General features: G+C 35.4%; 1 pseudogene; it reads right to left on the reverse strand.

The window, feature by feature from the left end:
- Positions 1 to 19,407: 19,407 nt before the first annotated feature.
- Positions 19,408 to 106,589, reverse strand: LOC129034522 (cathepsin B-like; annotated as a pseudogene).
- Positions 106,590 to 144,179: the final 37,590 nt, after the last annotated feature.

A 144,179-nucleotide genomic window follows, 5' to 3' on the forward strand; every position in this document is an offset into this window, starting at 1 on the left:
CTGGTGCTCTGCACCCACCAACTCGTCATCTAGCATTAGGTATATCTCCCAATGCTATCCCTCCCCCCTCCCCCCACCCCACAACAGTCCCTGAAGTCTGATGTTCCCCTTCCTGTGTCCATGTGTTTTCATTGTTCAGTTCCCACCTATGAGTGAGAATATGCGGTGTTTGGTTTTTTGTTCTTGCGATAGTTTACTGAGAATGATGATTTCCAATTTCATCCATGTCCCTACAAAGGACATGAACTCATCATTTTTTATGGCTGCATAGTATTCCATGGTGTATATGTGCCACATTTTCTTAATCCAGTCTATCATTGTTGGACATTTGGGTTGGTTCCAAGTCTTTGCTATTGTGAATAATGCTGCAATAAACATACGTGTGCATGTGTCTTTATAGCAGCATGATTTATCGTCCTTTGGGTATATACCCAGTAATGGGATGGCTGGGTCAAATGGAATTTCTAGTTCTAGATCCCTGAGGAATCGCCACACTGACTTCCACAAGGGTTGAACTAGTTTACAGTCCCACCAACAGTGTAAAAGTGTTCTGGAGAGGATGTGGAGAAATAGGACAGTCATTTCTTTATTGAAATTCTTTTAATGTAAATTTTATTGCACTAGAAATTTTGTTAAAGTAGCTATCATCTTTGATATAAAAATTATGTATCCTAAATTGGTTATCTCTGTTTCCTTAAATCATAGCTTCATCAAATTTTGTATTCTTTCTTTTTGTGTAACATCTACATAGATTTCTGGGGAAATTTTTTATACTGCTTTGCAATTATGATTAAGTGATTTGCTATACATTGTACTTTATTTTTTGTTTGATGATAATTATGCGATTATCTTCAGATAACCTAAATTTAATTATTTTCTTAGTTAGAAGTAAATAACACTACCTAGCCTAAATTACCATTTCAAAATAATTCATTGATTTATATAAAAATATAATATATTAATCTCAAATTTTACGTATCATCTTTATTCACTTGGATTTTTCTATACTTAAATAAATTTAAATTTCTCTTGATGCCTAAAGATTAAGTGGTCAGTAAAACCATTGTAATATTATCTTGTTTTTCCATTTCCCCTAATAGCCACTAGATTAACTTCTCATTTTTTGTAACACGTACATGTACTAATAATAATTTTTCCATTTTTTTCCCTTCATAATTAGAATAGAGCCCAGCTCTTTAATTTCAGAGGTTGTCACAAAGAAGAAAATGGAAGCAGGTAAAGTCACCAGCGTTACTTAAAATTTAGGAAAATATAAGGCAATTGACAAGAAATTTAGTGTTCTGTGGGAGAAATAGGATATTTAAGATGGGTGAGGAATAGAGATGTGAAGGTGAGGGAAAATTTCAGGGAATGGAAAATTGGGAGAATATCTCATAGCAGAGGAAAACTGGACAGTACTTTCTAGCATGGTATTATCTTTAAAATACTTGCTAAGGGTGAAAATTTGATAAATATCAAAAAACTTTCAATTCAAGATAGCCCATTGGATATATGCACTGCCGTCTTCTCCCTTAGTCATGGAAATTATTAAAAAGATATAGGGTAAGCTGTATTACTAACCAAATATTTACAACAGGAATTCTTGATGGAGTAGAAGATGGGTCTAATCGCTAAACAATCCAAAGTGAGAAAATTTAGGCTAAATGTGCTTCAAAATGTGATGAGTGTGGGAACCCCATGCCCACAGGTGGTGGATAATAAAAGCATAAGTGGGTTCTAGATCAAACAAAAAGTTGTTTACTTAGGAAAACAGCACTTAAAGCAACCAGTCAGGTGAAACCTTGTGCCCCTGCTCATGACTTTTGGGATAAGTGACCACAACAGAATTGCCATTCTACAGTGTGGTGAAGTCTCTGGGATTATGGAATCTGTTATTAACCCAGGTGACCAGAACACTTTGGAAGGGTAGAACGACCCTGGGCCCAAGAAAATATCTGTATAGAGACTTCAATTAATGGGACAGTTTGACATTTCCTCATTAGTGAGACTAACGATACTTGTATTCAATGCCATCTGTAGTTTTTTTTCCCTTGAATTACAAATTATAAACATTTTACCATTATCACACGTGATTGTATTTTAATCCTTGATTTATATTCATTCTTACGTATTCTTCCTTCTATTCTTGTGCTTTAGTTTTCCAAGTATTTCTCCCAGTTTTTCCCATATGTTAACATGGATTTTGATGCCCTTCAAATTATAAAAACTTTACATTTTGAAAATATTTCAAACATTTTTTTATCATTTTAAGAGTTTTCTGTCTGAATTGCACAGACATTTCATGTAATAAGTCTAAAATAAATATCAATTTAAAAATCTCATATTGTGTCCAGAATTGGTGGGTTCTTGGTCTCACTGACTTCAAGAACGAAGCCTCGGACCCTCGCGATGAGTGTTACAGTTCTTAAAGGCGGCGTGTCCAGAGTTTGTTCCTTCTGATATTCAGATGTGTCCGGAGTTTCTTCCTTCTGGTGGGTTCGTGGTCTCGCTGGCTCAGCAGTGAAGCTGCGGACCTTTGAGGTGAGTGTTACAGCTCATAAAGGCAGTGTGGACCCAAAGAGTGAGCAGTAGCAAGATTTATTGCAAAGAGCGAAAGAACAAAGCCTCCACAGTGTGGAAGGGGACCCTAGCGGGTTGCCACTGCTGGCTCCAGCAGCCTGGTTTTATTCTCTTATCTGGCCCCACCCACATCCTGCTGACTGGTAGAGCCCAGTGATCTGTTTTGACAGGGCACTGATTGGTGCGTTTACAATCCCTGAGCTAGACACAAAGGTTCTCCACATCCCCACTAGATTAGCTAGATACAGAGTGTGGACACAAAGGTTCTCCGAGGCCCCATCAGAGTAGCTAGATACAGAGTGTCAATTGGTGCATTCACAAACCCTGAGCTAGACACAGGGTGCTGATTGGTGTGTTTACAAACCTTGAGCTAGATACAGAGTGCCAATTGGTGTATTTACAATCCCTGAGCTAGACATAAAGATTCTCCACCTCCCCACCAGACTCAGGAGCCCAGCTGGCTTCACCCAGTGGATCCTGCACCAGGGCTGCTGGTGGAGCTGCCTGCCAGTCCGGCACAGTGCGCCCGCACTCCTCAGCCCTTGGGTGGTCGATGGGACTGGGTGCCGTGGAGCAGGGGATGGCGCTCATCGGGGAGGCTCCGGCTGCACAGGAGCCCACAGAGGGGGTGGGAGGCTCAGGCATGGCGGGTTGCAGGTCCCCAGCCCTGCCCCGCGGGAAGGCAGCTAAGGCCCGGCGAGAAATCGAGCGCAGCGCAGGTGGGCTGGCACTGCTAGAGGACCCAGTACACCCTCTGCAGCCGCTGGCTGGGGTGATAAGCCACTCATTGCCCAGGGCGGCAGGGCCGGCCGGCTGCTCCGAGTGTGGGGCCTGCCAAGCCCACGCCCACCCGGAACTCCAGCTGGCCCGCAAGCGCCTCGCACAGCCCTGGTTCCCGCTCGCGCTTCTCCCTCCACACCTCCCTGCAAGCTGAGGGAGCGGGCTCCGGCCTTGGCCAGCCCAGAAAGTGGCTCCCACAGTGCAGCGGTGGGCTGAAGGGCTCCTCAAGTGCAGCCAAAGTGGGAGCCCAGGAAGAGCAGGCGCCGAGAGCGAGCGAGGGCTGTGAGGACTGCCAGCACGCTGTCACCTCTCAATATTAACTTTCTAAATTATCACTATGAGACAGGAGAATAGAGAGTAATTTGGGAAAAAAGCTACAAATGTTTAATAGAGAAGTAGCTGAATCATAGCATACTTATGTAGTACAATGTAATGCTTTGATATAAAACAAAAATTTAAATACATTAGTTAAATGGATGGAGGAATGGACAAATTATAGATACAGAGAGATGTGTGTGTTTCTGTGTGTTTATGTTTATGACATCATAATTCCAAGAAATATGATTATCTCTACTTCTTTAGAAAGAGAGTGTATTATTTATATAACTAAAACAATTAATGTAAAAAGTTAAGAGAAAAAGGAGTCTGATCATTTGAGGTTGACCCTGCTGTAAAGTGGTGAACGAAATCTCCAAAACCATTTGATTCTTACATTAGGTCTTTCTTTTCCTTTGGCCTAAAGGACACCATTTTCTATGATTTCTGCTTTTCATCTTTCCATTTTGAAAATGTTTTTCATTCTTTTGCAGCACTTTTGTATACACCATTTAAATGTTAGATTTTATTCTTGATTTTCTTTTCATGAAAAGAAGAGGGGCGTCTTAAGGTTACACCTTCACCTTCAAGCACCATTTATAAACTACAGTTTTTTAAAATTGATATTTCTTGCTATAATTGGAGTACTCCATAGCTGCCTCATTTATTGATGTCAAATATTCTGGAACAGGCCCAGCACGGTGGCTCATGCCTATACTCCCAGCACTTTGGAAGGCTGAAGTAGGCAGATCACTTGAGGTCAGGCATTCGACCAGTCTGGCCAACACGGTGAAACCCCTTTTCTACTAAAAATACAAAAAAATTAGCCAGGCTTGGTGGTGGTGCGTACCTGTAGTCCCAACTACTCTGGAGACTGAGGCAGGAGAATCACTCGAACCCTGGAGGTGGAGGTTGCAGTGAGCCAAGACCATGTCACTGCACTCCAGCCTAGGTGACAGAGCGAGACGCTGCCTAAAAATAAAGATAGATGATAGATAGATAGATAGATAGATAGATAGATAGATAGATAGATGATAGATAGATAATTATATATAATTTTATATCTAAATATATATATAGGAATATACTTGAGAGAAATACATGGATGAGATGATATTTACCAACAGCCTAAATATTTTCAATGCCCCAGAACTTGTGTAGTATGAACTTCCTTTGTCTTGGGTTGAGGCAACTGAGAGGATTTTTCAGAGATTATTGAAAAGCTGCTTCAAGGAAAAAGGCTCACTGCCTCCAGGAGATAAAATGAAGCTGTATCATTTATGTAGGAGGAAATTACAGGAAGAGACACAATTCCACTTTACCTTACTTCAGAATCTAATAGACAAATTTCTCTTTATAAACTAGGAAGCAAAGAAATACTAATTCTATACAAAGACAGATTCCTTGCAGGTATTTTGAAAGTGTTACATGGCTCCTTTTTCATTATAAATAGACAACTTACTTTCTTATAAGAAAGCCATACACCTTGGATGAACTCGATTAAAATAAATAGAAAATAGTATACTTTGCAAACCCTATGAAAAGAAAAAGATATTAAATGGAACTTTATGAAGTTCCATATACAGATTTCCCTAAGGATTTCAAATTTTTAAAACAGCATTTCAAAAGTCATGTTTATCTGGAATATCAAAAAAATCCATCATCCCCTAAACACTATATACCTAAAATGTCATATTCTAGACATAATTCTAATGCAAAAATTGTACAAAAGTACCATCTCTTGAATGGTTGAAATTCATTCTCTGCGTATGCAGCTAATATTTTGTTTCATCCCTAAATAATTTTATCATTGTTTAGTTGAGGTTCTCTGTGTCAAGCTAATTCTGGGGCAATGGTTCCCATGGTCAATTAAGAAGAAAAAGTTGGTAGAAGAGTATTTTAGTGACCCCACATCTATTCCTAATGGTGGCTGAGACATTTCTGAACATGAAGTTATCATTACAAAAATGGGGAAACATATTTTAAGATGCTATCCTTTAACCACAAAGTTCTGTGCACTTTGAAGAACAATGTCCAGATAAGGACAGAAACTTTGGTGTAATCAGGATGCAGAGATGCAAAAGCACTATAAATGTTATATACAATTTGTTATAGAGACTCTAGCTTATGTAATTGTGAGAGCTGGCTAAAAACTCTCTGTAAGGCAAATTTCTTCATGCCAGTTACTGGAGCTTTAAGTCCTCAAGGTAGAGAGTTGGGAAGGGAAGATGTATGTAAAGTGAGAAAGATCGAAAACAAAGTGGAGTCCATAATCGTGGGCTCATACACACAAAAATGAACTGGAACCTATGAATATTAATCTTCTATTGCTGCTCTAACACACTACCACAAATGTATTGCCTTAAAAACCCAAATATATTATCATACAGTTCTGGAGTCAGCAATCTGAAATAGGTCTTAATGAAACAATATTGAGTTGTTTACAGGGATTTGCTCCTTTTGGAGGCTCTAGAGGAAAATCTGTTTCCTTGCTTTTTCCAGCATCTAGAGGCTGCCTACATTCCTGGGCTCATGGTTCCTTCCTCCACTTTAAAAGCCAGCAGCATAGTATCTTCATGATGATATTTGGTTTTACCGCTTTCATTGCCACATTACTTTGTTGGATTCTGACTGTCCTGTCTCTCTCTCTTCTAAGTTCTCATGTGATTACATTGAGCCCATCCTGATAACCAAAGATTAATTTTCCATTTTAAGATCTTTAATCATATCTGCAAAGTTTCTTTAATATTTAAGGTAATATTTGCACAGGTTTGAGGATTAGGACATGGGTACCTTAGTGGGGGGCAATATTTTACCCACCCACAACATGCCAGTTCTTACTACCTCCAACCTTGCTGATGTAGTGCCTTTCATGAAAAGCAGCTGCCCATTATAGGGAGCTAATTCCACATTTGGCCTGGAAGTTGAAAAAGCTAAAGGAAGGGAAGGTGGCAAAGTTGTGGACCCAGCTTCTGCCCACATAAACAAGGTGATTCAGCACACAAATAACATATGTGAGCTACAAATCTTCTGTTGACCTGGCCCCAATCTTTAGAGCACAAAAAACAATTATGCCACTGCTTCACAAATCACATGCAAGAATGTCTCTTGTAGCACAGCCTAACAAGGGAATTCTGGAAAGGTAATTTATCCTAGTGAAGTTGACACATAAGAAAGTCATAGTTTCTAATGAGTATGCTGCATTACACTAAGTTGATGATTATTGAAGCAGACCAAGTTTTGCTTCTTGGGGGACTGACTACCTTTATAACATAATATCAATCCTAGTCTCTAGTCAGCTTAGTTAGCAAGTCCTTTTAGTTTGCTATAGCTGAACAAACTGTTATTTGTTTCAGGTATTCAGTATCATATCTAAGTCCTCCTTATATCCCAATATTAAATTCATAACATCTTACTAACAGTTGAGTTTCTTTGGTCATATATTTGTAGAAATTCAAGTTCCTTGAAAAATGCGGCTTATACTGCTTAAATGAATAATTATGATCTAGATACCTATTAACTGTTATGAGCAGGCAACCTGCCTTATACTTTTAAACATACTCAAATTATTAAACAATATCCCACTATCTCAAAATAAAATTTATTATTCAACTAATCTCATTTCATATGATTACATTAGAAATAATCAACTGCCTTGTTATATATGTTCAAAAATGTGGATTATTTTATATGGATATTTCTCTGAAAGAACCTGACATAGTATTTGTTCTAAGGCTTTGATTTGTTCAGATAGATGCTTTAGGCTGGAAGAGAAAGTATGTTCAGCTCTGGGACAGCTGAAGGCAGTATCAATAATCAGATAAACCCATTTATCTTGTTGAGTGGGTAGGATACTTGGGTGAGAAAAGCTGAGAGGTTAGAAATAAACACTGGTAGTAAACAACGAGCCTCAGGTGACTTTTTCAACCTAGATCTAGCTTGACTTGTTCTATTACACCCACAATTATAATGCCTCAGCCAAAATGAATTCATGGCTGAATTGTAGTTCTCAACTAACTTCCCCTCCTTTGTTATCAAAGTTGGAACTTGCATCAGTTCCAACTTTAAAAAATGCCTTTTTGAAACCTTTCTTTTTTTTTTTTTTTTTTTTTTTGAGACGGAGTCTCGCTCTGTCACCCAGGCTGGAGTGCAGTGGCGTGATCTCGGCTCACTGCAAGCTCTGCCTCCTGGGTTCACGCCATTCTCCTGCCTCAGCCTCCCAAGTAGCTGGGATTACAGGCACATGCCACCACGTCCAGCATGTATTTTTTATATTTTTTAGTAGAGACCGTGTTTCACCACGTTAGCCAGGATGGTCTCGGTCTCCTGACCTCGTGATCCACCTGCCTCGGCCTCCCAAAGTGCTGGGATTACAGGCGTGAGCCACCCCGCCCAGCCTGAAACCTTTCTTAAGCCACATTCCCAAAGATTTCATTGGTCCATATTTTTTCCTAGGACTTTATCCATAAAAATATAATGATTTTATGCCATATTGAAATAACATTACAATATCCATGTCAATGCACACTTAAATAATGATAAAATATTTCATAAGGTTTAAGAATATGGACTCTGGAACCAAACCAACCAAGGATGTAATCCTAGCTTTGTTATCTAGCAGCTGAGTTACTTGGACAGTTTAACAAGCCTCTCTTAATTTTCTCATCTACACGACATTGTTGTAAGAATATAATGATAATATGCTTTTCACGGTGCCTAGCATTATGCTTCTTCAATCAACATCAGTTACTAGTAATAACATTATTAATTCATATGTATCTCATAATTTTTTGCAAAATGTTTTTATGTCATACATCAAATTTTCTTGTTAATATAAAAATATGACATATTATGCTAGTATTAGGGTCATAGATTTATATTATCATTGAATTATTACCATGCAGACCAGGCATGGTGGCACATGCCTGTAATCTTGCCACTTTGGGAGGCTGAGGTAGGAGGATCACTTGAGCTTAGGAGTTCAAGACCAGCCTGGCCATCAGGGTGAAACTCCATCTCTACCAAAAATACAAGTTATCCGGTCATGGTGGCATTCACCTGTAGTCCCATTTACTCAGGAGGATGAAGTAGGAGGATCATTTGAGCCTGGGAGGTAGAGGTTTCAGTGAGCCAAGATCGTGCCACGGCACTCCAGCCTGGGCAATGGAGCCAGACCCTGTCTAAAAACAACAACAAAAATTACCAATGTGGCCATATATTACCTATTTAATTAGCTGGTTGACATATGAACCTGAAAATGATATCTTCTGGAACAAATTCCTGATCCTCTGTCATTTATTGATTTGTAATGTGAGAAAGTATGGGGGAGAGAATGAGGAGACTTCACATAGAGATTTTTCTCAATGGTGCAGAGATCTCCTTCTAATCTTATAAAGATTGGTTGGGTGTTCTAATTGCATTTTTTCATTTGTGTTTCTTGGAATAATGAAATAGTTACTGACAGTCACCTGATTTTTCCTGGAATTTTCATTCTAAGTCTTTCATCTTATGTAAATGATTAGCCAGTTTCATAAGCAAGAGGTAGAAACATATCTCACATTTATTGTATTTTATTTTCTCAACATGCATTCACATTACCTTCTTCATTATTTTTATCTTTTTTTCACCACAGTCAGTTCCAGTATTTACACATGCAGTAATGTACACAGCAGTTTAATACACTCATGTTCATGATAATACTCATTTATTGGTTCCCTGAATTTATTTCTTCACCTCTCCTGAAAGACTGAGCTCTTGAAGAACAAGAATTGAGTTGCATTTATTTTTGTAGTCCTACATCAAGAGATTGCACTCCTTGATTTCATAAATAAACTTTATTTATCTAGCATATGTAAAATATATTAGCCCAATACTGATGCTTTAATCTCTATCCGTTGAGTGTCTAGCCAACTTTGTAATCACAGATCTTTAGACTAAGGGTCCAATGTAGGCTGACCCAACTAAAGTCTCCCCTGGAAATGTGAGATTGGCATGCAGAGAGAATTAGGTAACTATTTGAGGTTAGCCATAGAATGCTATATAAATTACAGTGCCTTGTAAAAAAATACTCTGAAACATATTGGCTTACAAAAACAACCATTGTATTTGCTCAAAACTTTGTAGTTTGGCTGAGCAGAGCTCAGCTGGATTGGCACATTTCTGATATATTTGGTATAGACTGAATTTGCTCATTGGGCTAAGATTTAGTTTGAAAATCCAAGATGGCATCACCCATATGCAATTAGTCCCCCTCTCCCTAGTTGCAATGGCTGGGAAATTAGGGCCTTTCTTTTCATGGTCTTTCATTCTCCAGGACCTCTTGTCTTGTAATGTTTATACCTCCAGACCCTTTCTCTCCATCTATCTACAGTAACAGGATATTTAGGATATCTTTACTTGGTGACTCAGGGTTCAAAGAGTAAAAGCAGAAAATGCAAAACCCCTTAGGGTCCAAGCATGGAATGTGCAAAATATCAGTTCCACTACATTGTATCCATTTGAATAAGCCGTAAGTGCTGACTGACTCTGTGATGGAGGACACTGCACACAGATATGGATTCATAGTGATGTGATTAATTGGTAGGGAGTGATTAACTGTTTGGCAGTAATTGGTGGTGGTGATTAGCAATTTACCCTGAGTTCTAGTCATCAGATCCTCCCATGCACATTCTCTCAATCTTACATAAAATGCTCTGCAGACTCAATAGCAGATTTCCCATTCTGATGAGAACACTGCCTCTCTAATATTGAAATTCTGACTCTAGGGCTAAATCTGCTATCTTGGTCTATGTATTGTAAAAGTCTATTGCCAGAGACTGGTAGTAGAAGGGAGAAGGTATCCAGAACAAAGCTGAATAGAAACCGTGTGTGTGTGTCTATGTATCTGTATGTGTGCTGAGGTTAGGAACGGTTTGCTGGTGAGACAGAGAGAGACAGAGAAAGACAATCTGCCTAGGTTTCAGATGGCTTTCTAGTCTCTGGTCTTTGGTGAAGTCCAACAGTGCTTGCTCACTTGGTTTTCTTGTACTGAACCTAAGACATAACGATAGATGCTATGAGCCTAAATATCTGGAATAAATTTTTGTCTCTGGAAGTAAATACCGTATAAGTAAGATATTTGAATTAATAATGGGGTTTTTGTTAAGATGAAATCTACAAAATTTAACACAAATCCATTATCTTGATCATTATTATCAATAATAATTCAATTCCACGCCTGTACATTCTACTCTAAAATGCTTCCTGTGTGAACTTAAGTTTTGTTATTCACTTACTTGTTTTAAATTGCCTCTAAATATTACATTGATTGTTTATAATCTGCCACTGCTTTTCTCTCTTGCCTCATGCCTCACCAGTTCCCACCAAGGACTACATGTTTCTGCCCTGCAGCATCACTGAATTTTCTTGCAAAGTGCTATTTCTCCATTATCTTCCAATGTTGGTTTTTATTCTTAACTATACTGAGAATACCTTTCTCCACCTCTTCTTTCCCGTGACCACTCTGATCACTCACCCTTTCCAAATATAGTTCCTATTCAATTTTCAAGCCAAAATTCTTCTCCTAAGAGAACCTAGCGGATGGCTAGTATTTATCATCGCACTTTTGTAAATGCTTGTTTACTATCTATATCTCCAACTGGACTATAAACTCAAGAACAAAATGAGGTTTTTATTCTAGGTATCTTACACACTGCACCTAACAATAAAACTTAATGGAATTAGCTGATATATATCTTATCTGTCTTCTTTTATTTGATAATCTTATTTTGATTTGCAAGTTAGTTTAAGATTCATCTATGATCTTTAACAATGTATTTCGTTTTGCTTTCAGTCTCACTGATACAGATACTTTATTTGCAAACAGTTGTAGAGAAAAATAATCTTCCATCCTTCTTTCACGTTTAAATTCAAGAGACCAATACTATGACTTTATACAAGAAAATCAGAGATTAAAACACATTAAGTAAAATGTCTCTGGACACAGTTGATTCATTACCCAACTTTCATTCCCCATCTTGCAGTTTTGCGGTCTTTCTTAGCCAACCTATTTAGAAGTATTTGCCCCTAGTTATTTTAAACTGTTTAATTAAATGTTTTCACATTAAAGTACTTCTACAATTTAATTCTTAATTATATTTAAATATTATTTTACTGTTAATTTTATCTCTGCTACATTTTCAACCTGATATTCTTAGTTGGTCATTATCAGTTATCATCATTATTAAAATTAATAATAAATGTATTTTTATGTCCACATGCAAAGCACACTTTTGCTTTGTGGTTTATTTTACTTATACTTCTTAAGTATGCTTCTTATCCTTTTGCGATTTTAGTCTCACAATCAATTCTTCCTTTCTTTATGCCTGAATTTTTACTTAGGGTAGAGCAGTAGGAAAAAGTAACTAAATAATCTAATTTCTAGACTGAAGTAAATCGCTTACTACTTTTCCTCAATACTAGCATTTCGAAAATATTATGTTACATCTGACATCCACATAAACTGTATGATTCATTAGGATTTTTAGGAGATTTAGAATTTGAAGGAGATTTAGAACATAGAAATCCAGTTTATCATCAGTACACTAGAAAATTGATAGATAAATTCCTTTAATGATAAGCTCTTAGTGTGCAAAACCCTTCATGTACAAAAACAAATCTATAACCAATGGAAAACAGATGGCAAAAATAGTGCACAATAGTATCTTCGGATTGAAAAAAAAGGGAAAGATTTATAAACAGCCTTGCAGAAATGAACTAGTTCGTAAGTAGCAGAACTTTGCTCTCTCTCATTATATAGCCTGTAATTTAAACTGCCCATATTACGAGACAAAAAGATTTTCTAGTCTTTCTTTGCAAATGTGAATATAGAGAATAATGGACTATACTTTTGTGCTGGAATTAAACAAATCAGGGTACCAATTGGGTATCTTATTAAACTCACATGGTACCTTAGTTATCTATGGAAGGATAACAAATGACTCTAAACTCAAACACTTTAGACAACAAAGACATAGTATCTCACATGTGTGTTATCACAAGTAAACTTACCTAGATACTCTCTTTAATCCTGTAGATTTTTATTTGTATTTCTATTTATTTATTTACTTATTTTAAGTTATTGGCCCCTGCTTCTCTCTTGGCCTTGAACACTGCATCCCAATTTAATAGCAGCTACCTTGGGGACATCTTAGACAAAGAGTTTAGCTAAGATAGCAAGCTCCTTAATCCTATTTGGAATAGGAGGCTCGCAGCCTTTTTTAAGTGGAACACCAGTAACATCCTGCTAAATCTGCAGCTTCATAACAATACTTTTAATTGCTTCAATTTGGGATATGAAATTAGTGGATATATTAAAGTGCTTCACATGGTGATGCACTGTCAACTCTGATTACAGGACACGGGCAGACAGCTTCTAACTTAGCCAGAGTCCATACTTTTCCATATTTGCTTAAATATAGGCTGGCCTAAGGCCAAGAATATGTTTCTATAGAACTCAGCTAAAGGTCATAAGAAGAAACCAGTACACATTGATTTTTTTAAAGTTTTTCTACCATTTCTCTTTTAATATAATTGGCAAGAAGTCTCCTCCTCCTATTCTCAAACTTCATAGCTCTTGACACACCTGTACCAAGGGCTAAAAAATCTATTCTTATTTTCTGCAAGTAAAGTATTTAGCTAAACACCAGTGATTATATTATTAAGAATATAAATGTTGAAGGAAATCTTATAGTGACTCTTGCAACAGAGAAGATTTTTAGCTGAATGCGACATGCAAATTAAAATATTAATTAAAAATCGTAACAATTTGTGAATGCTTATCCCCACAAAACTATATGTAAATATAGAGGTAAATAGATAATTTTATAGGCATGATAAAGATATATAGATACAGATATGTAAATATAGATAGGCATAAGCAGTAAAGGGAACAAATTTAATTTGGCAATGATACCAAAATTTAAATAAAGGCAAATATTTTCTCTCTCTCTTTTTCATAATTAGACACTTTCTTAATTTAAATGTCAATTCTTGAGGTCACCTTAAAATGCCTTAGAAGGTATTTGAGAAGAGTAAATTGCCTAAAATAATTCTGTATCAGATACTTTTGCTTATATAAATTTTACATTTCCTCTATTTTTCCAATATTTCTTCTATACTGCTAGTGAAACGTCTTGGCTAATATGCCTGCCATTCAAAAAGAAACTCATTTTTGGATTGCTATGATTGTTTATGGATGGATGCCATGGCTGCAGTACCAGGAACAAGGTAACTAATTAGAGAAATGAGATCCTGTGGACTGCCTGAATCTCAACAGAGAATTCTTTGCTGCATATAATTTAATTTAAAGAGACAAGAAAGTAATTTATGCATTTCTGTTTTCTGAGATACAATGGATACGTTCAATCATTCTTAAGCTTCAGTTTTCTTAACCAACTTGTGTCAGAAATCATATGATCTTGTCAAGAACATGTATAAACTGGAAAAAGATCACAACATATCTCAAAATAGAAATGCACATAACAATTGGGAATAAAAATTATTTATTATTATTATTGTGCATTAATGTGTATGTGCTTTCCTTCATTATTAATAATTTATTTAATTTAATTAATGATTTCTCTAATGTTATTAATTTCATTATTATTAATAAAGAAATGCACATACCAGTTGGGAATAAAGATTATTTCTGTACCATTGAATTAAAAGACTATCCTGGAGAGCCAGATGTGAAATTCATGAACAAAACAGCCCATGTATATAAAAATCTAATAAAGCGTTAAAAGACTAAGGTTCATTTTATACTAAATTTTAAGTCAAAATCAGCTATTAGTTTAAGATATTCTCATCGTTTCCTTAAGGAAACAACAATCTAAACATTTTCTACATTGTGGTTGCAAAGATTTTGCAATAAAACTTGAGTTTTAACTTAAATTTTGACTTTTTAATTCATATAGTACATAGATGATATTTATTTATAACCAAATGTAATAATAGTTACAAAGGGGTGCTAAAAGTTAAAATTTCTATAAAATACCCATATATTAAATCTAAATGTAAAACAGAAGATATTTCACAACCCTCTTCTTGTCCTATAGGTTTTTTTTTAAATATAATTGAATTTTAAGAAACTGTACTGATTGGCCAAAGCTGTGATTTATATATTTTTGACTAAAAAAATTGTGCAAACCCAAAGTGCAAAGTAGGATAAATTAAAAGTGGTGATTCACCTCTTCTGATAAAGTTTGTGTTTCCAAATTTGGATCCCTCTATCTTTAGCCATAGGCTTGTGTAACAGCAGTGTAAGTTAGCAGAGAAAGAGGAAGCTCTGATTCATGTAATTATTGATTATGGCTTTGGTTTCACAGGAATAGGTGATGACGTAACTCAATCTTTAGTCAGAGAAGGCAATTTGATAAATATTAAATGGAATAGGTACTGCCGGTGTTAACATTTCAAACTCCCTCCTATCCTCTAGCATCAGCTACTCCTCAACGTAGAAAAATAAAAATTTATATTCCTGTCTCTTTCTTGACATTTCTTGACAAATCATGATCTACCAAAAGAAAAAACTGATTGTAGAAATCCCATGTTTATAGGCATTTCAAACTCAAGCTGCTCAAGACTACCTCATCACCTTTCGTTATACCTAAAATAAACAAACGTGCTGATTTACTCATGTAGTATTTAATTCTCTATCACTATCCCAACTCAGCACCTTTTTTTTTCATAATATACCAAGCTCTTCTAAAAAGGAGTTTGAGAATCAGTAATGTTTAATAAGAGAATTCCCTTTAAAAAAACCACAGAGTTAAAATACAGTTTGTATATTTGTTTTGATGCCTATTTGACATTCTACCAATGGAATGCACAAGGGCAGAGCCTGTGTACGCGTGTATCTGTGTGTGTTTTTGGTTTCTCTAAAGTCTGGTAAGTTGGTGATATAGTTAATCTATCATGAGTTCTGTATCTCAGGCTAGTCAGTTTTCATTTCTTCTATCCTCAAGACAAAACTCTCTCAGTATCAAAACAGATGATAATTTACATAGATTTCTACCTTCATCCTATGTCTTGAAAAATTTTTGTCCCAGTTTTCGAGTCCCCATATCTGTGTCCCAAACTGATAGAGACTCTTTCTGTCCTGGACTGTCTCCAAGATCTCTTAAATTAGTTTTCTCCCATTTAATTTTAGCTCTTCTAATTTTTCCCACATAGTGGAGTCATGAGTGACTCTACTATAATTTGAACTCCTGGGTTCAAATATTTTATTGGTTACCCATTAAATATAAAAGCAAATATTTATCAATATGCCAAAAAATATAATCTTTTTTCTTTTCCCATCAACTTTAAAATCTACTAGTAATAGAAGTTCTAAGCAGTGCTACTACTATAACTATTACCACTATCTACTATTCTGACTAGGACTACTGCAAACACACACACACACACACACACACACACACACACACACACACACACACTTCAACCAAAACAGGTTACTCAAGGTTCCCTGCTGTTTTTTTCATAGGTTCTATATTTTAAATTCCTACTCATCCACCTCCAGACAAATATCTATGTGGCATCAATATCATATCAAATTATCATTTCAACAAAAGTGTTATGATTATTTCCCCAAGTTTTCTTTAACTTACCCCAACTCTACTATTGATTACTACTATAAATTCACAGTAGCTTTATATTGCCTGATATCATTGTTTAAATTTTTATATGCTTGCTTATTGGATTGAGTCCTTCTTGAGAGTCATCTTTTTTAAAAAAAAAGAATATGCTACCTAAGAAATACTGTGCATAGCCAAGTTTGGATTGGTTTAACTGATTTAAGCTATTCATGCATATGATTTTTGAAAGATAGTTATTTAATTGACACATAGCATTTTACTTATTCATGGGATACGTTATATTTTGTTACATGCATAGATTATGTAATCATCAAGTTGGGGTATTTTGGATATTCATTAACGAGTATTTCTCATTTGTATGTGTTGGAAACAGTTCAAATCATTTCTTCTTGCTGCTTTGAAATATACAGTATATTACAGCTAATTTTAGTCACCCTACTATGCCAGCAAATATTAGAACTTATACCTTCTATCCAACTGTATGTTTGTACCCATTAACTCACCTCTCTTCATCTACCTCTCCCTCTCCCATGCCGTGACTAGCCTCTGGTATCTATAATTCCACTCTCTACTTCCGTGAAATCAATGTTTTTAGCTCTCACATAAGAGTGAGTACATGTGATATTTGTATTTGTGTGACTAACTTATTTTACTTAGCATAATGACCTCTAGTTCCATCCATGTTGCTGCAAGTAACATGATTTCACTCATTTTTATGGCTGAATCTTGTTTATTAGGTACATATAACACATTTTTATTCATTCATCTATTAATGGACACTTACATTGATTCCATATCTTGGCTATTGGGAACAGAGCTGCAATAAGCATGGAAGTGCAAGGTGTCTCTTTGATATATTGATTTCTTTTTCTGTTGATAATTACCCAGCCTTGGGGTTGCTGGATCACATGGTAGTTACATTTTTAGGTTTTTCTTTTTCTTTGTGAAAAATTTCTATACTGCTTTCCATAGTGGTAGTACAAGTTTACATTTTCTCCAACAGTGTATAAGAGTCCCCTTTCTCTGCATCCTTGCCAGCATCTGTTATTTTTTATCTTTTTAATAATGTCTATTCTAACTGACATAAGATGATATCTAATTGTAGTTCTGACTTGCATTTCCCTGATAATTAGTGAAGTTGAGTTTTTTAATTGACACAGCATTTTTTCATACACCTATTAAACGTTTGTATGTCTTCTTTTGAGAAATGTCTATTCATGTCCTTTGTCCACTTTGTAATGGAATTATTTGGTATTTTACTATTGAGTTATCTGAGTTTCTTATATATTCTGCATATTAGTCCCTTGTTGAATGTCTAGTTTGCAAATATTTTCTCCCATTGAACAGTTTATCTCTTCACTCTGCTGATTGTTCTTTTTTTTTTTTTTTTTTGCTGTGCAGAAAGCTTTAAATTTAATATAATCTCATTTATCTATTTTTGTTTTTGTTATCTGTACTTTTGAGGTCTTAGTCATAAAATATTTGCCTAGACCAATCCCCTGAAGCATTTTTCCTAGGTTTCCTTCTAATAGTTTTATAGCTTCAGGTCTTACATTTAAATCTTTAATCAAACTTGCATTGAATGTTGTATATGGTGAGATATAGGGATCTAGTTTCATTCTTCTGCACATGGGTTTTCAATTTTCCCAGCACCATTTATTGAAAAGACCATTTTTCCCCAGTGCATGTCTTTCGTACATTTGTCAAAAATTAGCTGGGTGTAAATACGTGGCTTTACTTTTGGGTTCTCAATTCTGTTCCACTAGTGTATATGTCTTCTTTTATACTAATATCATGCTGTTTTGGTTACTATAGCTTTGTAATTCATTTTGAAGTCAGGTAGTGTAAAGCCTCCAACATTCTTCTTTTTTTCTCAGAATTGCTTTGCCTATTCTGGCTCCTTTATGGTTTCAAGCAAATTTTGGGATTTTTTTTTTATATTTCTGTGAAAAATAGCATTGGTAGTTTGATAGGGATTGCACTGAATCTGCAGATTGCATTGAGCAGTATAGTCACCTTAATAATATTAATTATTCTGATCCATGAACATGGGATGTATTTCCCTTTGTTTGTGTCATCTTCAACATCTTTCAGTAGGGTTGTGTGGTTTTTCTTATAGATATCTTCACCTCCTTGGTAAAATGTATTCTTGGGTATTTTTTTTTTAGCTACTGAAAATGAGATTGCATTCTTTATTTTTTTCTGAAGGAGAAAGATTTTATTGCCACAGACATGTATTATTAACTTGACAGAGTTAAGCAGTAATTAAAAAAAAAAAGTAAAAGCTGATTTCTCTGAAACTAGTTAGTTTCATTGTGGTCAGCCGGTCAGCAGGTCAGAAGCAAATTATAACCACTCAGTTTTGCTTTAAGCCACAACATTAGGAGGCAATCTGCAAAACTAGTATAGTTTCTTCAACTATTAAACTTGTTCATTCACATGATTGGCTGAGGTGCACAAAAATAAAACTCCTATTAAAAAAGAATCATGCCAGGGACAAGACCAGAGATAGTTTCTGACATTGCAAAGCTTGATAGTTGCAGAGGCCCTAGGAGAATGTGACTTTCTCCAAAGGGCTACCATACCATCATGTCTCCTCTGAACTTGTCACAAATGTGGAAAGCTACTTGCTTAGAGGTACTACTCACAGAGGGGAATTTGTCATCTCGTTACAAACTCCACTTTCCATTACTGGGTCTCTGTCTTGCTCTCTAAAGATGAATAGGTAGGGGAGGCGGAGGCGGAGTTGGGGAATGCAGCCAGAGCCAGGGCAGCAGGCACTACATACAGTACTAGTCTTTGGGAAAAAACACATGGTGCTTGCAGCAGTGGCTTATGTGGTCTAACTGTCTGCACTATGGCTGTCAGTCCACTGAATGGGCTGGGAGGTATCTAGGATTTGGTGTGTGTTATTGGAAGATAGCTCTGATGGGTCATGAATAGGTTAGGCCCAATCCAGTTCAGGCCATGTCTAAAACTTGTATCTTATGTGAACTCAAAAAATAAAACACACTTCTACCTCCATGTCATCCCCATCCCTGACTATATTCAAGGAAAAACTCCCCCAGGAATGGCCAGCCAGGCCTACAGCAGATTAGATCTTTTCCCAGTACTGCTCAGTGTGTGGAATTTCAGCCACCACTTCAGATTCAATTCCATAGTGATCTTGTCCTCTGAGAATTTTAAAGAAGTTATTGTCACAGATAATGGCCTTCAGCTCCATCCATGTCCCTGCAAAGAATGTTATCTTGTTCACTTTTATGGCTGTATGGTATTCCATACATGTGTATATGTACCACATTTTCTTTATCCAGTCTATCATTGATAGACATGTAAGTGGAAGTTAAATGATGAGAACACATGGACACATACTGGGGCCTGTTGCAGGGAGGAGAGTGGGAGGAGGGAGGAAATCAGGAAAAATAACTAATGGGTACTAGGCTTAATATCTGAGTGATGCAATAATCGGCACAACAAACCCCCATGACACAAGTGTACCTATGTAACAAACCTGCACATATACCCTTGAACTTAAAATAAAAGTTTAAAACTAAGGAAGCCATTATCACCCCAGTCCCTATTCCAGGATTTACAACCAGCCAGTAGGACGTGCTGTTCTCCACTTTGCAGCCCAGGATGCAGATGGCATGGCCTCCATCATCTCTCCAGTGACGCCTTGATATTCTTTGAACTTGTACATCAGGAAGTCCAAATACACAGAGAAGGCTTCCTCCACTTAGTCATTTTTGTAGATGTTGGTCATGATGTCCTTTGTGCTATCGGAGATACTGTAAGAACTGCATCCATAGTGCTTGTCCTATTTGTAGGTCTGGCCAGGCTCACAGGTCATGCTACACTTGGGGGAGTCTCCCGTTCACACGTATGGAGCCATGGATGTGGTACTTACAGGGAAGGAGGGATGGGAAAAGTCTGCAACCTACATGAGAGTCATAGAGGCCACCAGAAACCAGGCCTTTTCTTGTCCAGAAGTTCCAACCTTCATTGGGCTAACCACCATTGCAGCCATCCCCACACAAACAGGTGAGCTTGTCCTCCACAGACACCTCCACATGATTCCCTCCCTGAGCTCCCCCTACATTGGAGTGGATGCAGATCCAGTCAGAGATGGCTTCCAAAGCCCCCAAAGCCCAGCAAAAACCATAGGAGCCCTGGTCCCTGATCTCTCTGAGGTCAGTCTGGCCACTGTTCCTATGGATCAAAGCTTTCAGGCAGATTTATGTCCTAGCAAACTTAACTCTCTGGGGTAGCTTGGATCTGCCCGGGAAGGTACCACATGGCCTCCTCAGGTAGCTCACTCCATTTTGTGGAAGTTGTGCCCGGCCTGCTGCGTGGTGTTTGGTTTGTTGATATAGTTGACTAGTTCTTTGGACAGGGGATGCAAATAAGTTCTGCTTCCTGCACTGGCCAGCACCAGCAGGCAGCAGAAAGAGGCCAAGGGTCGCCTCAAGTCTGAAGATGGATCTTGGATCCACCTTTCTGAGTTTATGGATTCATCAAGATGAACGCACCTCAGCTACATTCTCCTCTGACAGGAGGTACTGCGGGATCAGTTTTTCCAGGATACCAAATGGTGCTAGGTCTTCCTTTGAACCCAACAGTGTTTGTTTTCTGGTGCATGTGGGGGTCTCTGTTAGGTCAGGTAGAGGAATGTGAGGGTTGGGCTATAGTCGTTCTCCCAGCACAAGCCTGTTAGCTTCCTCAGTCAGTGTAGAAGCCCAGGTGCAGGGCATGTCCTCCTTCTCCACATGCCCTATCTAATCGCCCATTCTCTACTCTTGCGTTTTTTATTTATTTCTCAGCCAGTTTATTATGGGTTCATAGAAATGCTGCTAATTTTTGTATGTTGATTTTGTATCCTGTAATTTCAATAAATTTATTAATCAGATCTAATAGTTTTTTGGTGGAGTCTTTAGGTTTTTCTAGATGGAAAATCATATCATCAGCAAAGAGGGACAATTTGACTTCGTCTTTTCCAATTTGGATGCCATATATATATATATATATATGTATGTGTATATATATATGTGTGTCTGTATGTGTGTGTCTGTGTGTGTGTGTGTATATATATATATAAAAATATGTATATATGTATATATGTCTATTTTTTCCTCCTGCCTGGTTGCTCTGCTCTGGCTAGGACCTCCAGTACTATGTTGAATAGGAGTGATGAAAGCAGGCATTCTTGTCTTATTTCATCTCTTAGAAAAAAGGCTTTCAGCTTTTCCCCATCAGTTTGAGGTCAGCTGTGGTTTTGTCATACATGGTCTTTATTGGATTGAGGTATGTATCTTTAATACCTAGGTTGTTGAGGGTTTTTATCATAAAAGTATGTTGAATTTTATCAAGTGCTTTCTCTGCATCTATTGAGATTATTATATGTCTTTTGTTCTTCATTCTGTTGATGTGACATATCACATTTATTGATTGACGTAAGTTAAATCATCTTTGCCTCCCTGGGATAAATCCCACATGATGATGGTATAGTATTTTTTTCATGTGCTGTTGTATTCTGTTTGCTAGTATTTCACTCTGTGAAGCAAACATTGCCCCAATACTAAAACCAGACAAGGACACAATAAAAATAATAAAAAAAAACCCTGCAGACAAGAAAATATCCTGACAAACTTAGGTGCAAAAATGTTCAACAAAATACTAGCAAACAGAATACAATAGCACATGAAAAAAATACTATACCATCATTTTGTTTTTGCTGTATTTTATAGGTTTTGTATGTTGTGTTTTGATTTTCATTTGTTTCCAGGCTTCTTTTTCATATTCTTCTTAATTTCTTCCTTGACCAAATTGCCATTCAGGAGCATCTTGTCTAATTTTCATGCATTTGCACAACTTCCCAGTTCTTTTTATAGATTTATAGTTTTATTCCATTGTAGTTCGAGAAGACACTTGATATGATTTCAATTTTTAAAAATATTTTAAGAACTATTTTGTGTCCTAACATATTATCTATCTTGGAGAGTGTTCCATGTGATGATTATGAGAATGTGTATTCTGTAGCTATTGAATAAAATGTTCTGTAAAAGTCTGTTAGGTCCATTTGGTTTAGTGTGTAGTTTAATTCTAACATTTCTTTGTTAATTTTCTCTCTAGATGGTCTGTCTCATGCTGAAAATGGAGTGCTGAAGTCCCCAACTATTATTGTATTGGAGCCTATGTCTCTCTTTAGATCTAATAATATTTCCTTTATTTATCTGGGTGTTCCTTTGCTGCGTGCATAGATTCTCAGAATGGTCATATTCTCTTGCTGAACTGATCCTTTTATCATCACGTAATATCATCTTCTTTGTCTCATTTTACTGTTTTTGATGTCAAGTCTGTTTTATTTGATATAACTACTCCGGCTCACTTTGAGTTTCCATTAACACGGAATTTTTAAAATATCCCTTTATTTTCAGTCTGTGTGTATCTTTAAAAGTGATATGAGTTTCTTATAAGCAGCATATAATCCTGTCGTTGATATGGTATGGCTCTGTGTCCCCACCCAAATTTCATCTTGAATTTTAATCCCCACATGTCAAGGGAGGAGCCTGGTGGGAGGAGATTGAATGATGGAGGCAGTTTTCTGCATACTGTTCTCATGATAGTGAGTGAGTTCTCACAAGATCTGATGGTTTGATAAGTGTTGGGCATTTCCTCCTTCACATGCTCTCTCTCTCCTGCTGCCTTATGAAGAAGGTGCCTGCTTCCCCTTCCACTATGATTGTAAGTTTCCTGAGGCTTTTCCAGCCATGCAGAATTCTTTCCTTTGTAAATTACCCAGTCTCTGGGAAGTTCTATACAGCAGGGTGAAAACGGAAAAATACAGTCACTTTTTATCCATTCAGCCAGTCTGTATCTGTTAATCAGAAGTTTCATTCATTTATATTCAAGATTGTTGTTAATATGTGATTGGCATTGGGTGCCAGGATAGCGTATTTCTATCATTGTGTTAATTAATTTCTGGTTGTTTTGTATATATTTTTTCTTCTCTTTCTCTCTTATTGTTTATAATTGTGATTTAGTGGTTTTCTGTAGTGGCAATATTTGAGTCTTTTATTTGTCTGTTTTCTCTACCAGTTGATTTTACATTTGTGTGTGTTTTCATGATGATAGGTGTTAATCTTTTGCTTCCAGGTATAGGACACCCTTAAGCACTTATTGTAGTGCTGGTGTAATGGTGATGAATTCTCGGCACTTTTGCTTTTCCAGGAAAGACTTTATTTCTCCTTCATTTATGAAGGATAACTTTGCTAGGTATAATATCCTTGGCTGACAGTTTTGTTTTGCTTCTTACATCTCTTATATCATCTCATTCTCTCCCAGCCTGTAAAATTTCTGCTGAGAAATCTGCTGTTAGTCTGATGGAGGGTTTCTTCATAAGTGACTAGATGCTTTCTCCTGCTGTTTGTAGAATGTTCTCTTTGTCTTTCATATTTGGCAGTTTGACTATAATGTGCAATGGAGAAGACTTTTATGAATTTTATCTATTTGGCTATCATTTAGCCTCCTATATCTGAATATCTAATTATCTTGCTAGACTTGGGAAGTTTTGATCTCTTATTTCATTAGATTGGTTTTCTAACCCTTTTGTTTACTCTTCACCTTCTGGGACTCTGAATATTTGAATATTTTGCTGCTTTATGGTGTCCTACACGTAAATACTCTTTGCTCATTCTCTTTTATTCTTTTGTCTTTACTTTCACCTGACTGGGTTGTTTCAAAGGAACTGTTTTCACATTCTCTATGATTCTTTTTTTATGCTTAGTCTATTGTTGATGCTTTTGAATGCATTTTGTGTTTTGTTTAATGAATTCTCCAATTCCATATTTTTAAAAGATATCTATCTCTTTGGTAAATCTCTTATTCATATCCTGATTCCTTTTTAGTTTATTTGTATTGTTTTTCAGCTTTCTTTTTTATCTCACTCTGCTTCTTTAACACCAATATTTCTGATTCTTTTTCCAGAATTTTATAAATTTCTTTTTGATTGAGATCTGTTGGTGGAGAATTATTGTGTTCCTCTAGAAATGACATACCTCCTTGTTTTTTCGTGTTTCCTGTATACTCACATTGATATCTCTGCATCTGGTTTATGAGTCTTTTGTTCCAATATTTTTTTCTGAATTTGCTTTTGTATGGGAGGACTTTTTCCTGAAGATGAGTCTATCGTGTTTGTTGGGTACAGCATGTTGGCTTTGATTCTGGGTGTACTTTGTAGTGCAGTCTCTGTATGATTTCTTTGGCTGTAAACAGCATCATATGATGTCTGTGAGTTACTTGATGGCTTAGGGTTGGTTGTTTGTTAGTAGAGGCTGTGGTGAAGTTGCTGGGAACTAGGATGCCAGGTGGGCCAGTTTTGGGACCCCAGTGGTGGCAGCCATGTGCATGCCTGTCTTTGGGTGTCAGGGTGGTGTATGCCAGCACTTGTGTTAGCAGGTCCAGATAGGCCAATTCTAGGGCAACAAAGTGGCTTGCTCAATTGCCAGGAATACCAGTGGTGGGCCAAGCACCCGAAAGAGTTCTTGGATCCCTGGGAAGCAGGTGTGGTATGGGCAATGACAGTAGCAGTGTTAGGACAACCCTCTGGGACCCAAATTGTCCATGCTGGTGTTGGTGATGGTTGTGACAGGCTAGGAAGGCCAGTCCTTAGACCTACTGGTAGTCCATGCAGGTAAGTACCAAATATGGTGGTAGCAACTATTTGGGTAAACCCAACTCCAGTCACTGGAAGGAGTATTCAGGTGCCAAGAGTGGACTAGGCTGGTGGTCTCTAGGCCCCCAGATGTCTTGCTCATGTATTGTGATGGAGGGAGCTAGACAGCTAGATTGAGTGGATCTCTCCTAACTCCTCCCTCCCCACTTCCTAGTGGTGTATGCAGGAGCTGGCTGTAGTAGGCAGGGGCAGAGAAATATCCAGGCCCTTTGGCAGAATGAGCAGTAGCAACACTGAAGCTCTGCCACTGAGGAATGCAGGGTTGCTTTAAGCTATAGGCAGTGGTTTGGTGTGGAGGGAGGGCACATTCTTTGCTTATACTTGAGCTCTCAGTAGCCCACAGTAGTGGCAGCAGCTGTAGGCAGTAGAATTTCCTCTAAGGCATGTCAAAATCTTTGGCTGCCTCTCTGTTAGGAGAGGCAGGGTCGCTACCAGTAGTTCCCACCTCACCCCTTGCTGTTGCAGCTGTGGGCAGGGAATGTCAGTGAGGCTCCAGTAATGTGGAAGTACAGGGACAGTTTGGCCCCAAGGTAGGATGTAGTCTGATGATGGCTGAGCTCTCAAGATGGCAGCATGCTGTAGCTTCTATTTTTTTTTTTTTTTTTTTTTTTTTGAGACAGAGTCTTGCTCTATCACCCAGGCTGGAGTACAGTGGCAAGATCTTGACTCATTACAACCTCTGCCTCCCAGGTTCAAGCAATTTTCCTGCCTCAGCCTCCCAAGTAGCTGGGATTACAGGCACACAACACCATGCCCAGCTAACTTTTTGTATTTTTTTTAGTAGAGACGGGGTTTCACCATGCTGGCCAGGTCTCGAACTCCTGACCTTGTGATCTGCCTGCCTCGGCCTCCGAAAGTTCTGGGATTACAGGCGTGAGCCACCATGCCCAGCACATGCTGTAGCTTCTTAAAGCTCAGGGGTTTGTTGGACCTGTTGTGAACTCTCTCGGGGGCAATGTCATTTATGGTCTCCAGGCAACTCCCTATGTTAATCTCAGGTCTCTTGAGGGTCCAGGGCCTCTCTCATTGCTAGAATCGCATGAGTCCACAGTGAGAATTTGGACCACTGGGGCCTTTCCCTTACCATTTTTCTGCATTCTCTAATGCAGAGAACCTCCGAACCTGGAGAACCTAAACTCTCCAGGTTTTCAGCCAATCCCAGCCTTGCAGGATGCCTTGCTTTCCTCTCCTTCTCTGCTTTTGGTGTTTCCTGTCACTTCTATGTTACATTCTAATGTTCTATGATAAATGATCTATTCAAAGTACAATTATCTACTCATTATTTTGGTTCTTTGTAGAAGAAGCAAGTATCAGATACAGCTAGTCAGTCATCTTGAGGCTTTCCCACCTATAAAACATAGTTAATAAAGGTAAATCAAACAAAAAGAGGAAAAATCTAAACAACACAAAAGCGGACACTAAAGTAAAGGGGAAAAAACCAAATCATCATCATCATCATCATGAAATGAAGCAAAACAATCACAAAACTACTTAGAACAGAAATAAGATGGTCAAAATTTATCAGTTATCAAAATAAATGATAATATACATATACGTTAAAGGTAAAAAGGATCATCAGAGTTAATGAATAAACCATATATATACTATTTCAAGGCAGATATAAAAACCTAGAAGCACTGAAAGGTTGAACATTTTTTTAAAAAAAGGAAAAAAAATGCCATTTTTCTCAGTCTTTGCAGACGTGTCCCATGCTAGGGAACTTCTTTACTAAGTAATAGGACATGTTCTGAAACTTTGGAGCAGCTCATGAGAAAAGCTTAAGGTTTTCTCAGTTCTTTTCTGAACATTTTTCCTGTCTAGACGTACATGTGGCTTTTCTAATACCTTGTATATATGGTTGCTTTTAATTATCTTGGAACTCCCAAAGAGCTTCATGTGTGCCACTCCTTGTGGCTTCACATGGTCTAATGTATATCTCCACCAATGATACCTTTTCCTACGTGTCTGTGGATCTTCTTTTCCCTATAGCTTTTATGAACAAATCCCATTGCATTCAACCACTTTGTGTTACCTGACCTCTGAGAGAGGCAAAACATAGACCAGTCCTTTAAGCATCCAAGACAGATGAGAACTTTGCCAATAATGTCCCCTGTGCTGCCTCCAGTTCAAGGATGGGAACTGGGAACTGGGCTTCTGTGTCTTCCAGACAAAGACCATGCTGTATAGAGGAAGGGGTAGGGCAAAAGTAAGTGAAAATACCATAAATTTCCCTTCTATTTTGAGTGTGGCTGTCTCTTGATTGGCCATTCCCTTGGTTGCTGTGTATCTCTGACTGTTTTCCAGAGCTCCCACTAGGTGGCTTTGCTATGGATCATTTCTTTTTATAATTACTATTATACTTTAAGTTCTAGGGTACATGTGCACAATGTGCAGGTTTGTTACATATGTATACATGTGCCATGTTGGTGTGCTGCACCCGTTAACTGTTCATTTACATTAGGTATATCTCCTAATGCTATCCCTTCCCTTCCCCCAACCCCACAACAGGCCCCGGTGTGTGATGTTTCCCACCCTGTGTCCAGGTGTTCTCATTGTTCAGTTCCCACCTATGAGTAAGAACATGCAGTGTTTGGTTTTCTGTCCTTGCGATTGTTTGCTCAGAATGATGGTTTCCAGCTTCATCGGTGTCCCTACAAAGGACATGAACTCATCCTTTTTTATGGCTGCATAGTATTCCATGGTGTATATGTGCCACATTTTCTTAATCCAGTCTATCATGCTGTGGATCTTGTACTGTCTTCCAGAGTTCCCATAAGGGAGCTCCTTCAAGCCAGCTGGCTCATATATTAGGCAGCTTTTGCTTGCTGTCTGATTTCTCTGTTGAGGGGAAAGGGCTTGGAGCTTTCTAGTTTGCCATTTTTAATCTGGTCCTTCTAACATATAAGTTTTATAAGTTAAGGGAATTGGATTGTTTTATCACCACTGTACACTCAGTCCCTAGAGTAGTGTCTGTAAATAGTGGACATGATATAACTATTAATTGAGCACATTCTCAACTTTCTGCCTTATATCTAATCATAACATCAACTTATTTTATTTAATTTTAATAATTTAAAAAATAACTATCTAATCTATTCTGTCAGTAGTTAGTCCTATGAATCAGAAGTTATATATATTTTGATATTGATGGTGTTAAAAGAAATATTTGTAAGAAGAGAGTACCACAGAGATAAGCATGGATTGTGCCTTAAAGAATTATGTATAGCATAAAAATTGGTTATATTTTGTTCTGTAAGAGGTGGAAAGCTATCAAATGTTTTTAACCAAAATAATGACATGCTCACACTGCTGGTAGTTGTTGATTGGCATTGTCAGGAAAGTATTAAAATATCAATTTACTCAGAATTTCTGCAGGTATTATATATATGTTACCCATATATCCAGGGTATCTAATAATAAATTTACTTTAGAAAAAAATGTTTCTGCAAGAAGAATTTTAGTTGTACAAAACAAGAGGATTTGAACTTAATTACAATATACTTCCAAAGATTCAGAAAAAAGAAATAAACTTAATACTCATCTGCTAACTCCAGCTTTCTTATTATTAATTTTTGCATGGAATATTTTGCCTAATCTTTTAACTTATCTGTGTCTTGTATTTAAATTATTTGCATTCCTTCAAATATTTCTGAGCTTTGTTCTGGAATGTAGTTGAGTTAATTAAAAGCAATTTGAACCTTTCAAGGCATATTTTTAAAATAATTTCAACTTTTATTATAGTTTCAGTGGGTACATGTGCAGGTTTGTTACATGGGTATATTGTGTGATGCTGAGGTTTGGGGCATGGATCTAGTCACGTAGATAGTGAGCACAGTGCCCAATAAACAGTTTTTCAGCCCATGTCCTCCTTTCCTCCCCGCTCTAGTAGTCCATAGTATCTACTGTTCCTATATTTATGTTCATGTGTACTCAATATTTAGTTCTCACTTATAAGTGAGAACATGGAGTATTTGGTTTTCTGTTGCTGCATTAATCCATTTAAAATTATGGCCTCCAGCTGCATCCATGTTGCTATGGAGGACATGAATTTGCAAAGGACATGAACAGACACTTCTCAAAAGAAGACATACAAGCAGCCAACAAATATATGAAAACAATGCTCATTATCACTAATCATCAGAGAAATGCAAATCAAAGCCACAGTAAGATACCATCTTGTACCAGTCAAGACACATTTTTAACCTTTTTTAGGGGAGTTCAGGATAGCTTTTTATCTAGAGCTCACATGGCCCCATTAAAGAAGCATTAATATTTTGTAGACTCGAGTTGAAACCTTGTGTATTAAGAGCTCTTTTCATTTTGGGCTGGTGGGAATGTGAATGATCTTTGATCCTGTATAATTTACAGGGATTATTCTACTTGATATTATATAAATTCCAGGGATTGTTCTATGTCCGGTACTGAGTTCCATGAACTTATTACTCAGCTGTAGAATTTGGGGGAAACACTGCATGTCTCCACAGTTCTCTCTTTGCCTCCCACTGTTTGGTCTCTGGCCTGTGAATTCTAGCCCTCTTGATTTCCCTGAGCTCTGAAGTTCCTCAACTAAGAAATACAGCCAGCATCTATTTAAGTTTCCTTGTGTTTTTTTCCTAGAAATTGCCTTTGGTCGGTAAGATGGAGCAATCATATGGTTCCACTTGCGTGTTATTTTTCTCTCAGTTCTCAATGCCATGCCTTGTGTGTGATCCAAAATACAAGAATATTTACTTCATGTATTTTATGTATTTTATGTATTTTTTTTTAATTCTTTAAGGTGGAAGAGTAAACTTGGTCCCTGACACTTTATCATGATAAGAGGTGGTAAGTTCAGGAAAACTTAGAATTGGCAAATGGTATATGGGAAAGGTAGAGACTGATTTCAAAATGTTTAGGAAGAAAAATCAATAAAAATCGATTGTTTAATCTGACGTAGGTTGTGAGTGTGGGAAAACAACCTAGAACAACCAACTTGTTACAGTTTTCATGGTCAATATTCTTGTCCCTTTCTTTAACTGTCTCTGTTTCCTATTGCCCAGTAGTCTATTTATTCTCTAGTTTTTATTTGACATGGATGTATAAATGCATTCCACTAATTATTTATTTTACATGTAAGTCTGCCCTCCAACATGCACCTCTAGGCCACAATTATATCTAATCACCCTTTGAATATATTTTGATATATTAATATTATAGGCTATTTTCACTGTATTTTGTAATAGGAAAAATATCCAGTGAGACAACATATTGACCATATTAATGAACCAGGACATTTTATGTGATAGAAAAATCTCCTACTGTTCTCTATCATCTTCAATATATACATTTCAGAATAAATTTATATTGTTGCGGTGAATTCTGAATAAACAAAATAGTCACTTATTGATTTAGGTATGAAACTGTTATTTGGAATCAAATGTTGAGACCTACTGATATTGAAATAAGGAGGACCTTATCTTGTTCTACAAATATAAGTTAAAATTTAAAAGATGACTTCTATCTATTTAAATAATTGCATTTTGGGATGCCACTATAGGGATACAAAGGAAGCAGAAACAAACACATAGAGGAAAAATAATTTTTAATAGATTTATAAAACATTTTTCTCAGTATAAAAATCTTCCTGAAACTGGAATAACACTTTCCCAAATTCTATTCTCCAGGGATGAAATAAATTCCAAGTGGGACTAAGATATGAAAATACAATGATGAATGGTTATTTATTGTGAATCAACAAATGTTGATTTGTATTTGTAACAAAAGTTGTTTGTTTTCAAATTTAATTAATCTTAGAAAATTAGTGTCTGATTTTATATTGTACTCTAAATTCATATTGAAATCTTATTCTTCATAAAGAATGATTAGGTAGGGAACAAATATGAGCTTTGCCTCCCAACTTGAAATTCTTGATCTTTTCATGCATATATTAAAAAACTGTTAAGTTTTTGTTTCAGGTTAACAAATAGATGGAATGGCATCTTATTCAGTGATAATATGTGAGTGTTTTATTGCTAAGGAAATGGAATGCCACCCTGGTTGCCTTCCAAAACCCCAAATTTGGGAGCACTTACTATGTCCAGTACTGACAAGGTCGAAAATAAGAACACTTGGACTTAGAAACAAGGAAAAAGTAAAAACAAAATAAAAACAAAACTCTCATACTGGTATAGTACTCTAATGAGCTGCAGAACTCCGTGCTGACTTCAGGTGCCACCAGAATTAGAAACTAGATATCGCTTACCTCTGTTTAAAAAAAAAAAATAGCTGAAGACTGACTGCAACTAAATATGCTTAACTTTCAACCTTCTCTGTAATAAATAGAAGAAGTATCAATTATGCATAACTAGGTAATACAATAATGATTTTGAGATAGGGCTTGCTCATGTTGGCATTTTCTGAATTGATTATATTATTTACATTTTTGGATAAATTTTCATTGCCATATAAATTATCAAAGTAAACAACATACGAAAGGTTTCTAAACTTAAAGATAATAAACTGTTAGAAGAACTAGCACACTGCTCATTCACTATACTTTTTATATGAAAAACATGTATGTGAAAACATAAATTGAATATAGATTACTTACATGTGAATAGAGAGAATTGTTACAGATTGCATGTATGTGTTCTTCCACATTTAATATGTTGAAATCCTAACCCTCAGTGGGATGGAATTAGGACGGAGATCTTTTGGGAGGTAACTAGGTCATGAGGGTGGATCCTTTACAATGAGATTAGTGCCCTTATAAAGAAAACTATTAGAGCAAGTAAGGGAGTACTTGCTTCTGATTTCTTCTCTCCATCCTGTGAAGATACAATGAGTATCTGCAGAGAAAGAACAGAGCCCTCACCTGACACTGAATCTGCCAACACTTTGATCTTGAACTTCCCAGCTCCCAATGCTGTGAGAAATAAATCTTTGTGAAGTCACACATAGCAGCCCGAACAGCTGAGTACAATAATTATTGATACTGGGATAAACGTGTATGTCTATATATGTCTGTCTGTATGTATATAAATGTGTTTATGTATTTATATCACACATTTATTCACACTATGACTTGGATACCCAGCAACAATGTAGCTTTTTTATTTTGTCTATAACTATTATAGATGTCCTTACCTTCCATATACAGAAAGAATAATCTCACAATCTCATCAACTAACATTAGGCTGGCAATAATAACATAAATAGTGACTTTAAGTAATGTTCGGCCTCTCTAACTAAAAATGCTTGATCTTTAATAGTTCTCCTCATGTCCTGCACTTATCTAAGATAGTTCCTTTGCATCTGGTGTTTGGGTGAGGCTCTGTAACTTGGTGGTGTTTGAAAAGAGTGCTTAGATCCTCTGTGGCGTTTTCTTGTTCCGCTAATCTTTAAGGTAACGTTCCTTATTCAGCAGCTCACTGTGTGTTTTTCTAGCATTTGGTGATTTAGTTAGGAGGTGATATGATCATGTGTTGTTTAGATTTGTCAGAGCCCATGGTTTCTAATTCACCCACTCTCATTTACGAGGTAGTTGGCGTCAGGGAATCTATTATATCTGCTAGTGACTCACGTTGGTGCAGAAGGTAACTCAGGAAAACTAAATATCTCTGTGACCAAGCTGAACTTTCCAGCTTATTTGGAATGACCTCATACTGGTCCATCCAGAGAAACGTTCATCCCAGTTATAACACATTCCACAGCTGCACATTTTTATCAAGATAAATTTTATTGAGCGAGGGCGGTGGCTCACGCCTGTAATCCCAGCACTTTGGAAGGCCGAGGCAGGCGGATCACGAGGTCAGGAGATTAAGACTATCCTGACTAACACGGTGAAACCCCGTCTCTACTAAAAATACAAAAAAATTAGCCAGGCGTGGTGGCGGGCGCCTGTAGTCCCAGCTACTCCGGAGGCTGAAGCAGGAGAATGGCGTGAACCCGAGAGGCGGAGCTTGCCATGAGCCGAGATCGCTCCACTGCACTCCAGCCTGGGCGACAGAGTGACACTCTGTCTCAAAATAATAATAATAATAATAAATAATTAAAATATTATATTTTTGCATAAATTTTTACTGCCATAAATTATCATTTTACTCTGATTTAATAATTTAATAATTTTAATGATTAAATTTAGAATTTCACAGTTGTACTATCTTAAAGTTTCATAATACCCCCTCTAATTATTAAATATATAATAGAATGTACATTAAACTTTCCAGATAATGTAATGTGCGGAACTTTTAGCACTGTCCCTATAATGTAATGCCTCATAACATAAAGCGACAGTAGTCATAGTCTACACTAGGGAGAAAATTCTATTATTACAGTTGTACTCATTTTCTAATGTTCTGTAACAAATTACTGCAACTTAGAACCATAACATAATACCCATCTATTATCTCACAGTACTGTAGGTCCAGGCGTGGCATGGTTCATTTCTTTCATCAGAGTTTCTAAAGGCTAGAATCAAAGTGGCAGAGGGCCTATGTTCTCATCTGCAGCTCAGGGTCTACTTCCAAGTTCACATAGTTTGGTAGGTTCCAGTTCTTTGCAATAGTAAGAAGTTTCTGCAGTTGTAAGACAGTTTTCAACTGTCAGTCAGAGGATGTTCTGATCTTCTTGAAGTTGCCTATGTTCCTTATGATATGACCTTCTTCATCTTCAGAACCAGCCTAGGAAAATACCCTTCATGTTGATCTTCTTCATGCTTCAAATCTCTTTGCTAAGCAGAGCTCAGTCAATTTTAAGGACATACCTGATTAGCTCAGGTCCACTCAAGAGAATCTTCTTTCCTTAAGTCAACTGTGTTAAAATAACCTAATCAAAGGGCTGACTATGCCATTATATATAGTTCATAACCACACTCAAGATACAATGATAACTGAGGGTCATTACAGAATTATACTCTGATAGTGAATCATCATGACCTTTAATATGTTTAAACAAAAGTTAAAAGAATTTAGGAAGTAGATTTTCCTCTCTTAAGAATGGCTGTTTTTCCAATGTATAATCTTGTTGCCTGATCTTATTTTTAATATCAGAAGCTGAATATTAGTAACTTTATTTTTTTTTTCTGATGTAGTGTTTGTACTTGTTTTTTTCTTTAACTTCTCCTCTCCCAAAATATCTACATGGGTTACTCCCTCACTTTATTCTGGTATCTGATCAATTTCCATCTTATCAGAAATACTCTTTTTCATCTCCTAATATTAACAGCATCATGAACTCAATTCTGTATTTCTAATTTTCAAAAAATATATACCATTTACATGTTATGTAATTTATATGTATTTGTTTATGTCTTGTATTTCCTATTGAGAGAAAATGGATTGTTTGTTTGTTTAATTGCTTGATATCTCAAGTGCGGAAAAGTTTCTGGCACATCATAAGATATAATAAACATCTATTCTTCCTGTTGCTTTATGATGTTATGTATTAGAATTAAAACACTTTCTATTTTTTTTCTTCACATGGTTTAAGATTGTGCTTACTTTTTCAAAAAGCAATGTTGAGATTTTTACAACACTAAAACCAATGTTTAAGAAACAGAAAAATGTATGTCTTTTTTTAGCAACCAACAAGAAATTTTAGACAATTGATACAATGAGAAATAAGACTATTTACCAAAAAGATGACAGTTATTTTCTTAAAACAGCTTTGCTAATTAGTTTGTAGAATATAACTCAATCATTTCATTGATTTCTCCACCTTCATAATTATATTAACTATTTTGCATTTATGAAATGGAACAAATTATGTGTGTGTTTTTTAATGAAACATAATTACTTAAATAATTAAACAATTCATTATTTAATAATGTTGAATCTTTGAAATCTATTGACAATACACAAAAGAAATTAAAGCCAGGTATGGCATTTTCATTTAGAAAATATAGTGCAACTTTGAATAAAACTCCTTTCTTAGGAAAATTGAGAACACCATAATTATGTTGCAAAATGATTAAATGAAGCAAAGAGATTTAGGTACTAGTTAATTCCTTTAGAAACTAGGTTTGTTTGTAAAACAATCTATTACACATTTATAACCCAATCCCCACCCAAAAGTGCTCTATGTATATTTCCAGATAATAGTTTTCTTCCTGAACATTTTATCATGCCTTTTATAACCATTTATATATTAATGTAATAAAGCATTTAAAAATATAAAGAAGATTTAAACAATAAGTAATGGATTACCAATCTTCTTTAGAAATTTAGCACACATTTAGTCTTGGTAATTTATCATGGTTTTCCTAAAAGTGAAATAGATGGGAAGCCCATTATCAGTACCAAAATATGTATTAGTGTATTAATTAGGATTAAGAGAGGTAGAAAGAGAGGGGAAGAGTAAAAGAGACAGGTGAAGAGAGAAAGAGATTTTTAGGAATTGGCGTACATGATTATGGTGACTTGGTAAGTTCAAAATCTGCAGATCAGGTAAGGAAGCTGGAGACTCAGAGAAAAGTTCCAGTTTTCAGCCAAAGGAAGTCTACTGGGAGAATTCCTTCTTGTTTAGGAAAGGTCATTCTTTGTACTGTTAGGAACTTCAACTGATTAGATGAGGCTCACTCACAGAAGAGAGTACCAAAACAGCATTACTAAAAGTCCATCAATATAAATATCAACCTCATCCCCAAAATACCTTCACAGAATTATCCAGAATAATGTTGGGCCAAATATCTATGTATTGTGGCCCAACGAAGTTGACATGTAAAATTAACTGCCACAAGGATCATCAAATATTAATAAAGGAATTGTAGTCAAAGTAGTTAAGCACATACAGGCAGTTAGTGGAGAAGCTGTGTTTAGAACCCAAGCCAGCTGGTCTTTCTTCCCCCAGGAGAGTGGAATTTCACTACACCTTCCTCTTCCTAAACATGGCATAGATATTACATTTAAAAAATAATGGGGAAATCTATGATTTCTTATTTAGTGAGTTCTAAACTATGTATCTAAAATGACATAAAATGTGAATATACATAATCAAAGAAAAGTGGCACAAGAACACCTATAATACTGAGCAGGTGGCAGAAGAGCTCATGGAAGTTAGATTTTACATGTAGCTGAACTCGCTACATGTAAAATGGAATTTCCACGGTAAATGCATCTTCTAGCTTAATTTAGTATGAGGGGTTGATGCGGAGGTCAAGCAGAGCTCTTGGATATTATCCTGCCAATTACTTCATCCTATTATTTTAATTCCTAAAATCAGGAACTATAATTCTCAGATAATCCCACAGAATGAATACATGATTGATTCACACCAAATGTTGTAACATGTTCAGTTAGATATGTACACAAGACAGAAGAATGTAAAAATAATAGCACTGGAGGCTAGGCGTGGTGGCTCACACCTGTAATCCCAGTACTTTGGGGGCCTGAGGTGGGTAGATTGACGGAGGTCAGGAGTTCGAGACCAGCCTGGCTAAAATGGTGAAACCCTGTCTCCACTAAAAATACAAAAATTAGCCAGATGTGGTGGCACATGCCTGTAGTCCCAGCTACTCAGGATGCTGAGGCAGGAGAATCGCTGGAACCCGGGAGGTGGAGGTTGCAGTGAGATGAGATCACACCACTGCACTCCAGCCTGGGCAACAGACCAAGACTCCATCTCCGAAAAATAACAATAATAATAATAATAATAATAGCACTGGAGCCATTAGTATGTTGATGTTACTTAAAATGCTGAGTGCACAATATTATCTAAAATAGATTATACAATGACAAGAAAATTAAGATGAGAAGTAATGTATGTGAAAAACCAATATTTAAGGAACTGATGGAAACCACTGATCAGGAAAGGAATCTGTAGAAAAAGGATGTACTCTTCATTGTAGAATATTTTAAAAGGTAATCAGAAAGACAAAAATAAGAAGTGGGAGAAAGCTTGGGGTAATTTTGGTCAGAAAGAAAATTAGTTAAAAGAAGAAGTAAAAGTTAGGTAAGTATTAAATCTTCTCTATTTTTGCTAGAATTAATTAAATGTATTAAGACAGTTAATTCTGGAGAGGAACAAACATAGTATCAGAAAGATATAGCAGAGTTTTTATATTTGTTTCATAACAAGAATGAAGTAAATCAGTAATGTATTTTTAGTAGAATTAAGAATGAACTGACAACCACAACTCCCAGCTGCCTCATTTGGAAGATCTCCACTTTACTTTGTAGATGTTGTAATGAGAACATGCTACATGAGAATGAATAAAGCATTAATTTCTGAGAAAGCGGCACCTTATGGAATCTTCTGGTGCTCAGTCTGCAGTAATCATTAAATGAGATCATGAGGATTTGGACTGAGGTGGTAATGGAAAGAGCCTGCAAGCTTGCAAATCCTCAGGTTCTACTGATTCATTATATATTATCTCTGGCTTGTTCATAGTCAGTGTTAAGAAAGTAAATATTTATAAATCTGAATTTCCTCCCCTACATCTTCCAATTCCATTGTTCCATGGAAGAAAACCTACAAACTGGGGATGAAAAAGTTACCTACTGAAAGCTTTTATGCATTAGCTTTGGTTGTAACCATTTAGCATTTTACAGCCTGGATATGTTTCCTTAGATTATGCTGCCAACAAGCAGCTCACATCTATAAGTAAAAGGGGAGCCAAAAGAGGGAGGAAAAAGAGAAAATATCTACAAAAAGCAACTAAAGAAATCACCTGAGGAGAAATAGGACAGTAGAATCATGGGGATATTTGAGAGAGGTTTAAAAAGAGAGTGAACAACAGAGCCAAATGCAACAGAGAAAAACATCAAAATGTGCTTTGGATGTAGGGATATGGCCATTACCATTGAATACTTTCAGTTCCAAGAAGAGAATCGAGGGACAGAATTGAGAATTCATTTCCAAGAAGAGAATTCCAAAAGAGAATTATTTTGGAGTTGAGAATTCCAAAAGAGATTTATATTTCTCAAACTAGTTGTAGTTATTTTTACCTTCGCTATTATAAAAGTAAGTTCATTTTTGATAGATTTATGTTTCTCAAACTAGTTGTAGTTATTTTTACCTTCGCTATCAGGCCATCAAAACCACATTATGACCCAAAAGTAGGATTAAGAAGTACATGTGCATGTGCATAAACAAACCAACAAAAAAGCACAGTAAATTGGAACCACTCTCAGCCAGGCGCAGTGATTTACTCCTATAATTCCAGCACTTACGGACGCTGAGGCAGATGGATCACTTGAGGTTAGGAGTTCGGGGCCAGCCTTGCTTGCCAACATGGTGAAACCCTGTCTCTACTAAAAATGCAAATTAGCCGGGCATGGTGACGCGCCCCTGTAATCCTGGCTACTGGGGAGCCTGAAGTGGGAGAATTGCTTGAACCCTGGAGGCAGGGGCGGCAGTGAGTCAAGATCACACCACTGCACTTCAGCCTGGGTAACAGAGTGAGATCACGTCTAAGAAACACAAGTGACGACAAAAACAAAAGAGCAATAGAAATTCACAAGAGGTACTGGTTTGGAATTAGGTCCTTGTTTAACACTGTTATTTGGTATCTTGAAATTAGTTTGGAAAGCACGTACCTGGAGAGTCATAGGCTCACACCTAATCAATGCTACAATTCAAAATGACTCAAATGAGTAATTAAAAAGGATAATTCCATATAGAATAGTTTCTATTTTCCAACATCATACGTTTATTTGTTAATTTTTGCTACTTATGGAAGTAACATGAGTTAATTTAGAAAAATAGGAAACATAGAAAACCATAAAGGAGAAACCACTGTCAGAAGTCCAAATGAGAATAACATTTATTACCATTATATATCCCTTACTTTTTATTATAATTATAATTATTTTGGCTATAGGTGTAAAATTATATGAATGTTGGCATATACTTTGCTAAAAATTTAGACTATATTCTACACATAGTGATGCATAATGCTATTTTACTTACAATCATATTGTGAGCTCTTTAGCTGCAATAGTAAATTTTTAATGGCTACACAATTATAGTCTATTGCATTGCTCTCCTAAAATAGTACTTTAAAATTTTCTTGGTTTTGGTCATTTGGGTTTTTAAGATTTTATTTTTACCTAACTTTGTAATAAACATCAATGTTTACACATACATCATAGTTCCAATTTCTGGTTATCATTTTATATTAAAATCCTAGAACTAAATTATGAAGTCAAGATTAGTAAAAATTTAAGGTTTTGACAGATTTCTATTTCTCAAACTAGTTGTAGTTATTTTTACCTTCACTGTTATATAAGTAAGTACGTTTTTTCTATATCCTAAAAACAATACATATTATTGTGATTTAACTGTAAATCTTGGGGATACCAGGTTCAAGATAGTAATTTTTTCTATTTACAGGTCTTAATTACGATTTGAATGTTTATATTTATTTATTTGTGATTACATATAATAATTTTATTGCATAACTTTTGGAGCTGTGAAAGGAAAAACCTTCCTCATTTTTTCACCATTGGATCACTACTCAATTAAATTTTTATATTTGACTATATTACTATATTAACTCATTGTCTTTAAACTATGCATTAACTGATCCCTTCTCTGTCAGCAGTCAATTTTATTATGGCTTCTTATGTGTAAACGTTTACATTTTTGTAGTTTGTCTCTCTTTATTCGTGTTTTTCTTAGAAAGGCTTTCAGATAGCTATTGTTTTCTGTTTTATTACTTTTCTTTAGATTTTAAATTCAACTTCATCAAAATCATATTTTGTTACATGGTCTGAAGAAAGGTTTTTGCTTTACTTTTTCTCAACTATTTTACCATAAATTTATCCTCTTTAGTGATTTTCTGTAAAAACATTATTTTTGCAAGAAAATGTTCATGTTACTATTATTACAGTGAGTTAAATGAGTACTCTTCAGTGGTTTCTATATTTTTTAATTTTATTACTGAGCCATTAAATTATTCCTTTATGAGCTCAGCCGTGAGAATAATGCTTGTTGTAGTGATGGGAGCATAGAATGTGTCTGAGTCATTGCTAGTGAGAGCTTTGGTCTGCTTGCAGTAACTTTTCATGTAGATATGAAGCAAAGATGCGGTTGAAAATTATCTTTTGGTTATGAAAATGCGTAAACGTTTTAAAAGTTATACTATTGAGTGTTTCAGAAATACACTCGAAAACTGCATCTTCTTTTCTTTTATAATAGATTATGGGTATAAAATAAGGACATGTCAGAAAATGACTAAGGACTTGTTTCTTATTGCTTCAGAAGAAATAGAGGAAACACTGCCATGATAAACAGAACAAAAAAATTTGAAACTGTTTACTGTCAATAAAACTTAAAAATTCCCAAATCAGAAAGTGTCTGAAAAAGAGTTTGAACTCCATGATATTAGCAGTTAAAACTAATGATAACAATAAATTACTAGTCATCCATTATTTATCAGGCACTTAACTCTCACCGAAATCGTATGATATTATTATTCTTTTATGCCATAGGAAAATAAACCTCAGAGAGTTGAAGTAACGGATAATGGCAGAAACAGTCCTTTTCAAATCCAAGCGTTTTCAGAATCTCAACTGATGACCTTAATCATCTCTTATGCTGAGTCACTCATGTTAAAACTCATTAGCAATAAAGAACATTTAATCGAGAGACAGGTGTCAATTAATTTTAGCTAACACCTTTATAAATAGTATCAGATGTTATCCAGAAATTGATTTCTTGCAAGTTTTCTCATTTTAAAACATTCCAAAGGTTTTTAGAGCTCCATATTTCTATAACGAAATGGTATTTGGTTAAGTTAGAGTCTCTACATACTCACAAACAAGCACACATACACCGAAAGGCAGCAATTAATCCCCATTATTTGTGTAATTGTATGCTTTAGAACACAAAGCAAATAATTTAGTAGAGTCAAGGGAGCGATAGTAATAATTATTCTGGGACAGCAATCCTGAACCAAGACTTGTCTAGCGCAAAATGGGATATGTGATCACTCTATCATACTCACAACTATCTCTTGAAAAGAAGACAGATAATTCTACAATTTTCAGTTTGTATGTACCTAAGAAATAAATACGCTAGGCCAGAAACTAGAAATCAGGCTTTCTGAGCCTACAATAAAGCAGAAGGTGGAGGCCATGCTGAAGGCAGGTTTATTGGAGGCAGATTTTTAATCATATGATGATAAAACCATGAATAAAAGTTCAATGTATGTGGGATAAAGAGGAAAATTGTTATCTAAATAAATATTTATATCCATAAAAATAAAAGATGAAGGAAAGTGAATTAAATATCTAGCTGAAAAGGTTGGAAAAATAAAGCAAGTACAAAAGAAAAAGCAATAAATAATTAGAATAAATGTATGCATTATAAAACAGAACTATGTAAAAACAGATAAAAAAATAAGCAATGCTTGAAGAAAAAAATTGGCAAACCACTTCCAGCAAGCATCTTCTAAAATATGCGCCCACGGTCTTCAGCTCCTGATGCTCATACCCTTCTCTAAATTTCTGTCTCTTCAGTGTGGGCTAGATTTAGTGACTCACTTCTAACGAATGTAGCAGAGGAGACAAGATATCACTTTGGGAGTTAAGTTTGAGCATTATGGTGGCTTGCATTTTGGGAACACTCTCATGCTCTCTTGGATCTCTCGCTCTGAAGGAAGCCAGCTGTCATGTTATAAGCTGTCCTAAGGAGAAGTCCACATGACAACAAACAGGGAAATCTCCAGCCACCATCCAGGGAAAAACTGGATCCTGTCAACAACCATATGATGAGCTTAGAATTCTATCTTCTGTAGTCAACACTTTTGATAAGAGCATAAACCCTTGCAGTACCCTCATTGCAACCTCATGGGACACCTTTCTGTCAGAAGCTCCCATGCTTAAGTGATTTCCGATCAGAAAAATTTTAAAGTGATAAATGTTTGCTGTTTTAAGCCACCAAGTTTTGTCTTACAGTTAACATAAAATATATAATTAATACACTATTAAGGTAATAGAAACTTTTTAAAGAGTGAAAATAAATTTTAAAAATATATATAGTATGAAATGTCAAGGGGATTATAATTAAAGGAGATAAATTTTTAAAAAGATCATTATAATAAGACTGGTGGGGGAGAATGAAATACAATTCTGGAACGAATATTTGATTCCCAATTTTAAAGGAAAACTTACTATTAAAGACAGATACTAGGCTTCATCACCAGAACTCAATGATCAAGCCTGGTGTTACCGATGGTGGGACAAGCTCACACGTACTTCTTAATATGTTGCAACCAAAAGTAAAGCACCAATGAAAAAGTAGTTTGCCACATGTGCTTTACCTGTGTCTCAGAAAACCTTTAGAGCAAATTCCATATGATATAGAGAGAAGAATGGCACAAACTTCTCTTCTGCCCGCCCCAGCCACCGATAAAACCATTTTTTATCCACAGAGTAAAAGTAAAATTGTAATGTCCTTTGGTATATTTCTGCTAGTCGAGTTGAAATTCACAAACTGGAGACTTAAAATTTTTGCATTAATTTTTTTCATGACACCTTAAAGAAGATAAAATTAACAATTTTTCTACCTATGTACCTTCTCAGTTTCCATTTACCTTCTTTGGCAACACTGCAATCTACGTGCTGGTACAACATTTTGCCTTAGGTCACTTCTTTGCAGGGTGATATTTGACTTTGTTTCAAAATTTGGTGAATTTAGGGCCAGATTTGGGGCAATGTTATTTTTTCTATTAGTTTTTAGTTCTTCAAATCCTGGCAATGAACGAATACATCTTCTGAAATCATGAAGAAAGTCACAGTTTCCAGTGAGATACAACTCAGCTGGTAATCCCTGAAAGATTTTTCATTTAATCCAGAACTTCACAATCTCTTCCGCACTGATATAATTTATAAAGTTGAGAAGTTTTTTTTTTTAACCTTTTAGACTATAAATTAATTAAAAGTTTTGGTATTTCTACTTGTAAAGTAATTTAATTTGTGTATTATATTTTTAAAGTTTCTCTGACCACCTTTTAGGGGCTTGTGGGGAGCACAAATGTATACTGCTTAACAGTATGTTTAGAAGAATCAACACAGGGAAATAGGGACAACTTTTGGTAACAGGTGTGCTTCCTCATGGAAGGAAGAACTGGCCTAAAAGAAAACTTAGCTCCTTCCCTAAAAGCAGCATCCACATCTTTTGTTAAGATGAGGCCTGGTACTTGAGTCCAGTTGATTAAGAGAACATAATCCAGTGTAATATTATGGGAGAGGAACTTCCTTTCCTTTGCCTCAGGATTCCATACGGAAGGAATTTCATCATTAATTATACAATTAGACTGTTTTCGCCTGCCTGATGACTTCGGGGAAAAGTGGGTGACCTAAAAGTGAAGTCTTAGAGTAATTTCTAGATGTACCTGGCTTAAGCCTTTCCTTTTTCCATCACCTTTGATATTATAATAGCTTTCCTGCATAGAGTAAGCATCTATTCTTCTGTCTTACAGATATTCTCAGTTTTTTTTTTAACATAACCTGAGAAGATAACCTCTATTGTCCAGCTCAGCCTGTGACAGGCTGGATACGCCTCTTTCTGGGATGCAATATTAGCAAACCATATTATGTGTCATCCAAGTCAGGTATGTCTGTATAGCTTTGCTGGGGCAAAAAGGCCATCAGTGAATTATCTGCTGACTCAAGTTAACTGTCAGTTGTTTCTAACTTGAATGAGGAAAAGGATTATAGAGAGATCATACTAATGTAATTACAAGCTTATAATGTTTCAATATTTTAATTTAATATTCCTTGAAAGAAAGTATTCCCTTCCCATAGGAGTTCAAGATAATCCAAGGTGGAGTACAAAATAATATTAAAATTTATATTATTTTATCTAAAGTATGATCAACATTATTGTATTAGTAATTAATATATGCAAGGGCAATTTTACATTTTTGTATACAAGAAATATTTAATGAGCAACTACATAGGCCAGGCACAATACAGATTCTAGAGAGCCAGTGATGATAGAAAGAGGCAAAGACACAACATATAATAGATCTGCTTTATGTCGATGGTTTATAAAACAAGCACTCAAACAAATAAACATGTAACTTAAGACAGTGATGAGAATAATGAGAACTCTAAGACAGAGTCAGAGGCCTGCAGAACATGATGTAGACATGTTGAGATAATACTATCTTTTTTTTTCTCTTTTTTATTTTTGAGACTTTGTTGCCCAGGCTGGAGTGCAGTGGTACGATCTTGCCTCACTGCAACATCTGCCTCCTGGGTTCAAGGGATTCTCCTTCTTCAGCCTCCCGAGTAGCTGGGATTACAGAAACCTGCCACCATGCCCAGCTGATTTTTTTGTATTTTTAGTAGAGACAGGGTTTCACATGTTGGCCAGCCTAGTCTCTTACTCTTGACCTCAGATGATCAACCCACCTTGGCCCCCAAAGTGTTGGGATTACAGGCTTGAGCCCCAGTGTCCAGCCAATACTATCTTATTTAGGGTGGACCAAATGTACTATTTTAACAGAGATCAAAAGAAAGTAAAGGAGTGACCTATGAGAAAAGGCTCTATGACATAAATGTCATGAAAGAAAAATGTCAAGACATACAAATAGTGCATGGGAGAGTGAATTATGAGGAGGAAATGGGAAGGAGAAAAGCCAGATCATCAAGAACTTTTCTGCCCCAGCAATTTGGATATTAGTCAAAGTGTGATAGGCCACCGGAGACTTTTGAGCAGGTGAGGTAATGGCACAATCTGATTTACCTTCTAAATGATTTACCTGGCTCCCACCTAGAAAAAACTAAAAATACATCAGTAGAGGTACTTCCCTACTTTATAAAAAATGCAAACACATTAAAAAATGTTTGAAGGCCATTGATCCTTAACAGAAATGTTACAATTTTCTACATCTACTCTTAAGGAAACAGAACAAGCAAATATTTTTTAATGATATTATAAAATTAATATAAGAAATAATATTGTTTAATAGAAATACCATAAGCTTTAGAGTCAGACAAACCTAGAAATGAATTCCAACTCGGTCTCTGCCTAAGGTCTATGTAGCAGTCTGTGACCTTAAGTAAGGTATGTGAGTTATTAGAGTCTATATTTCATTGTCTGCCAAATTAGAATAATAATTATCATCTTGATTGTTTCTGTATGGATCAGAGCTATGCTCATTGCATTCAATCCAGAGCAGAAAATCCATAATGTTGTTCCTCATTATTACTTATGGCTAGATTTGTTGGACAGCAAGAAGGGATATAGCAATAAACCATGAACTTAAGTTTGTATACCTCTGTTGAGAATACCCACACTTCTGTATTTTCCAACTGGTTAATGTAGGAGGGAGAGAGGATAAACAGTTAGAGGTGGGATATACATTGACAGAGGTGTGAGAAATAGCCAGGCCCAAGATAACATAATAATGACAACTATATCATCATTAATACATAAGATTTCCCATCAGTAACCTATCATATTAGAAAAAAAATCTGTCCTTTCATATCCAGGGGAAGTCCTTAGAGACAATAAAGTAAATCCTCCTACCCCTACGACAGATTAATAAATAATTTTATCAGACTATTGAGGGTAATTCAAGTCCAAAATTACTTTCAAGTGAAGCAGTGATTAAATTGAGGCAAAATTGTTTGCTTTTGCTCCACCTATCCAGGTAATTGCCCTCATTTTGCCCTTTACTTTTCATGTGTTTAAATCAGTTTGACCTTCTAATTAATCATTTTGTTTTTGGGTTTTTTTAATCCTTTTGTGTAAGTTGGAAAATTAAACCCCATTCCTCTGAAACGTTGTTCTTTGCCATGTCATTGATTTTTCCTTGAGGATCTAATCTAGTTTAAGGTTATGTTCATTTGCTTTCTGTTTGTCACTAGTAACTCTGATGATATAATCTTGTTTCTGAGAATAGAGTATTTACTGGAGATATTATTGAAGGACTAAATTTTAAAAGGTGTGAGGAAATAAAAGAGGATACAAACAAATGGAAGAACATTCCATGCTCATGGGTAGGAAGAATCAATATCATGAAAATGGCCATCCTTCCCAAGGTAATTTACAGATTCAATGCCATCCCCATCAAGCTACCAATGACTTTCTTCACAGAATTGGAAAAAACTACTTTAAAGTTCATATGGAACCAAAAAAGAGCCCGCATCGCCAAGTCAATCCTAAGCCAAAAGAACAAAGCTGGAGGCATCACACTACCTGACTTCAAACTATACTACAAGGCTACAGTAACCAAAACAGCATGGTACTGGTACCAAAACAGAGATATAGATCAATGGAACAGAACAGAGCCGTCAGAAATAATGCCACATATCTACAAGTATCTGATCTTTGACAAACCTGACAAAAACAAGAAATGGGGAAAGGATTCCCTATTTAATAAATGGTGCTGGGAAAACTGGCTAGCCATATGTAGAAAGCTGAAACTGGATCCCTTCCTTACACCTTATACAAAAATCAATTCAAGATGGATTAAAGACTTAAATGTTAGACCTAAAACCATAAAAACCCTAGAAGAAAACCTAGGCATTACCATTCAGGACATAGGCATGGGCAAGGACTTCATGTCTAAAACACCAAAAGCAATGGCAACAAAAGCCAAAATTGACAAATGGGATCTAATTAAACTCAAGAGCTTCTGCACAGCAAAAGAAACTACCATCAGAGTGAACAGGCAACCTACAAAATGGGAGAAAATTTTCGCAACCTACTCATCTGACAAAGGGCTAATATCCAGAATCTACAATGAACTCCAACAAATTTACAAGAAAAAAACAAACAACCCCATCAAAAAGTGGGCGAAGGACATGAACAGACACTTCTCAAAAGAAGACATTTATGCAGCCAAAAAACACATGAAAAAATGCTCACCATCACTGGCCATCAGAGAAATGCAAATCAAAACCACAATGAGATACCATCTCACACCAGTTAGAATGGCAATCATTAAAAAGTCAGGAAACAACAGGTGCTGGAGAGGATGTGGAGAAATAGGAACACTTTTACACTGTTGGTGGGACTGTAAACTAGTTCAACCCTTGTGGAAGTCAGTGTGGCGATTCCTCAGGGATCTAGAACTAGAAATTCCATTCGACCCAGCCATCCCATTACTGGGTATATACCCAAAGGACTATAAATCATGCTGCTATAAAGACACATGCACACGTATGTTTATTGCGGCATTATTCACAATAGCAAAGACTTGGAACCAACCCAAATGTCCAACAATGATAGACTGGATTAAGAAAATGTGGCACATATACACCATGGAATACTATGCAGCCATAAAAAATGATGAGTTAACGTCCTTTGTAGGGACATGGATGAAATTGGAAATCATCATTCTCAGTAAACTATCGCAAGAACAAAAAACCAAACACCGCATATTCTCACTCATAGGTGGGAATTAAACAATGAGAACACATGGACACAGGAAGGGGAACATCACACTCTGGGGACTGTTGTGGGGTGGGGGGAGGGGGGAGGGATAGCACTGGGAGATATACCTAATGCTAGATGACGAGTTGGTGGGTGCAGCGCACCAGCATGGCACATGTATACATATGTAACTTACCTGCACATTGTGCACATGTACCATAAAACCTAAAGTATAATAATAATAATAATAAAAGAAAAAAAAAAAAAAAAGAACAAAAAAAAAAAAAAAAAAAAAAAAAAGGTGTGAGGAGAAAGAGAAAGAGAAAAAAGAAAGCAGAAAAGATGGAGATGGGAAGAAAGCCTTCAAATAGAGCCGAACGTCCTTTAATTAAGAAAAAAAGGAAGAGAATATTTGGCAATAACCTTTTCTTTTCTTTTTTTTTTAAACATGAGATTTTTAAAAAGGAAAGTATAGGAGAAAAGAAAGCAAAACAAGATAGGGAGTGGCCAACAGACACATTTGGGAAATGAAATAAATTGTGCAAATATTATATTTGCAAATATTATAGTTGTCTAAGCAATAATCACAGTAACTAGATAAGTTCCAAAATTCCACACAAAATTGCCATGTGTAAACCATGCATGATGTTCTCAATAAAGCCAATCATTTTTTTAATTTCTGTCTTTCTGTGTGAATATGTCTGTGTGTGTGTGTGCGTAACATATAGAGAAGAAAATCTAAGCATATACTTCCTGTAATAACTCGACATTGTTAAATTAATACTTATATATAATTCATTATTTGTGTAACATGTTTCAAACGAGTGTTACTGATAAATGTTCAAATAATAATTTCTGGAAATATATGCTTTAGAATTCTTGCCTTATAAATGTGTCACAAAAAATGTCCTGTGATTGATTGCACTTAAAAGTTAACTGACTAGTTATTTACTTTAAGTTTCAGTTTCACATGATTGGCATGGACGTTGGCAAAGATTATAAGACTGAATTCTTCTGATCTTTCTTAGTCATAAAAAAATACAGAAAAATCATTTGTAAGAATTGCATCATATTAAACAACAAATTCCAACAAATTGAATTTTAAAGATCTAATTGGCTTTTATTAGTGATTCATGAATTAGGCAGTAGTCCATCTACAAAATAGAAGGAGCTACACCAGGCATGGCAGAATGATCAGGTTTTATCAGGCAGTACCAGCAGGAAACAGCCTAGTGCAAAAAGAGATTTGGCTAGCAACAGATACTTCAGGTTACTTTCCTTATATAGGTTAAAGCAGAGGAGACTTCCTTATCATGCTGGCTTGGGTTGACTTAACCTATTTTTTTTTTTTGAGACAGAGTCTTGCCCTGTCACCCAGGCTGGAGTGCAGTGCTACAATCTCGGCTCACTGCAACCTCCGCCTCCCTGGTTCAAGCAATTCTCCTGTCTCAGCCTCCTGAGTAGCTGGGACTACTGGCACATACCACCACACCTGGATAATTTTTGAATTTTTTAGTACAGATGGGGTTTCACCATATTGGTCAGGCTGGGCTCGAACTCCTGACCTCAGGTAATCCACCTGCCTCGGCCTCCCAAAGCACTGAGATTACAGGCATGAGCCACCGCTCCTGGCCGACTTAGCCATTTTTTCATCGGTTGTTGTAAATCTCTTGTTTTTTGAAAAACTAGATAGCTCTTGAGTTCAATTTGAATATATGAGTTTCATATTATTAACATGAGTGACTTCATTCTGGTGGTCTGTTGGGTTCTAGTGTAGAATCTCAGTTCAAAACTACAGCCTCTCAAATTTTACTTAATAATCATGATACATTTGGTACTTTGCTACTTTTTGTGAGGGATAGATTTATCCCAGTCCTGTAATTTTTGCCAGTCTTGAAGCTCTTTGATGCCCTGGGTCTCAAAGAAATCACAACCTAGTTGAAGAAAGTACAGTTTATCAATAATTATAATGTGATAGACATTAACTCTAATGGGATGCTTAAAAAGGGAATGAGTAGGGAGCCAGGCACAGTGGTCCAAAGGATAATTCACTTGATAAATGAAATAACTATGTTAGTGTAAAAGATAGATTATTACAAAGTAGGTATCATTGATATTAAAATATGACCTATATTTTCTTCAGCAAACACAAACTGGCAGATTTTCTGTGTTCTAAAAAATGAACTAAACAACAGTGGAGTCATCCTGCTCACTTTGACCATCATAATAAGAGATGCAAATCTCTGCATGGATCAAGTATTTTTAGTCAATGACTACCATGATGGCTGAAGGACTCAAATCAGTCATGCTGTGATCCATTGGAATTTCACTTTCCAGGCTAGAGAAAGGACACAGTTGATCTCATTATATTGCTTTTCTATAGAAAGAAGCTGAATTTTGAAATAAACTCGTGATGACTATAGTCATCTCCCCGTGGAGAAATTTAGATCACATAAACACCTTCATCACGGGTCTTATCATTATTCATTTTGGTAGTGTCAGCAGAGAAAACAAGGGCTGAATATTTCTGAGCAATAAATTTCTTGATATACCTTTATTCTTAGTAGGAACTTGTTCTGTCCTAAATTAGGGGCAAAAAAAAAGTTGGGCATACATTTTAATAAAAATTAATTATATTGGAATTTAAATTTCTCAGCTGAGTTTATATGATTTTGTATTTTTGTATATATATACAACCACAACCATATCTTCTTAGCTTATCCTCACTTCCAAATACTATTTTTTAATAAATCCCATTATTTTCCTCTTATTTACTGTTTCTCTGTTACACACAAAATTTTAAAAATTAGTCATTTAATTTTTATTTTTCAAAAGATAATTCTTCCTATATTTCAAATGCATTAGAACATGTGCCACTTGATTTAGCAATCATGTCTCTTATTGACAGCCAAAAAAACAGACACAACTACTGTAACTAACTGGAAAATGTATTATTTGAAAATGTAACTAACTGGAAAATGTAACTACTGTAACTAACTGGAAAATGTATTACTTCCTTATACTTTTGGAACTGATGTGCCACATCTTAAATAAGTATTTTAAAGATGTTTTATTTTGGACTCTATCTGTATATCTTGACTATTCCCTGCTAGAGTTCTACTTTCAGAGAATGCATGCGAAAGCATGCTGCTCCTCACATATGAGAGGAGAAGTGACCAATTATAGAGAACAGTGTCTGAGATGCATGGTCACTGTAATTTACTAGTGATTACCTTGAAAATGAATATGTAACTATTTGACAAGTGGTTTCCAAAGGCTGCATTTTTCTAAATGTCAAGGAATTTTTCCCGTTAAGAATAATTTGGCAGTTGTTTTTTGCTATCATATTTCTACTGAATTACATGTTTCATTTGACGACATTTGTTGATCAGAGCAGGTTGAATATTCCACTTAAATTTTTGGCTCTCCGATTATATTCTTATTTAAGTGAATTTTGTATTGCTTTTTTTAGAGCATTTGCTTTTTTTGTAGAAACCATTAGAACAAGGACATGTACATTTCTTGAGTTCATAAAATCAGCAAGGCTCCTTACCTAAGGCAATTAGCTATTGCAGCACTAGGCAAGAGGCAAAGGCAAAACACCTTAGGTGTGTTTATACTTCATGTCAGTGAAAGGATAACAGAAATTTCAATAATATGATATGATACAGACCAGGTTGTCCTGGACTAGCAGGAAGACTTGGACTTGCCTAAGAAAAAAGAGATAGTTATATTAAAAAGGGCCTTGAAAAAGTGAACAGAAAAAGCAAGCTATACAAAATATTTACTCTTCTCCAACATGGAGATATTGCAAGATCATTTTCATTTTTTTTCCATTGTGTGAAAAATAAATATTCTATCCACATGCAGCTTCTTTGGAAGTTCATACCTTATGCAAATAACAATTCATTCTTATTGAGTGTATCATCAGAGTTGTTCCAAAATCAAAGCTAGATGAAGAGTAGGATCCCAGAGTATTAGGAACCAAGTGAACAGATTATTATGGAATTTACTTTAGTCAAGCAGAACTAGTGTCTTGGTCACACTGGGATAGGATGAGACTCTTGACATATGTCAGTGCTAAGAATGAAGCTCATTCTCTTTAAGAAAAGAAAAAAAAATGAGAAGTTGAAAACCCTTTTTCCTCCATCATTTAATCCACATGAAACCCACTGAAATATTTAGCATAAGCCTGAATCAATTTTTTTTCTCTCTAAAAACTCTGGCACAAAGCTTTGAAACTGTTGTAAAATTGTTCCGTGCTATTACACCAAGAGTAGCAACATGGTGCATTCACTCTGGTTATAGAACTATAATATTCTAAAAATCCCAAAACATGTTCAATGATTAATTTAACACAAAGTAATAGCAATCATTCAGGTTATGTTTGGATATTAAAATGCAAAGAAATTTTAGTTTTGCAATATCTGATCGTCTTCTCTAGTCATTCATGAATCCTCAAGGAAGAAGAAAGAAACCTTGCCCAGAAACCACTTATATGATTTTTCTGAGAAATTGATTCTTGTGTTTCAAATTTTATCACCTCATGATTGTGAATCAGGTTTTTACCTCTACTATTAGGACATTCTCATTTAAGTGTGATTCTCCTTTGACTACTCTCTATCTGTTGCTTGCCCCTGAACAACTTTACAGTCTTGTACCTGAGATGGGTTTGAAATTAAGGGGCACATAAGGAAGGAGTTGGAAAAGAGGAAACTTAATTTCTTTCTCACAGAGCCACCTATATAATTTGTTTGTTTATATTTATTTTTACCTGTAAATTATTCTATGCATTAATGGATACAATCATTCTTGCCTTTGTAAGACAGAGCAGCATTAGGTGACTTAGAAAGATGATAAACATGCTGGGCGTGGTGGCTCATGCCTGTAATCCCAGCACTTTGGGATGGCGAGGCGGGTGGATCATGAGGTCAAAAGATCGAGACCATCCTGGCCAACATGGTGAAACCACATCTCTACTAAAAATACAAAAATTAGCTGGGCGTGGTGGCGCATGCCTGTAGTCCCAGCTACTTGGGAGGCTGAGGCAGAAGAACCACTTGAACCCAGGAGGCAGAGGTTGTGGCGAGCACTGAGATCATACCACTGCACTCCAGCTTGGCGACCAAGCGACACTCTGTCTCAAAAAAAAAAAACAAAGATGATAAACAGTCTGCTCCCAGAGACAGGCATAATCTATGTGGAATCTTAAAACCATTCAAATTACAGGATTTGAATAGGACACTACATGCATTTCTATCAGGAGACACAAATTATACCATTAGGTAAAAAGACATAAAAGCGATACATAATTTAGAATCAGATATGTTTATCGGTTTATATTGGGTTGATTTTATGGACATGGAAAATGCTGGTGACTTATTTAATGTTATTTTAGTATTGTTCTTTATGAAATGGCAAAAATTACATCAAGCTTGCTGTACCATAGGGAGAATTACATGAAATTATGCATGCAAAGTGTCTAGTATATGGTAAATTTTCAATAAATATCATTTTATTTTTTCCTTTAACAAACATGTTTTTAGTCTCCAGGATGGCTCAACATCCCCCTACTAGAATGAATCTTTCATATGCTCTTGGCTACAGTGTTTCCTGTTGAAATTGATTTCTCCACTCATTTTATGAATTGTAATCTTTCTATAACAGATATTCATGTATAACAACAAAGCAAATATTTATGTAGAACTGTGTCTCCAGCTATATTAGTCCATTTTCACACTGCTGATAAAGACATACCCGAGACTAGACAATTCATAAAAGAAAAATGTTTACTGGACTCACAGTTCCACATGCCTGGGGAGGCCTCACAATCAAGGCAGAAGGCAAGGAGAAGCAAGTCACATCTTCTGTGGATGGCAGCAGGTAAAGAGAGCTTGTGCTGAGAAACTCCCCCTTTCTTCACCATCAGAGCTCATGAGACTTACTCACTATCACAAGAACAGCATGGGAAAGACATGACCCCATGATTCAATAACCTCCCACCAGGTCACTCCCACAACATGGGGGAATTCAAGATGAGATTTGGGTGAGGACACAGCCAAACCATATCATTCTGCCTCTGGCCCCTCCCAAATCTCATGTCCTCACATTTCAAAACCAATCATACATTACTAACAGTCCCCCAAAGTCTTAACTCTTTTCAGTATTAACTCAGAAGTCCACAGTCCAAAGTCTCATCTGAGACAAGGCAAGTCCTTTCTGCCTACGAGCCTGTAAAATCAAAAGCAAGTTAATTACTTCCTAGACACAATGGGGTACAGGCATTGGGTAAATACAGCCATTACAAATGGGAGAAATTGGCCAAAACAAAGGGGCTGCAGGCCCCATGCAAGTCTGAAATCCAGTGTGGCAGTCCAAATGATCTCCTTTGACTCCATGTCTCACATCCAGGTCATACTGATGCAAGAGGTGGGTTTCCATGGTCTTGGGCAGTTCCATCCCTGTGGATTTGCAGTATACAGCCTCCCACCTGGAAGGTTTCATGGGCTAGTGTTGAGTGTCTGCAGCTTTTCCAGGTTCATGGTGGAAACTGTCAATGGATCTACCATTCTGGGATTTGGCGTATGGTGACCCTTTTTGCACAGCTACACTAGGTGGTGCCACAATAGGAACTCTGTGTGGGGGCTCTGACCCCACATTTCCCTTCCCCACTTCCCTAGCAGAGGTTCTCCATGACAGCCCCACCCCTGCAGCAAACTTTTGTCTGGGCATCCAGGCATTTCCATGCTATTGTGGGAACTGGCCAGCAACTCGCAATGCAACGGGGCTCTTCCTTTGTTCCCAGGTGGATTGGCAGGTCAAGAAATAAAAGACACACACAAGATAGTGAAAGTGGCTGCCAATGCACTGGATATACCAGCATTCATTGTTAAATTTAGTGAGGGCAGGGGTAGGTTAATGAGGGATTTAGGGTCATTTGATTATGAGGTGAGATGTTTATGAGGTGAGATGGTCACATGGGAATGAAGTAATTCTTTAACATAACATCGGTGTGCAGAAGTACAGTATACAGAGATAAGAATTTACAATATAATGTGTGCATCAGCAGTTTCTAACAGAGCCTTAAAACAGAAACACTGTCTATCCATAACCTGTGATTAGCAAGATATTAATCAGCAGTAACAGTTGCAGCAAAAGCTGGTTGCAAACAATCAATAGAAACAGGACATGAAGCTAGACAACCGGTTAGACCAAAAATTCTCAGAAGGGAGTAGGCCCTAACCCTAAAGAGACCTAGAAAAGCCATGGCAAGATAAGGGCATTTATAGCTCTATCTTATCCATATGAACAGGTGCTCTTCATGTGTCCGTTTATAGGCTCTCCACAAGGGTCACCTTCCATTCCCAGAGCTATGAACATCTGCTTTTCTGGGATAGGAATCTTGGTGATGTGAACACTCCCTGACTGCATGTCTGTTTATAGGATCTCTGCAGGGGGAAGCACATCATGTGCTGTTGGCTCATTCTGGCAGCCCAATCTGGCATTGTCTTTACACAATCCTGCGTGCAATTTTGTATTTACAATAATCAGGAGCATTTCATCTTTTATTCTGTAGCAATAGTTTCAGAAGGTCTCCCTACACCATGTATTTTCTGAAATCTAGGAGAAGGTTCCCAAACCTCAATTCTTGACTTCTGTGCACTCACAGGCTCAACACCATGTGGCAGCTGCCAAGGCTTGGGGCTTATACTCTCGGAAGCCATGACCTGAACTCTATGTTGGTCCCTTTCAGCTATGGCTGGAGTGGCTGGGATGCTGGGCACCAAGTCCCTAGGCTGCACACAGCATGGGGACCCTGGGTCTGGCTCACAAAACCACCTTTTCCTCCTAGGTCTTCAGGTCTGTAATGAGAAGGGCTGCCACGAAGACCTCTGACATGCCCTGGAGACATTTTCCCCATAGTCTTGGGGATTAACATTTGACTCCTCATTACTTAGGCAAATTTTTGCAGCCAGCTTGAATTTTTCCTCAGAAAATGGGATTTTCTTTCTATCATGTTGTCAGCCTGTAAATTTTCCAAACTTCATGTTCTGTTTCTCTTTCGAAACTGAATGCCTTTAACAGCACCCAAGTCATTTCCTGAATGCTTTGCTGCTTAGAAAATTCTTTTGCCAGATACCCTAAGTCATCTCTCTCAAGTTTGAAGTTCCAAAAATCTCTAGGGCAGGCGCAATCTCTTTGCTAAAACATAACAAGAGTCACCTTTGCTCCAGTTCCCAACAAGTTCCTCATCTCCATCTGAGACAACCTCAGACTGGATTTCATCGTTCATAGCATCAGCAGCATTTTGGTCAAAGCAATTCAAGAAGTCTCTAGAAAGTTCCAACCTTTCCCACATTTTCCTGTCTTCTTGTGTTCCCTCCAAACTGTTCCAACCTCTACCTGTTACCCAGTTCCAAAGTCACTTCCCCATTTTCAGGTGTCTTCATCAGCACCCCAGTCCTGGTACCAATTTACTGTGTTCGTCCATTTTCACGATACTGATAAAGACATACCCAAGACTGTGCAATTTATAAAAGACAGAGGTTTATTGCACTTACAGTTCCACATAGCTGATGGGGCCTCATAATCATGGCAGAAGGCAAGGAGAAGCAAGTCATATCTTATGTGGATGGCAGCAGGCAAAGAGAGCTTGTGCAGGGAAACTCCCCCTGTTTAAAACCATCAGATCTCATGAGACTTATTCACTATCATGAGAATAGCATGGGAAAGACCTACCCCTATGATTTGATTACCTCCCACTGAGTCCCTCCCACAACATGTGGGAATTGAAGATGAGTTTGGGGTGGGGATACAGTCAAACCATATCATAAGAATTTATCTAAGAGAATAAATTCATTTTATATTCAAAAAGTTCATGACACATGAATGATTGTTGACTGTATCTCATAGATTAGAAAATAAGAACAAAGTACAGAATTATGTAAATGACTGAAAATCATTCACCTGAAATTCTACTCAAGTATAAAAGCTCTGGAGTCTATTCTCATAATCATGAGTTTATATTGACTATCATTTCTCTGACTTTTCTGACTTCTTATTGTAACCATTTCTATGGATGGTATTACTAAAACAGTTTACCCCCATGTGAAATATTTGCCAGATGGCAAGGAACCATGACCATTTCATACACGGTATTTACTATGATGATTCATTAAACAGTTATTCAAAAAATTTGAAATATTTTTCAAGTAATATAAAATCTCTATATAGATCTTTGCCTTTATAGTCCTTTTTTTTTTTACCTTAACTTACATAGCATTTAATTAACAAAAGAGTTAATGCAATTAAATAGCATTAGTATAATATGTTAAAACCAAATTTACTCCCTAATGACAACTTTTTAGTTTACCTCATTTTATCATTTTGGTTTGCCACAGCATTATGTATTTAAGGATAAAGTTAAAAATATTTATTTATACAGGAAACAATAAGTGTTAGACACAACATTTGTTCACATTAGGAGTACTCAGCATGAAAGAACAAGCATAAATATGAAATTTGTTAAGTGTGGCTTCTTACTTTTCTGATAGTCTTATACAAATAGATAAGGAATGAATTAACATATTTAACTTAGAGTGATGCTTTGTTGTAAATCTTTCCAGATTTTTAGTATTGAGAAAGCCTTACAGTGTCAAATTGAACAAATTGTCCTCTTAAACCATATGGAGGTAATTGGCTCATATAGCCATATCAGCAGTGATTCCAAATGCAGCAAGTATTAAAAATCTATAGTAGGAAAATAAAAAAAAAAATTACTTTTTATCACAATGCTTCTTTTCTCCTTTAATTGAAGGTTAAGATTTCATGAAGAATCATGAAAAATAAATCTCTTTCTCTACTAAAACCTGTGTGTATTTATCTACGTTTTGTGACTCCACTTGCTGGGACACTGGAGTCATTCAACTAATGTTGACAGTTGAGTGATCAGTTTAGAAGACTCCATAAATTGAGGATGATCTGCATCCTCATACAATCTATTATTTTTCATAAATTGAAGTCTAACTGTATATGTTTATCACTGAAATGTAATGATATCATACAATTTTACCCATAACATGTGTTCAATCAGTGCAAACTAAACATAGAAAAGATGTGCATGTGTCTGAATATCTTCCCACTGTGATACTGCCACAACCCTCTTTTTTTTTTTTTTTTTTTTTTTTTGAGGTGGAGTTTTTGCTCTTGTTGCCCAGGCTGGAGTGTAATCACTGCGATCTGGGCTCACTGCAACCTCTGCCTCCCGGGTTCAAGTGATTCTCCTGCCTCAGCCTCCTGAGTAGCTGGGATTACAGGCACCCACCACCACATCCAGCTAGTTTTTGTATTTTTAGTAGAGACAGGGTTTCACCATGTTGGTCAGGTGGGTCTCGAACTCCTGACCTCAGGTGATCCACCAGCTTCAGCCTTCCAAAGTGCTGGGATTACAGGCATGAGCAACCGAGCCCAGCAGTCCTAATTTTTTTTTATGACTTTGGGACCACTCATATATTACTGAAATAGCAAAATCAAAGCAAATATCAGAATTCTAGTTATAAAAATGATCAAGTTCTGTCATCTTAAGATATAGATATACAGAAACAAGTTTAATACAAGATCTTCATTTGGCCACAACCACAAGTGTTTAAGGAAAATTATGGGCTTTCCTGTTGGTTAGGTAATTAATTCTCTCATTATTGAGCATGACTTTTCTAGTCCAACAGACTTACATTTATACTCAGGTTTGCCTGCTACTAACTAGATGTATTTAAATATGCTTTGTAAATTTTCTTATTTCATATTACTCATCTACAGAAGGAAATTAACCCTTTCCTTCAGGATTTATATTATATATTATATTATATAAAACATCTGTGAGGCTTCCTAGTATGTTGCTTGGCATGACATGTCACTGCTAGTTCCCTGGTCCAAGTCACTATAACCGCTTGCCTAGAATGTTACAATCTCTCTCTACTTCCCACCCTGTCTACTGACAGTCTGTTATCTACAAAGAAGCCAGAGTGATTCTATGAAACACAAAACCCTCCAATAGTCTCTCATCCCAGAGCTCAGAGGAATCATGTGCCCTGATAACTTATCAGATCTTACATGGTTTTTCCTAGTGTACACATACCCCTTACCCCTATGACCTCATTTTCAGAGGTCTCCCTGTTTCTCCACCCCATTTGTGGAATTAAGAACTCTTTGATGTTCCTTAAATATACCATGAGATAGAAGCACTCTTTCCCTAGGTATCTTCATGGTTCATTCTCTCACTTCTTGAATCTTTGCAATCTCACTGAGGTTTATATTGACAACACCTTTCTCTACATCTTGACCCTCCCTTTTCCATACTCTGTGTATTTTTTCCATAGTTGTTACTTTCTGCGAATTTGATTATTCTTGCTATTTATTGTCTATTCACTCCTCTAAGGAAATCTCCATGATGAGTAATTTTAGTTTCCTCTATTTACTGATATATTTTCAGCCCCTAGCACTATGCTTGGAACACTCAACAAATATTTATGGAATGAATGAATAAATGAATATCATTTCCCTTTTCCTCTTCTTTCCTTTCATGGTGGTATAAGGGTTGTTTCTTCATTCTGACCATCACCATTCTTACTTTTGAATGTTATTGTTCCTGGCACTTTGCCTATTTCTCATTCCTACTATTTGATCCCTTAAATCTGTAGAAACGACTTCTGACTTGAGTTGCCTCCTATTTGAACAAGTCACCTAATTCCTTCTCCCCAAAGATCTCCAGTCATTCTTTCCTTCAGCTTTCTCAGAAATGCTCTCCTAACCTCCCAGTTAGAAACCACTACTTTCTGTGAGGACTTCTAATGCCAAATAATACAACTGAAGAATAACAATAAAAAGAGTAGCCAGGTGAGTCTAGGATACAGTGCCATAACATTGTATTTGACCATCATTTTCCAAGTCTCTTCAACCTGTTTCATTTACTTATTTATTTATTGTCTGTTCTTCTGTCTGGAATGTCTAGCCCCTACTAGACACTTATTTTGTAAATTTTGATAGTGAATGAGTGAGCAAATTATTTCAAGGCAAATTTTCAAGATTTATTTGTTTATTTTTAGAATAATAGTTTCACTTCTAAGTATGTGCTACTCTAGCCCCATACTCAAACAAGAATTCCCACCTTTATTAAAAACCTATCTTTTTATATTATCACACGATTAGTCTTTCCCATTTATTTTTGCCACTTCTGTTACTACATCCTTCACCTATTCAGGCATTAGTAATTTCCTGTTCCTTCTGAAAAGAGTTCCAACACACTTACTCTGTATATCAAAAAGTTCCATTTATGCTTTCTGGTTACCTTGGTTCTTATATCACAGCAGACTGTCAGACTTATTTGGTTATGTCTTACTCCTGATCGAATTCAAAGCCTCAATCTGTCCTTTTAATTCTTTACCTTGCATCTTATAGGATATTCTAGGGTCTTGGCCTTAATTTCAAAACACATAAAATCTATCATGATTAAAGTCTTGTACGAAATATACTCTTTAACTCCACTTTGGTAGAATAAAAATTATGAATAAAGATGGAATTTGCTTAATCTGACCCACAAAATTAGATTACATGTTCTACATATTTTTAAAAACATGAAATATAGTAGTATCTTATACTGCATACTAATATGAATAATTTTATTAATTTATATATTTCTGAAAATACTTTTCAGCTGTTATCCTGCCTAGCATGTCTAATGATTATAATTCCTTTTATGGTAGAGTTACCCTTTTTTACATGAAGTATATTATGCTTTACATGCAGAGATATGATTTGATAAATGTACTGTAATTGTGATTATTTAAACTAGTCAGCATCTTACATTATCTTAATATAACAGAAAACAACAGACTGTCTTACCTTAGAAAAATAAGAGCTTTCAAAACAGATAATACATGAGATAATGGTGCTTATTATTCATGTTACAAAGAAAGTATTCTTATTACTAAAAAAAAAAACTATACTTTTTCTATAAATAGCCAGGTTGTAATTCTCCTCCACTTTACCTCAAATTTTGAGGAATATGTCTATAGAAACAGGGAATGTCCATTTGTGATCTTTACTTAAGATGTTAGTAAATTACTCATTTGTTGTTTTCTAAAAATTACATTGGAAACAAAGTTAATGGAAAATGTTGTTTTATTTTATCAGACTAAAGAGGTTATTATAGAAAATTTCAGTTTTGCAGAGTCTATGTGGTACATTGGCTATTTGAAAATCAGCTTAGCAAGTAGCACCAAATATTTTATAAATGAACTACAGAATAATAAAAAAGGGTAAGTATAATTCTGTGAAAGTTCGAAATCTCTCAATGTGTAGTGGAGAATGTTTCTTACCATATTTGTTCTACTGACTACTTAATATGCTTTCAATAATTTTCTTTTCTGCTGACAAAAGCCAGGGTAGTTTTTGTCACCTGCAACAACCACAACAAAAACTCTTGAGCCAAAATGTTACAGTTAATATCTGGTTAAAATTTGGACATCTACACAATATTGTATTTAATTTGCTGCATTCTTTAAACATTTGAAAATTATACATCCTCCATCTCTCTCCCTTTTTTCAAAATTAAAAAAAAAACTAAATAATTAGTAATTGTATTCATGGTACATAAGCAGTTATTTATAAAATCACACACACAAAAAATACAGGGTATCCTGACTCCATGATGATTTTTCAGTATTCCACATAGACTAATGTTGTACTTAATGAGTTTCTACATTAACAATATACATACAGAGGTTTCCTCAGCTAACTATTGTTCATGACCTTAGCTATTTCAGCAGTCCTGGTTTACCAGGAGAGCTAGTGTTTGGCTGAGTAACTCTAGTAAACAGAAAAGAAACATCTCTTATGTGAAGTTAGAAAACAAAAATAGGGATATAAAAGGTGTCTTATCATTCTTTTAAACCCAATTTATAATGTGTAATATACATATTATTGCGGGTAATATCATAATTTTAGTTGTATACATTTGAAAGCTAACATTTATTTGAATTTGCAACTGCTCATGAGCAAAATGCTTATGACATGACTTAGTTCTATTATGGTAATAGTTAATCTGACAAAGAAAGCTATTCTTTCCCTCATCAATTTCCTGAAGTCTTTTGGTGTTCATTGCCTCAACACCAGCAAAAATTAATATTTAATTACATTTTGCTTTGTACTGTCTTTATTGGTTTCACTGCCAATTATGCTAATCATGTGTTTAGTTAGGCAGAAAGTGTGTTTTATACATTCCTTTTTGCATTTAAGTCACTAGAATATGAAATACCCACTCAGTGCTCAGTAAGTACTTACAGGCCTACCAGTTAGTCTCAGGGAAAGAAATCAAAGAGAAATTTGACTCTTGCCATTTATGTATTAAAGAATATCAGATTATTTAAGTACCTAAGTCAGATTATAAGAATCATATTTTATTATTTTGTATTTTATTCCTTCAAATATACTTACCAGAGGACCAGTATGAGTTAGGTACTTGAATATACTATAGGAAGTTGAGATGATTAAAACATTTTGAAAAACCCATTGAAAGACATTCTTGAAGAATTTGTAACCAAGCATAACGTATTATATACTTTGTTTTTCCTTTCCTCCCAATAAATTATGAGTGTCACAAATCAATTTTGAAGATTGAATTACAACACTGAAGGAGTAACTTTTTCAATCTTACCTTCTCTGAGGAAGAGCATGAGAAGCAAATGAAAAAGCAAAAGCAAATTTGTGAGACTGAAAAGTCTTTATTTGTATGCTTGTTGTTCACATTATCTTTCTTTTCTTTCTTTTTTTTTTTTTTTTTTTTTGAGATGGGGTCTCACTCTGTCACCCAGACTGGAGGTGCAATGGTGCGATCTCAGCTCACTGCAACCTCTGCCTCCCAAGTTCAAGCGATTCTCCCTGCCTCAGCCTCCCAAGTAACTGGGATTACAGGCCCTCCACCACACCCAGCTAATTTCTGTATTTTTAGCAGACACGGGGTTTTGCCATGTTGGCCAGGCTGGTCTCGAACTCCTGACTTCAAGTGATCTGCCCACTTCGGCCTCCCAAAGTGCTGGGATTACAAGTGTGAGAACACCGTGCCAGGCCTCACATATCTTATATCTCAAAGTCCTTACTATTTAAGGAGATCCTCTTTCCCAAAGCGGAAAGAGACATTCTCCTCTCTCTCAAGGCTCATGAGCACACCGGCAGGCAGAGTTTTTGTTTTCTGCAAATTAGATGCTCCGACAGTTATTGCAAATAAATGTGGATATGTAATGACAAACGTTAATCTGAAAAGTTTAAGACAAGAGTTGTTGTTAGTAGTTTAAAAATTAGTTTAACTTTTATTTTACAAAAGATCAAATGTTGTGGTAAATTACTCAATGTTAATAACATGAAATGAGGAGATCTAATTAAAGACATTTAAATTGCACATAACTAGATATTCATATAAAACATTTTCAAAGATCAGCAATATATTTACATTTTTTTACTAAAACTCCAATCTGCTTTTTATTTTTATTGTTATTATTTATTTATTTATTTATTTTTGAGATGGAGTCTCGCTCCATCGCCCAGGCTGGAGTGTAGTGGCATAATCTCAGCTCACGTCAACCTCCACCTCCCAGGTTCAAGCAATTCTCCTGTCTCAGCCTCCGGAGTAGCTGGGATTACAGGCACTTGCCAAAACGCCTGGCTAATTTTTGAATTTTTAGTAGAGACAGGGTTTCACCTTGTTGGTCAGGCTGGTCTAAAACTCCTGACCTCAAGTAATCTACCTGCTCAGGCCTCCCAAAGTATTGGAATTACAGCCGTGAGCCATCGCGCCTGGCCCAACCTGCTTTTTAAATTTTACTTCTAACTAGTAATTTCTAGTGGATTTTTTGTTATTCATTGTCTTTTCGGAGGCAGTAAAGATATTGATTAAGAGCAGGGGTTCTAATCCAAAATTGAGCCGCAAACCTACAACGATCTGATCTTCAACAAAGTTGACAATAACAAGCAATGAGAAAAGGAATCCCTATTCAACGAATGGTGCTGAGATAACTGGCTAACCATATGCAGAAGATTGAAACTGGACCCCTTCATTCAGAAGGAAAGGTACCAGCTCCTCCTTGTCCCTCTGGTAGAATTCAGCTGTGAATCCATCTGGTCCTGGACTTTTTTTGGTTGGTAAGCTACTAATCATTGCCTCAATTTCAGAGCCTGTTATTGGTCTATTCAGAGATTCAACTTCTTCCTGGTGTAGTCTTGGGAGGGTGTATATGTCCAGGAATTTATCCATTTCTTCTAGATTTTCTAGTTTATTTGCACAGAGGTATTTATAGTATTCTCTGATGGTAGTTTGTATTTCTGTGGGATTGGTGGTGATATCCCCTTTATCATTCTTTATTGCATCTATTTGATTCTTCTCTCTTTTCTTCTTGATTAGTCTGGCTAGAGGTCTATCAGTTTTGTTGATTCTTTTCAAAAAACCAGCTCCTGGATTCATTGATTTTTTGAAGGGTTTTCTGTGTCTCTGAAACTATTCCAATCAATAGAAAAAGAGAGAATCCTCCCTAACTCATTTTATGAGGCCAGCTTCATCCTGATACCAAAGACTGGCAGAGACACAACAACAACAAAAAAAAACAGAATTTCATACTAATACTCCTGATGAATATCAATGCAAAAATTCTCAATAAAATACTGGCAAACCGAATCCAGCAGCACATCAAAAAGCTTATCCACCATGATCAAGTGGGCTTCATCCCTGGGATGTGAGGCTGGTTTAACAGACACAAATCAATAAACGTAATCCAGCATATAAACAGAACCAATGACAAAAACCACATAATTATCTCAATACATGCAGAAAAGGCCTTTGACAAAATTCAACAATGCTTCATGCTAAAAACTTTCAATAAATTAGGTACTGATGGGACTTATCTCAAAATAATAAGAGCTATCTATGACAAACCCACAGCCAATATCATACTGAAAGGGCAAAAACTGGAAGCATTCCCTTTGAAAACTGGCACAAGGATTGCCTATTTCATAAATGGTGCTGGGATAACTGGCTAGCCATATGTAGAAAACTGAAAGTGGATCCCTTCCTTACACCTCATACAAAATTAATTCAAGATGGATTAAAGACTTAAATGTTAGACCTAAAACCATAAAAACCCTAGAAGAAAACCTAGGCAATACCATTCAGGACATAGGCATGGGAAAGGACTTCATGTCTAAAGCACCAAAAGCAATGGCAACAAAAGCCAAAATTGACAAATGGGATATAATTAAACTAAAGAGCTTCTGCACAGTAAAAGAAACTACCATCAGAGTGAACTGGCAACCTAGAGAATGGGAGAAAATTTTTGCAATCTACTCATCTGACAAAGAGCTATTATCCAAAATCTACCACGAACTCAAACAAATTTACAAGAAAAAAACAAACAACCCCATCAAAAAGTGGGTGAAGGATATGAACAGACACTTCTCAAAAGAAGACATTTATGCAGCCAAAAGACACATGAAAAAATGCTCATCATCACTGGCCATCAGAGAAATGCAAATCAAAACCACAATGAGATACCATATCACACCACGTAGAATGGCGATCATTAAAAAGTAGGAAACAACAGGTGCTGGAGAGGATGTGGAGAAATAGGAACACTTTTACACTGTTGGTGGCACTGTAAACTCGTTCAACCATTGTGGAAGTCAGTGTGGCGATTTCTCAGGGATCTGGAACTAGAAATACCATTTGACCCAGCCATCCCATTACTGGGTATATACCCAAAGGATTATAAATCATGCGGCTATAGAGACACATGCACACATATGTTTACTGTGGCACTATTCACAATAGCAAAGAGTTGGAAACAAGCCAAATGTCCAACAATGATAGACTAAATTAAGAAAATGTGGCACATATACACCATGGAATACTATGTAGTCATAAAAAAGGATGAGTTCATGTCCTTTGTAGGGACATGGATGAAGCTGGAAATCATCATTCTCAGCAAACTATCACAAGGACAAAAAATTAAACACCGCATGTTCTCACTCATAGGTGGGAATTGAACAATGAGAACACATGGACACAGGAAAGGGAACATCACACACCGGGGCCTGTTGTGGGGTGGGGGGAGGGATAGCATTAGGAGATATACCTAATGTTAAATGACGAGTTAATGGGTGCAGCACACCAACATGGCACATGTATACATATGTAACAAACCTGCACATTGTGCACATGTACCCTAAAACTTAAAGTATAATAAAAAAAAAAGAAACTGGACCCCTTCCTTTCACCATATACAAAAATTACCTCAGCATGGTCTAAAGAGTTAAATATACATCCTAAAATTACAAAAACCCTAGAAGAAAACCTAGAAAATACCATCCTGGACATAGGAACGGGCAAAGATTTTACAACAAAGTGTCTCAAAGCAATTACAATAAAAACAAAAATTGACATCTGGGACCTAATTAAAGAGTTTCTGCACAGCAAAAGTTACTATCAACAGAATTAACAGACAACCTACAGAATAGGAGAAAATATTTCAAACTATGCATCTGACAAAGGTCTAATACCCAGAATCTATAAGGAACATAAATAAATTAACAAGCAAAAATCAATCCCATTAATAAATGATCACAGGACATGAACAGACACTTATCAAAAGAAGACATACATGTGGCCAACAGCATATGTAAATATGCTCCACACCGATAACCATTAGAGAAATGTAAATCAAAACTGCAACGGGATACCATCTCACACAAGTCAGAATGGCCATTATTAAAAAGTCAAAAAATAACAGTGGCCAGTGAGGTTGTAGAGAAAAGACAACATTGCTGGTGGGAATGTAAACTAGCTCAGCCACTGTGGAAAGCAGTTTGGAAATTTCCAGAGAACTTAAAACAAAACTACCATTTGACCTAGCAATCCCATTATTGGGTATATACCCAAAGGAATATAAATTGTTCTACCAAAACGACACATGTACTAGTATGCTCATCACAACACTATTGACAATAGCAAAGACAGAATCAAGCTAGATGCGTATCAGCAGTAGACTGGATAAAGAAAATGTGGTACATACACACTGTGGAATACTTTGCAGCCATAAAAACAATGAAATCATGTCCTTTGCAACAACATGGATATAGCTGGAGGCCATTATCCTAAGTGAACTAATACAGGAGCAGTAAACAAAATTCTTTATGTTCTTACATATACTTGGGAGAAAAACACTAAGTGAATGTGGACACAAATCGGAGAAAAAAAGCCACTGGGCCTACTTGAAGGGGGAAGATGAAAGGAGAGTGAGAGTTGAAAAACCATACATAGGATATACTATTCTCACTAGCTGGGTGATGGAAAAATCTATACACCTAACCCCAACGAGACACAATTTACTCATGTAACAAGCCTGCATATGTACTTCCTGAACCTAAATGTTGGAAATAAATAACAAAAATTTAAAAATAAAATTTGAAATCCAAAAAATAAATAAATATGACAAGATTTGCTACTGCTATGTTACTGTTATTTTCTGTGTTTTTTAATCTGTTGTTTATTTAGCTTGACATATTTAAATTCCATCCTTTGTCTCCTACAATAACTTAGAAGTCATAGATCTTTGCTTTATTTGTTTTATTGTAGCTACTAAAATATCACTTCCTCTGTGTAAGACCTTGCAAATTCATTTCCCTTACCAATCTTTGTGCTACTTTCCTGGTACATTTCACTATTAGGTATTTTACAAATCAAAAAAGTTGGGGATTCTAGAATTAGGCTTCCACTTACGCAAATTGATGTTCAGACTCTATGACTTAAAAATATGTTACTTGAGGCCAGGCGCAGTAGCTCACGCCTGTAATTCCAGCACTTGGGAGGCTGAGGCGGGTGAATCACCTGAGGTCAGGTGTTTGAGACCAACCTGGCCAACATGGTGAAATCCTGTCTTTACTAAAAATACAAAAAGTAGCCAGGAATGGTGGAACGTGCCTGTAACCCCAGTTTCTAGGAAGGCTGATGCAGGAGAATAACTTGAACCTGGGAGGCAGAGGTTCTAGTGAGCCGAGATTGTACCACTGCACTCCAGCCTGGGCAACAGAGTGAGACTCTGTCTCAAAAATTAAAAAAATATATATGTTACTTGACTAAGTATTCATTTTTGTATGATCCATATTTTTTCTTTTTTTATAGAGATGATAGTAGTAATGCCTACCTCATTGAGTTGCTGTAAGAATTAAGTTACTTAACACAGTCAAAGTGCTTAGAATAGTGTCTAGGACATGATAAGTTTTCAATATCATTATTATTATTACTGTTATTATTATTATTCATGTAATTAGTATTACTTAAATGAGACCTATTCTTCTACTATTATTTGTTAGAAGCCCTAGACCAATCTCTCTGCTTCCCATATCAATTTATCCCAGAATATCATGTTCATAAGTAAAAACACAATATAATATAGATACAAACATATTTATATATAATACAATAATACAAACATAAACATAAATAATATAAACATAAAATATTATATTTAATATAAAAATATCTTTAAAAATAACAAATATTTATTTTTAAAATATAAAAATAATGCACATTGAAAATACAAAAAATTTATGATTCTAAGTTATTAGAGGAGAAAAAGGATAAAATTTAAATATGCCAAATTACATCATCAAATGGTGTATGTAAGAAAACAGGCAATAATAGCAATCTAGTATTAGCAAAACTTATTATATGTATTTATATCTTGGAACTTTAAATTTTATTTGTTTTTAATTTATATTTATTTATTTATTTTCAACCTTTAGGTTCAAGGTGTACATGTGCAGGTTTGTTACATGAGTAACAATTAATGTGTCTTATTGGTGTTTAGTGTATAGATAATTTCACCCAGGTAGTGAGGTTAGTACCTTACGTGTAGTTTTTTAACTCTCCTCCTCCTCTGACCTTCCCCATCAGGTAGGCCCACAATATTTTGTTCATGTATATAATCATGATATACATATAAACATAATATTCTGAGATAAATTGGGGCAGAATAAATTAAATAGTTGAATATGTTTAGTTTATCCCAGATATTATATTTAATCAAATGTTCCCCATCATTTAATAAGTGAATCAGGTCAAGATAAAATAGTAAACATATATTGCCTAAAATTATCTCTTTTTAAACAGCTATTAAACTTAGGCAGCTTTCTTTAATCTAAATTCTGATAGCTGCTATTTACTAATTTTGAAGGAATTTCCTATCTTTCTCATTAACTTTTCCCAGTAATTCAGTTAAGTCACATATTCCTCCCACATTTTGGCCCATTAAATTAATCTATAAGTCACAAAAACTTAAGCTATTTCTAGTTAAAGAAACTAGAGGCTCACATTGTACATCTTTAAGAGAAGTAATTTTTGATGACGCCTTTCTTTTAAAAACAATTATTTAATTAGTAAAACAATCTGTTCTGTGCTGGTAGTGACATGGGAGGGTGGCCTTGACTCTGAGGAAAGTATGGTACCTTTTAGGAAATGAACAATTCAGCTGTGAGAAAATGAGAGATAAATATTCTATTTGTATGTGTATCTTGCTTCAATATAAATTAATTTGAGTGAATGCCAAAGCTACATGGAGGGCAAGAAGAGAAAACATTGAAAGAAAGGGAATCAAGAGAAAATATAGATGAAAATAGGAAAAAAAAAAAACCCTAGGTAAGATTGGTAATCAAAACATCTGTGAAAATATTTGCTGTGAGGTATATTTTGCCTTCGGCTCCATGGTAGCCAAAGCAAAGAGGGAAATAGAATCAGTTTTAAAAAAAAAATTGAAACCAATATCATAGGCAAAGCCTAAGTATCAAAATAAAAACATTAATTAATAGTGAATGATCGCTTCATTTTTTTTACACGTAGAATAAATATAATAAGTTTTAAAATGGCTAAAAATGTAATTTAATCTAGCCATTATGGAAAATGGCATAAAGTTTCCCAAAATAGCTGAAAATATAACTACTATGATATCCAGTAATTCTACTTCTGGTATATATCCAAACAAATTGAAAATCAGTGTGTTGAAAAGATATCTGCATGCTTATGTTTATTGCAGCATTATTTATAACAGCCAAGATATGGAAACAACCTGCGTTTATTAACAGATGAATCAATACAGAAATATTATATTACATTACATAAGAAATATTATATATATCAGTGTATATATAGAGATATATACACAGTAAAACACCATCCAACCTTGATAAAGGAATATATTTGGTCAATTGTAACAACATGAAAGAACCTGGAAGATATTATGCTAAATGCAATAATGAGACTATTTCTCATACCATGTTCTCAATGTAAATCAATGACTGAATGCTTCAGGACATTTCAATGCATGCAAATCTATAAAGTTCAACAAATGTCATCACAAATGAAGCATTCTCAAGATTAGGCTTAAGAAGTGTGAGAACTTAGATTATTTAGTATATTAAATTTTCAGTAAATTTTTCTGGTAACTTTTGGATATTTTCATCAAATGTCTTTGACAAGTACCCAAGATGCACTTATATTAGCTTGCTAAGTAATACATGTCAATAGTCAAGTGTGGTATAGCAATGATTGATAAGTTCTTTGAGACAACAAAAGGATAAACAGGACATAGGCCTACACAGAAGTTGTTCTCACTTATGAATAGTATAGTGGGACAGGGAGTGCTCTAGAAGTACAGGGCTAAATTTATTCACAAAACAACTTTGTACAATTCTCAATCAAAGAAATATGTTAAGAAAAACCTATATATTTTCTTGTTTCAGATTCAGAAGAATATGAATTTGCATATGGGTCCAGTCTGAAATCAGAAAAGTCTTTGTTCACTGCAAAGTTAATTTAATGAATTTAAAATATTCAAGTAAGGTAGTAAACAGCACACTGGATACTCAAGAAAATCAAGTCGCTGAAATAAAAAAGTGATTCCCACAATTGTCAAGGAACTCAGAAACAAAACAAGTAAGATGTAAATATGATCAGCAAACATAATACCAGTGTACTGAGTAAATGAAATATAAATATTGGAAATCTTCCAGAAGGTGCAAATTGAACAGAGAAGAAATGCATATTAAATAGAATAAATTTCTGAATTGATTTAACTTACAGTCTTCAAAGGTTAATTTCATAGTTAACAGTAGAGCTATGATAGCTGCATTTTTTAGGTGGCTTACAAAATTCTGATGCCTAGTCAGGTTTTAAAGCCATTGGTCTGAGATATCTATTAATGTAAGTAAAAATTACATAAGACATGTTGGGAAGAATTTCCTTCTGAACAGTGAAACATAGACAAAAATAAAATACAGAATTATTTTTGGGAGGGCTATTCTACTTGTGCCCTAGATCATATCCATATATAAATGTGATATATACAATTATAACAATACTATCATTCAGAAATAATATGACTCAAATGTCATTTCTCTGGGGATTTCAACTGACAAAATTATTCTCAAATATTTGTTGAAGAATAAAAGACTTACCTAAAGTCACCTTCTTGTTGAGGCCTTCTTGGTTAAGAGTTAGCATCTACTGTTCTATACCGGCTTTGTTCCCTGTGGTAATATCCTCTGATATATCTGACCACAATTTTTAACAATATACATGCCCAGTGGGGACATTACTTAATAAATATGCTGTGACCATCATAGTTACTTTATCTTAAAAATCTATATCATAAATTCATCCCAAAACCTAAGCTATATACAAGAAGAATGAAAACAAACAAAATAATTGCTAGAGGTTTAAAGAAAGACCATGTTAAACTGAAGACATCTTTTTCTTGAATAACTCAATCAAAATTCTGTATTGATGTGGAATTATCTGACTTATTGATTTGTTATGTCACACTGCTGTTTTACTTCACACAAGATGTGGAAATCATAGTCCATTTGCCCTCTCACTCTGTGTGTTTTGAAATCTACAGCACCCAACATGGTTCCTTTGACACCTTTCGAATAATTATCTTAAATCCCTATTAATGAAAGCAAAATCATACTAAAAATGAAAGTGTGATACAATGATAGAATGAGTTTTCAAAAATGCTTATCATCTCTAAAATGTATACATTTACTTTGCCCTTCATTCAATCCAACCTCTGTTCCTGGTTTTTATTTCTAACCATAATTAGATCATTTTTTAAATTGAGCTAATATTAATATCTATGCATTATAATCTAATATTAATATCAAAGCATTGTTATCTGAATAAAGAGAAAATAAAATTTTAAGACTGTCTGCAAAATTGGCTGAATACCAGTGTTTTTGCAATGTTTAATGGGGAAAGACCACACACATGTAACCTCAAGGTGATTTAGTTTAGGGTACAGGCAGTGCTAAAATATTATAGCCACAAAGGACACTTTTCTATAATTATATTTAAAATACTTTATATATTCATTTATATGATTATTAGTATGCACTCTATCAAACATAACATTTCTTACAGTTTACCTAGGGGAGAAAGTGAGACCACACTGGGAATAGGTTAAGATATTCTATCTCTGATTTAAAAAAAAAAAGCTGTGATGATAGACCCCCTAAAAAGAACTCAGATGGGTTATGGAAAGTCTATGATTTCATAAAATATTTAGCAAAATTTTCTGTGCATGTGAGTGTATTTTAAGGACATAGCTGCCATGAGGTTTGAAACACATTTTCTTACACACAAAAAAAAAATTCTCTGAAAAGTCCTACAGAAAAATCAACTGATGATAACGTAGTATACTTAAATGGAAAATGTCATCATTCACTGCCTGGGACTTCGTAATAAAATGAGCGCATATCCATTCTAAAGACACAATATTTAAAGATACGAACCCGGAAACATTGCTTAAGTAGACTCTTCATCAGGAGTTCTTCACAATTTCTGAGGCTGATTTTACTAACACAAAAGACCTGACAGACTTAGGTTCTTAATCTGTAAGAATACCAAGCACCAGGCACTGGTAAGAGGGTAGAGGGCCTATTGTTCGCCATTTACAACTCAATCATTGTATAATTGTGAAGGTCTGGTTTCATAGTTAGGCTGGATAATGTCAACAAAGCAAGAGCTTGGGTCCTAGACAATAAGCCATTGGCATTCTAGTTATGAGCTCATTTAGCTCATCTACGACGAAACAATAGCAACAATTACAAACAAATAAAAATCTTAATAATAAATCGCCACTAGTGTGAGTTGAGGGTAAAGCAGGCATCTGCTCAGTTATAGAGTCAATAATTGATGCAGATATTTAAGGTGATGTATAATGTGACCATCTAGGCAATAAAGATTTTATATGTATTCCATCATAAGGACCAAGATAGAGCTGTCATTTGCTGAAAGACTGAATCAGTCTTAATATTCTCTCCTTAACAGCTCAATGACACATGGCTCTCTGGTAAAATGTCCCACTCCCATTCAGAGTGACCTTTGAAAAATTTACTTTACCCTAGAAGATATTTGAGGTTTTGAAAAATATAAAATCACATAAGAATAATAATTACTGTTTAGGGTAATGATAGAATCAGCATTCCACCATGTGTATAAACATAGCCCCTGGAGCAGAGTTTCTTCTATTACAGTGCAATCTTCCTAATGCTATCATAACCCACAAAGGTGGAGGGGAAACATTACTCTTAATTTTGTGGGAAAATAGAGCACCACCAAATCTACTACCATTATCTGTGATACAAATAATTTTATGTGCTATATAAAGATTATTACCCTAATATGCAGTTCAGATGGCTTTCGGATAACAGAGTCCATGCTGTATAGACTTGATAACAATGTTTCCAAGTGGACTTCTTCTCCATGAGACAGGCCTGGCAGAGAGCAATGGAGAACAAGTGTTGGCTGTCACGTGTTTGATTACGTTCCTCACTAAACCCATGAAAGAGAGGCGCGAGGTGCGAGGTGGCCAAAAAGTTCACAGTCATTTTCTTTTTCTTTTTTTTTTTTTTTACTTTTATAACTAAAATTTAATTTTAATAAATGCTTGAAGTAGAGTTGCTCTGTCCCTCAACTACCAGCTCTGAGGCACTTCCACAGCATTAAATCCTGGTTTATGAGTTCACAGCATTTAGAAAGCCTGGGGACAGGAGGCAATCCTTTTCCTAGCTATCTATGTTCAGTAAGACAGATGGACAAAGGGAAGGCAGCTAGAATTATGTCAGGCCTTCAGTTTCGTTAACTATGAAATCTGCAAATGGTAGTCTCTGCAACAATCAACAATCTTATGAAAATACGTTTGCTGTAGGAAATAAAAAAGCCAGAAGATCGTTGCTTCATTGCTTTGCATCTTCCTAGCATTCAGTTACCAAGTGAACAAAGAATACATCTAGCTCAGGAACATTCATAAAGAATGAGTCCCAAATTTAATAGAACACAGTAGTGTAACAGTGTCCTGTTGTGAATTTGTTTCAGAATCGGCAGGAGTATGAGTAGCATTACTAGGTATTTGGATTGGGATGTTAGTACTAGGGTCAGCAACAATTCTCTTGCTTTTAGCAACTGAGCTCTTCAAACAACTGTCAATTGCAGTATTTAACAAAATAATAAGACATACGACCATTTTATTGTCTATTTCATCCTGGATAGGTGCTTTGGAGGGAAAAGATATTTTAATTTACCCTGATAGAATGTCCAATGAAATAGTCTAGTTGTGGCAATTGTCCCCTAATCAATGTTGCACACCTGAACTTAAGGAGAGACAAAACTAAAGGATAGAATTGAATATTTAAGAGATAATTAGGAATGGAAGATCCGGAAGAAAAAAAGACTCTGACATGTCAGAAAATAAAGAAGATGCAGATCTGAATGGAGTGAAAATTCAGAAAATTGAGGAGTCCAGAAGATAAAGCAACTATTTGGCAAGACTTTTCAAAGGAAAGAAACACACAGCACTTTCCGAGACTGAGGCAGGAGGATCTCTTTGACCCAGGAGTTTGAGGCTGCAGTGAGCTATAATCTCACCACTGCACTCCAGTCTGGGTGACAGGCAAGACTCTGTCTCATTTTTTTTTTTAATAGGGACAAAAACAGGGCAGACCTTCCCCTTGAGGCTAAGGGGATGCAAAACTCTAGGAAAGAGAAGACAATGATGTACTCCAAAAAAAAAAAAAAAAATCCACAGCAAGGCAGACGATCCCACCCACCTCTGGCACTGGTAGCTTGGCAGGCAATACCTCTAGAGCTCTTGCAGTGTAGCAATCACAAATTTGTATAAATTGAATGACTTAAACATATATTTTTAAAATACCCTTTGGCCAGACGTGGTGGCTCACGCCTGTAATCCCAGCCCTATGGGAGGCCGAGGTGGGTGGATCATGAGGTCAGGAGATTGAGACCATCCTGGCTAACACGGTGAAACCCCATCTCTACTAAATATACAAAAAATTAGCTGGGCATGGTGGTGGGCGCCTGTAGTCCCAGCTACTTGGGAGGCTGAAGCAGGAGAATGGTGTGAACTCGGGAGGTGGAGCTTGCAGTGAGCCAAGATCACACCACTGCACTCCAGCCTGGGTGATGGAGCGAGACTCCGTCTCAAAAAAAAAAAAAAAAACCCTTTAAAATATATACACACACACACACACACACACACAAATTCAATGCTTTATTTGTAATGTTTGTTTGACAGCATATACGAGATAAGTTTAACCTCTTCTAGCCTGGCTCTCAACATGTTTGAGCAACTTTAAATCCATCTACTCGCCTCCATAATCCTCAACTTTCTTCAAATTAATAAGCATGCCCATTTCTATACTACTGTTCATACTTTTCCTTCTGAAAATTACTATTTTCTTCTTCTTTCCTTTTCTTTGTCTGCTGCTTCTTTCCATTTAAGAACCTACGCAAATCTCACTTTTTCTGTAGACCCAAACATGTTTTCAGAGGAAAAAAACTTCTCTCAGGTTTCTAGGTAAAGTTTGACCCAAGAAGAATAGGATATGCCTATGAAATAAATTGTGTCCTTTATGTATCAGATGATAGTTATGTGAGGTTATATAAATGGGACAAATAAAACCTAACTATTATATAAGACTAGAGTAGCAAAAGAAATGTGTACTGGTAGGAGAATGTGGACTTCTGCTAAGGGATATTGACAATATAAGTTGTAATGGATTTTTTAAACCGGTTTCTGAATATATATGAATATGGATGATAATTATTCTTTACCTATATACCACGTATTAACAAAATAAATGTCAAGCAGTGTGTCACATTGCACATTCTTTTTTTTTTAAATATACATATATATACTTTAATTTTTAGAGCAGTTTTAGGTTCACAGCAAAATTGAGTGGAGATACAGAGATATCCCACATACCCTCTGCACCTGCACATGCATTGCCTACCAACTTATCAATATTCCCCACCAGAGGGTACATTTGTTGCATTTGATGAGCCTACATTGACACATCATTATCACCCAAAGCCCATAGTTTACATTTGGGTTTACTCAGTGTTGCACATTTGCACATTCTTTGTTTTCATCATTTCATCAACCCTTGAACATATTTTGAAGGAAACAGTAAGAAATTAGATTCAAATATGAATTATCAGACTATTAGGGATCTGTTTTCATTTAGACAAGCACTTCAGGTTGCCCATACTAATTTACAATAAACAAAATAATCTAAGAAAGACCTAGTTGTAAATAAATGCATAAAAAGAAAGCACAATGCTAATAATAACAAAGGAACAAAAGGAAAGGGCTTCAGTTAATATTTTATTAAAGGATAAGACCATGGATATAGAAACAAAAAAATATCAAACACTTTTTCAGCAATCTTAGAAAAATGAAAAAGAAAAAATTGGGCACGGTTGAACTTTATTCTCCAAGAAAAGTTAGAAGGTAGGTATGTTACACATTCATTTGAATATTTATTAGTCTAAGGGAAATAAATATGATAAGGCAAGTATAAAACAGTTTAAATGCTTACAATCCTATAAAGTGATGAGTGTAAAGTACAAACAAGCATATATATTAAATAATACCAGATGTCGTAACTCAAAATAGCTCAAAATGGGTAATGATGAGAGATGGCAGTGGAGGGTTGCAAGGGAGAGAGATTTAAAAGTAATTATAAGTGAGGAATAAAATAAAATTAAGGTCACTAGTAAAGGGCGGAAAACAGCTTTAATCATATAGATAGAAGAAAAAATTGCACACACAAAAATGATAAATCAGAGGTCCAAAAATATAGCTCTAAGCCCTCATTCTGCAGGATAAATAGTAGGAAAAAGAAAAATAAAAAAAACATAGCACCATAGCAATTCCTTTCTGCTGTATATCCAACATGGCACTGTGATAACTGATTTTCTTTTATGATTTCATTTAATTCTCATGCATCTCTGTTGGGTACATATTTGTCAGGTGGGTATCCTAAAGATTAGAACATTCTAGAGATCCAAGAATTGATTAGGGCCTATTCAATTCCAAAGGTCCTATTCATAACTGAAATATTGTACTAAACTAGAGTTTAAAAGTAGTGAAAAAAGACACCATAGTTGAAAATGCACAGTGACAGCAGGGCATTGGAGAGAAAAAAGACTTTGGTAAGCCCAGTTGTTTTTCTACTGACTTTTGTTGTCGTTGCAGTAAATGCTGAATATGATCAGTAAACTAGACAAACAGAGATAAATGGACATAAAAATCACATATTCCAATATTTCTGTCATACTTATAATAAACAGTACATTGATGAAGTGTGTTGCCAGCTTCCAGCAGGCTTTGATGGCTTTGTCTTTCAATAGTTGGATAACTATGTTCATAAAATAGAAATTAATTATATTTATATAAAAGTATTGATACCTCCTGTTCTCATTCATTTCACTAGTGTTCGAAGTCTGAGCCAATTTACATTCTTCATAACTGAGTATTGTTTGGATTGAATGCTTGTGCCCCTCCTCCCATATTTCTATGCTGAAATCCAAACCTCCAAAGTGATGGTATAAAGAGGTGGGGTCTTTGGGATGTAATTGGATCATGAGGTTGGAGTCCTCAAGAATGAGATTAGTGCCTTTACCTTCCTGTTTAAATCACTTCCTTGATGACATGTTTCCTAACCTTAAAGTCAATCTATCTCTGCTTCCATTGAGATAAGGTAACATCTAAAGCACTCATTTTGCTTGAGTATTTAATGTGCTAGTATTTTATGCTCTAATACCAGAGCATAAATTCCTTCAAGTTGAAAACATGTTTTACTCCTTTCTTAACTTCTAATATCTGCTCAGTAGATGGCATATACTAGATATTCGATGTATTCATGAAAAAAAATCTTTTAAGACTGTATAACTTTGGTAGTTTGTGATGTTACTAGATGAAAATGATGTATCTCTTTTCTTAGTTTAAAATGACAAACAGAATTGAATCAAATTGCACACCTCCCAAGAAGAAAATAGGAGTTTGAAATGAGATACATTCTTAAAAAATCAGCCTTTTCTCATTCATTAACCAAACACCTTTGTGCATGACAAAGTAAGCCATTAAGAATCTTAACATGCCAAATTGTAAAGACCATCAAGGCTAGGAAGAAACTGCATCAACTAACTAGCAAAATAACCAGCTAACATCATAATGACAGGATCAAATTCACACATAACAATATTAACCTTAAATGTAAATGGGCTAAATTCTCCAACTAAAAGACACAGACTGGCAAATTGGATAAAGAGTCAAGACCCATCAGTGTGCTGCATTCAGGAGATCCATCTCAAGTTCAGAGACACACATAGGCTCAAACTAAAGGGATGGAGGAAGATCTACCAAGCAAATGGAAAACAAAAAAAGGCAGGTGTTGCAATCCTAGTCTTTGATAAAACAGACTTTAAACCAACAAAGATCAAAAGAGACAAAAAAGGCCATTACATAATGGTAGAGGGATCAATTCAACAAGAAGAGCTAACTGTCTTAAATATATATACACCCAATACAGGAGCACCCAGATTCATAAAGCAACTCCTTAGAGACCTACAAAGAGACTTAGACTCCCACACAATAATAATGGGAGACTTTAACACCCCACTGTCAACATTAGACAGATCAATGAGACAGAAAATTAACAAGGATATCCAGGAACTGAACTCAGCTCTGCACCAAGCAGACCTAATAGACCTCTACAGAACTCTCCACCCCAAATCAACAGAATATACATTGTTTTCAGCACCACACCACACCTATTCCAAAATTGACCACACAGTTGGAAGTAAAGCACTCCTCAGCAAATGTAAAAGAACAGAACTTATAACAAACTGTCTCTCAGACCGCAGTGCAATCAAACTAGAACTCAAGATTAAGAAACTCACTCAAAGCTGCTCAACTACATGGAAACTGAACAACCTGCTCCTGAATGACTACTGGGTACATAATGAAATGAAGGCAGAAATAAAGATGTTCTTAGAAACCAACGAGAACAAAGACACAACATACCAGAATCTCTGGGACATATTCAAAGCAGTGTGTAGAGGGAAATGTATAGCACTAAATGCCCACGAGAGAAAGCAGGAAAGATCTAAAATTGACACCCTAACATCACAATTAAAAGAACTAGAGAAGCAAGAGCAACCACATTCAAAAGCTAGCAGAAGGCAAGAAATAACTAAGATCAGAGAAGAACTGAAGGAGATAGAGACACAAAAATCCCTCCAAAAAATCAATGAATCCAGGAGCTGGTTTTCTGAAAAGATCAACAAAATTGATAGACTGCTAGCAAAAATAATAAAGAAGAAAAGAGAGAAGAATCAAATAGACACAATAAAAAATGATAAAGGGGATATCACCACCAATCCCACAGAAATACAAACTACCATCAGAGAATACTATAAACACCTCTATGCAAATAAACTAGAAAATCTAGAAGAAGTGGATAAATTCCGTGATACATAAACCCTCCGAAGACTAAACCAGGAAGAAGTTCAATCTCTGAATAGACCAATAACAGGCTCTGAAATTGAGGGAATAATTAATAGCTTACCAATCAAGAAAAGTCCAGGACCAGATGGATTCACAGCTGAATTCTACCAGAGGTACAAGGAGGAGCTGGTACCATTCCTTCTGAAACTATTCCAATCCATAGAAAAAGAGGGAATCTTCCATAACTCATTTTATGAGGCCAGCATCATCCTGATACCAAAGCCTGATGGAGACACAACAAAAAAAAGAATTTTAGACCAATATCCCTGATGAACATCGATGCAAAAATCCTCAATAAAATACTGGCAAACCAAATGCAGCAGCACATCAAAAAGCTTATCCACCATGATCAAGTGGGCTTCATCCCTGGGATGCAAGGCTGGTTCAACATACCCAAATCAGTAAATGTAATCCAGCATATAAACAGAACCAACGACAAAAACCACATGATTATCTCAATAGATGCAGAAAAGGCCTTCGACAAAATTCAACAACGATTCATGCTAAAAACTCTAAATAAATTAGGTATTGATGAGACGTATCTCAATAAGAGCTATCTATGACAAACCCACAGCCAATATCATACTGAATGGGCAAAAATTGGAAGCATTCCCTTTGAAAACTGGCACAAGACAGGGATGCCCTCTCTCACCACTCCTATTCAACATAGTGTTGGAAGTTCTGGCCAGGACAATGAGGCAGGAGAAGGAAATAAAGTGTATTCAATTAGGAAAAGAGGAAGTCAAATTGTCCCTATTTGCAGATGACATGATTGTATATCTAGAAACACCCATCGTCTCAGCCCAAAATCTCCTTAAGCTGATAAGCAACTTCAGCAAAGTCTCAGGATACAAGATCAATGTGCAAAAATCACAGGCATTCTTATACACCAATAACAGACAAACAGAGAGCCAAATCATGAGTGAACTCCCATTCACAACTGCTTCAAAGACAATAAAATACCTAGGAATCCAACTTACAAGCGATGGGAAGGACCTCTTCAAGGAGAACTACAAACCATTGCTCAATGAAATAAAAGAGTATACAAACAAATGGAAGCACATTCCAAGTTTATGGGTAGGAAGAATCAATATTGCGAAAATGGCCATACTGTCCAAGGTAATTTATAGATTCAATGCCATCCATATCAAGCTACCAATGACTTTCTTCACAGAATTGGAAAAAAACTACTTTAAAGTTCACATGGAACCAAAAAAGAGCCCACATTGCCAAGTCCATCCTAAGACAAAAGAACAAAGCTGCTGGCATCATGCCACCTGACTTCAAACTATACTACAAGGCTACAGTAACCAAAACAGCATGGCACTGGTACTAAAACAGGGATATAGACCAATGGAACAGAACAGAGCCCTCAGAAATAATGCCGCATATCTACAACTATCTGATCTTTGACAAACCTGACAAAAACAAGAAATGGGGAAAGGATTCCCTATTTGATAAATGGTGCCAGGAAAACTGGCTAGCCATATGTAGAAAGCTGAAACTGGATCCCTTCCTTACACCTTATACAAAAATTAAATCAAGATGGATTAGAGACTTATATGTTAGACCTAAAACCATAAAAACCCTAGAAGAAAACCTAGGCAATACCATTCAGGACATAGGCATGGGCAAGGACTTCATGTCTAAAACACCAATAGTAATGGCAACAAAAGCCAAAATTGACAAATGGGATATAATTAAGCTAAAGAGCTTCTGCACAGTAAAAGAAACTACCATCAGAGTGAACTGGCAACCTGCAGAACAGGAGAAAATTTTTGCAATCTACGCATCTGACAAATGGCTAATATCCAGAATCTACAATGAACTCAAACAAATTTACATGAAAAAAACTAACAACCCCATCAACAAGTGGGCGAAGGATATGAACAGACATTTCTCAAAAGAAGACATTTATGCAGCCAAAAGACACATGAAAAAATGCTCATCATCACTGGCCATCAGAGAAATGCAAATCAAAACCACAATGAGATACCATCTTACACCACTTAGAATGGCAATCATTAAGAAGTCAGGAAACAACAGGTGCTGGAGAGGATGTGGAGAAACAGGAACACTTTTACACTGTTGGTGGCACTGTAAACTGGTTCAACCATTGTGGAATACAGTGTGGCGATTCCTCAGGGATCTAGAACTAGAAATACCATTTGACCCAGCCATCCCATTACTGGGTATATACCCAAAGGATTATAAATCATGCTGCTATAAAGACACATGCACACGTATATTTATTGTGGCACTATTCACAATAGCAAAGACTTGGAACCAAGCCAAATGTCCAACAATGATAGACTGGATTAAGAAAATGTGGCACATATACACCATGGAATACTATGCAGTCATAAAAATGGTGAGTTCATGTCCTTTGTAGGGACATGAATAAAGCTGGAAACCATCATTCTCAGCAAACTATTGCAAGGACAAAAAACCGAACACCGCATGTTCTCACTCTTAGGTGAGAAATGAACAATGAGAGCACATGGACACAGGAATGGGAACATCACACACCAGGGCTTGTTTTTGGGTGGGAGGAGGGGGGAGGGATAGCATTGGGAGATACGCCTAATGTTAAATGACGAGTTAATGGGTGCAGCGCACCAACATGGTACATGTATACATCTGTAACAAACCTGCACATTGTGCACATGTACCTTAAAACTTATATTATAATGAAAAAGAAAAAAGCATCTTAGATTATGGAAATAAAGACTTGAGAGTTGAGAGCACAGCTCATTATAGAACACATAAATATGTGAAGGAAGAAACAGTAAAGGATTTTGAAATAGACAAGTACATAGAGAGGGACCTCTCAAAAGTAGAAGAATAAGATTATCAAAACATTTGCACTCATGTCTAGATACTCGTCTTCAGATATTTACACATTCTTTTCTCCACATGCTCAACCTGCTTTCTCTATGTAGTCTAATATTTCATGAGAGGATAGCAGCAGCAGAAGAGTACATAGGTAAGATGTATGTAAATGTTTACTTGCAAAAAACTGTAACATATCTTTTACCCACTCTACACATCATTACCTGCAATTTAAAAGAGCATCCACCTCATTTTAAAGTATATATTTTGGAATATTAAAATATAGTTTTTGATGAAAATTAATGTGAAAATTCTTTAAATTTCTAAATGTGATACTTTAAAAAATTTCAAGAATCTTATTAACAAACGTTTTTTAAAGTTTACTGATTTGCAAATGTCAGGTAGTATGTATTATGTCTTATATTTTGGATTATACTGCTCACAGAATTATTTATTTAATAAATCAGTTGGATTTTTAAGTGGATATTTATGTGTGTGTACAATGTACATATACAACATAGTATTAAGTTTAGGGCTTGCAAATTGAAATTTAAAAAGCCTTATTTTGAATATTTTTAGTGCTATTACTTCAAATAAGGCAGCATTTTAAAGTAGGTATTCTTACAGAATTTGGCTTTCATTTAAAGAAACTTTCATTACAAGAAAAATATAAACATATCACCTTAAATTTCTATGTGTACTGGTGAATAAAGACAGATATTTTCTCTCAGCATTCCATTCATTTATTAATAAGAAGACTGTAACTATATGTAATGGGAGGGGCCTGTCCCAAACTTACGTGACAATTTTCCAGGGCATTTGTCACATCATTTTATCATAAAGGCAGATTGAGTCCAGAAAAACTTTCTGTAGATATGTAAAGCAACCTTCTCTCTCTCATAAATCATAATTTGTGCTCCTTACGTGTGAACAGAAGGTGTAGGTAAACAAAGCGATTTGTGGAAGTTGGCTATTTTTCTCTAAATTTCCAATCTCCTCAGAATCTCCTTATTTTAGATTTTATTGATCTCTCCTTCAATCTCAAATTCTTTTTTCTCCCAGATAGACCAACCTCATTGATAGTGGTATCTAAATGATTCATCATTGCTTCCATTTCTTACTATCCTCTATTTTTCAGCTCCTGGGGGATTATACATATTATTCATGATGGGGCTGTTTCAAATATTCTCTTGATATGTGTTTCAGTTGTCTATTGTTGCACTAAAAAGCACTCCAAAACCTGACATTTGCAAATCAGTAAACTTTAAACAATATTCATTAATAAGATTCTTGAAATTTTTTAAAGTACCACCATTTAGAAATTCAAAGAATTTTCACATTAATTTTTGTCAAAAACTATATTTTAATATTCCAAAATATATAAAGTGAGGTGGATGCTCTTTTAAATTGTAAGTAAAAGGAAAGAAAAAGAAAGAAAGAAAGAAAGAAAGAAAGAAAGAAAGAAAGAAAGAAAGAAAGAAAGAAAGAAAGAAAGAGAAAGAAAGAAAGAAAGAAAGAAAGAAAGAAGGAAAGAAAGAAAAAGAAAAAAAGGAAATCATTTTTTGCTTGCAGTTTTGCAGTTGGAGCAAGTGTTACTGGGGATAACCTGCTTCTGCTCTCTGTTATCAGCTGGGGAAGTTCAAATAGCTCTCGTGCCTTCATTTCCAAAATGACTCACACATCCCTGGCAATTTGGTCCTGGGTAGCGGTTGGAAGCAAAGCTGAAGGCTGTTGACTGGGGGACTGAGTTCCCCTCCACGTAGATTTCTCCACATGGTGGCTTGTGCTTTCTTGTAATGTGACAGTGAGGATTCCAAGAAGCAGAAAGCTGAAATACCAGTCCTTTTACAGGATAGGTGTAGAACTGAAATAATGTCACTTTTGATGCATTCTATTGCTAAAATAGTCACAGGACCAGCGTGAACTCAAGGGGATGAAAAATAAACTCCATCTCTGAATGTGAAAGGGACAAGTTCTGGCCATGTCTACTCCATCTCACTACCCAGGTTGGAAATCACAAGTTCTCCTCCCTCACTCTCAACAGATGATTTGCTTCCTAAAGACATGTTCCTTGAGTCTTCACTTTTTTTAGATTCCAGATCTACCCTCATCTGTAGATATTATACTTCTTTTTGCTATACTTTCTTTTCTTGTTTTCTCAGCAATTATCATTTTCTTTTTTTATCAATAATAGGGGATATTGTTCCTCCTTAACTACCTTAAATGTGCAATTTGACCTCCTCCATCACTTCTTTTAATAATTTCTCAAATTGACAATTTCTTCATTTTTCAGCATCAGCCATATCTTTGGCTTTTCTGCTTCACTCCCGAGCTTGCTTGTTTCTTCTAAATCATAACCTTTAATAGAACAACTTCCCTTTTATTTTTCTTAATTGTTTATAAATTTCTATGCAAAGATTTTACATTTTTATTGGACGTATTCCTAGGTATTTAATGTTTTTACTGCTATTATGATAGTATTATATTAAATTTAATTATCTAATGACTCCTTGCTAATATATAAAATATGTATTTTTGTTTAGTGATATGATTTATTAAATCAAATAATATTACTTACATTCTTTTGAAAGTACTAGGTATAAGTCACATTAAAAAATACTTGGTTTTGTCCAGGCGCGGTGGCTCATGCCTGTAATCCCAGCACTTTGGGAGGTCGAGGTGGGCGGATCACCTGAGGTCAGGAGTTCGAGACCAGCCTGACCAACATGGAGAAACCCCGTCTCTACTAAAAATACAAAATTAGCCAGGCGTGGTGGCACATGCCTGTAATCCCAGCCACTAGGGAGGCTGAGGCAAGAGAATCGCTTGAACCTGGGAGGCGGAGGTTGCGGTGAGCCGAGATCGTGCCATTGCACTCCAGCCTGGGCAACAAGAGCGAAACTCCGTCTCAAAAAAAAAAAAAAAAAGTTTGGTTTTGCCCATAATAATAGTATTAATATTTTACTTTTCTAATCCTTCCTTTTAAAATTGATTTATCTCTCTTTACTAAGACTTACAGGAGAATTCTATATACAAGTAGCGATACACGGCTATAGCCTGACCAATGGAAAAACGTGCAATATTTTATCACTAAATATAAAGCATGCTATTTTCTTTTGTAGATTTTCTTTATCAGATTAAATCACTTTCTCCATTTTGCTAAATATCTTTATTTAAAATAGGTTTTTAATTTTATCAAGTGCTTTTACTGCACCTTTTTTTTTTCTTTTGAGACGGAGTCTTGCCCTGTCTCCCAGGCTGGAGTGCAGTGGTGCAATCTCGCCTCACTGCAAGCTCCACCTCCCGAGTTCACACCATTCTCCTGCCTCAGCCTCCTGAGTAGCTGAGACTACAGGCGCCCATCACCACACCTGGCTAATTTTTTTGTATTTTTAGTAGAGACGGGGTTTCACCGCATTAGCCAGGATGGTCTCCATCTCCAGACCTCGTGATCCACCCGCCTCAGCCTCCCAAAGTGCTGGGATTACAGGCATGATCCACCACACCCAGCCTACTGCATCTTTTAAGGTGATCATATTTCTCTTCTTTGTATTATTATTACGGTTATTTTCATTGTTTGATTTTCATAGGTTAAACAAACTTTGAAAGTTTTTAAGACATATATTATTATCCTTTTTACATATTGCTGAATTTGACTTTGTGCTATTTTGTTTTGTATTTTGAATCCACGTTCAGAAAAGGAATATCCTGCAATGTTGTTCTCAATTAGTGTTGTTACCAGGGATATACTGCTTTAATAAAACAAGCATGGAAATGTTCCAATTTATTATGTCCAGTAAAAATCTGTGTTCAGTGTATGCTCTTCTTCAAATATGTGTAAATGAAGTCACATTGAAAATTACTTGGTTTTGCCCACAATAATAATATTAATGTTTTACTTTTCAGTCATTCCTTTTCATCATACCCCCTGATTTTGGAATTTTCTTTAAAAAATAAATAATAAATTAAAAGTTTAACAGATATTTTACCATTAAAGTATTTTTATTCTACCTCTCTCAAAATATATTGCATATTATTTTACAGACATTTGTCCATTTAATCAAAATTAGCAAATATAAGAAAAATAATTTTTACTGAATTTTTTAATGTGTGGGTGATCTATGGTGATGTCATTTTATTCTTGATGCTGGTAATTTTTGCTTTATCAGTTTCTCTTTAAAGGTGCTTTCTCTTTCTAGGTGCTTGTCAATTGTATTAGTCTTCCTAAATTTTCAAAATTTTCTGTATTGATTTTATGTAGAGTATAACATTGATGGCTATTCTTATTTATTTATGACATATCTTTAATTTTTGTTTAACTTTTATGTTCTTTTTTGGGGGGGATACTTACGTATTTGATTTCATCCATTTTTCACTTTTATTTGCATTTGTTGCTTGACGTCTGTTAATATGTCATATTTTTATTTTAATTTATTAATGTAACATTTTGATTTCTTCTTTAGTCTATGGCTTTTAAAAATTATATTGATTCATTTACAAACATTTTTTAATATGTGTTTTTATTAAAAATGTTTGGCTTGTAACTTTACTGTGATCAAAGAACATACTTTGATTTTAATACTTTGAAATATGTTGAGAACTTATAGTATTGACAACTTTGGTAAATATTTCATATTCTGTCAGTTTTAGGTGAAATTTTTCTTTATGTGTCTACTAGGTTAATTTTGTTGATTGTGTTGTTTACTCTTATGTACCTTGACTGATTTTTAAGGTATTGGAAGATGTCTATTAATGCCTCCCCATTATGATGGTAGATTTTCAATTATTCCTTTTTAGAGCTTTCATTTTTGCTTTCAATATTTTTTTGTCTAAGTTATTTGGTACATACAAATTTATAGTTGATATATCATCATCCAAATGGCTTGAACATTTTATCATTTTAGAATACACTATTCCATGACTCTTTTTGTCTTAAAGTTTATATCATATGATATTACGATGACTGTATTAGCTTTCTCTTGAAAACTACCCCTAATATACTTAAAGTGCCCAATTTTTTTGGCAATAACGTCATCCTGAATTTTTCTTACTCTAAAGTATTCAATGAATTTCCTTCTAAAATACTGTTTTCTTTCAGAAAATAATATTAGACTCAAATATCTGATCATGTAGTATGCAAAAGATGTTGCTGTTGCTTCTGGCTCCCCAACAACAAAAAAAAGTCTTTGGGTTTTTTAAAATATAATGCAAATATATAATTTTTTGAAAAATTAGCATAGCATTTTGTTCTATCATAATTTTCTAATGATATGAGGTTCAATTTATTAACAAAACTTTATTTTACGAATGTTCCCCACTTCAGTGGTTTGTGTGCTATTGGTTTCTCAAGATTTATGTATTAGCCAACTCTAATAGCTCTTTTAGAAATTTTTTTAAATGCTTTATATAACACTGTTGATTGACAGTGCCAAAAAATCTCTCTCTTTGATTCAATAATTTCCCAGTATACTGATTTGCAGTTTCCTGTTTTACCTCTCTGATCTTTCTACATTTTCTTTCATCTATACTAACCTTTTGCTGTGATTTGCCCTCATCTGTCTTATCTTCTCACTCCATATCCTTTCTGTTCTAATTAATTACTATAGCTTGAACTCTCCTTTTCATATAAATTATTCTCAACTCATCTATCCCCTGTCTTGATCTCTCATGAGCTACTTCCACATTTTAAATCGACATCTAGACATTACACATGGATGTAAATTCTAGAAGAACTTTTGACAGTTTCCATTTATAGAGCTAAAGACCTTTTTAAATACTTTCTGTCTCTGTTTTTAATCTCTAGGGGAAAATGCATATAAATTACAACTATTACTTATGGTTTCTAAATAATATGTTTGAAGAACTGAATGTGCATTTCTCAGAAATATGAATTCATGCTATTGGAACATATTGAATATATGATGCTTTTAGAGAAGATTTTCCAATAAGAAATGTAGCTTACCAAAATATGTCAGGATGCTTGTTAATGATGACACTATAGAATAGAGAAGTGGCACTAACAGCTTCCTTAAATAAGGTCATGGGGTTATGATTTGATGTTTTCATGGCCAACTATGTCTGTATCAGAGAGTGTAGAAAAATTCTGGAAATCTCCCTTTATAAACAATGATGTCTGCAGCCAAAAGCATCTATGTCCATTTAGGAAATATTGTGAGCCCAGAATTACTCAAATATATGAAAATAACATGAATGTAGGAGAAGCAACATAAGCTCTTAGTGCAGTACAATTCTTCCCACATTATTTTTTTAACTAGGATTAAAATTAGAATAATTTTAGTAAAGGGAATAACCTCTCACTTCAGAAAATACTAAGATTGATATAGGAAGTTAGCATATTCAGCAGATATAAAAATACATTCTCCAGTTCGATTCTTCCAATAAGTTCTTCCTATTGTTTTCCCCATGATTGTCAGTAATTTCTCAATTATTACTACCGGGAAAGGCAGTCAAGCAGTCCACTCTCCATCCTAACTCACTCAGATAAAGAGCCCTCATAGCCCTGTGCTAGGCTTCTTACCTAGTAAGGAAATATTTTTCCTTGCTCTGAACCTATTGTACATTCCTTTGTTCTGCTTTGGCACCTGCATCAGTGGTCCCCAGGCATGCCCACAGCTTTCTGTGGTTCAGACGGCATTGGGGAAGGAGAGGGGACCCTTCCATGCAGCAGAGAGTGGGTTGTTTACAGGCATAGGGACTATGTTGGCTGCATAATGAATCTGCTGACCACAGGGGTCTGGCACATTGCCAGAAGTTGGCTCTTGTGTGCCCTTATCTCCCCTCTTGCTGGAAGTAAAATCTCTACCACTTAAGCCAGGCGTATGTGTTGTCCATCTTCAGAGACCTCAAATCAGAAACTAGTCTCTTCCCTGAGTGGCACTTACCTGCTTTTTTACCTTCACCACACTGTTCGGCCACCCAGTGAATAGTGAAAGAATTACAAGACACATTTAAAAACACTCTTAGGTACAATATATTAAGTTTGTATCAATCTTTTATTTTCAATACATATCATATTTTACCTTTTATTTCCTTCCTACTTACATAGTTTCTTTGTTCTTTATGACCAGGGAAATGCAATAGCTTGTCAGTGGACTCTAACTTTGGGAATACAGTCATGTTTCCCTTAACCATGGACTATGTACTGAGAATAAGCAATACATTCTGAGAAATGTGTCATTAGGCAATTTTATTGTTGTGCAAACATCATAGAGTATACTTATACAAACCTAGATGGCATAGCCTACTGCACACCTAGGCTATATGGTATAGCCTATTACTCCTAGACTTCACACCTGTACAGCACATTACTGTATTGGAAACTGTAGGCAATTGTAACACAATGGCAAGTATTTGTGTATCTAAACATAGAAAAAGATACAGTAAAAATAAAGTATAATTTTATGGGACCACCTTTGTATATGTGGTTGGTGGGTGACTAAAACATCGTTATTGGGGGAACAAGACTATCCTCATTTCAATGTATTCTACATTTTCCTATTGCATCGCTCTTTCTAAAGCAAGCTTTTTATCCTGTTACTCTTCTCCTTAAAATCTTTACTGCTTATTCTTGGCTCATCTTTTTTTCCGAAAAATGGGAAGAAAAAAAAGAAATTAACCTGTTTGGATGCATATGATAAATGACTCTTCTCTACATTTACACTATTTGCAAGCCACATCTAAACATTGTCTGCACATGTATGTGTACAAGTGTGTGTTTATTTGTACCATATTCAGACCATATACACTTTTGAACATAATTTATATTTTATCTTTATTCATTCACTGAACTCAATAGATATAAAATGAAAACTCAGGCCAGTAGATCTCTACTCAGATGACTTAACAGACTTACCTAAGGAGCCTTCACCACTCATCTGTCCGCAAGCACTACCCTACAGATTCTGTTATGGTTGGTCTGAGGTATATTCTGACATAGAAATTTTTAACGTTTTCTTCTTTCTAACACACAAGCAGGGCTGGAAATCCCTGGCTGAGGAAGCACAATCACTATAATAATTGTAAAGAATATGCAAATACAGAAAAGAAAGGATATCTTACAGGTATTTACTGTCAGTTGTGAGGGTCACCATTTTCAGGATTTGGAGCAAGACCACATTGACTCTAACCTTATGCAAGGTGCTTAATGTTAATTAAGTCTTTTTTTTTTTTTCACAATAGATATAAAATAGAATTTGTCCGATTAAATTAGTTCAGGCATGCAAAGCATTTAGCAGACTTCTTCATCCTTATTAAACACTTAATATAATTGTATTATTATTCATGATGATACAAACTCACAGACACCTGTTATACACAGTGGCATTACTGTATTATGGAAGAAGGAGGAAAAAAAGAACTTGTATTTTTCTGAAGGCCAATCATTATCTTACATAAAGAAATTCAGAGAGATGTCAGGTAATCCAACTTGACAGAAAGGTAAAAATTGGTTCTATGTGAGCAATAGAATGATAGACATTTCCTGTAAAAAGAACAATAAACAGAGGCAAATACATGAAATTGGAAAGCACAGGTTTTGTTTGATGACTATCAAATAGATTAGTAAGAACATGATATGACGTTTTTAAATAGATGGAGTATGAATTACAAATTTTTTAAAAAAGTAGTTTGAGTACAGCTTTGATGGACTTTTAATACAAAACCAAATACTGTATTTTGTTCATAGTAGAGCTATGTGTTTTAAGTGAAGAGCTGACATCAAGAAAGAATGTTCTGGAAAGGCTTAGTTTTCAGTGGCAGTCTGAGTAGGCTGGATAAAAATTACCACAATCAACAACAACAAAAAATGAGAATCTGGTCCATGGACTTATGTAGGTAAAATACATGGTCACTCATTAGTGCTTCAACAGGAAAAATACATTCAATTTCACATGTGTATCACCATAGTCTTCAGCTTTTAGGGATCATTTCTCTTCCACAGGCCTTTATCCTCGTGGCAGAACCCTAAATTCTATCTCAACATGCTCCTGCATTATTACATATTTTTCTTCCTGTCATATTCATAATTTTTCTGTCAAGAATTTTGGTTTAAATTATTCAGCCAATGTTTACTTAAAACCATTTTACTTTGCCACAGAGCCCAAAACAAAAAAGATTTTACCCTTAAACTTTAATTGTTTTTAGCTTGGAAACCGATCTTTTGAAAATAAGGTGTTTTTGGGGTTTTTTTTTGCTTTTTTTTTTTGAGATTCTAAAGATTTTAAAGTAATTAATTAGAAATAATTTAAGGACAATGTCCCTGGATATACCACTCGAAGATAGAAAACATTCCTAAAACAAGACATCATGGCATAATTAGAAGCGTAAGGTAAAAAAAAAGTATTGTAGACAAGCAATCTGTTACGTTCCATGGTAAGCTCCAATGACAAGCCTTTTTCACAATTGATATTCAATAAAAATACTTTGTAAAATCAGAAGAACTCAGTCAAAATAAATTCAGTAAAATAACATAAGGACACACAAAGAAATCAGTGGTAATATTTAGTAGGATAAAATAGGAAGAAGATGTTACATGAAGAAGGACAGAAATTTCTTTTAGGTGTGGTCTGGCTTAAATGTAATCTCCTATTAAATTTTCCATGAATATAATGCTCAGCAAGTCATCAAACAACAATGTTTTAACCAAATACTTACTGAACAATTATTATACTCAAAGTTACGATGTACAAAATACAAGTGTACAAAGTTTAAACATTTTATTGAGTTTAAAATAAAATGATTTATTCCTTAAAAAGTGCTACCACTAAATCAGATTTTGTAACTGCATCTCCTGTACCAGAATTTTAATTTGAGATTTCTTTTCATTTTACCTCATAATTTTTATTTGGTATATCTCCGTTAATGATCTGGATTAATGGAAGAACAGTTGTGTTAAAAACAAGTACTAGAGTCAAAGTATTGCAAGGATTCAGCAAAATTACATTAGAAGATAATGAGAGACTTGGATTAGTAAATATGAACCAGAACTTAGAAAAGGGGCAGGAGATACATATTCAAGGGTTTATAGCAGTTCTGAACGTGAAAGGATGCAAATATTTTTGGTTTCCCATCTGGGAAGAAAGTTTCATAGGTACTTTGCTGCCTCATCTATGTTTGGTGACAAAAGCTATTTCATGTTATTTTATTCCTCAAATACTGTCTTTTCATCAGCAAAATAATTATCCTTAAATATGCTGATGATAAGTTAGACATTTTAGCTGCACTGTTTCATCTAGTGACAGAGAGCATTTGGGGATCTTTGCTTCTTTACGTATAGCTTAAGGTAGGTAGGTCAATCAATGCCTGGTTTCTGTTTATAGGGGTTTAATATCAAGTCATTTCATTGCAGTTTGGTCACAGATTCTCTCAAGACTAATTGTATGCTCTGCAGCATCTTTGCTTCAAGGCACATACTTTTGAGATACTTGTCTCTTTAAGAAGTTTATTTTTTCTCCTGTTTACTTGATTTTAAAGTCTAAGCTTAAACTCAGATCAGGAAGAAAGTCTGAGTTTGTGGTAGTGTTCATGTTCTTTCTACTGATATTGTCAATCATGGTGAAGTAAAACATGTCTGAACATTTATCTTAAGGCCTGTAAACATGGGAAGTAACATAAAATCCAGCAGCATCCATAGCAGGTGGTAAGAGCCACTCTGATGACAGAAAAATCCAGAATTAGTTAATCACTTATATATTACTAGGGAGGATGGAGAAAAGTATGAAGAATTTATTACATAGTTTTCAACTTAATGTGTAAAGAAAGATAACAAACCAGAGATTATATCTTAAAAACACCAAATGAACTGATTATTTCACTGAGTCAAACCAAAATTAGCTTAATAAGTCCTATGTGGCATCATTAGCCTTAATTAGACCACACACACACACACACACACACACACACACACACACAGAGAAAAACGAACACACACACGTACACGCAGAGAAACACACACACGTACACACACACACACACACAGAAACAAACACACTCATGTACACCCAGAGAAACAAATGCATACACACACAGAGAAGCACAGACACATGTGTACACACACACACACACACACACACACACACAGAGAAGCCTGTCACTATTTTTTCTTTTCAGTTACATTTTCCTAGCAAATTTGGCCGCATTCCAACAGTTTTCTTTGGAAGATGGAGGAGGGGCAATGAGGACAAAGAAAATGCTTGAAATATCAAGTTAACTGAAATTGTTAAACAATCATTTTATAGAATCTATGTATGTTTCACAATTATGGGCTGATGTTGCAACAACTTTTTTTTTTTAGGAGAAACTCTTACACAGTTGAAAGGATGGACTAGAGGGCAACAGAAATTATAATCGATTACTGTCTTGAGTACTTCTCAGGATGTCTGCAACTTATTGAAATGAAAGCTTTCCAAGACAATTTATAGACTATCCTGATATAAAGTTCTAAATTGTTTATAAAGACTTCAAACTGCAAATCCATTTATGGAATTTTATAATCCAACGTATTGCTCAATCCCATACTACTCCAATACTGAGTGCTAATGGCTTAGACACAATGTGGCAATAATATCTACAGTAGCATGAAGTCATTTTTAAATTGTATAATGACTTGTCAGTTTACTGGCTGCCAGAATTCAAGATCAAAAATAATAGTATATTGGTGAAAAAATTCTGTAGAAAGCTTAATGTTTTCTGTCATAATAACAAATAATAGCTCTGCATACAAATGGTGATTTCTTTCTAATTGAGCTATAAAATATAGCCTCAAGAGGCACAGATCTTACCTATACAGCTTAATAAATTTTTACATGCAGATATATATATATACACCCAGGTAGCTACCATTCATATCAACCTCTTTTTTTTTCTTTCTCTTTTTTTTCCACTTTTTACGTGTTTTATTTTTTATTTTTGAACTGTTTTAAGTTCAGGGGTACAGGTGCAGTTTTGTTATATAGTTAAACTTGTTTCATGAGGGTTTATTGTACAGAATATTTTGTCATACAGGTGTTAAGCCTAGTAGCCATTAGTTATTTTTCCTGACCCTCACCCTTTTCCCACCCTCCGCTCTCCGATAGGCCCCAATGTCTCTTGTTCCCTTCTACATGTCCATGAGTTCTCATCATTTAGCTCCCACTTATAAATGAAGACATGTGATATTTGGTTTTCTGTTTCTGCGTTAGTTTGCTAAGGATAATGGCCTCCAGCTCCATCCATGTTCCTGCAAAGGACATGATTTTGTTCTTTTTTATGACTGCATAGTATTCCATGGTGTATATGCACCATATTTTCTTTGCCCAGTCTACCATTGATGGGCGTTTATGTTGATTCCATGTCTTTGATATTGTGAATAGTGCTGCAATAAACACAGGCATGCGTGTGTTTTTATGACAGAATTATTTGTATTACTTTGGGTATATACTCAGTAATGGGATTGCTGGGTTGAATGGTATTTCTGCCTTTAGGTATTTCAGGAATCACCATACTGTTTCCCACAGTGGAACAGTATGGAACTGTAAATTAATTCACAATGGTTGAACTAATTTTGACTTCCACCGACAATGTATAAGCATTCTTTTTTTTCTCTGCAACCTTGTCAGCATTTGTTTTTTGACCTTTTAATTATAGCCATTCTGACTGGTGTGAGATTGGTATCTCACTGTGGTTTTGATTTGCATTTCTCTAATGACAAATGGTGTTGAACTTTTTTTCAGATGCTTGTTGGCTACATGTATGTCTTCTTTTGAGAAGTGTCTGTTCATGTTCTTTGCCTACTTTTTAAGGGGGTTGTTTGTTTCTTGTCTGTAAATTTGTTAAGTTCCTTGTAGATGCTGAACATTAGACCTTTGTCAGATGCATACTTTACAAAAATTTTATCCCATTCTGTAGGTTGTCTGTTCATTCTGCTGATAGTTTCTTTTGCTGTGCATAAGCTCTTTAGTTTAATTAGATCTAACTTGTCAATTTTTGCTTTTGTTGCAATTGCTTTTGACATTTTCGTCATGAAATCTTTGCTTGTTCCTAAGTCTAGAATAGTATCGCCAAGGTTGTGCTCCAGGGATTTTATAGTTTTGTGTTACTTATTTAAGTCTTTAATCCATCTTGAGTTAATTTTTGTAAACGGTGTAAGGAAGAGGTCCAGTTTCAATCTTCTGCATATGGATAGCCAGTTATCCAGGCAGCATTTATTGAATAAGGAATCCTTTCCCCATTGCGTGTTTTTTGTCAGGTTTGTCGAAGATCAGATAATTGTAGGTGAGCGGTCTTATTTCTGGGATCTCTATTCTGTTCCATTGGGCTATGTGTCTATGCTTGTAGCAGTACTATGCTGTTTTGGTTACTGTAGCCCTGTAGCATAGTTTGAAGTCAGATAATGTGATGCCTCTAGCTTTGTTCTTTTTACTTAGAATTGCCTTGACTATTTGGGCTCTTTTTGGGTTTCATATGAATTTTAAAATAGATTTTTATAGTTCTATAAAGAATGTTTTTGGTAGTTTAATGGAAATAGCATTGAATCTATAAATTGCTTTGGGCAGTATGATCATTTTAATGATACTGAGTCTTCTTATCCATGAGCATGGAATGTTTTCCCATTTTTTGTGTGTCTTCTCTGATTTCTTTGAGCAGTGTTTTGTGGTTTTCCCACTAGAGACTTTTACCTCTCTGGTTAACTGTATTCTTAGGTGTTTTATTCTTTAGTGGTAATAGGATTGTGTTCTTGATATGGCTCTCAGCTTGCCTATTGTTGGTGTATAGGAATGTTAGTGATTTTTGTGCATTGATTTTGTATCATGAGACATTTCTGAAGTTGTTTATCAGCCTAAGAAGCTTTAGGGCCAAGACTACGGAATTTTCTAAATATAGGATCATGTTGTCTGCAAATAGGGATAGTTTGACCTCCTCTTTTACTATTTGAATGTCTTTTATTTCTTTCTCTTGCCTGATTGCTCTGGCCAGAACTTCCAATACTATGCTGAGTAGGAGTGGTGAGAGAGGGCATCCTTGTGCCAGTTTTCCAGGGGAATGCTTCTAGCTTTTGCCCATTTAGTACAATATTAGCTGTGGGTTTGTCATAAATAGCTCCTATTATTTCGAGGTATGGGTTTTCAATAACTAGTTTATTGAGAGCTTTTAACATGAAAGGGTACTGAATTTTATTGAAAGACTTTTCTGCAACAATTGAGATAGTCGTGTGGTTTTTGTCTTTAGCTCTGTTTATGTGATAAATCACATTTATTAATTTGTCTATGTTGAACCAACCCTGCATCCCAGGGATAAAGCCTACTTTTAATCATGGTGAATAAACTTTTTTGATGTGCTGCTGGATTTGGTTTGAAAGTATTTTGTTTAGAATTTTTGCATTCATGTTTACCAAGGATATGAACCTGAAGTTTTCTTTTTTGTTGTGTTTCTGCCAGGTTTTGGTATCAGCATGATACTGGTCTCATGGGATAAGATAAAGAGGAGTCCCTCCTCCTCAGTTTTATGGAATAATTTCAGTAGGAATGGTACCAGCTCTTCTTTGTACATCTGATAGAATGGCTGTGAATGTGTCCCGTCCTGGGCTTTTTTTGATTGGTAAAGTATTTATTACTGCCTCAATTTCAGAGCTCATTATTGGTCTGTTAAGAGATTTAATTTCTTCTGGTTCAGTCTTGGGAGGGTGTATGTGTCCAGGAATTTGTCCATTTCTTCTAGATTTTCTAGTTTGTGTGCATGGAGGTGTTCATGATATTCTTTGATGGTTATTTGTATTTTAGTAGAGTCAGTGGTAATATCCCCTTTTTAATTTCTAATTGTGTTTATTTGAAACTTTTCTATTTTCTTCTTTATTTATCTATCTAGTGGTCTATCCATGCTTTTTTTTTTTTTTTTCCAAAAAACCAACTCCTGGATTTGTTGATCTTTTGAATGATTCTTGCAGTGTCTCTCAGTTTTCTTAGTTCAGCCCTGATTTTGGATATTTCTTGTCTTCTGCTAGGTTTGAGGTTGGTTTGCTCTTGGTTCTCTAGTTCTTTTAGTTGTGATATTATGTTTTTAAGTTGAGATCTTTCTAACTTTTTGACGTGGGCATTTAGTGCTACAAATTTCCCTCTTAACACTGCCTTTACTATGCCCCAGAGATTCTGACATGTTGTATCTTTGTTTTCATTAGTTTCAGAAATTTCCTGATATCTGCTTTAATTTCATTATTTACCCAAAAGTCTTTCAGGAGTGGGTTATTCAATTTCCATGTAATCATATGGATTTGAGCAATTTTCTTAGTCTTGATCACTAATTGTTTTGAGCTGTGGTCTGATAAAGTGGTTTGTATGAGTTCAGTACTTTTGCATTTGCTGAGGAGTGTTTTGTGTCTGATTATGTGATTGATTTTAGAGTATGTGACATGTGGTGATAAGAAGAATGTATATTCTGATCTTTTTGGGTGGAGAGTTCTGTAAATGTCTATCAGTTCCATGTGATCCAGTGCTCAGTTCAGGTCCTGAATATCTTTGTTAATTTCTGCCATGAATGTTGAAGTCTCCCACCATTATTGTGTGGAAATCTAAATCTCTTTGAAGGTCTCTAAGAATGTGCTTTATGAATGTAGGTGTTCCTATGTGGGGTGCATATATATTTAGAATAGTTAGGTCTTCTTGTTGAATTAAACCGTTTACCATTATGCAAGGCCTTTCTTTGTCTTTTTTTAATCTTTGTTGGTTTAAAGCCTCTTTTGTCTGAAATTAGAATTGCAATCCGAACTTTTTTCTGCTTTCCAGTTGCTTGATAGATTTTTCTGCATCTGTTTGTTTTGCATCTATCGGCATCATTGCATATGAGATAGGTCACTTGAAGAGAGCATACCAATGGGCCTCTGTTCTTTATCAAGCTTAACACTCTGTGCTTTTTAATTCAGGCATTTAGCCCACTTACACACATTGATATGTGTATATTTGAGCCTGTCATCATGATGTTAGCTGGTTATGATGCAGACTTGCTTATGCGGTTGGTTTATAATGTCACTGGTCTGTGTACTTAAGTGTGTTTTTGTAGTAGCTAGTAATATTTTTTTGTTTCCACATTTAGTGCTTCCTTCAGGAGCTCTTGTAAGACAGGTTTGGTAGTGATAAATTTCTTCAGCATTTGCTTGTCTGAAAAGGATCTTATTTCTCTGCTTATTAAGCTTAGTCTGGTCGAATATGACATTCTGGGTTAAAATTTTTTTTCTTTAAAATTGTTGAATATTGACTCCAATTTCTTCTGAGTTGGAGGGTTTCTGCTGAGAGGTCTGTGGTTAGCTTGATGGGTGTCCCTTTGCATGTGATCTGACCTTTCTCTCTAGGTGCCTTTACCATTTTTTCTTTCATTTCATCCTTGGAGAATCTGAAGATTATGTATCTTAAAGATGATCTTCTTGTGAAGCATCTTTCTGGGGTTCTTCAGCCCAGCTTCTGTCTTCACTCTATCCACTCTCAGTGCCTTACCTCCAAAGACCTGTTAGGAGCACACCATCATCTTGGTCACTCTGTAGTAGCTGTTCTACCTGACTGCGTTTCATTGGTCATCTTGCCCAACACCACCCTCTGAGTTATGTTAATGGCTCTTTTCACATACTATACTTCAATACTGAAAAAAAAAAGTATCAGTTGGGTCCTCTGAGTAACAGATGCCCACCTAAAATTAGAAGTGCAAGATATTTATTAGGGGAAACAAACACATATAAAAGAGAAAAGTAAAAGAGAGAAGAAATAATCAGGGAAAACCTTCATCCCCAGATATAGATCTGACACCTGGGTAAAGAATAGGGGAAAGAAGGAGAATTAGATGTGAAGAGCTTCAGGGGGCATAGCAACTCTGACAAAGTCTTGACCAGGCCTGCGGGGTTTGACAGCAAAGGTTTCCTGTTAGGGAAATTCTATATTACGTAGGATATAGACTGGCTCAGCTGTCCCTGCTGTGTTCACTCACTGGTTGGGAGTGACCCAAGGAGAGCCTGGCGTTGGTGTGAACTTGCAGATCCCAAAGTTATGGGGCTGTCAAGTAACTATTAAAACATTCCTTACAGCAAGTTCTCCTTCGATACAGGATCTGAGTGGATCACCTCCATTACTGCCACAAATATTTATGTCAATAACACTGTTAAAATGAATTTAATTTTATAATCTATAAAAATAGCTATTAATGCAGAAATCATAAACCTATAATGACATGTAGAACACATATGTAAAAGGGAAGCTTTAAGTTATTAGGGTGGTAAAAATATATAAATGAAAATGCATGTAAAGTTCTCAGAACAATGAGAAAAATTTAAAAATAGAGATTCCACTCTTCAGAAAGAATTTCAAGTTGTGCTTGTCATTAAAGTGTATTGTTGCCATCAAATATCCAATCATTAAATGGTAAATGTTATAGAAAATGCTAGGAACTCTATCAGTAATTGTGAGAAGCAGGGTTTGGGTGAGTTGAAACTGTACCATTCAAGGAGAAAAGGGAGCTGTATGTCTTCTCAAGGACATTAAAAGTTATGTTAAATACACTTGTTTAAAATTCTAAAGTAGTGACATGAAATTATGTTTGATTTGTCAGATATGGCAAAATCCTATAGACAAATAAATAGAATATTTTAAGATAAAAATCTGCAACATATTGAACCACAAACTATGAGCATAGTTGATGCTTTTCTACGCAAAATAAACACCTTGGATTCTCATGCCACTTTATCAGCCTTCCTCATGATCATATCATTGTTTCACCTCAATGATAGCTTACTTTCAAACAATAATACTCTGTTCTGCTATTGAATATAATCTTAACTTTTAATTATAGCTGTCCTTTTCAAAAGTTATTATTCATTCATATTACAAATATTTATTAAGCTTCTTCATTTTGTCTGAATCTTGTATAGACATTACAGATACAGCAATTCACAAAACAGACAAAATGATGGCCTTCTTGAGGTTCAAATTCTAGTGAGGTGGAGAAAGTCAAGAAGCAAACAACTTAGTACAATGTACAGTGTTTTAGATAGTGCTTTTGAAAACAATAAGCCAGAGAACACATTACCTGAAAGGGAGATTACAAAGGTCAATAAAGTGGCCATCGATTCTCATTTTAAAAGTGACGTTTGGCAAAAAACTGAAGGAAGTGAGTAAGTGAATTATGTGTATATCTGAGGGAAGAATATTTCAGGTATATCAATTGCAAGTGAAATGGAAATAAAATCATAATATAAAGGGAATCGCAAAGAAAACAGGAAGAGTATTCAATAATGCAGAACAAAAGCCGGGGAGGATGTTTTTCTGAAGCTAAATGAAGAAGAAAAGAATAGTCAACTTGCTCAATTGTTGCTGATAGTCAAAATAATGACAGAACTGAGGATTTGTTATCAAATTTAGCAATAAAAAGCTTATTTGTGACCTTCAGAAAATGTTTCAATAAAATGATTTTGATAACATGGATGAATAGGATTCTAAGGAAAATAAGTATGGAAGTGGAAAGGATGAGTATAGAAAACTCTCTAGCACCCTTGCAAAAGGAGGAGCAAAAAATGAGAGCTAGAGGTGAATGTGGTCAAATTATACATAGATTTCATATATATACATATATATGTATACACACACATATACACACGTGTATGTACCCATTATTAAAATAGATTATTTACATATATTTATATAAGAAATTACAATGGGAGTGATCCAATAGAAAAAATACATTAATGAGAGGAAAATGATGATATGTGAGAAAGAAAATAAAATTTATGAATCAGTGTTCTAGAGCAGGCAGGCAGGGATGGGTTCTGGGTGGAAGAGACAAACAGTTCATACACAACAGGAATAATGCAGAAAGTATGAGAACCAAAGCATGCAGGTTTGTAAATATTGTTGGAATTCACCTTTGATTTCCCTTATTTTCTAAATGAAAGACTATCCAGTGAGCTTGACTTTAGGGGTAGAGATATCGAAGACGTGAGGAAAGATGGAAAACAAACAAACAAACAAACAAAAAACACTTGTAATTGCCAGCAGGTTTGTTATCCTACTTAAAGTGAGTGGTCTTATGTTTAAAGGGAGTTCCCATGGGATGTTCATGTGCTTTCTACAGCCACCTTCATCTGCTCAGCTGATGAAAGAGAAAAACTGGAGGAGGGTTGAACTAGACAAGGAGTTTTTGTTTTTACAATGAAGTATAAGAAACTGGGAGGGCATAAGGGTGAGGGCACATCCAAGGAAAGTGACTGTGATAAAGAGTGATGAAAGTTAATTTAAAAATGGAGAATTCAGAGGAACAGAGAAAGATGAAGTAATATTATATACATATAGGTTAGGAGAAAAATACACTTTAAAGCAGGCATAAAAATAAGAATTTTCTGTTTTAAAAGGGCTTACAATAAATCTTTGCAAAGATAATAAAAAAGATGAAGTGAAATCATCTCTATGTTTTGTCATTGGTCTGTTTATCTATCATCGAGAAAATTGCTACATTTCCGTATCTTTGGCAAAATCATTATAAATTCAAAACTATCCAATGTTTTTGTATATCCTTAGTCCACAAGGAAATGCCTAAGTTATTCTTCAGCTTTTACATCTCAATTAAACCTTTGCATATTTATGATCTAAATGCTTTGGTCTATATGTGGCAGTACACCCATGTGAATGAAGTTTGTAGTTTACGTTAGCACCAAAATCAAAGTGTGCCAAGTGGCGACAATTAAATAGCTAGAACTATCATAGGGTGCAACTATGGACATAAGTGAAAGTCAGGGAAAGCTTCTTCTCACATGCTGTACTTGGCATGTGTCAGACAATTATGCACGTCATACATTAAAATACACTGGCAAACCAGACAGTATATAAAAAGACCACCAGTGTGGTGAGAGATCTTAAATGCATGCCATTTAAGAAATCTGGAAATAATTTTGGAATATTTTTATTTGCACTAAAGAGAAAAAAAAAAGACTCAGAGGACTGCATTTTGGGCAGTTTCAAATATGCAAAAGCTCAAGTAAGGGGCAAATTAGAAATCTGTTCTGTTTTGCTTTAAAGAATAGAACTAAGGCCAAAGTTAATATTAAAGAGGAAGAGTTGATTATTTTATGATTCATTTATTCACTAAATATTTATTGAGCAGCTGCTGTATGCCAAACACTGTTCTGGGTACTAAAAATACAGCAAACATACAAAAAAGCAAACAAAACAATGAACCAACCAAATAGGAATCACTTCCCATGTGGAGTTTACATTTTGTTGAGGGAGAATTTGAACTAATGGGTGTCTAATTATTAAAACTGTTTAGGAATTGCTGTGGATCATCCAATTTAAGTATATTGCAGAAGCAGTTTTATACTTGAGTAGAAGTTCACATTCAATAGTATGTCTAACTCTAAATGTCTTTGTATTTATTCAACTACAATAGTACTTATTTCTGGTGCAATTAATTATTCCCACATGCTAGTATTTTTTTGAAACACATTTACGTGCAGTAATTTTATCTATTTTAAATCCACGTTTCTCAGTGGACTAAGAGGACATTCATCTAAATTGTTTGTAGAGTACCCTCTATATCATGCATGACAAAAGCTAATATAAATTGTTTATTGTTGATAATAATAATATTGATAATAATTTAAAACAGTATTCATAGAATTCAGATATTATAAAAAGCAAGAAGTCTGTAAAATTTGAAACATTTAATGTTTTAAGTATCTCAGAGTTAAAAACCTCACTTCATTACTTTTCAAGTTTGTATGCTAGAGGAGTATAGTACTTTTCAGGATTGAGATAGGAAGAGAGCTAAAACCTATAACACGAGTTGTAAATAACTAGTAGGTTGACCCAAGTCTTCCATTATAACTGCTTAGAAAAACATTCCGACATGTTGTAAAGCTGTGAAGGGGAAAACTGTACACCTCATAACACAGTAATTCCGCTGTGGGATTGTACCTTTAGGTAAACTGTTTCATATGGCCATCAGAAAAAATTGGCGATAAATATTTATAGCAAAACTTTTGCAATAACAACGGGAATCCCAACCCAGGTTTTCATCTACAGGAAAGGCAAAAAAACGTTATAGTATAGTTGTACAAAGAAATGCCACTTAGTCTGAAAATGAATAACTATAGTGACATATATCAATGTAATACAATATTAAAAAGAGATTTGGTTGAAAAAGCAAGTCAGAGTGTAAGTCGAGTTAAACAAAATATATTAAAAATTGAAGAAAGGAAGATATAGATATGACTGGTGAGAAGTGATGTGTCTCTCTCCTATAAAACTAAAGGAGCTCCCAAAATATTCAAATATTTATTATTAGTTATATAATATACTTTTTGAAAAATATGCTTAAAATATATACAATATACATATTGCTTTATACTAGTCTTTATATTAGAATAACATATAATATATATACTAGTCTATATATTAGAATATATGACATGTACAAAATTTTATTATATTATTTTTATTTGAATGCAATATTTAATAATAAATTTAATCAATCAGAGTCTTTGAAAGTGATGCTTAGCATCAATAATTTTAATAAGCTTCCCAGGTATTTCTTTTGCATAAAAAGTTTAAGACCTCTCAGAAATATATGATTATCAGACTTGCAAATTAGAAGGATCATTTCAGGAGGCACTTAATTGATAAATTTGAGGTAGATAAAACAAAAAGTAAGACAATCTGGAAGGATACTGTTTCAGCTTTACTAAAGAGGTGATGAGTTCCTAAACTAGGTCACCGACAAGAAAATGGAAAGAATTTGTGTTTTCAATTTGCAAAATTTCCTGAATAATCGATTAGGTCTGGGGATTATGACTATGGGAGAATGAGAAATCCAGGAAGTGTAACACATTTCTAGATTATATCACCAATTGGTTCACCAGTTACCAAGTAGAGAAGACTGAAATGGAAGCCCTAGGGAAAGAAAACAAGTATGCTCTGGAATTTGCTCAGTGAAGTGCCTGGGGTAGATCAGACCCAGATGGTAAGATGTGACACTCATGGGCATATAATTTTGGCAACAAGTGTGATCCAGAGGTTTCATAGTTAATGACAGAATTTTTCTAGAAAGCCAATGTAATATTAGAATAGGAAAACATGGAGGACTAAACATTTTAAGCCTGTATCATTTCAACATTGGTCCAAAACGAAGGAAACTGAGAAGAATTAGAGACAGGATTGTTAGACCAAGAGCCAAAATGAAGGGAGTAAGGAGGAAATACTTTTCAAAGAAAACACATGGGTCGACTGATCCAGAAAGTTTAGGAAAAAAGATACTGGGACTCAGTTATGAATATAAGCAGAGTCGAAAGACTATGAACTGGATAAAATTCATAGATTGAAAATATTTATTTTTAAAAAAGCAGATTTAATCAATGTTAAAAATAGTCTAAAGATCTAAGAATGCGCATATGGAATTAAGTAAATTGTGTGTGTGTGTGTGTGTGTGTCTGTGTGTGTATAATTGTATTCAGGTTTAAATTGTAAGTCATTAAAATTAGGTCATCAAATAATGTGCAGTTAGGAAAAGGATTTGTTTGTGATGGTTCCTTTTATGTCAACTTGGGTGGCCATGGGGTTCCCAGATTAAACATCATCTCTCAGTGTGTCTGTGAGAGTGTTTCGGGATGAGATTAGCATTTGAATGAGTGGAAAGTATATTTACTGACCACTCCTATGTGAGTGGACCTTATCCAATCCCTTGAGGGCCTGCATAGAACAAAATACCCAGGAAGAAGGAATTCGCCCCTTTTTGTTTTGTTCCTGCCTGCTTTAGCAGAGACAGCTCATCTCATCTTCTCTGGCCTTCAGAATGGAATTTATACCTGGACTCCCCTAGTATTCAGACTTTCAGGCTGAATTAACTCACAGGTTTTTCTGTCAGCTTATAGATGGAAGTTCCCAGGATTTCTTTTTATTTTCCTTTTTGTTAGAGGAGTTTTTGCTCTTGTTGCCCAGGCTGGAGTGCAATGGAACTATCTTGGTTCACTGCCACCTCCACCTGCTGGGTTCAAATGATTCTCCTACCTCAGCCTCCTGAGCAGCTGGGATTACAAGCGCATGTCACTACACCCGGCTATTTTTTGTGTTTTTAGTAGAGATGAGGTTTCACCATGTTGGCCAGCTGGCCTCGAACTCCTGACCTCAGGTGATCCACCTGCCTTGGCCTCCCAAAGTGCTGGAACTACAGGTGTGAGCCACTGTGCCCAGCCTCCTTGAATTTCTTGTAATGGCATGAGTCAATTACTCATAATAAATCTATCTATCTGTCTATCAATTATCTGTCTATCAGTTATCTATCTATCTATCGATGAATCTGTCTATTTATCTATCTTTATCTTACTGGTTCTGTTTCTCTGCAGAACCCTAATAGAGTATGTATGATATAGGATTAAATGATAAATCAATCTCAAAACATCCAGTAGAGTGCAATTTCACTCCTATTATATAACTGCAACAAAATATAATACAAGATTAACAATGCGTAGTCCTAGAATTATCAATTCCACATTACTGCATCTCCAAATTTTGTAATGATCATATCTTATTTGTATAATAAGAAAAAACTCACTTGAGTTATAGGCATGTCTTGGAGCTATTGTGGATTTTTTTCCAGAACACCATAATAAAGTCAATATCCCAATAAAGTAAGTCACACAAACTTTTTGGTTTCTTAGTGCATATAAAAGTTATTTTTAGGCTGGGCACGGTGGCTCATGGCTGTAATCCCAGTACTTTGGGAGGCCGAGGAGGGCAGATCACAAGTTCAGGAGATCAAGACCATCCTGGCTAACATGGTGAAACCCCAACTCTACCAAAAATACAAAAAATTCACCAGGCATTGTGGTGGGCACCTGTAGTCCCAGCTACTTGGGAGGCTTGAGGCAGGAGAATGAAGTGAAACTGGGAGGCGGAGGTTGCAGTGAGTCAAGATCGCGCCACTGCACCACTCCAGCGTGGGCGACAGAGCAAGACTCCATCTAAAAAAAAAAAAAAGTTATTTTTTATGCTCTCCCGCATTCTTAAGTGTGTAATAGCATTGTCTAAAAAATGTATAACCTCAATTTTAGAATATATTATTTCTAAAAAATGCTAACAATCATCTGAGCCTTCAGTGCATCATAATTCTTTTGCTGGTGGAGGGTGTTGCCTGGATGTTGATGGCTGATAACTAGTTAGGGTGGTGATAGCTGAAGGCTGGGTAAACTATAGCAATTTCTTAAAGTAAGATAATAATAAAATTTGCCTCATTGATTGACTCTTCCTTCCTGAAATATTTCTCTGTAACACATGATGCTATTCGTTTACCCACACTAGAACTTTCAAAATTAGAGTCAATCATCTCAAATCCTGCAGCTGCTTTATCAACTATGTTTAGGTAATACTGTAAATTCTTTGCTGTCACTTCAACAATGTTCACAGCATCTTCACCAAGAGTAAATTTCATCTTAAGAAACCACTTTTTTTTTGCACATCCATAAGAAGCAACTCGTCATCCGTTCAAGTTTGATCATGAGATTGCAGCTTCAGTCACATCTTCATGCTCCGCTTCTAATTCTGGTTCTCTTGCTATTTCTACTACATCTGCAGTTACTTCCTTCACTGAAATATTGAACCCCTTAAAGTCATCTATGAGAGTTGGAATCAACTTTTTCCAAATTCCTGTTAATGTTGATATTTTGTTGACTTCCTCATACGACATCACTGGTGTTTTTAATGACATCTAGAATAGTGAATCCTCTCCAAAACATTTTCAATTTACTTTGCTCAGATCTATCAGAGGCATCACTAAATATGGCAGCAATAGCCTTATGAAATGCATTAATATTTCATAAGTAGTAAGACTTGAAATTCAAAATGACTACTTGGTCCAGCTGTGGAATGGATGTTGTATTAGCAGGCATGAAAATAACATTAATCCGCTTGTACATCTCCATCAGAGTTCTTGGGCAAAAAGGTGCATTGTCAATGAGCACTGATATTTTGAAAGGAACCTTTTTTTCTGAGTGGCAAGTTTCAACAGTGGGCTAAAGATACTCATTAAACCATGCTGCAAACAGATGTGCTGCCATCCCATGTTTGTGGTTTCATGTATAGACCACATAGTAGATTTAGCATCTTAAGTTCCCTTGAATTTTCAGAATGGCAAGTGAGCATGGGCTTCAATTTATGATCTCCAATTGTGTTATTTTAAAAAACAGTCATCCTGTCCTTTGAAGCTTTGAAATCAGGCATTGAATTATCCTCTCTAACTGAGAAAGTCCTGGATGGGAATCATCCCTCAAATACAGCCATTCCAGCTACCTCAAAAAAATCCATTGTTTAGTGTATCAACCTTCATCATTATTTTAGCTAGGTCTCCTAGGTAACTTCAATTTCTGTCTCAGCACTTGCTCCTTCACCTTGCACTTTTATGTTATGGACATGGCTTCTTTTCTTAAGCCTTATGAACAACTTCTGCTACATTCCCACTTTTCTTCCTCAAATCTTCCTCACCTCTTTCAGCCTTCAGAGACTTGGAGAGAGTGAGGACTTTGCTCTGGATTAGACTTTCTCCGTATCACCAATAAGGCTGTTTCACTGTCTTATCATTCACATGTTCACTTGAGTAGCTCTTTTAATTTTCTTCAAAAATGTTTCCTCTGCATTCACTACTTGGCTTACTGTTTAGAACAAGAGGCCTAGTTTTGGGGCTATCTCAGCTTTTTACTTTCCTGCCTCATTAAGCTTAATTATTAGCTTTGGATTTCCAGTGAGATATGTACAACTCTTCCTTTCACTTGAACACCTGCAGGTCTCTGTGGAAATATTAATTGATCAGATTTCAATATTTTTGTGTCTCATGAAATAGGAAGGCCCAAAGAGAGAGAGAGAGAGAGACAGATTAGGGAACAGCAAATCAGTGGAGGAGTTAGAACATGCACAATATTTATTAAGTTCATTGTCTCATACGGGCATGGTTTGTGGCACCCCAAAACAATTACATTAGTAACATCAATGAGCACTGATCACAAATCAACCACACTAGATATGATAGTCATAAAAAGTTTGAAATATTGCAAGAATTGCCAAAACGTGACACAGAGACAGGAAGTGAGCACATACAGTTGGAAAAGTGGTGCTGATAAACTTGCTTGATGCAGGCTTGCCACAAACCTTCAATTTGTAAAAAAATATAATATCTGTGAAGTGCAATAAAACAAAGCACAATAAAACATCGTATGTCTGTATTATTTTCATTTCTTACATTATCAAAGAAAGTTAAATTTTTATCCACATGAGTTAAATGTTCAACATCGTTTAACTCTGATTTTGAAGGCAAATGGTTTACTTGCTTACTGTGTGGTATTCCCTTGGGAAAAAAAATGATATTTCTTAGTGTGTACATTCAGATTTTCCTATTGTTTATGGGGAGCTTATTTCTAGTTTATGTCTCTGTATTTTTCATGTTAGTCTTCCCTTCTCAGCAAAGCCAACTGTGCATCTATTAGATCACTTTTGACTTCTATATTTTTCTTCTTCTCTTTCATTCTTTTATTTCTGGCCTTTTTCCATTTTACTTATACTTTTTTCCTCCTTATTTTTCACATACGAAGTTTCTTTTTTCTCCTTTTTTTTTTTTTTTTTTTGATTTAGAGCTTCACTGTGTCACCCAGGCAGGAGTGTGATGGTGTGATCTCGGCTCACTGCAACCTCCGCCTCCCAGGTTCAAGCGATTCTCCTGCCTCAGCCTCTTGAGTAGCTGGGATTACAGGCACCTGCCACCACACTTGGCTAATTTTTGTATTTTTCAGAGACAGGGTTTTGCCATGTTAGCCAGGCTGGTCTTGACCTCCTGACCTCAGAAAATCCGCCCGCCTTGGCCTCGCAAAGTGCTGGGATTACAGGCGTGAGCCACTGCTCCTAGCCCCATATGAAGTTTTTTTATAGCACTCTCTTGCTTATTTGTTTTTGAGTCTCATGGACTTTTATTCCCATGTGATTTTTGTTTACTTTCTTTCTGTAGCTCACCTAATCCCGGCCATGTCAAAAGTGTATGTCCTATTCTCTTACCGTTATTTGTATTCTAATGTTTGAAGTGTGGTTTTAATTACTCACAACTATGCTCTTTAATATCTCTGGACTGAATAAATTAATCTACACAATTTTATTATTCTGGAATTATTTTTATGCGATGTGTTTTGTTTATTTTTTAGTGGCTGAGTATATGCTATGGTATCAATTGTTTGCATACCTAAATGTGTTTTTGTGGTTGCCAGTAATGGTTTTTCCTTCTCATATTTAGCACTCCCATAAGGACCTCTTGTAAGGCAGGTCCAGTGATAACAAATTCCCTTTGCATTTGCTTTTTTGAAAATGACCTTATTTCTCTTTCACTTATGAAGCTTAGTTTGGTTGGATATGAAATTCTTGGTTAGATTTATTTGCTTTAAAAATGCTAAATATAGGACTCCATTATCTCCTGGCTTGTAGGGTTTCTGCTGAAAGGTCTGCTGTTAGCTTGATGGGGTTCTATTGTAGGTAACCTGCCCTTTCTCTCTAGCTTTCTTTAACATTTTTCCTTTGATTTCAACCTTGGATAATCTGATGACTACATGTCTTGAGGATGCTCATCCTGCATTATGTCTTGAAGAGGTTCTTTGCCTTTTCTGGATTTGTTGGCTTCTCTAGCAAGGTTGTGACAATTTTCATGGATTATATCTTCAAATATGTTTTCCAAGTTGCTTGCTTTCTCTCTTTCAGGGACACAAATAAGTTTTAGATTTGTTCTATTTAGCTAATTTCATATTTCTCATAGGTTTGGTTCATTCTCCTTTGTTGTTTGTCTTACTGAATTATTTCAGAGAACTGATCTTTGAGCCCTGAGATTGTTTCTTCAGCTTGGTTAATTCTACTATTAATATTTGCAATTGTATTATCAAATTCTTGACCTAAGTTTTTCAGCTGTGTCAGTTCAGTTTGGTTCTTTTACGAAATAGCGATTTTCTCTTTTATCCCCTGTATCATTTTATTGCATTCCTCAGAGTGGCACACCAAAAGAAGCTATCAACAGAACAAACAGACAACCTATGGAAGGAGAGAAACTGTTTGTAAACTATGCATCCAACAAAGATCTCATATTAAGAGCCTATAAGGAACTTAAACAAATTAACTAGCTAAGACAAACAATCCTATTAAAAAGTGAACAAAGGACATGAACAGACACTTTTCTAAAGAAGACACACATGGCCAACAATCACATGAAAAAGTGCTCAACATCACTAATTATTAGAGAAATGCAAATCAGAACTATAATGAGGTATTATCTCAGGCCAGTCAGAATGGCTATTACTAAAAAGTCAAAAAAGAAAAGAAACAGACTGTTGCTGGTGAGGTTGCAGAGAAAAGGGTACATTTATATGCTGATGGTGGGAATGTAAATGACTTCGGCAGTTGTGAAAATCGGTGTGGCAATTTCTCAAAGAACTTAAAATGGAAGTCCCATTAAACCCAGAAATCTCACTATTGGGTATATACTCAAAGGAGTATAAATTATTCTGCCATAAAGACACATATATATGTTCATCACAGCACCATTCACAATAGCAAAGTCATGGAATTAACCTAAATGCCCACCAACAGTAGACTGGATAATGAAAATGTGTTACAAATATACCATGGAATACTATGCAGCCATAAAAAAAGAACAAGATGATGTCCTTTGCCACAACATGGATGGAGCTGGAGGCCATAATCCTAAGTAAACTAACATAGGAATGGAAACCAAATATCACATGTTCTCACTTTCACGTGGGAGCTAAACACTGAATACACATGGACACAAAGAAGAGAACAACAGACACTGGGCCAAACTTTAGAGTGGAGGATGAAAGGAGGGAGAGGAACTGAAAAACTATATATTGACTATTATGCTTACTATCTGAGTGACAAAATAATCTGTACACCAAACAACCCATGACAAGCAATTTGTCTATATAACAAACCTTCACCTGTACTCCTGAACCTAAAATAAAAGTTTAAAAAAACTTCCAACTTCAAAATTTAAAATCATTTTATGACAGATTACTAAATGTATCCTTGCTAAAAAATAAACAAAATACATGTATATGCAATGGGATGGGTAAATATTACAAACATAATGTTGCATAAAATAAATGATTAAACAGTTATATATATATATATGATATGTGCTGTGTGTTTTTCCTTCTTTTTTAAAGAGTATTTATGTTTGAATTCTGTATATAATCAATTAACATTATTACTCTTCTTGAAATGAGGTTTATTTGCATTTGTTATTTTACATAAACAGTTTGCAGAGGGAAAGGTGGCAGAGTATAGGGGATTTCTTTCAAGTGATTTGCTACTTCAATTAATAAATACTTTCTAGGAAAAACTTCATTGTATCTTACTTCTTTTTCTTGAGGCCCCTCCTCTGAACTACATGCCTTTCTTCTAGGGAAAGGAGGAAAGCTTTTTACCTAGGGAAAAGGTCAGTGTGACATTCATTAAAATTTCTATATCTAAAGATAAAAATGTATAGCAGTAGAACAAATTCTCACTAAAAATATGTAACCTTCTATAATAGACAGGAGCAGAGCACTCTAAGACTTTGTATGTTTTGTTTCTCCAGGCGTATACCTACTTAGAGTTAGCAATGATCACATGACATATTTCAGCCAATGCAATGTGATCAGAAGTGTCATGTGTCATTCTGATGCAAAGGCACAAAGAACTAACACCTGATGTGTTATGTACCCTCCCGCTGTCAAAAGGAACCCAAATACTTTTGAGTTATATGGCAGTGAGATAAGAAGTAGAACTGTCATCCTAGGACGTCTATACATTTATCTATTATAAAATGCTTCATCTATATAAAAAAGAATTAACACATCTATGTTTTTTCATTCCCTAAAACAAGTGATCATCTATTTAGCCTTTTAGATACATTTTAAATGTTTTTGCATATTAATTGAAATAAAAATAATAAATATATTATTAAGAAACATGGTTTTAACTAAGATAGTCAAATGGTTTCACCTAAGTAAAATTATTCAAAAATTCTATTTTAGAATTTTTTTAATTATATGGGATCTTAAAAAATAGGAAAGATACAGGAATATGTAAGGTCTTTATATATTCCCTATGCCTATCTACCTGTTTGAAAAGAATTAGAAATTTACTCCCTTTTAGCATTTGATTAAAGGTAATGAGTAAAGAATATACTTCTAAAATTATCAGTTCACAAGATTCTACTGAAAACTAGAATAGACATGCAGGATTTTATACACCTACTATTACAAAACTTTATGCTCAATTCTAAGAATATTGTCTACTTTTCCTCTATCACTGTCTGTTATAAAGTTGCTTTCTTGTCTGAGATACCAATTCCTCCAACATGCTTTTCCTTTGTAGAACTTTTGTTTGAGGTCTCATGCTCTAACCTAATGCAAGCTCTCTCATGAAATCTGCTGTCAGTTATAACTGATCTCCACATGGCAGGAACTCTTTTGGAACTTTATTCCAATCTCAAAATAGAAATTTTGTGATTATTTTTTCAATTTCTAAATATGTTGTTAAGTTCTGTTTGCACATTTCAAGCTTCTTGAGGGTTTATATTTATTTACCACATTATAGAATGTTTTCTTGAAAAATAACAATGCCTAAAACATATCTGTGAAAGAGAAAAGAAATTGAAGGGAGAGGAAATGAAAGAAAAAAGAAAAAATGGAAGGGAGGATGGGAAGCCCAGATGAAGGAGGGAAGGAGGGAAGGAAGGAAGGAAGGAAGCGGAGAGGGAGGGAAGGAGGGAGCGAGAGAAGGAAGGAAGGAAGGAGAGAGCGAGGGAAGGAGAGGAGGGAAGGAAAGAAGGAAGGAAGAGAGAAAGAGAGGAAGGAAGAGAGGAAGGAAGGAAGGAAGAGAGGAAGGAAGAGAGGGAGGGAAGAAGGGAGGAAGGAAGGAAGGGAGGAAGGAAGGAAGGGAGGAAGGAAATGAGGAATGAAGGAAGGGAGGAAGGAAGAAAGGAAGGGAGGAAGGGAGGGAGGAAGGGAGGAAGGAAGGGAGGGAGGGAAGGAAGGAAGAGGAGAAGCATATCTCAGGGAGTTAGAAAGGAGAAAAGGGAAGAATGAAAGAGAACATTTACTATCATCATGAAAATTTTGATTGAGAAGATATTTTAATGCATTTATTTCTAACATATCCATATACTACTTCTAATGAACTAGAAGGACAACCATAACTTGCTATGATTTTCAAATATAAGGTGATCATTATCAAAACATTCATTCTTTTTTATATTCTTCTTTTTCTCTAGAATATGTTTCTTTTCTGTTTTTGTTTTCCTGTCATTCTACATGTTTTCCAAAGAAGATAACAGCAATTCCTATCCCATATTATTACAATCTAATTCCAGATAGTTAGCATGGACTTCGTGCTATGATGGTAGCTTTCATAGTGCATTTGTATGAATTGCATTACTTCAGCCAAAATATATATATATATATATTTCATATATAATATATATAAATATATATATTATATATTATATATAAAAAATATATATTATATATTATATATAAAAATATATATTATATTATATATAAAAAATATATATTATATATAATATATAAAAATATATTATATATAATATATAAAAATATATATTATATATTATATATAAAATATATATAATATATATAAAAAATATATTATATATAATATATATAAAAATATATATTATATATATAATATAAGTATATATATATATTCCTTATAAGCAAATGACTCTATTTCAGATTTATGGGAATCTATTGACAACCAGTGATTTCCCCATTTCTATGTAAATACCTATTTATATGTAATACTGTCAAGAAAGTAAAAATAAAGATAAATATTAGCAAGGAGTGGCACGTGTGTCAAGAATGGTAAGATACAATATGATTTATTTTCCCTCAGTTTCTATCTGAGGATCAGTCACAAATATTCCATCATCACTTCCAGTCAACATTGCTTGTACCTCAAATTCTTTCATGAGGATAACATAACTAAAACTAGACAATCACTGACACAATCTACAGTAGTAACATGGAGCACACACACTGTGTCCTTCACATGTAGCTAATTATCATCTTCCATCATTTAGACACAATTCTTCCAGAATGGTGAAAACTAACATTATAATAAAAAAGAACAAATCATCTAAGGTTGGTCATTTATTTTATACAAAATAATTGGACACTCATTAAGAAAATATCTCCCAAGTTTTAGTAATCCCCTTACCACATTGATAATCTTTTGACAAACATTTATGTCATCTTCTAGCTTTAACTAACTTTCTTTTTCATATTTAAATATTTGAAAGGAAACTTTGTATGACTGCCATAGGTCACTGATGAGAAATGAAATAATTTATGAAAATTTTAAAACCAAGCCGAAAAAATCTTCTGTTGCTTGGCCACAGGTGGTGGCTCACGCCTGTAATCCCAACACTGTAGGAGGCTGAGGTGGGCAGATCACCTGAGGTCAGGAGTTCAAGACCATCCTGGCCAACATGGTGAAACCTAATCTCTACTAAAAATACAAAAATTAGCCAGTCTTGGTAGTGGGCACCTGTAATCCCAGCTACTTGGGAGGCTGAGGCAGGAGAATCACTTGAACCCAGGTAGGCGGAGTTTACAGTGAACTGAGGTCGTGCCACTGCACTCCAGCCTGGGCGACAAGAATGAAACTCTGTCTGAAAAAAAAAAATCTCCTGGTGCTTAATAATCAAAAATGCAAATAACATGACCAAAAACAACATTATGAAACAAGAAATTTTATTAAATTATAGATAGATAATCTTTCCTGCTGAAGGCTTCGAGCCTGAGGTCTAGTTTCACTTAGTTAAAACTGAATTTTTAAGATGATAAAGACATAGTAACACCAAACTGTCTCTCCTTTTATCTAATCAGAATTGATGTATATAAAATTTAAAATATCTTTAGGTAACAGTGCTTGAGTTGACATATTATTTAATTTGGAATGTGTGAATAACACTTTAGAAAACATTACTTGAATGAATGCTATAAACAGGCTTCAGAATGTCTGTGGCCCTTCTGGAGTTGAATGCAATATATATCAAGATTGTCTATAGTTTTGTTTATTTCATATGCTCTGTGGAGATTGTAACTCAACAAAGATTAAATACTGCCTTACATAAATATTCAAATGCCAAAGGATAATTTTATTTATCTATGTTTGTTTTACTTTATTTTTGCCAAGTTGGAGGAAGCTCAAGCAATATTTTGTGAGAAAAATATTTCAATGGCCTTTTTCAGTGGAACTGGAACAAGGAGAATTTTGTAATAGACAGCAACCAGTCTGGACTTTTAAAAAGATATCAAATATCCAATTTAGAGCATGTCATTAAATATTAGAGGACACTGATTAACTACCAAAAGTTATGGGATGGGCCAGTCCTGGTTTCCAATATTGGCTCAGTCACACAGAATTCTGTCAATACGGTCATAGCCCTGAATTCTAAGTCTCAAGATTTTTTGTTGCTTTTATAGAAATTGTTGTCAGTATTAAATAAAATAAAAAATATAAGAGGGTCAGAGCATATTACACAGTGCCTTTGGCATACCAAGCATGCTAAACATAGTAGCTATTAAGACCTGTTGGATACTATATGCTGGATACAAATTGTCACAAGATAGAATGGAGTAAAGAAAAAAATAGAAGAAAAATAATTAACATAATTCAAAGTGGCTTGTTGAAAACTGAAGTCAACAGTAATAGTTATTAATCGGTAAGTCAATATGACCCAGAGAGGTGATTCCCTATATAGGTAAACATGCCTTCTGAGGTTTGCATTTCCTGGTAAGCAGCATACGATTTTTATCTTTGCCAAACATACATGTGCTATTATACATAGAGGTTTAGTTTTCCAGTTTTAGAAAATAACATTTAAATCAGGGTTTAAATAGATAAATTGTGCATATTAGGGCTCAGTGCTGTTATGGAGAAACATGTAGGTATAATTCTTTCCCACAGAAAAATAGGGATTGATGAATTATGGTTTCACAGACTGATTGAGACAGGCTCTGTGCTAAATTTAATTAAATTCAGAATATAAAATATAATCCTTTTCCTTAATGTCCTTTTGACGTTTTTTTTCACTTATTTTTCATAAGCACCCTTCCCGCACCCCATCTCCCACACTAAATTGTAAGCTTTGAGATCATGGAGTCATACAGGATATCTTCAGAGGACAGGAAAAAGAGTAGTATGTAGATGTTCAACAAATATGAGGCCTATGCAGCAGTAATTTAAATAAAAATATTTTATTTCCTTTAATATTCATTGTCAAACAATGAACAATTGGCAGGGTGTGGTGGCCCACACCTATAATCCCAGCACTTTGGGAGGCCGAGGCTGGTAGATCACCTGAGGTAGGGAGTTTGAAACCAGCCTGACCCAAATGGAGAAACCCTGTCTTTACTAAAAACACAAAATTAGCCAGGCATGGTGGTGCATGCCTGTAATCTCAGCTACTCAGGAGGCTGAGGCAGGAGAATTGCTTGAACCCGGGAGGCTGAGGTTGCAGTGAGTCAAGATTGGCCATTGCACTCCAGCCCAGGCAACAAGAGCAAAACTCCATCTCAAACAAACAAACAAAAATGATAATAATAATGAAAAACAAAACAATCAACCATTAAACAATGTAAAAAATAAAAATTTTATAGAATGTAATTTTTCTTTTTTTTGAGACGGAGCCTTGCTCTGTCGCCCAGGCTGGAGTGCAGTGGTGCGATCTCGGCTCACTGCAAGCTTCGCCTCCCGGGTAGTTGCTGGGACTACAGGTGCCCGCCACCATGCATGGCTAAATTTTTGTATTTTTAGAAGAGACGGGGTTTCACCATGTTAGCCAGGATGGCCTGGACCTCCTGACTTCATGATCCGCCTGCCTCAGCCTCCCAAAGTGCTGGGATTACAGGAGTAAACCAGTGTGCCTGGCCAGAAATCGATATTTTTAAGAGAAAACTCTTCTCTTCCACTCTTGCATTTTCCTTCTACATTTGGATTATGGTCATATTCAGTTAAGCCCATTTACTTTAGCATATGTGGCTTTTCTCTGACACTATTTATTCCATATAGTGTAAAGTAGTATGACTTACCTGATTGTAATTTTTTACAAATAAACTTGGCATGTGGGGATCACTTGGTAGATCATACTTCTAAAAACTGCCACAATCTTATCTCTCATATCACAAACTAATTTGCAGTTTGCTCATATCACACCCTCAACAAGAGATAGGGTCTGTTTTCTCTCCCATTGCATTTAGTTTGGCTCTATGCCTATTGCAATTAAAACAAACAAACAAAAACAGTAGAAATACCATTCTGAAACTTTGAAGTCCAGGTACTAAGCAAGCCCAGCAGCTTCTACTTTTGTGCTCTGGAGAAAGCAATCCACCAGCTAATAAGTCAGAATAAACTGAGGCTTCCACACTGGCAACAAACCAGAACTAGATACACGAAGAGACTGTGTAGATGGAGACAGTCAAATGCCTGACCAGTCATCATTACTGCTAGGCTTCATCCATTTTAGGAGAAAAGTCATCTTGGATGTTTTAGTCCTAGCTGATGCCACTGGGATTCCAGGTAATCTTTCTCCAGTGAACTCCACCCCAAAAGAAGATTCCTGAGCAAATAAGTGAGTATTGTTTTAATCCAGTACATGTTGAAATAATTGATCATGCTATGAGAAATTGTCAAGGTGGCTCAACTCCATATATTTTTGTTTTCCATCTCTTCAGTATTATATTCACATAAGGTGCAAACATTCTATTCTCCTTCAAGAGAAAAATCTAACTCTATTACTTTGAGTGATTGGGGTGTGTCTGCCCTGGGCAAGCACTGTTCTGAGAATGTAGGTATCATCATGAATTCTGGGATGCATTTAGCAAGCCCATTTCTTTCCACTAAACTACATTCTCTAGTTAGCTTTTAATCATAATAGAGATGATATTTTGGGATCCATGTGCCATTACTTTTTTTAACCATATTTTTTTAATATTTGGAACATGAGTTTGAAAGACGTGTGTTAATTATTGGTCTATCACAAATCCCTGATATTTAGAAACGCATGATTTATAAAGGTCACATTGCTTTTGTGGCTTTTGTTTCTCATCGTGAAACAGTGGACTATCTCTAAATTTCCAAGCTTCCATGGAACTTTAACCTTGAGCTGAATCATTGATGATGTGCCATATTAAATGCATATGCTTCTAAGAAAAAGTATGTATTCCTGAGAATGGCAGTGCAAACCAAACCAGTTTGTATTACTAGTTTGTCTACTAAGATCACCCTAACAAAATAACACAGACTGGGTGGCTTAAACAAACAAATAAAAATGTATTTTATCATAGATCTGAAGGCTAGAAGTCCAATATCAAGGTGTAGGCAGGCTTTGTTTTTACTAAAGCCTCTCATTAGCTTGAAGATGACCTCATTCTTGCTGTGTCTTCTGTTAAAAGAAAAAAAATAGCCAAAATAAATTTAACAGAATTTAGTTGAGCAAAGAAGAATTCATGTATCAGGAAGCACTCAGAATCAGAAGAGATTCAGAATGCTCCACTATTGAAGCATAAGCAGCAAGCTTTTACATCAAAGGAAGACAAAGAAAATGTATTTAATCATTTTAGTGTGGAAAGACCCTAGATAGAGGTTAGAAGGAGTTTTGAATGGTAAAGTCTGTAGTTTCGCTTTACTGTTACTTTGGGCTCCCTTCTGCTTATGGAGGAAAATAAAACCCTGGGACTGTCTCAGTCTAATGACCTCCAAATTATTTGCATGCACCATCCCCATTGTCTCTGATTCTTCTTATAAGAACATCAACTATATTGGATTAATTTCCCACCCTAAAAGCCTCACTTTAATTTAATTGCCTCTTTAAAGACCTTACCTCAAAATACAGTTACATTTTGAGACACTGAGGGGTTGAGACTTCAACATATAAATATGAAGGAGGGTGCATAATTCAGCCCATAACCAATTCCATCTGAGTTTCCTGTAGCACAAGCCCAACTAGATGCCTTCCAAGTATTGTACATCAGAAACACAAAGAGTGGAATTGCCAAATCACATTTACAGAAATTATAGTTCCTCTAATTATACTGTTAATTCAAAAGATAGATGCAATATCAAAACATGTTAAAAATAGAGAAATTTGAGATTGTCAGTGCAGTTCTGAGTGCTTTACCTTAACATTGGGTTGCATTTCTTGTTTACATTTTACATTTCTAAGTGAAATTACTAGCTCAAAGGTAATCATTTTCTTTATGAAATGGCTTCATATTACACTTACTTAGTTCCATAGCTGTTCAGATGTTCTACAACTAGAAATGCCCATATAAATCCAAACATTGAAGATTTATTTTCAATAAGCAATGTAGTCAGACAAGATAAATATCATTGAAGGAATTCTATAGATAAGGACTCCTTCTGCCAGGAAATAAAATTTATGTGTTTGCTATGAGGGCTCATTAAATGATTATAAGGGGATTTGAATGGGTCATTTCTTTTCTTTCTTGGGCATAAAAGGGGAGAGTGGATTGCACCCTCCTTGTAACCCATTCTTTTTCATCTCCAAATTCCTGTGAGTTATGATATGCTTTAGTTTAGCAACAATGTAATAAAGACTTCATATAATTACTGATCTCCTAGGGCTACACTAGTGTTTATGAAGTCTTTGTTGTTGAATTGCTCACCTCTACTCTGTTTTTACACAGATTTTTAAAGAAGACTAAAACATTCTAAACTTAGTGTTTTAACATTGACACTCATCCATTCTTCCATCCATTCTTTCTCTATAGTACTACCACTCACAATCATTTTGTCTCCCAGTGTCAGGAAATACTCTTCCCGGGTCAGAAGAAAGTGAGACCACCAATGAAAAGCAACACTTGTCTCAAAAAAGAAGAGAGTACCACTCACTGAATGAGAGAATTCACAATATGATGCATTCACTGACATTGTTCAGCTGTGTCCATTAGGCAATATTTGCTGGCTCTCGTTGGCTGAGGACATATGTTAGTTCTCAGATCGTGAGAAAATACAGTCATGACTGGTTTGTCAGCCATGCAGGTGCATATTTAGATGAATATTTCAGAGAGAATGGTATTGTAAATTAGGAATTCTGTTGTGTACTTAATAAAAAGGTGTTAAAAAGGGGCAAGTATGTATACCTATACACATATAAATAGGTAATAAATAATTCTGTTTTATAATGTTCTCTAACCTTGATAAAGAGAACAAATATGATAATTTTTCTTTGTGTAAATTACAGATCCATTGCTAGGTTGCATGTAGATACCAGTTTTACACATATTTAAACCAACATAATGTAAAATAATTAAAGAGAACAATTAGTAAATAAGACTAAAAGAAAGATAAGGATTAATGACTTAAAAGGAAAACTTTAAAAAAATTAACAGAATTTATTTTAACAAAGAATAATTCATGAATCAGGCAGCACTCAAAACTGAAAGAGGTTCAGAGAGCTCTACTCCAGTATCCTAGGAAGTGAGCTTTTATAAAATATGTGAGGAAGTAAAGTAAATAAATTACTTGTTTGGCTATGCCTAGGCATTGGCCTTATTTGGGTATGATCTGATGGGAAGTCACTAATAATATAACCAAAGGGCTGGTAGGCCATCTGTGATTTGTTGAAACTTAATTCCAAATTAATCATTAACAGGAATGCTTCTAAGTTATGTTTTGATTTGCTTGCATGAGGCTTCCAGGTATAGAAATAACCCCAGAATAATGGCCTTCTGCTTATTTTGCTTTAACAGTCTGAATACAGCAATGGATTGGTTGAAATAAAAGAAACACTCATGATTTCATTAATAATTTACATATGACAGGCTGATGTAAGGGGTGCAAATGATGAGGGAGAAAAAAAATCGTTCATAAAATAGTTGTGGGTTTTATAGGCCCAAGCACAGGCCATGGGTTAGAGATCTAATTATAAACTGAATATACCCAGTATCTGCCCTTCCACAAATTACAATCTAATGGAATAAATAGATTTGCAGAAAAAAGTTATATATATATTTTTCATTTTAATAGTGCATTATAATACAAAAGTATAAAAGCAAAGCATATACCAGGCACTCTAACTTTATTAATCTGTGTTATCAGGTCTCAATTCTTTATTTTAAAATAATGACAATTCAGTTGACAATATAAGAAAAGCCTTTGAGAAAAAAATAAGATAATTAAAATGTAAAAATAAGGTATGAAAGGTACATGTTACTATATGATTTCTGCCATTCCACCAATTAACTTTATAGTGAACTCAAACCTAAGACTGCATAGACATTGCACGTGTGGCAAGGTAGACATGGATGTGGCATGATTATCCTGGAGGATTCTGCAAAACACAGCAGTGTCCACAGCCTGGGGAGGTTCATTTCCATAAAATGCAGGTCAGTAAGATATTTTTGAATTGACAAATAAATATAAATGGTAATGAGAAAGGCAATATTTTGTTTGGAAAACATTCTGAATTTTTTCAATAAAGATGAAGTAAATTTGAGATTTTCTGAAGCTATTAAGAAATTGTCACAAAAATAATTTAACCATCTAGTCTGTATTTAATTACATCCCCTGCACTGTACCAAACATAGAAATATTCTTAGATTAATCTCTTTAGGTAAGAATTATTCCCATTCCTGCAGATGAGGAAACTGGGACTCAGTGCAGATGTTTAGCCTTTGAGTGGTTTAGTTTTGTTATCTGTAAAATTAGGCACACATATAAAAGAATACTTGAACCTCCACTATGCTACATTAAGTAAGAACTATAGAGTAAAATTAAAAAGTATGGATAGTAAAAGAGTAAAAGGGATGGAGTTTATTCCTCTAAAATTCTAGGTTAAAACCTAAAAACTTATCAACAGTCAGAGAAACAGGCAACAAACCATATGAATATTCACAGGGAAAACGTTTAATTTGACAGTTACTACAAAAGATGCTCAGTTGTCTTTTCCCCAGAAACTGAGATTGAAATCAGAAAAGTTTAGCTTCTGAGAATATTCCTGAAGGAACTATAACATGGTATGATAAATACAGCAATGGAATTATAATAGTGGTGCTGTGGTATCTTAGAGAGGATAGGATTTGTACTGTTGAAATGAGAAAAAATGAAGACTTCAGTAAAGAATGAGTTGACAGCTGATCTATATATTGAAGAATAAATAATAAGAAGAAAATCAAAGAATAAAATTAAGATTCATGTCTTTCAGGTTTTCACTGCTCACACCTTGGGGTCCTTTAGAATATGTAAAGAAATTACTGAAGGAAATTCAGGAAGTTAGGAACAACCTAGTATGATTTAGTTTATCTGACGGAAATTCTCTGAAAGCAACAAGCTCCGTCATGATATTAATGGAGGGAGAAAAGATACCTTTAAAGAGATTGCTGGAGAGGTCAGAACAATTGCACTTTTCTGTCATCTGTTTCCTAAACAAATGGCTACAGGATATGATTCAAAATCAGTGACTAATTCAGTCTTTACTTGCATGCTTCCTCTCTATTTGCATGCCAATGTTTTCTGCAAATGATGGTAAAACATTTTAGGTTTTCTTCTTTTTTGGTATCTGAATTCATAAAGCTAGCATTGCAAGAATTGATAGCTTGTGTCTCATGATGCCAAAATCCTCCTGAAAAGCAAACTTCACTTTCTTAACCATCTATATAAAATAATCACATTATGGGAATGGTATTTGAAAGCTTTCTTGTCAGGTAAATCATATTTAAAAAACATTTTCCATACATTCTACTATGAAATAATAAAATTCACTGGCCTACATACCAGTTTGTATATTGTTAATATTTCTCTTGACACCTGTGAACTCAGTTCAATTACATTAACTCTATGAATTGAAAATCAGAGTGACAAACTAATTTCTAAATTATGTGATAACTGGGTCCACAGAAAGAAAAACCTATGAATTTTACTGCCCAAGTGAATACAATTCTGTTTATTACCTTACATACCAACTGTCAGCAGCCTGTGATGTGTAACAGTTTAGATTACTGCTGATATTTGGAAAAGTAAATGGATTTGAATGAACTTGAACAAGTTAAGCAACATGGCAACTTGCTATTTTTGAGAATAAATTGTTTATTTGTTAATAAACTGTTACAAATACTATAGAAATTTTTGTAAGCTCTTGCTTCTTAGTTTACATATATCTCTGGAGAATAAGAATAACTAGGATGATTTTGACATAAAAATACTGAATAAAACATATTAACATTCCTAGCAGGAGTTAAATATAGAGAAATATTCATTGGTGTGTATGAACTCTGCCATTTGATAAGACTGAGTTGAATTAATATTTCTTATTGGATGTTCTGTATTCTATATCTTGATGCATTATTTAAAAAATAAAAATTTAATTTTCAACAGGGAAAATATTAAGAAACATGTTTGAGAGAGATATTAATTAAGGTTGGGAATATAATCATTTTTGCTAAATGGATAGTAACCTAAATATAACTATTTAAATTCCTACATTAGTCTGTTCTCAGGTTGCTATAAAGAAATACCCGAGACTGGGTAATTTATAAAGAAAAGATGTTTAATTGACTCACAGTTCTGCGTGGGTGGGAAGGCCTCAGGAAACTTACAATCATGGTGGAAGGCACCTCTTCATGGTGCAGCAACAAAGAGAATGAGTGTAAGCAGGGGAAATGCCAGATGCTTACAAAACCATCAGATTTCCCGAGACTCACTCATTATCATGAGAACAGCATGGGGGAAGCAGCCCCATGATCCAATTACCTACACCTGGTCCTGCCCCCACATAACACATAGGAATTATTGCAATTCAAGATGAGATTTGGGTGGGCACACAAAGCCAAACCATATCATTTTGCATCTGGCCCTCCCAAAAATCATGCCCTCACATTTCAAAACACAATCACGCCTTTTTAACAGCCCCTTGAAGTCTTAACTCATTTTAGCATCAACCCCAAAATCCAAGTCCAAAGTCACATCTGAGAAAAGGTAAGTCCTTTCTGCCTATGAGCCTGTAAAATAGCAAGTTAGTTACTTCCTAGATACAATGGAGGTACAGGTATTAGGTAAATATACCAATTCCAAATGGGAGAAATTAGCCAAAACAAAGGGGTTACAGGCCCCATGCAAATCCAATAGGTCAGTCATTAAATCTTGAAGTTCCAAAGTGATCTACTTTGACTCCATGTCTCACATCCAAGTCATGCTAATGCAAGAGCAGGGATCCCACAGGTTTTGGCAGTTCTGTCCCTATGGATTTGCAGGATACAGCCCCCCTCCCAGCTGCTTTCATTGGCTGACATTGAGTGTCTGCGTCTTTCCTGTGTGCACAGTGCAAGCTGTCAGTGGATCTACCATTCTGGGGTCTAGAGGATGCTGGCCCTCTTCTCACAGCTCCACTAGGCAGTGCCTCTGTGTGGGGATTCTGAGTGGGGGCTGCAATCTCACATTTCCCTTCTGCACTGCCCCAGCAGAAGTTCTCCAGGAGACTTCCACCTCTGCAGCAGACTTCTGCCTGAACATCCAGACACTTCCATACATTTTTTGAAATCTAGGTGGAGGTTCCCAAACCTTACTTCTTGTCTTCTCTGCACCCACAGGCCCAACACCACATGTAAGCCACTGAGGCTTGTGGCTTGCACCCACTGAAGCAATGGCCTGAGCTGTATGTTGGCTCCTTTTAGCCAGAATTGGAGCTTAAGCAGCTGGGATGCAGGGCACCACGTCCTGAGGCTACACAGAATAGGGGACCCATGAAACCATTTTTCCCTCCTAGGTCCCCAGATCTGTGATGAGAGTGGGTGCTGTGAAGTTCTCTGACATGCCCTGGAGGGATTTTCTCCATTGTCTTGGTGATTAACATTTGGCTCTTCATTACTTATGTAAATTTCTACAGCAGGCTTAAATTTCTCTCCATAAAATGAGTTTTTCTTTTTTATTACGTGGTCAGGCTGCAAATTTTCCAAACTTTTACACTCTGCTTTCTCTTGAATGCTTTGCTGCTTAGAAATTTCTTCCACCAGATACCTTAAATCATCTCTCTCAAGTTCAAAGTTCCACAGATCTCTAGGGCAGGGGCAAAATGCCACCAGTCTCTTTGCTAAAGCATAGTAAGAATCACCTTTTCTCCAGTTCCCAATAAGTTCTTCATCTCCCTCCGAGACAACTTCAGCCTGAACTTCATTGTCCGTATCACTATTAGCATTTTGTTCGAAACCATTCAACAAGTTTCTAGGAAGTTCCAAACTCCCAACTATTTCTGTTTTCTTCTGAGCCCTCCAAACCATTTCCATCTCTGTCTGTTACCCAGTTCTAAAGTTGATTCCACATTTTCAGGATTCTTTATAGCAGCACCCCACTACCTCAGCACCAATTTACCGTGTTAGTCTGTTCTCATTCTGCTGTAAAGAAATATGGAAAACTGGGTAATTTGTAAAGAAAAGAGGAAATTGACTCAAAATTCAATTGACTCAAAGTTCTGCATGACGGGGAAGGCCTCAGGAAACTTACAATCATGGTGGGAGGCACTCCTTCACAGGGTGGCAGGAGAAAGAACGAGTGCCAATTAAAGGGGTAAGCCTCTCGTAAAACCTTCAAATCTCATGAGAGCTCACTCATTATTATGAGAACAGCACGAGGGAAAACACCTATATGATTTAATTATCTCTACCTCACCCCACCCTTAACACATGGTTATTATTACAATTCAAGGAGAGATTTGGGTGGGAACACAGAGCCAAACCATATCAATTCCTAATAAATATGCATATGTTTCTTTGATTGTTAGGAAATATTTATGAATCACACATTCCTGTTGTCTAAGGAGAATCAGGCTTTTAAAGACATCAGGCCTTCCAAATATTAGATAAACCCTATACAGCTTGATTTTTCATTTTAGATTCTTTATTTGTCATGAGTGTTTCAATAAATATTGCACTTGACAATAGGAAATTGTCTAGATAAATATGTTAAGGTCATTCAAAATTCTGACAGAGACAGTTACAGTGAGATTATAGCACAAATGTTCAGCAGGGTTCAGACATGCAAGATAGGCAGTTAAGAGGACAATAGTAAACTTCAAATTTTTATTATTTTCATCCAGAAGAGATTATATTATTTTTTATGCCACTTCCCATCATAAAAAATCAATATGTTGAACCTTGGTCATCAATGCAATCATCAATACATTTTACAATTATTAAAATGCTAGTGAGGGTTTTGCCAGATAGACAATACAGATACAGAAAATCCACTTTTCATTTTAATAAAATTATTTTCCAAAATCTTCTCCCTACCCCCATAATCTAACATATGTAGGATACAAATTTGTATATCGTAGACATTCAATACATAATCTTTAATTAAAAAATAAGGAAGTTTACTAATAGTACCAATTTAAATGTGTTTTTCTTTTTTTTTTTTTTTTTGAGATGGAGTCTCACTCTGTCGCCCAGGCTGGAGTGCACTGGTGCGATGCGATCTCAGTTCTCTGCAACTTCCACCTCCCGGGTTCATGCCATTCTCCTGCCTCAGCAGCTGAGACCACAGGCGCCAGCCACCACGCCCGGCTAACTTTTTGTGTTTTTAGTAGAGACGGGGTTTCACCGTGTCATGCAGGATGGTCTCGATCTCCTGACTTCATGATTCGCCCACCTCGGCCTCCCAAAGTGCTGGGATTACAGGCGTGAGTCACCACGCCCGGCCTTAAATGTGTTTTTCTATAGAAAAACTCCATTTGTATTGCCCAAAATCAGTAATGATTAATCAGTGAGAAACAGTCTGGAACATGGGAAGGGAACTATTTTATGCAAAGGGCCTCTCAAGTCACACTGCATAGAAGACTGTGTTGGTGGCCCATGTTGTGAACTCCAAATATCCTAAAGAAAACTAAGTTTAAAATTTTTAGGAATGTGTGGCATAAGTACAAATTATTTATTGAATACCTACTGTTTCCTAAGTGATGAACATACATTGAGAGCTTATTATACGTCCCTCAATGCTCAAAATACCTTACTTGCATTCATTTACATCCTCACATCAATACTAGGTAAGCAGGTACTACGATTTTCACCATTTTACAGAAGACAAAGAGTCACAGACTGAAGTACTTATCCAAGCTTAACAAGTTTCAAATTCAGGATTTGAATTCAGACTTCTGGTGCCTGATGATGTGCTCTTAGGCAATAATCAAGTTGCTGCTTATTTGTATAGTCTCATATGAATAAACCTCAAGACACTGTGTGCAGTTTGAAGAAAGTAACTGATTTGTTCTATATATATTATTTATTTGTATTGAGGCATAATTTACATGCAATATAATTACACATTTTACTATGTAGTTCAATAAAATTCTGCATATGTATATCCATGTCACTATCATCAAGAGACAATAATAGAACATTTTCCACAATGCCGGAATTTCCTCAGTAAACTAGTACAAGCATAACAACACTAATTTCAATCATACATAAATTAGTTTGCCTATTTGAAGTTCATATAAATAATATTACCTATAAATAATTTTTACAGCAATTCAATATTTACAAAACTATTAAGCAGAAAGTATGTAGAATTCCTATAAAATCCCTCTTCTCTCACCGTCTGTTTCCTGTATTATTAACATCTTTCATTGGTGTGGTAAACATATTGCAATTGAGGAACCAGTATTGACATGTTATTATTAAATAAAGTCCATACTTTCCATTAGGGTTCACTGTGTTGTACAATTCTATGGGTTTATTTCTCCTTACAGTTGACTACATTTGTGTGGAAATATTTTGGGACTCTATTTTGTTCCATCAATTTACATGTCCATTCTTTCATCAATACCACATTGTCTTAATTACTATAAGTTTACAGCAAGACTTGAAGTAGGGTAGTGTTTATCTTCTGTCTTTGCTCGTCTTCTTCAATGTTGTGTTGATTTTTCTGAGTTTTGCCTTTCCATATTAACTTTAGAATCACTTTGTCAATATAAACAAACGGACTTGCTGGAATTTTTATTAGAATTTTATTTAATCCATACATCAATTTGGGAAGAATTGACATCCTATAAACATCAGATTTTCTTATCCATGAACATGGTTTTTGTATTAGGGTACTGCTGTCCTAAAAAAACTGAGTTAGGAAGTGTTCCTTCTGGCTACTTCTGGAATGGATGGATGGTAGATACTTGATATCATTTTTCCTTAAATGTTTGGTAGAATTAACCAGTGAGACCACGTGGGCATGGTGATTTCTGTTTTAAAAAGTTATTAGTATTTTTTCAATTTCTTTAACAAATACAGGCCTATTGAGATTATCCATGTGAGTTCTGATTGACCGTGTCTTTCAAGGAATTGTCTTATTTTATCTAAGTTATCAAATTTGTGGGCATAGCATTGTTCATAATTTTCTTTTCTTATTCTTTTTAATGTCCTGGGGTCACTAATAATACCCTTTCTTTTTTCTTGGAAAGCTGTGTAAGGTTTTAACAATTTTACTATTTTTTTCAAAAACAGGGTGTTTTTTTTTTGATTTTGCTGATTTTCTCAATTTCTTCCCTGTTTTAAATTGCATCAATTTCTGCTGTATATTTTATTATTTCTTTCCAACTTCATTCTTTGAATTTGTTATTCTTTTTATAGTTCCATAGAATAGAATCTTAATTACAGATTTTTGATCTTTTCACTTTTAATATGTGCATGCAATACTATAAATTTCCAAGTAATTACTGCTTTCAATTCATCTCACAAAATTTAATATGCTGTATTTTATTTTTATTTATTTAAAATATTTTTAATTTCTCTTAAGACTTCTTTGATTCATGTGTTACTTAGAAGTAACTTGGTTGATCTCCAAATAATTTGTGAATTTCCAGCTGTATTTCTGTTTTTGATTTCTAATATAATTCCATTGTTTTCTGAAGAGTATAATTTGTATAATGCTCATTCTTTTAAATTTACTGAAGTGTTCTTTATGGCCCAGAATGAAGTCTCTATCTTGGTGAATGTTCGATGTAAGCCTGAGAAGAATGTGCATTCTGCTGTTGTTTGATGGTATATAATTGATTTCTGGTGTTGTACAATTCAACTATGTTCTTAGAATTCTGCCTGCTGGAACTGTCAATTACTTATAAATGAATGGTGACATCTTCAACTGTGAGTGAATTTATCTATTTATCCTTATAGTTCTAGCAATTTTGTTTCACACATTTTGATGTTCTGTAAATAGGTACATCCAAATCTATATTAGACATATACCTACAGATGTACAAATGTAAGAATTATATTATACTTCTCTTCAGAAACTATGTAAGCTAGGACAGAATGGAGTGAAATATTTAAAGAGTAAAATGAAAAAAACTATCAACCTATAATTTTCTATCCAGTGAAATTGGCCTTCTAAAATGAAGAAGAAATAAAAAGTGCCTAGAAAAACAAAAATAAAGTATACCTGCCTTATAAGTAATACTAAAATAAGTTATTCAAAGAGAATGAAAATAATATGGGTGAGAAACTTGAAACTACATAAAGAAAAGACCATTGGGGAAGAAATTTGTTGTTCTTGTCTGTGAAAATGTATAGTGTTATTTTAAAGAGAACTTGGATTAATATCTAAATTACTATTCCAAATTTTATGGCAAGCACTAAAATAAATTAATTCAAAATAATTGATAAGAGAGAAGAGAAAATAATATTCTGTGCAATGTCTGGTTAAAACCAAAGAAAGATTAAAAAATAATGAAAACCAAAATATAAAGAAAGGACAAGAATAAAACAAAGAAAATAATTACATACATGGTAGATATTAATTCAACTACATCAATAGTTACTTTAAATGTGAATGTCTAAATATAAAATTAAAAAACAGACTGTCAGAGTAGGTGAGAACAACAAGACAGAACTATATATTGTCTATAAGAATCCTACTTTAAATATAAAGACACAAATGGATTAAAAGTGAAGGGGGAAGCAAAAAGAACAAAACTGGAAGGATCACATGACCTCACTTCAAATCATACTACAGGGCTATAGTAACCAAAACAGTAGGGTACTAGCATAAAAACAGATACATAGACCAATGAAACAGAATAGAAAGCCTAGAAAGAAATCTATACCTCTATAGTGAACTCATTTTTGACAGACTCGCCAAGAATATATACTGGGAAAAGGACAATCACTTCAATAAATGGTGCTGGCAAAAACTGTATATCCATATGCAGAAGAATGAAACTAGAACCCTATCTCTCACCATATATAAAAATCAAATCAAAATGGATTAAAGACAAATCGAACAAGTCAAACTATGAAACTACTACAAGAAAATAGTGGGAAAACTCTTGAAGACATTGGTATGGGAAATGATTTCTTGAGTATACCTTATAAACACAGGCAACCAAAGAAAAAAATGGACAAATCGGATTACATCAAGTTAAAAAGCTTTTGCACAGCAAAAGAAACAATCAAAAAGGGAAGAAACAACCCACAGAATGGGAGAAGATCTTTACAAACTATCTATTTGACAAGGAATTAATAATTGGAATATATAAGGAGCTCAAACAACTCTATAGGAATAAAATATAATAATGTAATTAAAATGGGAAAAAGATCTGAGTAAATATTTTTCAAAAGAAGACCATCAAATGGCAAACAGGTGTATGAAAATTTCTCAACATCGATCATCAGAGAAATGAAAATCAAAATGTCAATGACATTATTTCACCCAGTTTAAATGGTTTTTATCCAAAAGACAGGAAAAAAAAAATACTGCCAAGAATGTGGAAAAATGGGAATGCTCATACACTGTTAGAGAGAGTGTAAATTAGTACAACCATTATGGGGAACAGTTTGGACATTCCTTGAAATACTAAAAATAGACACATCATATGCTCCAGCAATGCCACTGCTAGGTGGACAGTGTATCAATGATATATCTGCCCTCTCATGTGTGTTGCAGCACTATTCACAATAGCCAATATTTGGAAGTAACCTGTGTTGGTCAACAAATAGATAAAGAAAAGGTGGTACATATACACAACGGAGTATTATTCAGCCATAAAAAATAATGAGGTCGTGTCATTTTGCAACAACGTCATTGAAAATTGAGGACATTATGTTAAGTGAAATAAGCCAGGCACAGAAAGAAAAACTTCACATGTTCTCAATTATTTTGGGGAACTAAAACTTAAAACAATTTAATCTCATGGAGATAGAAAGTAGAATGATGGTTGCCAGAAGCTGGCACGGGTAATTGGGGGGTGGGGCGGGAATAGTTCATGGGTACAGACAATAAATCTAGATAGAATAAATAAGATTTAGTATTTGAAAACACAACAGGGTGACTACAGTCAACAATAATTTGTTGTATATTAAAAATAATTAGAAGAGTATAATTGGATTGTTGGTAACACAACGAAAAGGTAAATGTTTGAAGTGATAAGATACTCATTTCCTGACATGCATGATTACCATTTATTGTATGCCTGTATCAAAATATCTCATATATCCACATAAATATATACACCTATTATGTACCTACAATTTTTTTTTAAACGAAGGTGTGAAAAAAGATGTAACATGCTAACACTAATTAAAAGAAAACTGGAGTAGCTTTGTTAATTCTAGACAAAGAAGGATTCAGAGTAATGAAAATTACCAAGAATAAAGAAGGACATTACGTAATGATAATGAGATCAATTATCCCATATTTACTTTTAACCAACAGAATATGGTAAAGATAATCAGATATGGCTTTCTTGATTGTGCTATATTACTCCATTTTGCTGGCAAATTCTGTTTTCTGGCTTTATAAACTAAGTCGCCCATCATAGCCAGTTCAGGCTATGTATTAGTGCATTTTCACACTGCTATAAAAAAATCCAAGACTGGGTTATTTATAAAGAAAAGAGGCTTAATGGACTCACAGTTCTACATGGCTGGGGAGGCCCCAGGAAACTTACAATCATGGCAGAAGGGGAAGCAGGTACGTCTTACATGGCTGCAGGAGACAGAGAGTGTGTGTGAAGAAAGAACAGTCTAACACTTACAAAATCATCAGATCTCATGAGAATGCACTCACTATCATGAGAACAGCATGGGGGAAACTGCCCCCGTGATCTAATCACTTTCCACTCCTTCCCTCCCTCGACACATGGAAATTATGGGGATTACAATTTAAGATGAGATTTGGGTGGGGACACAGTGTCAAACCATATCAGGCTGCTATAACAAATTACCATAGACTGGGTAGCTTAAACAAGAACCATTTATTTCTCTGCATTCTGGAGGCTGGGAAATTCAAGATCAAAATGCCAGTAGCTACAGTGTCTGGTGAAGACTCTCCTCCTGGTTTGCAAATGGACATCTTCTCATTGTATTCTCATATAGAGGAGAGCAGGGAGAGCAGAACAAGCTTCTGCCTGTCTCTTTTTTTAATGAGGAAATAATCTCATCATAAGGGATCCACTTTTGTGACCCAAATACCTCTGAAGGGCCCATCTCCAAACACCATCACATTGATCATTATGGTTTCAACAGAAAATTTTGAAAGAAAACAGACTACAGACTGTTTTTGAGACTAAAGAGCCCTGCAACACCACCATATTGGGAAGACCATATGACAAAGAACTGCATGCAATCACTAGAAACTTTGGGTGGCCACATGAGCTGAGCAGGAAAAACTAAGCTCTCACGTCAATAATTACAAGAAATTGAATGTTACCAACAACCAAGTGAGTGCTGAAGAGAATCCTGAGGCTTAGGTGAAAACTTAGCCTGGCCAACACCCTAATTGCTGCTTTTTCATAACATAAGCAGAGGACCTAGTTAAGTAGTGCCACTCTTTTGACAGACAGAAATTGCAAGATAACAAACAAGTATTGTTTTAAGCCACTAAACCTGTGGTAATTTGTTACACACCAAGACAAAACGAATACAGCTTGTTTTCAGTTCGGTGATATTGTGAATAAACTGCAATAAATATTTTTATTTATGGTTTTTAGTGGACATATGCAGGCATTTTGTTGGGTAAATATCCTTGAATGGAATTTCCAGATCACAGGAAATATTTACATGTAATAGTTACAGTCCCATATTTTTCTGAAGAGGTTGTACCAGTTGATAGTACCACAAGCAATGAAACAGACATTCAGTTATTTCCCAAACTTGCCAACACTTGACATTGATAATCCTTTTAATTTTAGCCATTCAAGTACATATGTACTGTTATATTATTGAAGTCATGGGTTACCTTTTCGGTAAGAATATAAAATGATAGAGACCACCCAAAGCATGTATCAATGACTCTGTTGATATTTATAAATTAGAAAATACAATCTGTACATGCTACAAAAATAGTTCCAATGCATTTTCTTCTCATTTTAAGATCACAGTATTGTGATAATAAAGAGAAAAGCAAAAATCTCTGGTCAGGCACAGTGGTGCACACCCGTAATCCCAGCACTTTGGGAGGCCAAGGCAAGCAGATCACAAGGTCAAGAGATCCAGACCATCCTGGCCAACATGGTGAAACCCCATCTCTACTAAAAATACAAAAATTAGCTGGGCGTGGTGGCGTGCACCTGTAGTCCCAGCTACTTGGGAGGCTGAGGCAGGAGAATTGCTTGAACCTGGGAGGCAGAGGTTGCAGTGAGCTGAGATCGTGCCACTGCACTCCAGCCTGGTGACAGAGTGAGGCTGTGTCTCAAAAAAAAATTAAAAAATCTGTTGATATAAAAATTTTATTTTTTCTTCTTCTTCTTTTCTTTCTTCCTTTTTTTTTTTTTTTTTTAAAAAAATAGTACTGGGGTCTTGCTATGTTACCCAGGCTGGTCTTGAACTCTAGGAACTCAAACAATCCTCCTGCCTCAGCCTCCCAACGTGCTGGGATTATAGGGATGAGCCACCATGCCCAGCCAAATACGAACATTTTAAAGAAAGAAAATGTAAAAGAAAAAAATGATAAGTAATAATCTAAAAAAAATTGAAATAATAAAGTTTGTAAAACAGCTTACAACAGCATCACAAAAGTTTTGTAATACACTAAAGGGCCTTTAGTACACTGCTTTAATCATGTACATTGGAATTAAGATGTCATTATGCATAAGTGACTAGAACAAAACCTTATTAAAACATTATGTAAACTGGCATAATACTAAATGCTGTAGTTGTAACTTGTACAACATATATTCTTGCTTATCTTATTTTACTGTTATAGGCTTTGGAGGTTTCAAGATGAGGAGAAATTAAAAATCTTCCTGCAATAAGCAAGTTTTCTCCTTCTGAAAATGTAGCTTAGCAACTGACCACACCCCATTTAAAAAGAGCAAGGAAGTGAGAGAGAGAGGACAACAAATAGAAAAATGGAAAAGTTTTTTTTATATAAAATATGAAAAAGGGAAATATAAATGTATAATAAATATTTTATTACATGATGAATCTTGGTAGTATTCAGGTAAATTATGTTACATTTTATCCATCAGATTGGTAACATTTATTTACTTATTTTTTGCTGAATAATCTATATAAAGTGTTATATATGTATATGCGCAAAGCCTATTAACCCAATATAATTTCATTTCACATATTTAGAGCCGAAAAGCATATGTACATACAAGAAAACATGTATACTCATTGCCTGTATCTATTTTTATCAATAATAAGACTAATTTGAAAAAAATACAATGTCAAATAAAAAAAGAATAATTTCCTTCATTATAAAATAAATAGACCTAAGCACTTCATACGTATCTCCATGCTTTATAAAATGTCCTACTGCTATCACAATTCATTATTCCCAGTTCCTCTCTTCAGAGTGTTTTTGTAAAGTAAAATGCCCAGAGAGATATGCTACTAATCACCAAGCAGAAGCAAGACAAAAAAAAAAAAAAAAAAAAAAAAATCACAAGAGCTGGCTACTTATCATAATAATAGGTGTAACTTACATTTACATAGTGCCTAATATGTGCTAGGCATTGTTCTAAACTCTGTGCATGTGTGTGTGTGTGTGTGTGGTTTTTCATTGAATTCTCAACACAACCAGATAAGGTAAGTACTGTTTTTATCTCTATACTCTCCATCGATAACAAAACAGAAGTCTAATATTTTGTTAAAGGTCACAGAGGTAGAAGATAGTGGAGTCAGGCTTACTAAATCTGGCAGCCATGCTCTCAACCACTGTTTTCCTTCTTAACTTGATTTGCTATTCATCTATTAATACTATTGTGGCATTTTTAACTGTGTTCTAAACTGAATAGCCTGAGTTTACATTTATTCTAATTCCCAATGCGTATTGAAAACAACCTCTAATCAAAAGGCACAGATTCTCAAACATGAATAATATATGAACCATTAGTGCGTATGAACCAGTATAGGTTAAAAATAAGTGAAATGACCAAGAAATCTCCCAAGATTAACAAGTACTTAATTGAATAATTTGTATTGTTTGTTTCAAAATTGTGTGACTATTGAAAAAAAACACTTTACAATTTCTTATGCTTATAGAATGTTATTTTTAAAACAAAACTGATTAAATAAAAACTGGGAAAGACTGATGATGTTAACTGTTCTGAGTTTTTAAGCCAAGCTCCATTCACACTCTTTGCCATGTGACGTTTTTGCTCCTCTTAATTAAAGAAACCTGTCCGTGTGACTTTTTCTGGCAGTGGAATATGGCAAAAGTGGCACAATGGCAGTCGTTAACTCAGGCCTCAAGATGACTCATATATTCCCCTCTTGCATCTTCGCCCTATGAACAGAATCCATGTATTCTAACCTCGTGGATAGAAATAGAGAAACACGAAGCTGAACTAAATTGCTTCTGCCAAAAGACAGTTGATTTGCAAGTGTTTGAATTCCAGTAGCCAATTCCCAAATGAAAGCTAAAATCAAATCCAAAGCTACCCATAGCTAAAACACAGACTTGTAGAATCAGAAGATAAATAATTGTGTATTGTTTTATGCCTCCACATTTTGGGATGGGTAATCATGTAGCATGACCATGGCACGTGTAATTAATTCAGAAATTGATGCCTATACTTGGTGTGCCGTCATATAAATAAAACATAAAGTATGTGAATTCGTGTACTGGACTACAAGTGAGCAGAGGCTGAAAAAATGATAAAGAAATTGGACAGGATGGAAAACTGTCAAAGTATGTTATGGATTGATAACTTATACTGGCAGTAACTGGGAAGATATAAAGTTTACCTAATGAATATTACTTGCGATGATCTGATATTGGACCTAAGCCACCAATGTTTGGTTTAAGAGAAAGATTTAGACTGACATCTGGCTCCATATTTATCTGCTTATGAATTTGATTCCAACAACACAAATGCAAAGAACAATACTTTAAACAAGTATGTACAGGACACATTAATAATTTTAACAGTACTTTAGTAGAAAAATCTGACCCCCATCTTTAGTAAAATGAGAGTGTAGAATGCTTAAATGGCAATTTTAATGAGGCTTCAATGAATAACCCTATAATGTTCTCACGTTGTATTTGACAACAATTTACCATTCCAGTGTTGTTCATATCTGTATTAAATGGCTATCCATTGCATTTATTGTTAGATTCTGAAAGAAGACTATTATTTCTCATTATACATTTATTCCTGATCAACTGTGTAGTACTAATTGTTGTGAGTATGTAATTACAGGGATAGAATCATTTTAGACTGACAATAATGAACTCCTCTCTTTGGAACAGAGCCTTTTGTGTCTGACAACTTTCAGTAGAGTGTGCCACCTGATGACTCATGAGTCATACCACTCTTGTCCATTCAATCTACAAAACCTTTCATACTGAAACCTTGTTATCATTGAATTGTCAATTTGCTGGAACACATTCATTTAACAACAACAACAACAAAATTAAAGTGTTTCCATCACCATCATTGTGCTGTGATAGACTAATTGGCAGTAATAATTATTCCCTCACCATGCCCTGTTTGTAAATGTTCAGTCACTTTCACTGAGGTTTAAGGCACATCTATGACCCTTGATCTTCAACTTGACTGTGTAACTAGCTTTGGACAAAGGGATGTTAGCAGAGATGGCATAAGGAGGGTCTTAAAAGTTGCTTTTAAGATTGTACTTTCTCTCTCATGTTTCTGCATTGCATTGATCAGCAGCTGCTCCTTCACCTTGGAACCCAGAGTTAACACAGGTGGAAGAAATTTGCTTTAGCCTACCCACAGACATATAAGAATTATACGCTTAGTTTTGAATGCCACTGAGTTATTATGGCATTATCGTCTGTTACACACTAATTGCCTATTAATATAGTAGTAAGCCAGACAACCCAGAAAATACTTATGCTAATTTGTGTTGCTTGTCTTTAAGCTTGAACTGAAAATTTATGAATGTGTAGAGATCATTCCCCACCGTAAGTATAGAGATTCTTGATGGCGATGAGATAGCCAGGTGGGAGGGGGTCCCTGGCAAAACTCTACCTGGCCTGCACACTGGGAATAAGCACTGGGGTGGAGCCACAGAAGTTCGCGTTGTTCGCAGCAGGGAGGAGCCTGGCCCCTTTTCTATCCCTATGGAACCTGGGATTCAAGCTGTGAGGCTGGAAGCACTCTAGCAGGGATTCTGGCCTTGTGGAGAGTCCCTGTTTCCTCCTTTTCTTCCTTTTCACCCAATAAAACCTTGTCTTACCATTCAAATTGTCTGCGAGCCTGAATTTTCATGGCCGTGGGACAACACTGTCTTTAGCTGAATTAAGGAAAAGTCCTGCAACAGCCAAGAGGGAGGTGTAGCTCTTTACAGGCATCATTGTAAGGGTTCCTGACTTAAGTTCATCCAAGCATATTTTTGACTTTTTCAATCTGAAAAAGTTTAATAAACTTAGTGTTAGTGTTGGGGAAAGACCCTTGTCCTGGATGGATGGATGGATGGATGGATGGATGGATGGATGGATGAATGATACTAGTGAACTAGCGTGGCTATTCTTTTTTATTATTATTATTGCCAGAGGGCAATTTGAAGAAAAGGCAAATTTGACTACAAAGTATACTGGGGGCATAAGACCAATACGCTGGTAAGAAATACATTTACACCTTTTTACATGTTTTTTGTTAGGTTCCCCAAGAAGCTTTTCGGAGTCTATTCCCCTTGCTCTTGGATTATCTTTATCAAATAAAGTCAACCTTTAAAATATGTATTTATGTATTCTCCAGAAGTTTATTGAATGGCCTGTGGTACCTTTTGAAACTTAGTCTTCTATCGTATTGTATATGTTTAACCTCTTAAACCCCTATCTCCTCTTCACCTAGAGCACAAGAAGTATAACCTACTTTTGGAACTCAGTAGTACTCAGGAAATGTGGGATGACTTAAGTTAAACAGAGTTAAATAATTGAATTGAAAATTTTGGAGCAGTTGCTATACCAGTATGGCTAGCAGTTGAGGACTGATATTGAATAGGAAGGAAAAGGGGAATTGGAAAGTATTTTGGTATATTATCATAGAGACAAAAAAAAACTCAGTAAATATTTTGAAAGTTGTAATACATAAGTTTAAAAACAAACAAAAATAATAGGAAAGTGGCACAGTCATTAGTCTGGTGACAATATGCATAATTATTGAGGGAGTTGAGAGACTGGTTACAGGGGCACTAAGTAGGAATTTATAATAGCTGTTTAGATATAATGTAACTACCGGCCGGGGGTGGTGGCTCACACCTGGAATTGCAGCAGTTTGGGATGCGGAGGCGGGCAGATCACCTGAGGTCAGGAGTTCGAGACCAGCTTGACCAACATGGTGAAACCCCATCTCTACTAAAAATACAAAAATCGTCCAGGCGTGGTGGTGTGTCCCTGTAATCCCAACTACTTGGGAGGCTAAGGCAGGAGAATCACTTGAACTCAGGAGGCAGAGGTTGCACTGAGCCGAGATTGCGCCACTACACTCCAGCCTGAGAGACAAAAGTGAAACTTCATCTCAAAAAAAAATAGATACAACTATCAACAATATTCAAGATTTCTGCAGCAAGTCTATGACATATTTAACCCAACTTAAGAAGAGTAATAAGAGGACTATATACACATTTTTGGAAATGATCCAAAGAAACCAATAACTAACAGTGCTACCCCTAGCAGCCAGTCACAGTGCAGGGAGTGGTGATTACTATGTCTAGATATGAAGGGACAGAGCAAAGTAGGATTTGTAGGGACCCAAACCTAAATAGGGCAGCTATATGAGGAATAAGGTATGGCCTCCAAGGGGCACAGTCAATCCTTAGCAACCTGACACTGTCCTCCCACCCTATGATTTCTGCAGATAATTACCATCTGCTAAGCAGAACAGAACCTAAATTGAAATGAGACCCACTGTCACAATGCATAGTGGACTAGGAGTAAAGCAAGGTGGAAAACAGTGAGAGTGATTCAGAAGGGGCAAAGGAAAAATGTCTAGCACATTCTCTTGAAACAAAATGTACTTTAGATACAAGATACTAGGAAATACCCAGGAGGGAGTGGGAAATGTATTCATGTTGCTCTTTCCTCAACCAAATAACAGTTACTAAAGTCTGTGAGTTTCCCTTAGGCGAGTTTGTGCTTAAAAATAAACAAACACCCCCCCACACACAAATTTTTGGATTAGCATTTACTTCTCTCATGCCATTCTACCCAGCCTGTTTGTGGAACCAGTGGTTCTGGCCATAAGATCTAGACCATAATTGGAAATTTGACAGACTAGTTTAGAAACTTTCTGTAACCATTTTCTCCATACCTCTGAAAACAGAAAGTCTTGCTGTAAGTTACTAATTTGAACTCTGACTTATTATTGTACAGATTACATCAAAGACTTTTAGTTGTCTCAGCAAAGAATTTGATATGAAAAAAAAAACTTGATAGAGACAATAGGGAAAAATATTACCTTTAAATTTATAACTAGTTTTAAACTAAGTTCAAACTAGCATCATTATCGCATCCTTGCTTTAGACAGAATGAACATCCTGCAAGTAAATATGGTATTTTAACTGAGAGTCTGGGATTCTTCAGTTTGGGAAAAGTAGAAGCCTGAGGTCATTTGCAGTCTTCTAAGGATAGAAAAAAATTCCATTCTTTTCCAAGTTTATTAACTGAAAATGCACATTCTTTCTCTCTAACTATATAATTTGTTGCTTTAGAGATGTGATTGATGTGTTGATTTAGAGATGTGCTTTAGAGATTGCTATATCTAGCAATTAAACTTCTACTAATTAGATGTATCATTTTTGTTAAGCCAGTAAACTCTCAAAGTATCAAAGAGCAGTATGGTAGCATGGTTAGTGGTAAAGAATATGGAGCTGGGTGGATCAGGGTATAAATTCCTCTTTTCCACTTACCAGTTGGTTAACCTACAATAATTTACTTAAGCTGTCTTATCTCAGTTCTTCATCCATAAAACTGAAGGAAATGATAGTGATGGCTCCATGACAGATTAAATAAAACATGCCAAATGCTTCATACAGTATCTAACTAATAGATTTTACTCAATAAATATGAACTGAGTGGCTAAAATATGATACAGAACACCTCTTATACTTTCATAACTTTCGTTGTGTAAAATAAATACTTTCCCACTGAGAAATGTTGATGTGACCATATGTATAGGTATATTGAACCCTGTATTTTGTTACTTACACATCACCTATCAAAATATTGTGACTAACCACGTTTCTGTTGCTAGTTTCTGACCCCTAAATTAGTAATTAGTCATTATTTTAAAAAAGCTGTACTATGTCTTACATACCATAATATTCATCTATTTTAAGTGTATGCAGTCTGATAACTCTTAAGATTTTACAATCATGCAACCACGGTCATTTCATGTTATAATATCTCTGGCATTCTAGAAAGTGTCGTCGTGCTCCTTTGCAGTCAATCCCCTTCTCACCCCTGACATCTTGAAAGAACTATCTGGTCTCTATAGTTTTTTATTTTCTTTCTTTCTTTTTTTTTTTTTTTTGAGACGGAGTCTTGCTCTGTCACCAGGCTGGAGTGCAGTGGCACTATCTCGGCTTATTGCAACCCCCACCACCCGGGTTCAAGCGATTCTCCTACCTCAGCCTCCCAAGTAGCTGGGAGTACAGGTGAGCGCCACCACGCCCAGCTAATTTTATATTTTTAGTAGAGGCGGAGCTTCATTGTGTTAGCCAGGATGGTCTCTATCTCTTGACCCCGTGATCCACCCACCTCGGCATCCCAAAGTGCTGGGATTACAGGCGTGAGCCACCGCGCACGGACGGCTAGTTTTTTCTTTTTTTTCTATGAATTTTATGTAAATTGAATAACCTTATAATCACCTAATGATTTTGGCAGTGGTTGTATTCATACACTTCAAACCCATGAGGTTTTTAACCAGTATTGATCAAGTTGTGGATCCACTGAAAAAAGCACTTGTAATTGTAGCCACTATTTAGTTTTTTCTTTTTAAAATTTTTTTCACAATACATTCTCATATTTTTTTCATGCATGCGGATTTCAATAGTAATCTAAGCATATGAGGAGAGTTTATTTCAGACCTTTACATCTAACTTTACAGTCTATCTGTTAAATTTTTGGTTAATATGCTTTGCCTCGTGAACTGGAATACAAACTTGAACTAATAAAACTTTTTATTTTCTCTGTTGATTTTGAGCCAAGATCACCACTTTTAGTTGGCCACACTCCCATCTCCCTATCACTGACTCTAGTCTGGGAGAGCTGTAATTTTGGCTGACCATGCCAAGGAGGTACATGAGAGGAAGGCGAACTCTCAATTTTTCCTCAAACCTGTAGCCTTTTTTTAAAAAAAAAAAAAAAAAAAAAAAAAAACGAAAAAAAAAAACAGTAAATGCTTCTCAATTTATCTGACTTTGATCCAATCCAAGGACACTAAACGCGTTGCTTTTTCGCAGTTATATGCAATTTTATAATTGTTTTATTCAGAGGGATATTGCTTTACTTATTCATGCTACCATTTTCAGAATTCCAGTCTGTTGGAGGAGGTGTTTCCTTAGGTGGTGGCTACAGATTGTGGAAAAGTCTTTATAATATCAGTCCTTTGAGAAGTTGCCTTCCCAATTTTTCTCTGATCCAGGAATGTTTGACCATTTGCACTTATTTCATGAATTTTGCTGTTCAACACAAGAATGAAGGGATGTGTTTAAAATGTATGATACAACGGGGCATGTTTTTGCGTGTCTTTTTCTGTTCAAAGGTGTTTATAAGACTATTTGAAGGTTTGCTATGTCTATTTCCACATACAATTTTCAAGTCTTGTTCATTAAAAAAAAATCTTCTTACAAGCATTTTGCCACTTTTCTTGGCTTGCTGTTTTATTTTCATCTGCTTTAGGAGAATTAATATAAATAAACAAAATGAGGTTAACAAATGAAGCTACAATTACATTCTGAGTAGCAATAAATTACATTTTATTTTTTTCACTGTACTTAATTACAGAAATGATAAGAATTTTACAGATATTTTTCTTTTTTGCTTTTTATATTAAACTCCTGTCACCTGAGATAAACTGAATATATCTGATTGTACTCTAATCAATTTTAATTTCTAAGGAAAAAATTTAGATTCAGGAAATGGAAAGAGAAATAGAGGAAGAAACTAGAAGAGAGAAAAATGGAAAGAACCTCATGTATGATAAGGAGAGTCATGTGTTTTAGTTAATGCTATGGCAGTCAAAATCCTTTATGAAGACATATGGATGCAAAGGTAAGAGAAGACATAAAAAGAAGGTTGAACGTTTTAAAGGAATATGGAGCATGTTTTGCAGGTTATTGAAGACTGCTGGTGATAACAACCTTAAATTTGCTCACACACTTAAACTATATTGAAAGTGTTTATTATATCCTGAAAACCAAAAAACATGATGTGTAATATGTGCGCATCGTACAAACTTTCCCTCCTGCCTTTGAATTGACTTGTTTTTTCATGTATATAGATGAGATAATATATGTCTTTATTGTGGAAATCTCTTTATTATAAAAAATTTCACAAACATATTAAAGCAGAGAATAGTCCAACAAAACTTAATAAATCCATTACACAACTTTAACTGGTTTAACTCAGGGCCAATCTCATTTTATCTGCATTCCCATCTACTGCTTCTCCCTCCTCCTGGATTAGTTTGAGACAAAGCCAAGGGAGAAGAAACTTCATGTTTTATTCATTATTATTTAAGTATGTATGTTTTAATATGACTCATATATAATTTAATTTTAATTATTAAGTCTAAAAATTTTACATTATCTTAATATTATCTAATATCCAGCAGTTGTATTTATGTGGACACTTTACCAAGTCCTTTAAAAATAATTCACAAAGCCATCCCTACATGACTTAGAGGAGTCAAAAAGATAATGTAGAGGCTTTGTGATAACATATTTAATATATTGTTATTGATGGTAAATTCAATTGCTTATAGAAGTTTCTATTATCACCGGTTCAATTTACATTCTAGATTTATATGTTCCCCATTTAAATGAAAAATCAAATATCAAAAAATTTTAAGGGATTATTTTTCTATATCATCCAAGCTCCACCAAAATCTATAAATGTAGACCTTACTTGGCATGTTTACTAAATTATTTTATATTTACATTGAGCAATGATTTTTATGCTTATCATGCACTATGAGTTGCATGAATTCTTTGGCTTCCTTGTGTTTTGCCAAACACTCCATTTGACCAGTGAGCCAAAGTGCACTGGAACTGATGAAACTGCAAATGTATTCAATATATTTCTGGTAAAATCTGAGTCAGCAAGAAGAGCCTACTGGAGTGCTAAAATTAGCATGACATAATGCCGAGTACAGTCTCTTACCAGTTAAAGATATGGATAACAAAAGTTAATCCATGATTTTCTGGAATTAATAAATTAGATAAACCCATTTTAGCTTTAATAAGTTTGTAACACAAAGATCATTTACTTGAAATAACACATAATGAATTTAAGTTCTTGGAAATTATAATTTACTGCAGTCTTTCTGCATGGAACT

Source organism: Pongo pygmaeus, chromosome 3 (assembly GCF_028885625.2).
Source record: "Pongo pygmaeus isolate AG05252 chromosome 3, NHGRI_mPonPyg2-v2.0_pri, whole genome shotgun sequence".
NCBI classification, from domain to species: Eukaryota; Metazoa; Chordata; class Mammalia; order Primates; family Hominidae; genus Pongo; species Pongo pygmaeus.